This window comes from Odocoileus virginianus, chromosome 17 (assembly GCF_023699985.2).
Source record: "Odocoileus virginianus isolate 20LAN1187 ecotype Illinois chromosome 17, Ovbor_1.2, whole genome shotgun sequence".
Classification (NCBI taxonomy): domain Eukaryota; kingdom Metazoa; phylum Chordata; class Mammalia; order Artiodactyla; family Cervidae; genus Odocoileus; species Odocoileus virginianus.
The window spans coordinates 14379580-14522407 of record NC_069690.1 but is presented as its reverse complement, the minus strand read 5'-3'; the positions used below and the strand labels follow the sequence as shown (position 1 = coordinate 14522407).

Here is a 142828-nt window from a genome sequence, read left to right as displayed (position 1 = left end):
TCAGCACATCCCCCTGAGGCCAGGAGGGTGTCGGTGGCAGGAGTCAGAAAGGAAACCTTTGAAACGAAGGTCGCTACCAGCCTGCTTCCCTGTTGGCCCCTCTTTCCTACATCAACCTTGGAAGCAAAGCGTGAGCCTTTCATTCATACAGGCGCCACTTCTTCTATCACATGGATTGGTGAGTTGGGGCGAGGTCAGCCTCATCCACCCGTGGTTCACGCAGAATCCCCCGAAGAGGATGCTTTCCAACAGAAGTGAGCTGATCTTCTTCACTACAGCCCCTGGGCTCCCGCATTGCAGGCATATCTTTACCATCTGAGATGCCAGGGAAGCCCAGCGGTTTCACAGTAGGAATCAAACTGACAACGCATTCCAGTCTTGCCCTCCACTCACTAGCAATTGGATCATGAGTAAAAAATTTATCCCTCTCTGCATCGCAGCTTCTCCCTCTGTAAAACAGAAGCAGGAATACACTACAGGGTTTTTCCTTTTTTAGGATTAGTGCGTGATTTTTATTTTAATTTTTCCTTTATTCTAAGTTATACGTGCTCATAGGCTAAGCATCAAACCATTACGTGACTGTTATGAAAAACAGCAACTTGCCCATTTCTACCTATTTTTCTAAGAAAAACACTTTCAATTTTTTAACAGTTCTATTGAGAAGTAATCCACATCCCATAAATTTTACCCTTTTAAAGTGTACAATTCAATAGCTTTTAGTACATTCACAGAGTTGTACAGCTGTCCCCGCCACTGATTTGATTTTATTTTCATTTATTTTTGGCTGCATTAGGTTTTAATTGCGACATGCAAGATCTTTCATTTCAGTGTCCCAGCTTCTTTCTAATTGAGGCACACAGGCTTAGTTGCCCCCTGGCCTGTGAGATCTTAGTTCCCTGACCAAGGATTGAGCCCACGTTCCCTGCATCGGAAGGCAGATTCTTAACACCTGGACCACTAGGGAAGTGCTCATCTATCATAAGTTTTAGAACATTCTCATTACCACCTCCTGCCCCAAACTCCACATCATTTAGCCATGAACTGTGTCTTCCTGTCCCCAGTTTTCACTGATGTTTTTGTCGTTAAGTCATGTCTAGCTCTTTTGCGACCCTATGGACTATGGCTTGCCAAGCTCCTTTGTCCATGGGATTTCCCAGGGAAGAATACTGGAGTGGGTTGCCGTTTCCTTCTCCAGGGGATGTTCCCGACCCAGGGATTGAACACAAGTCTCCTGCACCGCACGCAGATTCTTCACTGCTGAGCTATCAAGGAAGCCACCCCCAATCCTAGGCAACCCCTAGTCTACTTTCTGTCTCTATTGATTTGCCTACTCTAGACCTTTCATATAAATGTAGTCATACAATAGATGGTCTTTTGTGACTGTCCTCTTTCATGCAGCAGATGTTTTCAAGCTTCACCCATGTTGTAGCATCTATCAATATTTCGTTTCTTTTTTCATCTAATAATGTTCACTGTATGTATTTATGGGGCTTCCAAGGTGGTACAGCTGGTAAAGAATTCGTCTGCCAAGGCAGGACACTCAGGAGACATGGGCTCAATCCCTGGGTCTGGAAGATCCCCTGGAGAAGGAAATGGCAACCCGCTCTAGAATTCTTGCCTGGAAATTTTCATGGACAGGGGAGCCTAGTGGGTTATAGTCCATGGGGTCACAGAGTTGGACACAACTAAGTGACTGAGAACACACACACATATGTATGTATACCATTGTACACGATGCATCCTCTTTATCCATTCATCGGGGCTGGTGAACATTTGGGTTGTTTCTCCTCCTGGGCGATCGTGAATAATGCAGCGTGAACACTGGTATACACGTCTCCGCATGGACATATGTTTTCATTTCCCTTGGGTGTATACTTAAGAGTAGGATTGCTGGGTCATATGATAACTCTCTTTTTAACCATTTGTGGAGTCAGAGACAGCTCTCCAAAGCATTGTAAGCTTTTATAATCCCACCAACACTGTATGAGGCCCAGGGTTGTCCTTGCAGGTTGAATTGAGATTATGTTTATAAAGTAGTGTGGTGTCTGGCAAGTAGTGGGGAAAAAACAGTAGTTCTCTTCTCCCTTTTAGTAATATGTCAGGGTCCTGAACACCTCCAACTTCTCCTAACACTTCGCCTAAATCCCCACTGTGGATCTCAACCTGAATCCAAAGCCAGGTTCCCTGCTTCAATTTATACCTCATTTACATCGTCGTGATTTCTCCACCCAAGTTCACCCCAGGCAACCACGGGGTTTTATAGGAGCCCCACATAGCGCTTTGCTTGCTCATCCTCGGGCCGTGATTGGGGGCCAGCTCCTGGCTTTACCGCACTTCGAGGCCATTTTTTGCTTACACTCCATCATCTAGTGCAGACACACTGCCCAGGAGCGCTTGTAAACCCACATCCAAATCACAACTCCTCTGATTTCTCAGCACCGTGGTTATAACTCAGACCGTGTGTATCCTGCTGGACACCCAGTATGTGTAGATGAGGCCACTAAACAAGGCCCATCTCAGTGTGGTGTGCCAGCCCTGACTTAACCACAGCTATCTCAACATGGTAGGAGGCTGCAACATGCTGTAAGATAGAGACATGCAGGATGCAAGAAATCAATGCAAGCAAAGGAACCATAGAATGGGAAATTTATCCCCCACATTTCCTGACTTTGGACTCCCACAGCTTTTGCTGGACATCTATTTCAGGTCATCCCAAGTCTCTGAGAGTACCTCATTTCTAGTGGCCAGGCTTCTTAGGGCTAAAAGTTATAAAGATCCAACTCATGAGACCTGAAGCCAAAAGGACACTTCTACAGGCCCATTGAAAGAAGTCTGGACCAGGCAATGAGAAGCATCAAAAATGAGACCATCTGGTCAGCATTTTCTCTCTTACATAAATCTGTGCACCTCTGTGTGACGTTTTCCTGCTGGAGACGGGTTTCTTCATGGGGCTGGGTTGGTGGGACAGAGAAGGAGGTGCCATGCTTCAAATATTCCTAGGCTTCAATAAATCCAGTTGAATAATCTCAGAAGGAGGACTTCCCTGGTGGCCCAGTGGTTAAGAATCTGCCTTGCAACGCAGGGGACATGAGTTCAATTCCTGGTCTGTGAACTAAGATCCCACCTGACCTACGGAGCAACTAAGCTTGTGTGCCACAAACTACTGAGCCTGCGATCTCTGGAGCCCCTGTGTCGCATCCAGAGAAGCCCTCTCGCCACAATAGAAGATCTCACATGCCACACTTAAGATCCCACACAGTCAAATAAATGAAGTGTCTTTTTAAAAAATAAAATAAGTAATAAAGCTTTTAAAAATAATAATAATCTCAGAGGTCGGGGAAAGAGTCTCCTCCCCTGAGGTCTGTACGTAAAATCCCAGGGGTGGACACTGATAGGCCTGGCTTGGGCTGATGCCCACATCTTGGCCATTCCCTGCAGCCAAGCATGCGCTGGAATTGGCAGTCCCACCAACATTACATGGAATGGGAGAAGGGAGATTCCCCTGAAGGAAAGCTGGCGCGCTCTTTCCCCAAGGAGGGATCTCAAATGGACAGACACAACAGGGCTCCGTGACATGACTTTTCAACCTTCTCAAGAAGACCACAAACCTCCCAGTGCCCTGTCCCCTTGTAATAACAGGTTCCTCTTATTCAATGCCCAGGACCTCCCCAGCGCTTCCCAAGGGTTTTCTCTAATCATCACATCAGTTGGGTGTGAGGATCCCCTATTTTACAGAAAAAGAACCCAGGGCTCAGAGGGGTCAAGTCAGTTGCCCAAAGGCACACATCTAGACAGTGGCTGAGCTGGGATTCAAGCCCTGAATGAAAATCAAGCCCTCGTTCGCCTGTTCCCTCTCCCCAGCAGAAGCCCCGCAGCCAGCTGGCATCCGCGCTCTCGCGGCTGGCACGAGTGTGCCCTGTTTGCTTTCTGACAACGACTGAAGGCTCTTGATGGAGGCTCCCTTGCCTCTCTCCATTCCCCATCACCCTTGGGCGGGCGGGCTCCCCCCAGAGGAGGCCGGGACATTCATTACAAGGCTAACAAGCTCGTGCGCCTGTCGTGCAGTCACAGTGCCTGGGTAAGCCTTGCAGACTGGCACAGAGGGGCTGTCTCCACCCAGCCAGCGTGGCGGGAGGTGCACCACCGGGGTCAAGCCTTGCTGGGCATAGCTGCAGCCACATCAACACAGGGGCCTCGTCACGGGCATCTCTGGCGACTGGTGATGGTCTCCTCAGACTCCATGCGGACCCATGACAACCTGCAAGGCAGGGACCTCAGGTTCTATTTCCAAGTCATAACAGGCAATGTAGCATATGAGGTGTGGAGCCAGACTGCCTGGTTTGAACCCCACAGTGTTAGTCGCTCAGTCGTGTCCGACTCTTTGTGATCCCATGGTCTATAGCCCACCAGGCTCCTCTGTCCATGGAATTCTCCAGGCAAGAATACTGGAGTGGGTTGAATTCCCTTCTCCAGGGGATCTTCCCAACCCAGGGATTGAACCCAGGTCTCCTGCATTTCTGGCAGATTCTTTACCAGCTTAGCCACAAGGGAAGCCCCAGGTTGAATACTAACTCTACCATTTATGAGCTCTAGACAATGCTATTTAACTCCTGTGCCTCAGTTTCTTCATCTATATTATCCTCAAGGTGTCATCATGAGGAAATAGTAGAATAATATTTATAAAAGGCTTTGAATGGTTCTCTGTCAATACCAGACACTACTGTTCTATTAACTCCTGACCCAGGGAACAGGAGGAAAAGGAAAAGATGGCAATCTCACCCTCCAGGGGAGAATGACTAGATCTGTCCCCTCCCAGGGGCAGCTATGACATCTCAGCTAGCCTCCCAGTTCTGGGTCCAAGATGTCCTATGACCCTGGACAGTTCTCTTCACTGCACGGAGCTTCAGCTTTCTTATCTCCAGAGCAAAGTTAGCAACACTGCCCTTCTCTGTGGGTTCTAGCAGTGACAGCATCATGTGTACTCTGAGTGATGGTTAGCCTTCACAAGGATGCCTTGGTAGGAATATCAGGAGAGTAGGAGCATGAGGAAGGTAAGTAGGAGCTTTGGGCCCCTAAGGAGGTGGAAAAGCAATAAACCAGGCTCTGGCCATAGGGATCTGTAGGCACTCTCATCACCATCACCGCCATCATAATCACCATTACTGTCACCATCATCACCATCATCAGAACATTGATGCTAGATGCCTGATTGCATACGGCAATTGATGGAACTATTTGTAGATTATTATGTGAACTCTACAGTTGCCCGTGGATCAGTTATTCTCTACCTCAGTGGTTCTCAACTGGAGTGGCTCCCCCTACCCAGAACCAATTGACAAGGTTTAGAGATACCTTGACTTGTCACAAGGAGTGACTTAAAGGTGAGGGATGCTGTTAAACATCTTACAACATGCAGGACAGGCCATAACAGAATGAGCTGGCTCAAAATGTCAGTAGTACCAAGGTTGCGACTCTGCTCAATATCTACACCCTTGATAATTAAAAGTGTGACTAGCATCACCTGGGAGCTTATTTCTCAGGCCTACTGAATAAGAATCCATCCACATATTAAAGTTTGGAGTGCATGGTCTAAAAAAGAAACATGCAGAGAATATAGAGTCAGCAAACCAAACTACTTAAGTAAGAGACTTGACATGAGTTTCCATGTCAATGGACATGAGTTTGAGCAAGCTCCAGGAGATGGGGAAGGACAGGGAGGCCTGGTGTGCTGCAGTCCCAGGGGTCACAAAGAGTCAGACATGACTGAGCAATTGAACAACAAAACCAAACTACTAACCATATAGACCAAATTTAGGGCATTTGGGGTTGGGGAAAACAGAAGACAGACTAACATTGTTTGATGGAAGGATGGATGGATTGGTAGAATTAAGATTTGCTGAACACCTAACATTCTCCAGACTTCATGCTAGATACTTTACATGGGTTACCTCATTTATCTCCCAAACAACGTGGTAGGTTACCGATGCCTCTATGGGCAAAGTCTGGAGAGACCACACCACACCATGGCCTCCGTACCAAGTATCTTGAAGTTTTTCAACATCTGCCTACTCCCATCAGAAGTGGATTATATAAAGAATATAGTTTCATACATCACTTGCATATAAAATCTTATTTACAGTCAACATCTAAATGTTAATTTCTAGTTTCTTACTCACATAGAGGTGTGCCATTTTTTAAAATTTATTTTTTAACCGAAGGATAATTGCTTTATAGAATTTTGTTGTTTTCTGTCAAACCTCAACTTGAATTAGCCATAGGTATACATATGTCCTCTCTCTTGAACCTTTCTCCCATCTCCGTCTCCATCCCACCTTTCTAGATTGATACAGAGCCCCTGTTTTAATTCCCTGAGACACACAGCACTTTCCCATTCAGTTCAGTCATTCAGTTGTGTCTGACTATTTGCGACCCCATGGACTGCAGCACACCAGGCCTCCCTGTCCATCACCAACTCCTGGAGCTTGTTCAAACTCATGTCCATCAAGTCAGTGATGCCATCCAACCATCTCATCCTCTGGCGTCCTCTTCTCCTCCTGCCTTCAATCTTTCCAAGCGTTAGGGTCTTTTCCAAGGAGTCAATTCGTCACATCAGGTGGCCAAAGTATTGGAGTTTCGGCTTCAGCATCAGTCCTTCCAAAGGATATTCAGGACTGATCTCCTTTAGGATTTATTCAGGATTGATTTCCTTTAGGATTGACTGGTTTGATCTCCTTGCAGTTCAAGGAACTCTCAAGAGTCTTCTCCAATACTACAGTTCCCACTGGTTATCTATTTTACATATGGTAATGTTAGTTTCCATGTTACTCTTTCCATATATCTCATCCTCTCCTCCCCTCTCCCCATGTCCATAAGTCTGTTCTCTATGTCTGTTTCTCCATTGCTGCCTTGCAAATAAATTCTTCAGTACCATCTTTCTGGATTCCATATATGTGCGTTAGTAGACAATATATATCTTTCTCTTTCTGACTTACTTCACTCTGTATAATAGGCTGTAGGTTCATCCACCTCATTAGAACTGACTCAAATGTGTTTCTTTTTATGGCTGAGTAATAGTCCATTGTGTATATGTACCACTTCATCCATTCATATGTCGATGGACATCTAGATTGCTTCCAAGTTCTAGCTATTGCAAATAGTGCTGCAATGAACATTAGGGTACATGTGTCTTTTTCAATTTTGGTTTCCTCAGGGTATATGCCTAGAAGTGGGATCGCTGGGTTATATGGCAGCTTTATTCCTAGTTTTTTAAGGAATCTCCATACCATCTTCCATAGTGGCTGTATCAATTTACATTCCCACCAACAAGAGGCACTACATTTTTATACATGCAAAAAATTCAATTTCCTCCTTGGTTTTCACTTGAAAGATCAATACACATTTTGTTTTGCCTTCAACAAACTTGAGTGAATTCTCTATAATCTGCATTATTTCCTTCCATTAAAAGGATACATCTAAGATTAACAATAAAACTTAGTAACATTGAGCCTTTTTGGTCCAAAAGCTCAATGATTGCAGCCCAAGAATATAATAACAATATCTGCCATTAATTAAACACCAACTCTTTGTGATAAATAGGCTTTATATCAGCACCTCTAGTTGGCCACATAAGCTTATTCCCAACTTTCAGAGGAAGAAATGAAGGGTAGGTTGGGCCATGGCATGAAGGGATGGGTTTAGGTTTAGACATGAGACCTGCCTGGCTCCGAAACTCAAGTTCTTTGCCTGCTCCAACCTGCCTCTTGGTCAATGTAGTCCTTGGATCACCCTGGAATGTCAGCCAAATATCGCACAGGCTTTCAACTCAACATTTTCGTTCTAGCCAACTGCCTTCATTCAATCTCTGAGATCTTGTTTGCCCAAGTGTCCTGCTTTCCTCCATCAACAGGCCCACTTTCCCTCCAACCCCAGGTTAGCCTCAGGCTTGGAAGGTATCGCACACAGGCCTCAGTGATAACGATGGATGGCTATTGACCTGGATTGATGGTCAGCAGATTTCTTCCATAAAAGAAAAAGATATTCAATAGCTTAGGCTCTTTGAGATATAGTTTCCTCTGCATTTCTTCAACTCTGCTATCACGGCACCAGGGCGGTCACAGACAATATGAAAACAAATGGATGTGACTATGTTCCAATAAAACTTTACTGATAAAAAAAACTCAGGTGGCAAGCCAGATTTGGCATCAGGATATAGTTTGCCAACTCCTAACCTGTGCCATCTCTAGGGTTTCTTCACACCCTAGTAGTCTATGGCTTACATAGAAGAGAAAGTCCTAGATGAGAAGCTGAACATGGTGGTCTAAGGCACATCCAGCCCACCCCAACAGATTGTGCCCATAGAAATAGAGTGTTTCCCATACACAAAAATAAACTCAAAATGGATTAAAGATCTAAATGTAAGACCAGAAACTATAAAACTCCTAGAGGAGAACATAGGCAAAACACTCTCTGACATAAATCACAGCAGGATCCTCTATGACCCACATCCCAGAATTTTAGAAATAAAAGCAAAAATAAACAAATGGGACCTAATGAAACTTAAAAGCTTTTGCACAACTAAGGAAACTATAAGCAAGGTGAAAAGACAGCCCTCAGATTGGGAGAAAATAATAGCAAACGAAGGAACAGACAAAGGATTAATCTCAAAAATATACAAGCAACTCCTCCAGCTCAACTCCAGAAAAATAAATGACCCAATCAAAAAATGGGCCAAAGAACTAAACAGACATTTCTCCAAGGAAGACATATAGATGGCTAACAAACACATGAAAAGATGCTCAACATCACTCATTATCAGAGAAATGCAAATCAAAACCACAATGAGGTACCATTATACACCAGTCAGGATGGCTGCTATCCAAAATTCTACAAGCAATAAATGCTAGAGAGGGTGTGGAGAAAAGGGAACCCTCTTACACTGTTGGTGGGAATGCAAATTAGTACAGCCACTATGGAGAACAGTGTGGAGATTTCTTAAAAAGCTGGAGATAGAACTGCCATATGACCCAGCAATCCCACTTCTGGGCATACACACCGAGGAAACCAGATCTGAAAGAGACACGTGCACCCCAATGTTCATCGCAGCACTGTTTATAATAGCCAGGACATGGAAACAACCCAGATGCCCATCAGCAGACGAATGGATGAGGAAGCTGTGGTACATATACACCATGGAATATTACTCAGCCATTAAAAAGAATTCATTTGAATCAGTTCTAATGAGATGGATGAAACTGGAGCCCATTATACAGAGTGAAGTAAGCCAGAACGATAAAGACCATTACAGTATACTAACACATATATATGGACTTTAGAAAGATGGTAACGAGAACCCTATATGCAAAACAGAAAAAGAGACTCAGATGTATAGAACAGACTTGTGGACTCTGGGAGAAGGCGAGAGTGGGATGTTTCGAGAGAACAGCATTGAAACATGTATATTATCTAGGGTGAAACAGATCACCAGCCCAGGTTGGGTGCATGAGACAAGTGCTCAGGCCTGGTGGACTGGGAAGACCCAGAGGGATCGGGTGGAGAGGGAGGTGGGAGGGGGGACTGGGATGGGGAATACATGTAAATCCATGGCTAATTCATTTCAATGTATGACAAAAACTACTGTAATAATGTAAAGTAATTAGCCTCCAACTAATAAAAATAAATGAAAAAAAAAAAAAGAAATAGAGTGTTTCTATTTTAAGAACATTTCAAGCACAGCCAGAAGCAGCAACTAGTACAATGAACTCAGAGGAACCCATCATCCGGTTTCAGCAACTATCACCTTTTACCAATCCCATATCATCTATTTCTGCCCCCCTCCCCTGATATGTTTTTGGGGGGGAGATATTTTAAAGCAAATCCAGACATCACATTATTTCGCCATAAATACTTCAGTACATCTTTTCAGCAAGATAAGTTCTTTTAAAAAAACACAACTGTTGCCATCTTAACAAAACTAAGAACAATTTCCTTATTAGCATCCAGTACCTCTTACATATTTCAATTTCCCTAATTATCTTGAAAATGTCTTTTTACAGGTGTTTTGTTCGGATCCAAATAAGTTCTACTCATTGTATTCACACAGAGCTTTTAAATTTTTGAATTGGTTGTCAACATGTGAAGATGTGGATTTCACATAAACATCAAATGTTCAACTTTTCCTGGGAGAAGAAAAGAAATATTTGCAACTGGGCAGCTTCATCCTTGTGAGGGCAGCAGCACTGAGCAGGCAGCACACAGGGGGTGAGGACTTTCATTCTTGCCCACCCCCACCCCACACCCACACCCCCCAGGGTACCTGCGGGCATTAGAGTTTTCCATGCCTACTCTACATTTTCTAGTGTTTTTCTCTCATTGCACACAGGAAGTCACTGCAGCCATTCTCCAGCCCACTTTTTCCTCCTCTCAACCCCAAACTGCCCCTTTCATTATTTTTCCTCCATCAGAGTCTACCGGATTCCTCCTGGAATTGGGGGTGGGGCAGAGAGGAGGGGTTTACCCAGAAAGACTGACCAGCCCTCTGGCTCCCTGGGTGACTGCTTCCAGGGCGCTGGGAAAGCTCCCCTGACCCTTAAAATGCTCCCAGCCGGCTCAGCTTCTGCCTGATGCTCGAAAAGAACGGAGCTCCCACCAGCCCCTCTCCCAAGTAGAGAACAGGTCTGCCTTGAATTCACGGTGTACCCTTGAAGGAATCATTCTCCTTTTCTGAGCTGTACTTGCACATTCCACACAATGAGGGGGTTTGTGGGAGCAAAGTTAGGTTAGAGAACAATCTAAGTTGGGTTTCTGGGTGAGACCTGAGTAATTCTGAGCCAACAACCTGTGATCCTGTGAATTTATTGGTCAGGCATGGCCTCTCCATTCCATCTCCGGGGATGGTTGGCAGGAGCAGAGAGGTTCCTCCCAGGGGCAGAGGAGGAAACAGTCTGCACCCCCACTTTCCCTTCCATCTTCTCAGGCCACCGTCTTCTAACTGTGGGTTCATGCTAGTTCTTGATTCTCTTCTGCTCTGGATGATTGACCAGCTGTGTCTGCCCACACCTCTCATTGGCACACATAGGATATCCGCCAGGGCAGGACAGACACCCAGAAATGCTAACACCGCTTCTGAGCATGTGCAAGGGTGGGATGTCTGTGTATGGGCAAAAGATGGGATGGCAGTGGTCAGCTCAGGGTCTGAAAAATGGAATTCAGGTTACAGCCCATCCTGGGGTGCTCCGTCATGCACAGGACTCCAGCTGCAGGGAAGCCAGGTGGCAGTCGCAACCCAGGAGGGGAGTCAAACACATAAACAAGCAATTATAATAAAAGTGATAAATGGGAGAATAGAAGCCTGCATCAAGCACCTTGGGAATACAGAGGAAACGGTCTCTCTGTTTATCGAGTTATATGTGCCTCCACCTCATTCCAAAAATGATTTGAAGAGGCCAGCAAAGCTCATTGCAGAAAAAGTAGAAATTAGGTAAACAAGGAAAGAAAAATCATGTAGGAAGATGGAGGTGAAAACAGGGGAAGGTTAACATCCAAAATATCTGCCAAGAGGTCTACACTCTGGCTAGAATCGAAGCATGAATTTGCCCGTGAGCTTCCTAGTAGTCACTGCAAAAGCAGAAACCCTCAAATTCGTACAGTTCATAGTGTTCCTTAGAATAAAGCAGGGGAATAACTCCAGAGATGCATAAGCAATCCCAGTGCCAGGACCTGAGAGAAATTCCTCTCCTAGTGGTTCTCAAGAAGAGACCCTAAAACTAAGTAAGGAACATATGGGAACTCTCTGGACTATATTTCAAAGCTTCTTATAAATCTAAAAGTATTCCAAAATCAAAGGTTTATAATCAAAGGTTTATTTACAAAAAAAAAAAAAAAAGTCATCCACAGATAGAGCCCCAGCCTTGCTCCAAGAATTGCCTCCACATTGCGTGTGAGACACAAGTTGGCACTATCCCTACTTGTAACTTCAAGGGGCGCCACTCACATCTACATAGTCTCTGACACCTAACAGGGGTTTTGTGTTTTTGCTTGTTTTTAAACTTGATTAACAATGTTGTGATGGTTTCAGGTGGGCAACAAGGGGACTCAGCCATGCATATACAGTATCCATTGTCCCCCAAATTTTCCACCCACACTTTACCAGATAACATTGAAGAGTTCCCTGTCTGCTGTGTTTAAAGGGGATAACCAACATGATCCTACTGAATAGGTTTTTTATAAATATCTGCTGAAATAATTCTTGAGTTGTCAAAATGGACATTCAAGGGATATTTAGAAGTGACTGTACATAATATAGAAAGGATACAGACTCTGAAACCCCAAGGGCTTTAGGGGTGTTTTGGTGGGAAGCTGGGGGGTTGCTAATGTATCATATTGAAGTATAGTTAATTTACATATATATATTCTTTTTCATATTCTTTTCCATTATGGTTTATCATGGGGTATTGAACATAGCTTCCTGTCCTATACAGTAGGACCTTGTGGTGTATCCGTTCTACATATAATAGTTTGCATCTGCCAATTCAAAACTTCCAATCCATCTCTCCCTCCCCTCCCCTCCTCCTTGGCAACCACAGGCCTGTTCTCTATGTCTGTGAGTCTCTGTGGTTTGTGAATAAGTTCATCTGAGTCCTATTTTAGATTCTACATATAAATGATATCATATGACATTTGTGTTTCTCTTTCTGACTTACTTCACTTAATGTGATCATCTCTAGGTTCATCCATGTTGCTGAAAATGGCATTATTTCATTCTTTTTTATGGCTGGATAATATTCCACTGTATACATGTACCACATCTTCTTTACCCAATCATCCATCAGTGGACATTTGGATTACTTCCATGTCTTGGCTATTGCAAAGAGTACTGTTATGAGCATAGGGGCGTGTATAACTTTTTGAATTATTGTTTTGTTCTGATATATGCCCAGGAGTGGGGTTGCTGGATCATAGGGAAGCTCTATTTTCTAGGTTTTTGAGGCTGCTCCATCCTGTTTTCCTTTCTGGCTGCATCAGTTTACATTCTTTAGGGGCATTTTAAGCAACATCAACAGGAATCAATCTTTTGGGTTTTTGTGTGTGTGTGTGGTGTTTTTTTTTTTTGGTCTCCATTTACTAGTTTCTGCCAATGTCATGTCCCTGGGCAGTGACAAAGTCATAGAAGAGAATTCAGAGTGGGATTTACAGAACATCACAAGATTTAGGAGAATCACCATTTTGAATAAGCAAGTGGACTTTGCCTCCTTTTTTTCTTTTTCACAACTATTAACTTGAAAGTGACACAATAAATTTTTTTCAGTAAGAATATAGCTGCTCATGGCCAGAACATTATTCAGGACATCTGACCTTAAGGCTACAAGGAAAACAAGACAGTGGGAAGGAAATTATGGAAGGCATTATGCTGAATTCTGCATTTTGTGACATCTGCCTTATTTTAGTCACTCAAGATCTTACTCCATTCGAAATTTCTAGGAGATCTCTAGACCAGTTCGGCAAACTACAGCATAAATCTGGGATGTGCCTTGCAATAAATCACAAGATTCTTAATCAGAACATGATTCTTAGATTGAAAAATGCAATCATTTTGTAAAAATGCTGCAGTGTACTGTTTAGCTATATTTTTATAATATGAATAAATCTATCTGATGTTTCCAGCCTCTTCCCCCCTCAAAAAAGACCCTGGGTGATGGAATGAAAAGCAAAGGTCTCAATCACAGCCTTGTGGTTGATACAATAATAAAACAGCAAGTCTCCCAGGGCAAGAGTATCCAGCTCTATCTGCTTTCCTCAGGGAAGCCTTCCCAGAGGAGGTGACTTTGGACTGAGTCCTGAAGCATCAATAGGAGGTTGGAAACCCACCAAGGGAGAGAGAGTAGGACTTCCAGGCAGATGGAAAGGCACCAGTGCACCAGATGCCTTCCATTTGCCCCTCAAAAACACTCTTTTTGCTCTGCTCTGAGTCCCCTGGCTGGACTGAGTTTAGCCAAGGAGATGCTGAAGATGCCAGTGTATTACCCATGTCGGCTAGGCTTGACCTTCTGCCTGAACTTATGTGGTATCCTTGTATGGCCACAAGAGAGAGAAAAAGGGAGAGAAAGAGAGAGGTCATCTGCCATCTGTCTCTTTTCTAAGGGCACTAACCCCATCTTAGAGCCCCACTCCCATGACCTGATTACCTCTCAAAGGCCCCACCTCCTAATACAATTACAATAGGGATTAGGGCTTCAATGTGTGAACGTGGGGTTGATGGTGACACAAACAGTCTATAGCAGCAGGTTATAAACAAAGAGCCCCATCCAGCCTGCTCACCAGAGCTCTTAATTATTCCAGTCTTGAGCCAAAAACCCCATCCTGACCCATCGGGAAAGCAGAGGTGAGAGGGATACAGCTGTCTGCCTGAGTTCCAATCACAGGTCCAAACAGGTCATTTCAGGCATTTCCCCAGAAAGGACTGGAATGCTTGTCCAACACAGGAAGGTCAGGATGGGGTCAGTCACAAAGCCGGAGCCTGTGGTCTCAGAGAAGCTGCTCAGAAACTCCAGGGCTCCCACTCCCCTGCCCTTGCATCCTCTTGACCTTGGTTTTGTGGCATCTTTCCAGATATCACTAGGGAAAGATACAAAGATCAGAATAATAGCACTCAGGATTTAGTGCACATCAGGACTTGGGGAGCTTGTTAGCTTGTTGAGAATACAGACACTGAGATGGTTACCAAGCTGCTCTGGCGGCTCTGAGGCACACCAGAGCTTGAGCCCGATGGACCAGAGAAAGCCTGGAATGGAATTTTTTAAAAAGTCTTCTCTATTTGGTGAGTATTTCTTATTGTCATGACTATTGCAAAATCACTGAAGAATTGAATTTTATAGCAAGTGTTTATCACAGTCAAGTAGAATAATGACAAAGGCTTCCCAGGTGACTTTAGTGGTAAAGAACTCGCTTGCCAATGCAGGAGACATAAAAGACACAAATTTGATCCCTGGGTTGGGAAGATCCCCTGGAGGAGGGCATGGCAACCCACTCCAGTATTCTTGCCTGGAGAATCCCATGGACAGGAGAGCTTGGGGGCAACAGTCCCTAGGGTCACAAAGACTCAGACATGATTGAAGCAACTTAGCACACATGCATGCATGCAGAATAATGACAATGACAATATCACAGGTCTTGTACCTCACATGTACTAGGTTCATTACACATGGTAAAAATGCATCCTTATATAAACAAAATATGGTATATGCAGGCGGTGGAATAGTATTCAGCCTCAATAGCTGGATACAACATGGATAAACCCTGAGGATATTATACTAAGTGAAATAAGCCAGCCCCAAAAGGATACATACTGTGTGTTTCCATTTACTTGAGATTCTGAGAGTAGTCAAATTCATAGAGGCAGAAGGTAAGAATGGTGGTGGCCAGGGGCTGAATGGAGATGGGAGCAGAAACTTATTGTTTGATGGGTATGAATTTTCAGTCTGATGGTGACGGTTGCACAGCAATGTGAACGTACTTGACACCACTTAAAATAGTTAAAATGGCAAATTTTTATGTTATGTATAGTTTTGCACACACAAAGTGTTTACGATAAAGCTAGGCTGGGAGATGAACCATGAACTTCAGAGTCAGGGAAGTGTGAGCATGAAGCCAACTGTCTGAGTGATTTGGGGCAAATATGTCTTGATCTCTGAGCTTCTACTTTCTCTTCTGTGATACAAGCAGGAATGGGGGCCAGGACAGGAATTAACATCTCAGGAGGCTGACAATGGCAGTCATTTCACAAACATCATCTCAAGTCACTGTTCCCAGCACTGTGAGATGGGTGGGTATCATTAACCTCGCTTTGCTGAAGAGGAAGTTGAGACTCAGAGAGGTTTGTGACATGTCCAAGGTCACACAGCTGGGGTAGAAAATGTAGGTGTCCAAACATAAATATGCGTATAAAACCAGGCTCTGTGCTTCACAGGGCTTCCCAGGTGGCGCTAAAGGTAAATAACCCGCCTGCCAGTGCAGGAGACACAAGAGATACAGGTTCGATCCCTGCGTCGGGATGATCCCCTGGAGGAGGAAATGGCAACCCACTCCATTATTCTTGCCTGGAGATCCCATGGACAGAGGAGCCTGGCGGGCTATGGTCCATAGGGTTGCAAAGAGTTAGGCACGACTGAAGCAACTTAGCATGCATGCATGCACCTGTGTTTCATACACTGAGATCCCCCTGCTGCTCCCTTGAAGCACATGCAGAATCTTACTTTGGGTTTGAAGACTTGCAGGGTGCAAACCCAGGTGCTCAATTTAGGGGTTTAATCTTCAGGTTCTGATACCAAATGTATTGTTTTTGAAGCCAATACCCAGCATCTATCAGATTACGGGCCTCCTTTATATTTACAAGTCCTATGAATGTGCAATTGAAATAGACCCCCCAAAAATATGTGTCTCTAGAATCTTACGTGCTTGGAAATCAAAGCAGGAGACATTGGTGAAGGAAGAAGCTGTTCTGAAAGCTGAAGTCTAAATTATGGGAATCAAGTTGAAATCTCAGTTCTGGGAGTAAAGTTCAAAATTCACAGCGAGCCAGACAAGATAACAGGTATCACTGCCAAGAGAAGGGAATGGAACTTCAGCTGGAGAAAAATAAACCCCATAGAGTTCTCCATCTGAGAACTCAAAGAAGTAGATTTTCCATCTTCGCCTCACTGCCAAGGGCACCGTCACACAGAGACAGAGATTGTGCACACCTCCAGGGGGTTCCATTTGCATGTTCAATAATACAAACAGCACCCCGCTCTCCCCAAAGCTGTGCAGCATGGCAACCCTTTCTGCCTTCAGGTTAGGAGACTTCTAAGGACATCAGGCAGGGTGGGCATCCAAGGAGGATGGGGAAGAAAGATGTAGGAAATGTCCTGACTTCCTTAGGGCTTAGAGATCAGATTTTAGAAGGTGAAAGGAAGATCACCAATATGTGCAGAACCCAGGGGGTGCCTCTATGATGCTAGGCTTTCAGCCGTTTTGTCTCATTTAATCCTCAGGGAGAATTGCTCAGAGTTTCAGTAACCTATCTACAGTCACACCACTAGGGAGTGGCAGAGCCAGAACTGGAACCCAGAGCAGTGACTCCATGCCAGCACCTCTCTATCCAGCCGCTAACTGGGAAGACTCTGAACCGGTCTGGATGTGGATTCATCTAGGCAAGAACGGGCCACTGAACCACCAGGAGATGCAAAGAGGAAATTATGCCACAGAAAGGTGACCTGGAGGGTTCAGGGATGAACAGATCAGGGGGACAGAGACTCAGTTCCTCCAAGCCTTGAGGACGGAAGGGACAAGAGCTGGGGTTGATTGGTTATCAGCAGCAGGGGTGAAGCTGTCTCGGGCTATTCCCTCTCCCCTAAGTCTCTGCCCTTCCAGCTCTCACTGATGAATGACCAAGCTGTCTCCTGGATCCTGCACATCCTGAAGATGACTCTGCTGGGACAAGGAAGGACTGAAATGTAAAACTCTGAACGGGGACCAAGAAACCTGTCTCAGGCACTTGGGTCCAGAGGTATGCTGTGAGCTGAGCACTGGGAGACAGGGGTCTGAGGTCCAGGCCTGCCTTGACCACTTTAGGCTTGACGTGAGCACGTATCACTCTTCTCTGAGACCCCATTTCCTACCTCCATTCGGTGCAGGCACTTGGACTCAGGGTTATTTCTGAGCTTTTTCCCGTCTCTAACATCCTTTGGTTCTAAAATGTACCTCTGCTTCAACCAGAAAGGCTGAGGGAAGCCTTCTCCAGGGTGCTGGCCTTGTTTTGCCGGCTATCTTGGGCTGGGTGGCTTGGCTGTGTCCCGCCCTCCCCCGAGCCACACACTCCCAGGCTCGGGGCTCGTTAGCCAGTCGACAAGGGGAGAAGGATGGGAGGGGAGCAGATTCATCTCGCCTTCCTGCATCCCAGCACCTCCCTACCTTTCTAAATTTTTAAAACTGCCTTTACTCAGAATTCATCAAAGATTCATCAGGCCTGGGATTGGCCCAAGCATTTGCCTGCAGAGCCAAGTAGAGGTGAAATGTGAGAGGAGGCCAGGGGCCGGCAGGCTGGGCGGGCGCCTGGGTCCCCGGAGCTGCTCTGGGGCTCGGCTGGCCCTGGCTCGCTGACTCAGTGGAGCAGGGCTGAGACCAAGCAGGCGCCCTGGTCCCCCGAGGATATTCCACCCGGGCTCTGGGCACCTTCCCTCCAGCATGTGGATGGTCCTGTCCTTAGAGTGGAAGCACCTCTGTCTGCCCTGCAGTTTACAGCAGGCGATGAAGATCCCTGGGGCAGGGCTAGGACCCAACTCTCTGCGGAGGACAAGAGGGTAGCATCCCAGCTGACCCTGTGTGTGTGTGTTAGTCACTCAGCTGTGTTCAGCTGCTTGTGACCCCAGGGACTGTAGCCCACCAGGCTCCTCTGTCCACGGGATTCTCCAGGCAAGAATACTGGAGTGGGTTGCAATTTTGCCTCTCCAGGGGATCTTTCCAGCACAGGGATTGAGCCCCGGTCTCCTACATTGGCAGGCAGATTCTTCACTGTCTGAGCCACCAAGGGAAGCCCTCCTAGTTGACTGTAAAGGAAGGCATTTGAGAGTCATTGGCAAAGTGTCCCAGTCAGGGCAGATGTCTGGGTAAGCGAGAAGCCATGGGTCAGACTCTCTGCCACTGGTTTCCAAGCTCCCTCTTTCCTCTGCCTTCATCTTTAGTTTCTACAGGAGATTCTCTTTAGAAAAAAAGAGCACCTTTAATGTTTTAAAGCTTGCAGATCATGCAAATGTTGCAAATCCTTAAACAATTTGCCCCTTCATTTTGCAGATGAGGAAACTGAGGCTAAGTGGACACTCAGGCTAAGTCCGAGGCCCCTGACCAGTCAAGGGCAGAGTTGAGACTAGACAGAGTCCAGGGTCCTGGCTCACAGGCCGGGAGCCTTCTCCTTCTCCACCAGCCTCACCTTGATGATGCTTTCACAAGGCCGTGCCCCTCCCAAACCAGAGGTGATGTTGCAGCGAGCAGACCCTGCCTGACACGGCAGGACATTCCCCGGGTTAGCATAACTAGGTTGGGTGGATCTTCATCCATTTCCCATGATGGAATATTCTGGACTGTGTGCACCTTGTCAGTGCCCTGGTTTGAGTCTTTCTGTGGAACAAAGCGAAGTTCCTCCAGCCGCAGTGGATACTTGGACTTCGGCCCTCGGAGCACTGGGTCATCTGGTTCAATTCTCCAGTTTACAGAAGATGCTGAAGGCCAAAGAAGCCATGGGTCAAACTGGCCCAAGGCCTCCCAGGTGCCAGGTTAGTGCTCTTTCCACCACGTCACTGTCCCTCCCCAGATCTCTGTCCTCCTTCACAAGTATTCCTCCATCCCCACTGCCCCCTCCGCCCCCTAGGAGGTGTGACAAGGCCAGAAATCAGAGCAGACCCTCTCTGGGGGTCTTCTCCCCTATCAGAGAGTCTTGGCCGGCTCTCAGCCCCGAACACCCACCTCAGACCTAGAGAGACAATAAACCATGATAATCATGCTTTTAATAATTGCCTGGAGTTTGTTTAACATACAATCACGGACAGCAATAAATCCAAATTAAAAGCCCAACTGGGAGGCCTAAGTTAAGCTGCCTGGTTGGAAGAAGGAGGGAGAAGAGGGGTTGGAAAAAGAAGAGGAGCCAGGAGAAGGGGTGCAACCTCCCCTCAAGGACAGGATGCCCTCAGCGCGGAAAGGTAGGCACAGCAAGGAAACGGGCAGGTCCAGGTCTGGCTGTACAATCTAGCCTGTGTGTGGCTTTCTTACCTGAAAGCATTTCTTCAATGGTCCAGGCAGAGATAATAGCTAAGTTCCCAAACCTCAGAGCTGTAAAAGAGACAATATTCATCTCCCTGCCTGCAGGCACACCAGCTCCCTACGGCAGGACCTTGCTTGTCATACACAGTTCTGCTTCCCCAGGCCCCTAGCATCTAACAGGCAATCAGCAAATATTTGCAGAATAAACAAATGGATGGATGAAGGCGAGTGAAAGCTTCCCATCCTTTTATTAATTGCCTTGGGTTTTTCCCCCTGCAAATACCTATTGTGTCTATGGCACCATTGGGATGCAGAGAAGCAAGATCTCTGCTGTCTAGAAGCTCACTGCCAAGGGGAACGGAAAACCGATAGATGATTTTGGTCTGTTTTATGTACACTAGAGAGAGTGCCCAAAAGGATAAAGGGCGGGATCAACAAGGGCTTCCCGGAGGAAGGGGCTTCCCAGGTGGCACTTGTGGTAAAGAATCTGTCTGCCGATGCAAGAATCACAAGAGACGTGGGTTTGATCTCGGGGTCTGGAAGATCCCCTGGAGGAGGAAATGGCAAACTTCTCCAGTACTCTTGCCTGGAAAATCCCACTGACAGAGGAGCCTGGTGGGCTACAGTCCATATGGTCACAAAGAGTCGGACACGACTTAGTGATGGAGCGTGTGCACGCCATGCACCAGGAGAAAGTACCTTGAAGATGAGTCCTGAGAGCAACTCAGTGTTAAGTCTGAGGGGGAGACGACAGCGTTGGAAGGTGACGCTGACCTGAGCCTGGGGTTCCAGACAAGAGAAACCAGTTGTGCAGGGGCAGGGGAGCGAGAGAGGATGTGGCAAGTGTAGAGAACTGAGGAAAGGTCTGTGAGCTGGAGAACAGAATCAGGGCTGGAAGACGAGGAGGGAGGGAGGCCGGGAGGGAGGGGGGTGGGTGGACGTGGGCAGGGGCCAGATAGCAAGGCGTTACGTGAGCATGCTAAAGAGTTTGGACTTTATCCTGAGGCCAAAGGGAAGTTATTGAAGGGTTTTAAGCCCGGCAAGGACATGACCAGAATTGCAATTTGGAAAGCTCACTCTGGTTGCAGCGTGGAAAATGGATTCGAGGTGAGGGAGCCTGGGGCCAGGCAGAGTGGTTAGGAGGCTGCCGCACTGATCCTGGCAGGGAGCACGATGGCCTGGACCAGGAAGCTGTGAGGAGATGGAGGGACCAGTACGTATCCACTGGGGAGGGTCCAAGACAGGGGCCAAAGAGCCACGGCAACTGAATGTGGGAGGAAGGCAGGGGGCAGGGGGACAGGCAGGCGTCTTGGGTGGCTGGGCGGATGGACAAACTGCTGAGGATGGAAGCAGGACATGCCTAGCAGAGGCACTGGGTCTGTTGCAAACACCTTTTGGGGAGAAAATAGCCAGTCATCCCAGCAGTGTCCACAACTCTACAGGGAAGATGGGCAGAACACACCAGAGCCTCCCAGACTGAGAAAGCCTGCCACCCAAGGCCACCACCCGGGCGGGAAAGATTTACACTGACCTTCGTGAATGAAACAGAGGCCAAGTCCAGAACCTGAGGTGCCACTTGCCACCAAGCCTGCCATTTCTAAAGGAGATGTCTGTCCTTCCATAGGTTGGCCTTCAATCCAGTTTGCTGCAGTGACAGGCCCAGGTCCTCCCCTGGAAGGTCAAGTTGTGAATCCTACAGTGTCTAAGCTGGAATGGGCCTCTGGGAAACATCTCCATCAACCCTTTCGTTTGACAGCCTTGGAAACCAAGCCTAGGAGGGCAGGGATTTTCCCAAGGTCAACCAGGGAGTTGGTGGCAGAGTCAGAGTCCAGGAACAGAGTCCTGGAACAGAGTCCAGGCGTCCTGACTCCAGGCAGAGACTGTCTACAGAGATTGCTCCGGCGCTGGGCATCTGGCTGGCGCTCTCTGAGCCTCAGTTTCCTCAGCTGTGAAAAGAGAACCAGATGGGTTGGAGATAAGCGTTGCATAAGAAGATGCACCTGAAAGACCTTTGGGGATCGAAAGCACCACAGTTAGGTATCGGCTTTCTGCTTCTGTTATTATTTTTGAAACAAAGACTTGGCCTTTTCCTGGTCCAGTCCAGGGGTGCCTCTAAATGCCATGGAGGGTGCAGAGGTGACTGGCTCTGGGGCCGCCAGTGGGAACGGCCCGTCCTCCACTGGCTCTGCACCCTGGAGACCAGCGCCTTTCAGCAGGTGGGTCCTTCCTGCCCGGGTCCCCCTCACTGCCTCTGGCCTCAACCATACTCCCTCCAGCCCCCGAGACCCCACCCGGACCCATCAGCCCAGGGAGGGGACGGCTGGTAAACCATCTAGTATTCATTCAACAACGCTTTATTGTATGCTGAGCTCTCTGCACCCAGAGAACCGACAGTCTGATTGCCCTGAGGTACAGAGCCGTCCTATTTGCAAAGACAGCATGTTTCCCATCACACTTGGATCAAAAGCTGAAGCCTTCCCAGAGGTCTCAGGGGTTGGGGGGGTGGTGTACCACACTGACCTCACGGGCCAGGACTGTCTCTCCTTCAGGTCACTCCTGCCACATGTATCCTGCCCCCCCCCATACACACACACACACTTTCCCTCAAACAGGCCAAGAACAGTAAAACCACAAGGCCTTAGCATTCGCTGTACCCTCTGTCTGAAATGCTCCCCCCACAAATACCCACATGGTTCCCTCCCTCCTTCCATTCAAGTCCTTACGTAAATGTCTCTTCCTCGACAGGGCTTCCCTGATCGCCCTAGCTAAAAGCCACCAATCCCTTCCCCTCCTCCATCACTTCTTCTGTATACATGTGTGTGCTCAGCTGTGTCCGACTCTTTGAGACACTTTGGACTGTAGCCTGCCAGACTCCTCTGTCCTTGGGATTTCCCAGGCAAGAGTACTGGAGCAGATTGCCATTTTCTCTTCCAGGGGATCTTCCCAACCCAGGGATCGAACCCAAGTCTCATGCTTCTCCTGAATCTCAGGCAGAATCTTTACCACTGAGCTATTGAGGATTCTTGTCTGGAAAATCCCATGGACAGAGGAACCTGACAGGCTACAGTCCATGGGGTTGCAAAGAGTTGGACATGACTGAGCAACTTCACAATTTTTTTTTTTAATTGAGGAAGCCCCACCCTGCCTGACATGTCATCAAAACTCTGACCATGACCTTCATCTTCAGTGACTTAGATTAGGTTTTTATTAGGTTGTTTGTTTACATTTTGTTTCTCCCAATGGAATACAAGCCGCAGGAGATTTTGTTTTTGTTCTTTGCTTCATCTCAGTGCCTAGAACAGATTTCCATAAATCTTGAGAGACGGATTGAATGAGTAAATGAATGAAGTCAATCCTTGTGGCCCTGAGGCCATGAGAGAATCACCTCCCGTGTGTCCCTGTTTCTAAAAGGCAAGTCTTAAAAACATCTGCCCAATTCTGAAATGTAGATATGCGTGCTTAACGCAGGGTTTCTTCCCCTCACCCCCACAAGCTATTATGAAATCGATGGTGCATCTCACAATCAATGGCCTCTTCCAGTTGAGGAAATGCACAAGAACCCAGAGAGGCAGGGACTCCTCCTCCCCAAGGAGACTTGGTGGAAACTTCCCCAGACAGAGCACATTTAGTAGAGCATCATGGGATGAGTGAGCATTTTCTGTAATGCGGTCATAGAAAGGGCATTCCAGTCAGGAGAAACAGCACACACAAAGGCACAGGTGTTATCTTCTCTTCTTGTGAGTTGAATAACATCATGGTTCCCATTTCACAGATGAGAAAACTGAGGCTACTATATCAGCACCTGCACATGCCTGGTCCATGTGTGTATGTGTATATCACTCAGTCATGTCCAACTCTTTGTGACCCCACCCCGCTCCTCTGTCCATAGGATTTTCCCTGGCAAGAACAGTGGGGTGGGTTGCCATTTCTTCCTCCAGGGGATCTTCCCCACCCAGGGATCGAATTAGTGTTTCTTGGGTCTCCTGCATTGCAGGCTGATTCTTTGCTGCTAAGCTACTGGGGAAGCCCCAAGTGCCTAGTCCATAATAGACACTTAATAAACACTTTATTTTCCCATAAACATTAACTGAGCATCTATTGTGTACAGGCGCTCTGGCAGCTTCTACTTCTAAATAAAGTCTATACCTCTCATGCTCATTCTGGTCCCTCTGCATAGAGGCCTTTACCACCTAAAAAACTCCCTCAATACTTCAAGATGCTGCTCAGATACCATGTTGTCTGTAGCCTCCCCATGCAGGACCTGTCACTCCTACTCAGCTTGCCTACTACTTCACAGGGCTCTCTGCACAGCATGAGGGATTCACTTCTGCTTCCCCTTCTTTTAGGGCAGAGACTGGGCCCCACACACCATCTGGCATGCGTGCATGCATGCTCAGTTGCTTCAGTCGTGTCCAACTCTTTGCAACCCCATGACTGTAGCCCGCCAGACTCCTCTGTCCATGTGATTCTCCAAGCAAGAATACTGGAGTGGGTTGCCATGTCCTCCTCCAGGGGATCTTCCCAGCCCAGATATCTAACCCATGTCTCCTTCATCTCCTGCATTGCAGGTGAATTCTTTACCCACTGAACCACCTGGAAAGCCCTTGGCAATCAGTAGGTTCTTCAAAACACACTGGCCACTTGTGACAACTGAGTGATCCACAAAAGGTGCTGCCCTAATGGAGACCAGAATCAAAAGGGAAAACCGGGCAGAGCTGAAATATGTGTCAGAGAAGGCCAGCCTCACCCTCCTCTGTTCAGCCAAGCCCTGGAACGCTCCGAGCAAGGAGGGAGGGTTTCTGGGCTTCTTCCAGCCAGGGGCGGAGGAGGAGGAAGGCGTTCATGGAGGAGAAGCTATGCACAGGGCTTTGGATGGGGACAGGAAGCCCTTTCCATGGAAGAGAAGGGGGGTTGAGGACAGCCAGGCAGGGTTGTCCTGACAGCAGCCATGCCTGGGGAAACCAGGGTCTAGAGTGCTCATTTAACAAATGGAGCTGGCATTCCACAGCCCTTCACCAGCAGAACAAAAGCAATCTTTGGATTTGCAGTTAATTTGTTCTTTTAATGGACCCATCTTGTTATCAGCTATTAAAATGGGCTTTCCCCATTAGCAATTGGAGTCCAGGGAGGCAGCTGGTTTTCCAGCCCCTCTGCCTTAACAAGGAGCAAATGGGCTGGCACCTGTGTGTCCAGGCACCCGGGGGCAGGGGGAGCTGTGAACTTGCCAATACACACACTAGCTCAGGCGCATTTGCACCCTGAGGATGTGCACAGTGAAACTTACACAGGGCGTGTTGAACACAAAGAGTTGGGAATTTCACAAATGTTTGCACACATGTGTGGAAAAGACTCAGTGACTCCTGTTTAAATAAAAAGGCAGAGCTGAAAAGGGTCTTAGGGACCACTGAGCTTAGAGCCCCTCTTGTGATAAATAAAGGGAAAAGCCCAGAGAAGGAAAATAACTTTCTTGAGGCTGCACAGCACCTTGATGCCAGAACCAGACCTGGAAGCCAGGTCTTCCAGTGTCCAGTTGCTCGGGCCTCCTAAAATATCAGCTACAAAGACTGGTCCAGCTCCCTCAGAACTGGGCTTCCCAACAGTTCCCTAGGGTCCCCCTTCTAGTTCATTTTCCACTGCACCAACCTGTCTCCCAAACCTAAATCTGATTACGGCATCATAGCTCAGCTCCCAATTGTTATAATAGCTACACTCCCAACCACCAGGCCTGTGTGCAGCACTTTACAGTTTACAAGCCGCTCTATCTCATTAACTCTCCGTCTCAAAGGTAGGCAGAGCTGGTATTATTTTAATCCCCATTTTCCAGATAAGGAAGCCAAGGCTCAGAGCCGGTAAGGGATTTGCCCAGGCTCACAGCTATTGGAAAGATAAGGCCTGGATTCAAAGTTTTAGGGCTCCCAAATCCAAATGCCAGTACCCCCAGGGCAGCATTGTGACTGCTGGGTGCAGAAACCAAGGCTCCTTCTCCTAAAACCATCCTCAGAAACATGAGCTTGCAGGCACACACAGATGCACCCATCACCCCAAGACATGTGTCTGCACAAATGAGCAGGGCAGAAGTGTGTGCACAAATAGCCTCCCTCCACTCACATACTCCTCCCCCCAGCCAAGGCTGGCCCCAATCTGCCGACACTCTGGGCACTTAATAAGCAAAAACATCAAGTCACTCAATCAATAAGCTCAGCTGTTGACAACAAGCGAGGGCCGCATGCTCCTAAGAGCTAATAATGCTTTGAGCTATAAACATGGCCATTAGCCGGGCTCCCGCCCTGCCAAGCGGGCTCTGTGGCGGTGGGCAGGGGCACCCGCGCCTGCAGCCAGAGGCCATGGCATTTCGAGTTTGGCTGAACCCACTCAGTCTGCACAGACTGTGTTGCTGCTGCCATCTCCCTCCGCTGACTTGAATCCCCCTGGGGACCCCTGCTCAGGACCCAAGAAGGAGCTGCCGGGCTGAGGAGGCCCCAGCTGGGTGCTGCCAGAGCACGTGGGAACCCTGAGCGCCACCTCCAGAACTGCTGACTTTGGAAATCCACAACCACCAGTGCCACCCTTGGGAGTTGCCAGGGGAAGATGTTACACACCCGGGCCTCAAGGGGGCGCATTTTCGAAGAGGCTGTCCGACTCCTGGCTGAGCCATTTATGAGCTGTAAGACTTTGGACAAATTACTTCTCTGTACCTCAGTTGCCTTATCTGTAAAATGGGACTAATCATGATCTCCCAAGGTGACTGGAAGACTTGAGTGTGATCCCTATGCCTGGCAGAGTGCCCAGAGCAAAACAGATGCCTGATAATTAAGGAAGGAGAAAAGTGACCCGGGAAACTGCCTGCAAGGCTGGGGAAGCCAGCACAGTTGGAAGGGGGAAGGAAACAGGAGCCAAGTGACATACCTTGACGTCAACCCAGTCAGGCAGCCAGCAGGGGGGTCTGCCTGTTTCCCCAGCTGTTTCTTCCAGATGATGCCTGACCTTAAAGACCCAGCTCGTCCAGGGCAGGTGGCGTATTAGCCAACCTGGATGCCATGGAAAGACAGTGACCTGCCAGAATGCCAGTCCTGGATTAAGGAGGGCACTGGGGTCCCATCGCCGATCTAAATGCAGGCAGGAGATTCCACCAGCCTCTCCTTTGAAATGAATCAGCCCCGGCAGGATGTGGCAACATCTGAGGGTTACCCTTAATTAGTTGTTGTTTCAGCAGATAGAATCAGGGGGCATGTACTCCCCCAACTTCCCAGAGGAAAATAATATGCCTTCTTAGTAAGTAGGATTATTTGAAAGTGATGTCAAAACAAAAGCCACTTTTTCCCCCCTCTCTGGAAATCTCTCAGCATTTCTGAATTTCCAGCGGCTTCTCCCATCTACCTCTCTCTCTCTCTCTCTTTCTCTGTGTGTGAGTCTGTCTTCTCTGTGTTCTTTTCTGTCTGTCTTTCCCTATGTGTCTCTACTCTGTCTCTCTTTTATCTCTGAGAATGTCTGTGTGTACACACGAATGTATACTCAGTCTTATTTCTCCTACTACTGACTCCTAACCCAGTTCAGAATTTCTGGAAACTGCTGGATAAGAGTTCCCACCAAAGAGCCAAGACTAACAAAGGAGAATTGCCTTCCTGGCCCGGGGCGGAGGGGGAGGGGCGGGGGGAGCGCGGAGAGGGGGCGGGGAGGGGGAATGATGGTTCAGGACCATGGACAGAGTTTTGTAAGGTCCACACAGAACTTCCAGGCCCAGAGGAGGAGGTTCTGGGTCAGGGCAGGTGGGGTGTAGAGAGGCTGGGCAAGATGATGCGAAGAAGCTCCTGGAACTGATGAAGGCAGAATAGGAGGGGCCTGGAGCGATGGGAATGGGCTGGGTTGGGGACATAGTGAGGATAAAAGTAGAGTGAAGGTGGAGGGTCTCACTATACAGTGAGTATAGAGGCTATGAGTTAGGGGTCCTGGAGCAAGAGTGAGGCGAGCAGAGCTGTGTATACCTGTGAGTGTGTGCAAGAGCACATCTATTTATTTGAGGGGATGTGAAGGCAGATATGAGGGATGCAGAGATGGGTTAGAGTCAACCCAGACCTAGAACTGGGTTGCTGTCAGTCTTTCGATTCCCTCCTCCCTACCTCCTGGGGGTAGGTAGTAGGGGCCCCTCACAGGGCTCAGCCCCAGGGCGGGGGTGAGAGGCGGGAGAGCTGAGCTCACGCACTGGGTTCCGCTCTTGGAGGGGAGGCAGGGAAGGGAAGTAGGCCATTCCACCAGGCTGGCGGGTAAATATTTAGAGGGCTGTTTCCATGAGTATAAAAACTCAGCCCGTCTGCTAGGCTGTGTTTGCAGAGGCTGGGAGGGGAGAGCTGGATCTAGGCCAGCCGGGAAGCCTGTTTAAACCCTCGAACACACAGCTCCCCCAGCCCACGCTGCACTGGCCTTCTGGCTCTCAGAGACACGCACAGGGCACTCAGCCCACTGGCGCACAAACCTGCACTCACCAGCACCCTGCACATGGGGACCTGATTACACACACACACACACACACACCCACACACACACATACCAGCCCCACTATATCACACACAACCAAACCACATAGCTCACGTATCATTACAAACACATCCGTGGTGGCCCATACAATTCATACAATAATACATACATACACTCGGTTCATGAGGCATCGTGCCCACAAAAGTACCTGTGACTTAAGCACGCAGAGATCAGTCATCATGTGTGTGTGATAAGTCACTTCAATAATGTCCAACTCTTTGCAACCCCATGGACTGTAGCCCTCCAGGCCCCTCTGTCCATAGGATTCTCCAGGCAAGAATACTGGAGTGGGTTACCATTCCTTTCTACAGCGGCTCTTCCCAACCCAGCGATTGAACCCGGGTCTCTTACATCTCATGCATTGGCAGGCAGGTTCCTTACCACTAGTGCCAGCTGGGAAGCCCCTCAGTCATCATAAATGAAACAATATCACAGGTGGACCAGCCATGTACACAGAACGTATACACGATCCCTCCCAGGGGTCAAAAGACTTTACCTAGCATGTCACTTATACACATAAGTACAGGTACACACAGAGAGGCATTGAACACTTAAGGGCGCACACATCTTTGACATGACCACAAGCACAGTTTATTTGTCAAAGGCCCTAGACATGTCCTGCAGCATCACATGCTGTCTTGCCCAGGAGACTCACCACCCTCTGGGAGGCTTTATACTATAAGTATGTTTATTTAGTGAGAGTGAAAGTGTTAGTCATATCTGACTCTTTGTGATCCCATGGACTGCAGCCTGCCAGGCTCCTCTGAACATGAAATTCCCCAGGTAAGAATACTGGACTGGGTAGTCATTCCCTTCTCCAGGGGATATTCCCAAGCCAGGGATTGAACCTGTGTCTCCTGCATTGGAGGTGGATTCTTTACCATTTGAGCCACCAGGGAAGTCCCATAATGTTTATAGGATAATGGTGAAAAGACTCACTCTGGAATCAGTCAGCATGGGTTAGAATTCCACCTGTGCCATCTTGGGAGGGGGGCAGTGTGTAATAATTCAACAAATTCATGAACCTAGCATGGTACCCAACACATAGTGAACACTCAGAAAGCTCTATCTATAATTATCACAGAGTCTGCATATATAATTACTGCCCCTATTTCATAAATAAGGAAGTTAAGGCCCAGAGAGTGGAAATGACTTGTCTCAAGCCATAAGAATAGTGACAAAGATGGTGGTAGAGATGCTGATGATGACGGTAATAAAACAGTAGATACTTACTCTGTGTTTATGAAAGCCAGGTATTATTCTAAGTACTTTCATTGTATACTATCTCATTCAATCCTCATAACAAGCATAGGAGAGGGGCCCTGTTATTAGCTCCACTTTACAGTTGTGGAAACTGAGGCATAAAATTGTTGAGTAACTCGCCCCAAGCTACACAGTAAGGGTTAAGCAGGAGGCTGTTTCAGAATCATTGCCGAGCTGAGTAGACCCTGCCTGCCCTCTTGGTCCACTTACTCCCCAGCCACCCTCCACACGAACTGCAGGCCCTTAAGTGATCCTGTGGTTTCTCTCTGTGACTCCTATTCTCTCCATCTGCAGGGGCCTTTCTCACTGGCTGTTAAGACCTCTTTTCTGGTCTGCATTCTTTTCTCGGAGTCTCAGCCTCACCCTTGGTCCGAGGCATGAGAAACCCAACGGGACTGGAACCAAGAGCCTAGATTCCACTCCCAGGCCTGTGACTCAAAAAACCCAAGGCCTGGCCAAGTTCCTACACCTCTCTGGCAGCCAGTTTGCCATCTGTGAAATGGGAACGACTGTGTTTCCCTCAGATAGAGTGAACACATTCATGAGCACTAATGGCCTTTGTAAACTATAGAACCATCTACAGATATTGACGGCAGCATCAGGGAACTAGCTAGCTCCCAGAAACCTTGGCTCTCAGAATCAGGACTTCAATTTAACTCTGGTGGGAATGTCCACATACACTGGGGTCTTCCTTAAGAAGTGTTTATGGAGCAATGTCCTGGGACCAACAGGTGCCTTAGAAGCAAACTAGCCTACATGCTTTTTTATAGCAATGAGGGAAAGATATGTCTCAGGCAAGATGGGTCACGTTACACTGTAGTAACAAATAGCCCAAAATCTCAGAGGTTGAAACCAGAGTATTTCTTGCTCACACTAATATCTATTAGCAGGCAGCAGGGAGCTCTGGTCCTGGTCATCACTGGATCCAGACAAAGGAGTAGCTACCATCTCTCCAGCCGCCACTCACTACTTGAAGGACAAGGGAGCTCTGGGTCTCACTTTGGCAATTAAGTGCTTGGCCTGGAAGTGCCAGATGTCAATTCTGCTCACAAGTTGGGAGTCAGAATGACCGTCGAGCCCCATGCGAGGAGACCAGGCAGTGCAAGCCTGCCACGTGGGTGGAGACGGCTGGAAATACCTGGATAGCAGTCCTGAGGATGACCACAGGAGGAAGGCGGGGCAGCTGTGACAACACCGGGTGCATGGCACCCTGCAGCCACAGCTCCCGGGGAGACCCAACCTCTGTGGCAAGCCTGCCCAGTCCTGTGGATCATCCCCTCCCCATGATTTCCAGAACTTTCCAGAACTTTCCATAAGGCCACAGGCTATGGAGACCCAGAGGCCTGGATTTGAACGCTGGCTCTGGGACTCAATGCTATGTGATCACAGGAAGTTCTGTCCTCTCTGAGCATGTTTCCTCTTCTGTAAAACAGAGTAAACTTCCTGCCAGAAACTATGTCATGAAGATTGCACCTGTATTGTGCCTGCCACCACACCTGGTACATAGAAGGCACTGAATAAATGGGGGCTTCTTCTCCCAAGGGCTCAGGTACCAAAGAGACCCATCCTCTAACCTGGCTCCAGCCTTGCCCCCTGGGTCTCCCCTACCCGATGAGCCCCCTGCTGGCATGGGTTTCCACAGCTCCATCATGCTCTGCAGTGAGGCTGACCCATCTCCCACTGGTGGTACCCACCCCTGTGCAAGGAGACACAGGGATGCTGGCCACCTGGCAGAGGGTGATCCAAAGAAAACCTCAGTGGCTGGTGTGCATGCTCATTAATGAGGAAAACAGTCATCATTGAAACTAGGGACTGAAGAGGGAGAAAGACATTCCAAACAGCACAGATACCCTGGTCTTGAGCATCCTAACCTCCACAGAAGGGCCAGTGGGAAACTCCTAGCTCAGGTACCCAGTGAAGGGGGAGTTTGTCCTCTACAAGTCTATCCCTGCCCAGCTTCCTTATCTTCTCTCTCTATTCCTTCTCCCAAGCTCCAGGCCCAGATGCCCTTTTTGTCCTGGGCACCCCTGTGTCCGAGTCCACAGACAACCCCAATTCAACCTGCCAACCCCACTCATTGTCTATCCCCAGCCTGCCCCAAACCTGGTCTTCCCCTCACAATCCCGATGTCTGTGCAGGAACTTTTGAAGCTATTCATTTGTTCAACATGGTTGTAATGCTGTCTGCCTGCCAGGAGCTGGGGATGCTGAGATGAAAGACATAGTCTCAGCCCCCAGCAAGTTCTCTGTCTAAAGGGGAAGACAAACTGGGACCAGAACCCCAGGGCAATTGCAGGGGCTCGTGGGGCAGGCAAAGGAGGGACCGACTTTGCAGACGAGGCAGGGGGTGGTCAGGAAACTCCCAGCAGAGGTCATCTGAGGGATGAGTGTCCTGGAAACAGCTGGGAGGGGGCATTCCAGGCAAAGGGAACAGCGCTAAACAGCATGGTGTGTTCAAAGAACACAGTCCTCCATGGCAAAAGCATTAGGGCAAAACTGGATGAAAGGATGGCTTCCCAGGTGGCACTAGTGGTATAGAACCTGCCAGCCAATGAGGGAGACTAAAGAGACGCGGTTCCATCCCTGGGTCAGGAAGATCCACTGGAGGAGGGCATGGCAACCCACTCCCGTATTCTTGCCTAGAAAATCCCATGAACACAGGAACCTGGTGGGCTACAGTCCATAGGGTCACAGAGAGTCAGACACAACTGAAGTGACTTCAGATGCAGGCCTGCACGAAAGAGTGAGTGGGGGAAAGAAGGGTGCAAACAAGTGGGGTCACATATTTCAGTGTTGCCTTGCTGGGTCTCTCCCTCCACCGATATGGGCGTCGTTGGTAGGAAATACGAGAGACAAGTGGTCTCGCTGGGGAGCTGGAGCTCTCTGGGGATCCGCTAGCAGAGCCCTGGGCCACCCTAGCCTCTGACCTACACTCTGCTTCCCCCTCACCTGTGCTCACGTGATCCCTTCAGACTCTGATTCTGCCTCATTTTTCTGGCCTCTTTCACACTCTCTAGTCTCCTGGCTTCCCAGGTGATATGGTGGTAAATAATCCACCTGGAAATGCAGGAGACCCAAGAGATGTAAGTTTGACCACTGGGTTTGGAAGATCCCCTGGAGGAGGGAATGGCGACCCACTCCAGTACTCTTGCCTGGAAAATCCCATGGAGGGAGGAGCCTGGTAGGCTGCAGTCCACGGGGTCACCAAGAGTTGGACACGACTGAGCAACTTCACTTTCATGCTTTGGAGAAGGAAATAGCCCACTCCAGTGTTCTTGCCTGGAGAATCCCAGGGACGGGGGAGCCTGGTGGGCTGCTGTCTATGGGGTCACGCAGAGTCGGACACAACTGAAGTGACTTAGCAGCAGCAGCAGCAAGTATTTTTGCTTGGAGAATCCCATGGACAGAGGAGCCTGGCAAACCACAGTCTATGGGGTCCCAAAGAGTCAGAAACGACTGAGCATGCATGTTGCCTCTACCTTTTTCTAGTCCCCTCCTGCCTTGGGTTCCCTGCCCCTGAGTTAGGTCCTCCCCAGGTCCAGCCGGGTGAGATCTAGGGAGGGGCCTGTGGCTGCCTCATGTGGGTGGGGGTGGGAGTGAGCAGCCCAGCCACCTCCAGGTCTCGTGCTGGGGAAAATCCAAGGAAGAACTTGGACTCTAATTTGAGGGTGATGGGAAGCCATAGAGAGGTTCTAAATAGGGACGCGACAGTGCTGGATCTGTGAATTAAACAGATGATGGGAAGATGTAAGTGATGGCCCCACTGAGTGCGTGGCCGAGAAGAGCCTGCTGGGCCGCTCAGCAGGGGGGCAGCCCCGGTCCGTCTGCCCATAAAGCCGGGGTTTCACAGCACAGAGGGCATTGATGAGAACCAGATTGAAAGAAGTCAGTTTCCTTCTCTGTGGGCGGCAGGGTTCGCCCATTCCCACCTCTTCATGTCCATCAGAAGCTCAAGGTCACTGTGTGAGCTGGGACGTGAACTAAGCTGGCGCCCAGTCTCCAGTCCAGGGTAGCAGAGCCTCTGTGGCCGAGAACTGACACAGGGGCCTCATGGGAGAGAAGAAGCCGTTCACGACCCCCTGCAAGGGCGCAGGGAGCCCCCACAGGCCCCACCCCAGCTCCCTTATGAACGCAACCTGAACCTGCCACCTGATTGCTTCCACGTCCCCATTTTTCTGGATTTAACATGACAAAGGCGAGGGGTGCCAGATCAACACCACTCGCCCGGCTGCCGAGAGGGCAGGGCTAGAGAGAGGTAGAAAGCCAGGGTGGGCATCCCAGCATCCTTCCTCTTGTCCAAACAGAAGATTCCCACAACCTGCAACTCAACACATGGGGATGCACGCATGAGCACACGAACACCCTGGAGCCGGGCTCACAGTCACAGCCCTTCAGAAGCACCTCAAGGCAGCACAGGCTGCCCCTTCTTTGTTGTTTGTTATTTAGTTGCTAAGTCATGTCTGACACTTTTGCAATCCATGGACTGTAGCGCAAGTCAGGCTCTTCTGTCCATGGGATTCCTCAGGCAAGAATACTGGAGTGGGTTGCCATTTCCTTCTCCAGGAGATCTTTCTGACCGAGGGATCGAACCCGCGTCTTCTGCTTGGCAGGCAGATTCTTTATCTCTGAGCCAGCTGGGAAGCCACCTGTCCCTTCCTTAGGCAATCCTCACTCTGAAACGGGACAGGAGCCGAGTGAAGAGACTGCCGCACACAGCGGCAGCCGATTCGTCCTGCTTTTCCTCCTGGGCTTTGGCCTCTGAAATCTCCTCTTACATGTTCTTGGTTGCCTTCTGGCTTTCCGTCTCTGTCTCTATTTCTGTATCTTCCTGGATCTTAATGAGGCTTTCAGCTATGTCTTCTTTGGTCTCTCTGGATCTCTGTCTTGGTCTATGTGTGTCTATGTCTCCATTTCACTGTCTTTTTCTACCGCTTCCTCTGTTTTGACGGCTTTTTTCTGCAGCACCATCACAGCTTAGCAGGGTAGAAAGAGGCCTCAGACTTCGTCAGGTCCCAAATGTACTTGTGGAAATGAGAAAACTGGAGCCCTACAAGGGGAAGGCAAGGGCCCCTGGGCAGACACCTGGGCTTGTACTATTATGGCCAAAGCTCTCTTGTTGTATCAAAGCTAGAACCTTCCTCACCAGTTCATGCTGATGCCAAGTAGGAAGAGGAAGCATGGGAGAGAGGACAATGGTGATTCTACAGCAGTGAGGTGGGGGCAGGAAGAGCTTTAAGCCAGTGGCCAGAGCCCAGTTCTAGTAATAGCTGGTCGGTGAGCTTGCTGTTGAACCTTGGGCATGTCACTTACCATCACTAAGCCTCAGTTTTCTCTGCTGTGAAATGGAGATGATCAGAAGATGGGTGCCTGTTTCACCAGCCTGTGATTAATTTTTAATTAGACGAAGGATAGAGAACTGCTTTGAAACTGTAAAGCATCAGGCAGGAATGGAGGGGGGACAAGGACAAGGACTGATGAAGGTGATAAGGACAACCCTTGATGTGGATGGTGACGGTGATGATGCTGACGGTGAAAGTGGTGGTAATGACCTTGATGGTGGTGGTGACGATGATGGTGGTGATGGTATTCGTGGTGGGGAGAGTGGTGACAGTGATGATGGTCATGAGCGCGATGGTGGTGGAGGTGATGGAGATGGTGCTGAGTATTGGGATGATGGTGATGGCACTGATGACAGCTGTGATGTTGGTGATAGTGAGTGGTGATGGTCGTGGGAGTGATGATGGAGATGATGCTGATGGTAGTAATGATGGTGACGGTGGTGACGATGATGAGGGCTGTGATGAGAGTGACTCTGGTGGTCACAGGGGTGTTGATGATGATCATCTTGTAATGTCTTGGATTCAGCCTTCTGAGACGGAGATATAAAACAGCAAGTATTCTTTGGTGCAATAGCACCCCCTCCAATTCCGCCTTCCCCTTTAAGTTACCCCAAACTGTAGATCCAGGCCTCCAGCCTTCCCGTCTCCTCCAGCTCCTCCCCTGCAGATGGCACACTAGCCGGAGCCCGCGTGTCACGTCTCTCTCTGCAGCCTCAGCTCCCCTTCCCCAGCCACCTTCCCAGCCTGTTCTTTCCCTCGACTCACTCCTACGCCCAGGCAAGGAAAAGGCGCACGCTCACCGTAGCTATTTATACCCAGGAACACCTCACACTTCTCCTGCCTTGGCCTCCTTCCATTCCCCACCGGCCTGCAGGCAGCTTAGGTAAGGTGCACAGGATCCTGTCTGCTACCCCCACCAGCCCCCCACCACCCTGCTCTCCCTTCACCCCTGGGACCACTGCTGGGTGAAGAGGGATGCTCACATGGTGACACCACCAGGTCCAGCCCCCTGCCTCAGTTTCCCCACAGAGAAGTGACCTCTTAGTCTCCGGAGACAGTGAGAAGAGCCCGGCACAGGTGAGGGTCAGGGGCTTCCCAAGTCTGTCATCGCCCTGGCCAGTCCTCAGCAGACTGGAGCCAGCAGAGTGACAGGAGGCTGAAGGATGGGTTGGGTTTTGTCTGTGTCCTGGGATACCCATGCCCTCTTCTGCAGCCCTGCTCTCAGCACCGGGAAGAGTCGGGACTGGCCGGGGACCAGAAGGGATGGAGACAAGGAGGGAAACAGAGCTATTGGCCAGAAACGAAGGCAGAGGGTTTCTCTGGTGGCTCAGCGGTAAAGACTCCAGCTGGCAACGCAGGAGACACAGGTTCGATCCCTGATCTGGGAAGATCCCACACGCCTTGGAGCAACCGAGCCTGTGTACCACAGCTACCGAGCCTGTGCTATAGAGCCCAGGAGCCACAACTACCGAAGCCCATGCACCCTAGAGCCCGTGCTCATCAGCAAGAGACACCATTGCAGTGAGAACCCACGAGGAGCCCCCGATCGCCGCAACTAGAGAGAACCCGGGGCAGCAATGAAGACCCGGCACAGCCACAAATAAATAAATAAAACTTTTTCTAAAAAAGCAAAGAAGGCAGAGGTTTGAAGCTCTGGCACCTACATCCCAATACCAATAACATTTTCCATCCTGTCACCCTCTCTTCTTGTGCCTCAGTTTCCCCTCTGCAGGAGGCAGAAGCCCATCGGGTACCCTCCCTGAAGAAGCAGTCAGGGCCCGGCAGCCTCCTACCACCCTGGCCTCCCCAGGGTCACTCACAGACTCCCCACCCCGTCACCCTACTGTGGCTGCACCTTTGACAAGAACTACGGGGAAATCAATCACCCCAGCAGAGCCAGGCCCGGGCCCCTGACATTCCAATTAAACACTTCACTCTGACCTTGGTTGCATCATCTCGGCTTGGAATAACGTCATCTATCTTCCCCAGACGGACGGAGCTTACAGGCCAGGCACGGGGAACCAGAAGTCTCCCACCCTCTCCCCACCAGAGCTGGCCTCAGCGCCACAGGGACACATTTCAATCAGGGGGAACGGCAGCACTTTCAGGAAGAAAAGCCGTCAGCCTTCCCAGGGACAAGCATTCATCTCCGCAGGGGGAGTAAAACAGCCTTGGTCCCTGCCAAGGGGAGCCCCGTGTTTATGCCTCTGCCCTTTCCATTAGTCGGGCTGTCACCAGGCAGCTGGGCCAGCCTTGAACTCTGAAATCCCAGGGAAGGGGCAAGCAGCGGGAAGGGAGACCTAGGACAGGGTCTGATGGGACCTCTTTGGGGGAGGGCGGGGCCCCTGGGCCAGGTGCCCTTCTCTAATGAGGCAGCTTCAGTCTCTCCATAAGGCAGCCCCCAATCTGAGAGGGGCAGGTGTGGTTCTACCCCAGAGCCTCTTCCAGACTGATGACAGCCTTGTTTTAGGGGAGTCCCAGATTAGGAGGAAGGTTTGCCCTGGGGAACCCCCTTTCTGAAGGGGGAGACATAACCCTGCCTTGTGGAAAGCCCAATTTGAGAGACAGTCCCTGCCCAGAGGACCTACCACCCCACCCCAGGCGTAAAAAGGCAGACAAAACACCCACCTGGGGAAACATCATCTAATGGCTAAACCTGGTCTCTGCTCATGAACACGTGTCCTGCACACCCACCTCGTGGGCCCTGGGGATGGAGAGCCCCTAATGCAGGGCTCCCCAAAAGACCCTTGGCTTCAGGCAGGCTTGACCAGAATTCAAATGCCAACTCTCTGCTTTCCTTCCTGTGTGTCCTTGAACCAGTGACTCAGCCTCTCTGAGCCTCCGATCTCGAACCCAGAACAGGGGACCTGCCTTGAGGAGGAGGTGGGAAGGCTGTGTATGTGAGGCACCCAACAGAGTGTCCGGCACGCAGGGACCCTCAGTGGAGGGTGACGGCCTCGACAGGTCAACTCAGAGGACCAGGCAGAGAGGCAGCCTGGCCAGCTCAGGAGCCCCGGCCGTCGAGAGAGGGGAAAGGAGCCCACGTCCCACGAGGTAGTAATGAGCCAGCAGTGGGACCAGCAATGGGGCCCCAACAGCCCTCCTGGGGCATCAGAAGATGTCACAAGGCCAGATGCCCACGAGTATACTGAAGATGACCCAGTGGCTTAGCGTCTGGGGGCAGGGAGCCAGGACCCACCACCCAAAGCAACTCCAGATTTTAAATTAGAATATATCACCCTAGAAGCAACAGTGGAGGCTTCTTGGACTCCCCCACCTCCAAGGAACAGCTTCGGGGTTGGCACCGCTTCCCTTGGGGTTATTTTTAGCTTGTTTTCCCAGTAATGATCCTTTTGGGTGGATTTCAGGGTTGTGGCTGCGTGCTTTCTGGGAGAGCAGTATCCATACAAAAAAAAAAAAAGAGAGAGAGAGGGGGTTTTTTTATTCATAGTAATTCAACTGGATTTGTAAAGTTATTATTAAGCATTTGTCACCACAAAAGTCACTTTGATTTGGTTTTCTTTGGAGCTGCCCTCCCTGCCCGATTTTGCTTGCTTATCTTACACAGGACACCTAGGGAGTTTGGGGGTCTGTCAAGAACACACAGGAAAAAAAAAAACGAAGACCACTCTTCACAGAAAGAGAAAGAATGCAAAGCCTCTGGGGTTTGCCTCTCAGGGGGGAGCATGAAACTGCTAACAAGGACATAAAACACGCAGAGTGTTTGCCAGTTACTGCTCCCAGCTGTGTGGCCACGCTCCCCGGCGGGCACTACCACCGTCCTCATTTTACAGGCGGGGACCTGGACACAGAGATGGTAAGGCAGTTGCCCAAGGTCACACAGATAGTAGATGTCGGAGCCTGGGCCGTCTGACTCCAGGAGCCAGACCCAAACCACCCTCAAGACCTGCTCAGACAGTAAACAATCTGCTTGCAACGCAGGAGACCCGGGTTCGATCCCTGGGCCGGGAAGATCCCCCGGAGAAGGGGACGGAAGCCCACTGCAGTGCCCTTCCCTGGAGAACTGCAGGGACAGAGGAGCCCCGTGGGCTATAGTCCATGGGACTACAAAGAGTCGGACACGACTGAATGACTAACACTTTCACTTTCCCCACTAGACAGCCCAGGAGTTTCTGAGAGACAGGTGGTGAGGTGGAAACCAAGATGCCTTCCAGTTAGCCTGAGGATGGGGGCAATCTCCAAGGAAAACATTGTAGTCACTTCAGACTCTCTCTGGGATTCCCCTGCTGCTGGTTACCGAGGTGGACTTGAGGAGTCCTGGGGAGACCATCTTGGGAGGGTATTTATAATCCTATGTTCTCTGAACAGGTGAAAAGAACACAGGTTTTGGGGCAGACAGAACTGAATCCCAGGTCTCTCATTTCAAGCTGTGTGTCTCTGAGCCAGTTGCTTTATCTCTCTGATTCTCAGCTTCCTCATTCCTCAAAGGGGATAGTATAATATACTGAAGATTCAAAAAGGTAATAGATAGGGAGTACCTGAGACATTGCAGGACACTGGTGTCCAGGCTATTGCCTCTGTTGCCCTTCATTCATTCATTCGCTCATTCAGTAGAGATTTATTAAACACTTGTTTAATGTATGGGACTGCATTCAGTGTCGTGGGAGATTGAAGGATGAATAAGATATAAGCTTTGTCCTTAAGGATTTTATAAGCAGAAGCTAAGCGAGCAGGTGAATTCCAACTACAAGGTAGACAGTGATTGATTCCGTCTGGAGTGATGAATAAGGCTTTGCAGAAAAGGCTCCACAAGGAGGTTGGAAAGGAGGAACAGGTATTCTGAGCAGAGATTATGGCAGGCAAAAGGCACCAAGGCAGAGAAGCGTACAGCCTATTTAGGGTAAAATGGTCAAAGGCAGGCGGGGAGTCGGGAGCTTTTCCAATGGCTGAGCTATAAAGAATCCGTCTGCAATACAGGAGACGCGGGAGACAAGGGTTCAGTCCCTGGGTCGGGAAGATCTGCTGCAGAAGGCCCCGGCAACCCACTCTAGTATTCTTGCCTGGAGAACTCCATGGACAGAGGAGCCTGGTGGGCTACAGTCCACGGGGTCACAAAGAGTCGGACACAACCGAGCAATATAGCCTGAGTATGGTCAAAGAGGGAGAAGGTGTGAATCAAGCACTAAATGCACATCTGAAGAATTGGGAATCAATCCTCCAGGCAGTGGGGTGCCATAGATACTTTGTAATTTAATTTTTCTTTTTATTTGGCTGCCCTGGGTCTTCAGCGTTGGGCACAGGCTTTCTCTGGTTGTGGCGAGCAGGGGCTACTCTTCATTGCAGTGCGAGCGCTTCTCATTACAGTGCCTTCTCTTGTTGTAGAACAGAGGCTCTCATTCCTCCGACGCAACAGATGAGCTAAGTTGTTCCGAGGCATGTGGGGTCTTCCCAGACCAGGGATCAAAGCAGTGACCTCCTGCACTGGCAGACAGATGCTCAACCACTGGACCACCAGGGAGGTCCCCATAAATGTTTTGGTAACAAGAATGAGACAGGAGGAAACTGAGAATCAGATTTGAGAGGTGGGGTGGGAAGTTAAAGCAAAGATTCCCATCTTAAGGGAACAGGAAGCAGAACCTGGATTTTGATCCAAACCCTGAAATGAGTTCCCTCTGTCCAGCAGAGGGATTACTGCTCTCCTTCCCGCCTGTAACACTCACGGATTTCCTGGATGGCCTCTAACAATCACACACATCCGTGGTGCAAGGACTTCCTACCCAGTCGTGGCTCCCCTCTCATCTTCCCCAGCAGCCCAGCCCGGCGATCTCTACCCAAAGCAAGAATCCTGGGCAGGCCAGCCCCAGGAGCCGGGCAGAGCTGGCTCGACAATTCTGTGGGGGTGCAGACAACGGCTGGGGAGGCTCTGGGGAGAAGTTCGGTCCCTGGGTCCTTCCTCTTCCCCCTGCATCTGGCAGCCAAGTTGGTGAATGAAAGAGAAGCTGAGTAAGTTGTAGGAACATCACAAGTTGACTGCCATTTAGCTGCTGGGTTGTGGCAAAGAGAGCGTGCTTGCTCAATCTGTATCTTTCTCTCCCTCTCCCTCTGGCCCTGGCTCTGTGCATCTCCGCTTCACATTTGATCAGAGCTCTGCCCTGGAATTAAGCGGAGCTGTGTGGGGGTGGGGAGGAAAAGAAGGGAGAGCACAGCCCAGCCCGCATGGCCTGAGTCCAAATCCTCCCTTGGCTGGACGCCTGGGGGGTGGTGCTAGCTTACAGTCCTCGTGTGCCAGAGGGAAGCGGGAAGGGGGATGGACGGCTAGATCAGGGTTTGGAAGGGGGTGGGGGCGGGACAGATGCGCTGCCTGCAGAAGAACTCAAGGTGGGGTGCTCCAGGGAAATGAGAGTAGAAAAACTGTAAACAGACAGTTCAGGGGGCAACTCATTTTGTAAAGAGTTGGGAGGTGTGTGTGAGTGTGTGTATGCACGCACGTAGGCGCTAAGATGCTTTACAAGCATCTCTGAGTCTTTGACCAGTGAATATGTGAAGTTTGGTGCAATTGAACGTAATAACCCCGGGGGCACGTGTCATCACAGGCGCATACCTTTGTGTGCAGAAGCTGTGTGCCTGCTCATCTCCCAGCCTCCCTCCCCAGCGCCTGACCCCCAGCTCTCCACACTCCAGATTCTGTTTCCTGATCACGCTGTATTCCCCCCTCCACTTTAGCACTTTATAAATAATCTGCTCCCTCTTCCTACAACAGCCTCTTCTCTCTCCTCCCCATCTTCCTCGCCCACACTGACTTGTCTTTCCTTTAATGCAGCTCAAAGCTCACCTCCTCCAGGAAGTCCTTCCTTTTCCTGCAAGACCCCTGACCTAGGCTAGATGCCCCTCTTTCCAGCCCCGGTAGTGCCTAGGCTTCCCTCTACGGCATCCCTCAGAGCCACCTTTGTGTCATACTCCCATGTGTCTGCCCACTTACCTCTTTCACACAGGGTGAGCTCCTTGAAGACAGAGACCATTTTATTTAGCTAGCATAGCTCCAGATACATAGTAGCTGGTTAATAATTTATTTATTCAATAACCATTAACTGATGTCTTGAGAGTCCTTTGGAGATCAAACTAGTCCATCCTAAAGGAAACCAACCCTGAACATTCATTGGAAGGACTGATGCTAAAGCTGAAGCTCCAGTACTTTGGACAGCTGATGCGAAGAGCCGACTCATTGGAAAAGACTGATACTGGGAAAGAGTGAAGGCAAAAGAGGATGAGCTGGTTAGATAGCATCACTGACTCAATGGACATGAATTTGAGCAAACTCTGGGAAATAGTGAAGGACAGAGGACCCTGGAGTGCTGCAATCCATGGGGTTGCAAAGAGTCGGACACGACTTAGCGACTGAACAAGAACAACAAACTGATGTCAGGTGAGGGCACGCCATAGGGACACTCTTTAAAAGAGACAGACAAAACAACACACTCTGACGTGTGCTCAGATGCAGGAATCGGGGCCTTAGAGGTGCACAGAATAGGGATGGGATGTGGGCAGTGTCGAGCAAGGCTTCAGAGAAGAAGAAATGTCCAAAGTGAAATGGAATGAGTGAATGAGGATGTAAGGCAATGACTAAAACTGGAGCCCAAGATTTGAGCTAGATCAGCAGCCATGCTGAATCAGGATTGAACTCCCAAAATAATGACCTGGGGAGCCTCACCCCCTCCATCAAATGGAAGACTGGTTCCCAAGTCCATGGTGGAACTGAGCCAGGTATCGAAACTTTGGGGATGGGAACACTGTGGGGAGGGAGCCAGGCCTGGCCTTACCTGGGGGTATACTCCTGTCTGTGTCCTTGGGCCAGTCACTAGCTTTCTCTGGGCCCTGTGTTTTTTCAATGTATCAAATAGGAGGAGGGTAAACTCTGATCTACAATCCTAATCGAGAACATGACCTCATCCCAGAGGGGATTTTCTGTGTAGTGATGACAGGGTCAATCCTAAAGGAAATCAGTCCTGAATATTCATTCAAAGGACTGACCTAAAGTCGAGGCTTCAATACTTTGGCCACCTGATGCAAAGAACTGACTCATTTGAAAAGATCCTGATGCTGGGAAAGACTGAAGGCAAAAGGAGAAGGGGACGGCAGAGGATGAGATGGTTGGATGGCATCACTGACTTGATGGACATGCATTTCAGCAAGCTCGGGGAGTTGGTGATGGACAGGGAGGCCTTGCCTGCTGCAGTCCATGGCGTCAAAAACAGTGGAACACAACTGAGTGACTGAACTGAACCGATGACTGGGTGCTCAAGATGCAGAGAAAGCTGGAGCAGAGGGCAACGAGATCTAGACTTGGACCCTGACCGATTCCCTAGACTCTGTTCATCCCTTTTCCCCATGAGGTCATGTAACGCTATCACACTGAGTCTGGGAAGACTCTTGAGCTGGAAAGTTGAGATGGGCAGGATTTCAATTGGCGGAGAAGAGCATCAGTGAAGCAGAGAGTAAGCACAAGGAGTAGTGTGGAGGGAGGAAATGAGTCTGGCAGGAAGAGGGACACGCCTCGGCGTGCTGGTGGCCGGCCTGGCCTGGCTGGGGCAGAGGATTCAGGCTGGGGAATAGTAGGAGACGAAGATGGTTCTTGTGTCATAGCCCAGGCCCCCACTGGTCAGGGTGAGGCTGGCATGACAGCTGAAGGAACTCCAGCCTCAGCAGGGACTGGGACACAGCAGGATCTGGGACAGCCACAAGGAGCATCAGGGAGAAAGGTGACCAGGGCAGTGGTCTCCTAGGCTCTGGAAAGTCTGGGGAGTGAGGTTCCAGGCAGAGCCCTTAAGTGAACTCAGCCCCAAACCTGATTATAAAGACTGGGTATGATCAATGATCCGAGTACAGAAATCAATGAATATGGATAAATAATCCCATCTATTTTTTTGAATGCATATGTCAGGCATTCTAGGCACCCGGGTACACTGGTGAACAGTTCATAAGAGCTTACATTCTATCACAGGAGACAGAGTAAACAAATTATAAAATTAAATGCCAAAAAAATAATAAAATTAAATTAAATGTCAACTGCTGTCGGATCAAACTATAACAAGGTGGGACTTCCCAGGTGGTCCAGTGGTTAAGACTCTGCGATTCCAATGCAGGTGATGCGGGTTCGGTTCTTGGAGTCCCACATGCCACGAGGTATGGCCAAAACAAAACTAGGGCAGGGCATGAAGATAGCGCAATGAGGCAGAGTGAGAGTTGTGTTATTTTAAATCAAGTGGCCAGGGGAGGTGTCTCAGAGGAGGTGATAGTTGAGCAGTACCTGAATGAAGCAAAAGAGCAAGGCACAAGTTCCTGGGGAAAGGCATGACAGGTGCAGCTAACGGGAAGCGGGAAGACCCTGAGGCTGGGATATGTTTCATATTACTGCAGGGAGGCCTTTGTGGCTCCAGTGTAATAAAATAGAAGGAGAATGGTAGAATGAGTTTGGGAAAGCAGCTAGGGGTCAAATTATCTAGGGCTTCATAGACCATAGTGAGTTGTGTGATTTCAATAACAGTAACAGTCAACACTGCAGAACACACGTTTTGCCCAGTACTACTGGGCAATCAGTGTGCATTAGCTGGTAAGTGACTAGGGCTTGCTATGATTATCCACATTTAACCAATGAAGAAACAAACTAAGGCTTGGAGATGTGAGGCCCTGAGCATTTGCTCTTAGTTGCTGACAGTTTCCCACTCTCCCGGCTTGAGGATCGGTGCATGCATGTGTGTGTGCAAAGTTGCTTTAGTCATGTCCAACTCTCTGCAACCCTATGGACTATAGCCCACTGGGCTCCTCTGTCCATGGGACTCTCCAGGCGAGAATACTGGAGTGTGTTGCCATGCCCTCCTCCAGGGGATCTTCCCGATGCAAGGATTGAACCCATGTCTCTTATATCTCTTGCACTAGCAGGCAGTTCTTTACCCCGAGTGCCACCTGGGAAGCCCTTGAGGATTGGTACTGGTCCTGGAATCTGAGCTGGGAGATCAGCCTGCAGGGCTGAGGCAAGGGATTATTGTAATAGCTACACACATGCAAGACTGTGCATTAACCGGTGTATATCTTTTTTAAAATTAATTGTTAGCCACACCATGTGGCATGTGGGATCTTACCTTCCTGACCAGGGATCAAACCCGAACCTCCTGCATTGGAAGTGTGGAGTTTTAACCATTGGACCTCCAGGGAAGTCCCAACTGGGTGCATATCTAACAGCATGTAGGTTTGAGTCTGGGTGCTGAGGAAGGAGAGGCTGCGGAGAGAGCGCAATCCTTTCACCGCAGGCTCCTGTGCCCACAGACCCCCGTGCTGGCCTCCACAGCACTGGCCCCTCTCCACACTGAACAACTTGTGGATGCTGGAGTCACAAAGGATGGCTATTCACTGTAGCCCCTCCAGCCAGGAATGGTAGCTTTGTCATCTATGTAATCCTGGGATCTTATACCTCATAGTAAAGTGATTCAGTGGGTTACCTACCTGAGCTGTGGCTCAGCTACTTTCCAGCTGTGTGACCTTAGGCAAGAAACTTACCTGTTCTGAACCTCAGCTTTCTCATCTGAAAAACAGCAGGAAGAATAGTAATAGTAGTAGCATCTACTTAACAGGGTCCAGATAATGCATGCAAAATGCCCAGCACAGTGCCTGGCAAGTAAAAAGTGAAAGTGTTAGTCCTTCAGTCATGGCCAGCTCTTTGGGACCCTATGGACTCTAGCCCACCAGGTTCCTCTGTCCATGGAATTCTCCAGGCAAGAATACTGGACTGGGTAGCCATTCACTTCTCCAGGGAATCTTCCCCACCCAGGGATTGAACCCAGGTCTCCTGCACTGCAAGCAGATTCTTTACTACCTGAGCCACCAGACACGTAAAAAGCACTCAGTAAATGTTAGCTATTAATAGGAATCGGAGCTCAATATGGGTTTGTGGAACTAAGCCCTTGAACTTCCCCACCGTGGTCTTGTCTGTCTATTCAACCTATGTATTCTGCTACCTAGCACAATGCTGCGCACACAATTTAGAGCTCAATAAAAAAAAGTCAAGGTATTTAAGAAAATGAAAGTATTTGCAGCTGTAAAATGAAACAGCTAGCTTAGAAAATCCCCGAGCTCCTCCCCAGCTGAGCCAGACTAGGATTCCAGGGGGATCACAGGAGCCCCATGCAAATGGTGAGCTCCCCCAGGCCCACACTGGACCATCCTATCTTCCTCTATGGGCGTGCATGCATGCTAAGTCGCTTCCGACTCATTGTGACCCTATGGACTTTAGCCCACCAGGCTCCTCTGTTTTTCAGAATCCCTCATGGGATTCTCCAGGCAAGAATACTGGAGTGGGTTGTTGTGCCCTCCTCCAGAGGATCTTACCAACCCAGGGATGGGACCCACGTCTGTCTACCTGCATTGGTAGGCAGGTGCTTTCCCACTAGTGCCACCTGGGAAGTCCTCGTCTATGGGCAGGGGTCCTGAAACACATGGGCAGATGTCACTAGGTCCACCTTGGTGGCAGGTCTGGCAGAAGAGGAAGAGTGGGCCAGATTCCGTGTGGGTTCCTGGTGGGCATCCATGCAGGGAACTGGGCCCAACCTCTGCCCAACTACTTGGCAGGAGGCTGGGACTGTTCCAGGGCCCATGAAGGGTAACTGGAAGGCCCATAGATAGTAACTGGAAGAATCTGAGGCTGAAGTTACATTCTCTGATGACAGCAAGCTGCCTCCCCACGACCCTTCCTGACTCTGGGTCTGTCTTCTCCGTAAGATGAGCAAAAAATGCCTACGTTTTTATGCAGCATATCTTATCACAGCTGTAATCAATTACAAGCTTAGTGTCTGCCTTCCCTCCACCCCCAGAATGGAAGTTCCATGAAGACAGGCTAGGTCTGTCTTGCTCACTGTTTTGAGCAGTGGCTTGACATCAGAAATATGCACCATCTCTTGTAGGGACAGAGGGAGGGAAGGAGAGAGGAGGGGAAACTGAGTGGGCCAAGGGAGACTAGATTCTTATTACCGAAGGGCTGTAGGTGGCAGGGGGGTGGAGAGAAGAACCAGAATACCGTGCCCCGTCTCCAGAGGAGGGCAGGAGAGTGGGTTGAGATTGCTGATCCACATCTTCGGGACAGTGGGTCCTCAGCTCAGAAAAGCAAACTTGTGTTTGTCCTCTGGACTCACTCTTTCCAAGCTCTGGGGCCTTTCCTTGGGGGGAGGTGGGCAGAGGTGGGAGACCTCCCTGCCCCCACCCCCATTCCTCTACCCCAGCAGGGTCTCAGGAGGTAGTTTGTTTCCCCCTTTCTCCTGCACAAAGCTTGATTGCTGGCTCGCCTCTCAGTGGGATGGTTAATAAGCCCTTGGGTGACATTAATTGCCAGCAGGCATTAGGGGCCTAATGAGAATCGCCTGCCTTGACGACTCCAGCACCTTCCATCCCCAGGGCCTCCGAGGGCCAGTCCAGCCCGCCCCACGCTGCACCCCGGAGCTCCAGACAGATGGGGGGGCAGTGTTGGGAGCCCCCGCAGGCCCCAGTACTGAGCTGAGGAGCCACAGCCAGCAGGCAGGGAGGAGGGAGGCTTCTAAGAACTGTTCGAGCCCATTTTCCAGACAGGATGTCACTTTTCTAGATGAAAAGGACACTCACCGTGTCCGAGGTCTAGGACCAGTCGAGCAGATTGAGGGACAGAGGGGAAGCACCCCAGGGGGACTTGCTCTGCCTGCCTCTACCCACACTCTCAGTCAGGATGGGTGAAGAAGTTTGGGGGGGGTGACCCTAAAGGTCCATACACCACCGCCCCCTCCCGGAAAGAGCTATGTCCATAGGACTGAAGACCCTCTTCCTCCAGAGTAGAGTGGGACTGAGACCCAGCCCTTGAAGGGTTGGGGCTTGATACCCAGCGAGACTATAAAATCATTTCTATTGATCCGATGCCTCGCTGACAGCTGACGGTTGACTTGTCTGGTCTGATCTGGGTTGCGCTCTAATGGAACCGGCCTGACGGTGGGAGAGAATGCCATCCCAGCCCCCCTCCCCACCCCCATCAGCAGGTGCCTGGGCGAGTGTGCAGAAGGGCAGTTTCCCACCCCCACCCCACGTCCCTTTAAAGGTTAGCAAAACAAGTTATGGGAAGGCACGTTCCCTCCTCTCCGCGCCCCCTCCAACCCCAGCACCGTAGAGGTTTTCCGGGACCGGTGCCCCGGACACCATCCCCAAACGAAGCTGGGCGCGGCGGCCTGGCTGATTCCCACCCGGGGCTCCGGAGAGACCCCACGCCCAGACTCTGGGGGTGCAGATAGGGTACCCTCGCCCCGCGCCTCTGGCCGAGAGGCTGCAAAACAGCTCTGGCGCCCGGCGAAGAGCGAGCATCCTTTGAAAAGGGACAGCGGGCGGCTGCGGTTGGCGTCTACCCGGGGCGAAATGCGGCCGCCGCAGCCGGCCGGCGGGCCCCACTCGGGTCCCAGCGCTAGCCTACACTGGGGAGGAAAAAAAATAAAACCTAAAACAGGGGATCGCGGAATCGCGAGGTCGGCCCTAGCCCAAGTCTCATTAAGGAGCCGCGCGCGCCCCCAGGCTGGGAATGCGGAATGGACACGTGGACCAGGGAGGGGGAGTTCGGGCGGAGGTGGGGGGGGTCTCCGTGGCGCGCGAGTCGTGGGCCGCGCGCTCCGAGGCCACGTGACCACGGGGAATCTGGGAGGGGAGGGGAGCGAGCGAGCGCGCCCGGCTCGGCGCCCGCTGCCGCCGCTGGGGTGGGCGCTCGATCCCGGACGGGGGAGGAGGGCGGGCGAGCGCTAGTGTGTGTGTCTCTCTCTAGTCATTTACGGCCGAGCAGCCGGCGCGATCGCCGAGGAGGCGGCGGCGGCTGCTTCGTGCAACTGTGGCTCCCCCACTCCGCCCCACCTCCTCTTCCTTTTTGCTACTTGATTTTTCTTCTCCCCCCCACAACATTCGTCCATGGGGAGCCGGCCCTCTTGCCGGCACCTCCTCTCCGCTTGGCCCGGTAGGCACCAGCTGCCGCCTCCCCGGCCGCGGGTTGCGCCGGCGCCGGGTGCCCCGGCCCCTGGCGTGGCGCCCGCGTCTCGCCGCCCGCAGCCCAGCCTGGCGCGGCGCTCCGCTCACCCAAACTGACTCGGCCAGAGGGAGAGAGAGCGAGAGCGGATGCCCGGCTGCACCGAGACCCCGGGCGTCCGGGAGCAGGGCGGGGGCGGCGGGGAGAAGGAGGCGTCGGATACTCTGAACCCCGGAAAAGTTCAAGGTTTGTGCAGGCTCCCCCGGGGAAGGCGAGGAGCGCAGCGGAGCAGCGCGCCCCTCGGCTGAGACAGCGAGACCTGGGAGGAGAGGGAGGCGACCCGGGGTTGCCGCGGGCTGGCCGAGCCCCTCTCCATCCCACTACGCTCGCGGCCAGGAGGCTGGAGTCGGCGCCCGAGGCAGGAAAGGCTGGGCTCGGGCGATGTAGCCCGCCTTCCTGCTCCGTAGCTTCTCCAAACCCCGTCTCCATGGGGCAGCTCGTTCCGGCCGCCCCACCCTCGCCCCAGCCGCGGTGCCGCTGCCCGGGCAGGCGGCGCTGAGCCTGCCCGTGTGGAGCCCGGGCCCTGGTCGAGACCGGAGGGAGCGCCAAGGAAGGGAGCTCGGCGAGGGGACCAGCCGCTGGCCGCCCACCCCGGGGCCCTCGGTGCGGGCGTTGTCTAGGGTCGTGGCGACCCGCGCTGACGGTTTCAGCACTGCACGGAAACTTTTCCTTCTCTAGATGGATTAAAGTTGCTTGGATTTTCTCTTTCATTGCGAAAGAAATTATTCATTTGCGCCTAACCTGGGATTTTTATGCTGGAGCTGCGGCTGCTGTTGCAAGCTGTTCAGGAGGAAGAAAACCGCGCTATCCATGTGGGGTTACTACCGAAACCTAGGAAACTGGGACTTGCTTTGGAAATCTACACCCTCCAGCGAGTTCGGATTCGAGCTGGGCCGCGGGGCTGGGGAAACGAACACTGGGCTCTAGGCAAGCCTGCGAGACGCTAGTGGCCATCCGGCCCGGGGACCGCACGTGCGACTCCCCCCCCCCCCCCCACCCCACTAGCCGCACAGATCCTGCAGGGGGCACCAGACCGGGGGGAGTTAGAGGCTCCTCCCGCCCCGAGCGGCGCCCCCACCAGTTCCGAGGGTGTAGCCGGCGGCGCCTGGGACGCCCCCTCCCCTCAAAGTGCCCCCGAATTGCACTCCCTGGCCCCAGGAGCCTCAGCAGAGACAGCCGGACGCCCTCGGCCACCTGAAGTTGGATGTGACCAAGCCCAGCCTGGGACCAAGTCGTCGACCGCTGCCCCCTGCCGCCCCCTCCTCGGCCGGCCATGGCCCCAGGGATGCCGGGCCGCGGCGGCGCCGCCCTGCTCTGCCTCTCGGCGCTGCTCGCCCACGGTAAGTGTCGCGGCGCGGACTCGGGAGTGAAGATGCGGCGGGGACCGCTGGAGCCGGCAGACAGGAGCCTGGAGAAGACGAACCCCCCACCCTCTGGACTCGCAGCCGCCGCTCCCAGCTTAGCATCTCAGGCTGCAGCTCGAGTTACCTCTAGCCCCCGCAAACCCTTTGGCGGGAGCGGAGGCTGCGAGCCCCGCCCTGGGGACCGAATCCGGCCCCGGAAAAGGGCGGGAGGGTGAGGGGTGTATCCCTCCAACCCACTCCGGATTAGAAAGAAAGGTCCAAACCCGGGAGTCTTGGGGGCGTGTCCACCCACGGAAATCTAAAGGGACCCGAGGGATCCGCCGGATCGCGTCCGGGCCACCCCTCCTGCCGCTCCCAACCTGGCAGCCGGCGGGGCCCCGGGGGGCTGCTGGGGTCCGCGGGGATCGTGTCTACCCCGCCACTGGCGCGCAGCCAGGTGCGGGGCCGCGCCGCCCACTGCCTCGCTCCCTGCGGCGGTGTTGAAGAAGGGGAGTGGACTGACAGGGGCCCGGGGAGCCGCGGCGACTCGCCCGCCCGCCGTCCTGTGAGCTGCATCTAAATGGCCGGCTGAGCCCAGCCGGAGGGCGGGGGTCTGGGCCGCGGGCGCAGGCCGGGCCGGCGGGCGGAGGGAGCCGGCTCCGTGCTCGCTCGCTCTCGCTCGGGTTCTGCAATCTGTTGCGTCTGCTCCCCAGGCTCGCCTCGGGCTCCGCGGTAAAGCGGGTGGGAGAGGGAGGAGCCGGGGTTGGCGCGCTTTGGCAGTGGGACAGCAGGGATACGGATGGGGGCCCGAGGGTCGCGGAAGAGCACCCCCACCCCCGGAGTGGGGACTCAGATCCGACGGAAGGAGGCTGCAGCGGGCCTTACGCAAGCTGGAGGCGCTCCAGGAGGTCAGGGGCGCTGACCAAGCGGGGAGGGAGAGAGCTGGAGGTGGGGAGGAAGAATGAAGAAAGAGAGGCTCCGACCCCTCCCAACGGAGACGAGCGGGGCTGGGACACACTTAGCCAACCGGCAAGGGGGTGAGGGACCTGGTTGCCCCTCGCCGAGGGGTGAGCCTGGCCATCCTGGAGAGGGGCTAGGATAGAGGGGGCGGAGGACCATCCGCAAGGGCGGAGGATCATCCGTGTGCAGCGCTCAGCTTTTGCCCACGTCGACCGGGTTCTTAGGAACCTGACCATGCCAGCCGTGAGCGGGGTCAAGGTCTCTAACCAGCGGCCTCTCTTACCCTGAAAGAATAGGAGGAATAGGCTCTGGGAATCTAGGGTCCTGAGGCTAGGAGTGGGTGGGGAACGGTCTGACTTCCCTCTACTAGTAGATTGATTCTCCCCGGCTTCAGGGGAGGGGGGTGGCTCGGGGTGGGGGCCTGTTTTGCGTTCATTTCACCAAGAACAGCCAACCTCGGTGCTTTAACAGAAGAATGGGCTCGGGGAAGGCAGCCGAGAACCAGAAATCCCTCGGGCTTTGCGTGCAAGACTGGGGGCTGGGGGGCAGATTGGGAGGGGACCTCTGGATGTCTGAGCACTGGAACCACGGGGGCTGTGCTTGTGACCTGTTCCCAGGGAATTTGGGGTTGCAGTAGGAAGGAAACACAGCTCAAAGCTGGGTCTAGGCATGGCTCTGCCCCCACCCTCTGTGTCTTACTACCAGAATTCCCTTCCAAAAGCCCAGCGAGGGTCCTACCTCCAGGAAGCTCAGACATTCTCAGTAGGTTCCCATGTGCACCCTCCTCACCCCTGAGCCTCCTATTAAAGATTCTTTGGCCTCCCTCACCTGCCAGAATCTCACCTGCTTCCTAAAACCCAGCTCCAGTAGGGCCTCGGTGTCCTGGCTTTGCTTCTCTTGGAGTAAATCTATCTACTTTAGCTTCTCCTTAGATATCGGTGTCTTCTCTGTGCTCAGCTACTTATGGAGTAGTGGAGGCAGGTGGTGGGCTATTTCTGCCTTGTCCCCCACACTGCCAGGGTTTAGCACAGTGCCCGGGACACTCAGGGCCCTGGGTGGACAGGTGATTTGTTGTTGACCAGTCGCTAAGTCGTGTCCGACTCTTCGCAACCCCATGGACTGTAGCCTGCCAGGCTCCTCTGCCCTTGGGATTCTCCAGGCAAGAATACTGGAGTGGAAACATATACACTAACATATGTAAAATAGGTAGCCAGTGGAAACTTGCTATACCACTCAGGGAACTCAAACTGGGGCTTTGTGACTACCTGGAGGGGTGGGATGGAGTGGGAGGTGGGGCGCGAGGCTCCAGAGGGAGGGGACATGTGTATACCTGAGGCTGATCTGTGTTGATGTATGGCAGAAACTATCACAATATTGTAATTATCCTTCAACTAAAAATAGATTTTAAAAAAGAAAAATGCAGTGTGGACAATTTTGCTGAGAAAAGAAAAGAATACTGCAGTGGGTTGCCACTTCCTTCTCCAGGGCATCTTCCCAAGCCAGGGATCAAACCCTAGCGTCCTGCCTTGGCAGGCGGGTTCTTTCCCACTGCCACCAGGGAAACCCTAGACAGGTGGTTAGAAGGAAGCAATTTGAGGAGATGGAGCAGGGTCCCCCCCATGGAGCAGGCATTTCCCCCTCCTGGTTTTCTGTCTCACTTTCCAAGTTTCTTCCCTGAATCCCCATCCCATGCCTCAGTCTCTGCTTCCTTAGGGGAGGGTACCAGCAGATGCTCAAAGTTTGGGAACCACCCCCAGATGGATAAGGCCAAAGAAGTTCCTTCCCCCGTAATATCATCTCCCCTGGGCCTTCCTCCTTCAGGAATATCTAACACCTGCCCACCAGAAGCATGCCTATATCAGGAAAAGGGTACATGGATTTAGTCTCATTTCAAACTCACTCTTGGTTGAGTTCTGGGCTCTTCGAAGATGCTGGGGTGGAGGTGGGGGTGCAATTGCAGCTGTTCATGCCTGGCAGGCTCCTGAGGCCACAGGGCTCTGACCACACAGCCAGACTGGGAGCCAAACAGCCTGGGTTTCTGACTCTGGCACCATCGGGTGGGGTGACCTTGGGCTGCCTCCCTCATGTCCCCCATCTTTCCCAAGCAGTGTGCCCTCTGGCCCATCCCTCCCCTCCTCACTGTCTGTCAAGACTCCCGGGCCAATGATGTCTGTGAACAGAGTCCTGCTACCTTTCAGGGCCCGGCTCAGCCCCAGGGGTGGCAGTCCCTACACTGCTGTCACCGTCAAGGCTTCTGCCAGAAGCCATCTGAGAAGGCCACTCCCCTGCATCTGGTCCCTGGGGAGGCCTTCTGCTCCATTTTTAGTTTGGATAGAAGTTTAGTGAGGCATAGTGGTGGTTTAACCTACTCAAGGACTGATTGTGTCAGCTTCCCACTCAGTAGCCCTCACTGGTTCCCCACTGCCTGTACGATCAAGGGTACAATCTTTGCCTTCTTAACATACAAAGCGTTTTCTGTTCATGTCTCAATTTACATTTTCACTTCTGTGGTACTGTCCTCTCTTCATCCTCCATGCATCTTATGAGGTATCATTCTTCTCACCTTCCTGTCTTTCTGCTTTTGCACCACCAGCCCCTGTCTATCTGGAATACCTTGCCTTCAGAAAGCCTTTCCTTGCCTTCAAAGCCCAACTGAAATGTCACCTCCTCCAGGGAGTCTGCCTAGATTACTCCTTGGCTTCTCATCAGCAGCATCAAACCCCCAACAGAAATAACTGGTCTCTTTCTGGTGCTGCTTTGGCCCCTCATGCCACCTTCCCAGTGCTCCTCAGGGACAGCAGTGTGTGTGTGAAGGGTATGTGTGGGCATATTTACGGTCATATTTATATGTGTACCCTTCCTCATCCCCACATACTTGCATTTAGGGCAGGAGCCATGTCTTGTTTTTGCCCCACTCTCCAGTGGTGGGAAGACAACTCTATTGTGGGGCCCTCACAGTATTAATTGCAACTGGAGCTCTGGGGTGTGGAGCATAAGAGGGCAGAGGGAAGAGACAGAGACAACAAGAAGAGAGTCAGGGGGTGGAGCAGGACTGTGCCACACCCCTTAAGTGGCATATACAGGATACACATGTCTGGGGTGATGTTATATAACACAGATGTGAAGGTAATGTCTCATGATGCTCTGAATACATGATCTCAAGTGCCTATGTCCTCACCTTTGTGGTCATCAGCCCGGCTTCTCTTCGGGTTGTGCCTGTGCTCTCCCCACCCCACTGATCACCCAAGCTCTGGGCCCCTTTGGAGATGCAGGAAGGACATTCAGGAGGACAGGGTCACTGCTGGCCTTGGGAGGCTCCCTCGCTGCTGGAAGTGAGAAATGGTGCTCCCCTGCACCCCCCCACACCCACACCCATCTTCCAGGCCACATGGAGCCCTACACAACACAGCCTTAGTTAATGTTTAAGACCAGTAGGTGGGGATGTGTTATAAACTTGGTGGCAGAAAATGAGCTTTATTGGAATCCATTCTGAAGATAGCTCAATGCTTGGCTGCAGGAGGTAAGGCCACTTTGGAATACCAGGGCGGGACCTGGGCATCTCCTAGGTCCTCAGTGGGGGCCTCTCTGAAACCGATAGACCCCCAAGCCTGAGATCAGTTGTAAGTACTTGTGATGCTGCAGACTCTGAGACCTAGAGAGGCATCAGGGCAGAGGGATGGAGTGGCCGGGGGAGGGGGTCTCTCTTTGTTGCCCTGCTCACAGTGATGTCCATTCACAACCCTGCAACTAAAAGAGATCACAGAAGCTGCAATCCAGCCCTCGTGTGGAGGTGGAAATGGTCACTCGGGGAAGGACCAGCCAAGGTCATCCTGCCAGTTCATTCTGGAAGCAGAACTAGCACCGGAGTCCAGCTTTCGAGACTGGCAGTCTGCTCCTGGCCCCTCGGCAGAAGTTCTATCTCCTCTGTCTGCGGCTTTGGCTTCGTGCAAAGATACACTTTCAGCCTCAAGCTAGCCTCGGGCCCCACACAGTCAAGATAATCAATCACCAGTAGTGTTAATAAACCTTGCCAAGTACTCCAGAAGGCACGTGGATGGTCTCAAAACCTAGTCATCAACTCCTTTTCATGAGCTTGAAGTCCAGTTGGGGAGAGGAGAAAAAAGACTCTGATTCTGACATTGGAGTCAGTCTGGAATCAGAGTCCCCAGGATCCAACAGATAAGGCTTCAAATCCGGACTTGGTCATCCACCTGCTGTGTAGCCACAGGACAGTCACTCCCACTCCAAGTCTTATTTTTTTCTCTGCTGAGTGAGAGCAGGTGATTCCCACCCTGCCCTCTTCCAGTTCACTGGCTGTGCCATGGAAAAGCCTCTGGTCACCTCCCTGGTCTTCCCGTCCTTGGAGACCAGCCACAGATGCTAAGACCAGACAGATTCTTCCTCTCTGTCCCCCTCCCCAGGTCTTCTTTACTTCTTCCTTGCCAGTGCTCAGCACAGAATTTTAATAAGAGATTAATGAGCCAGTTGTGGGTTTGTTGGTTTGTTTGTTTGTGTTTTTTTTGGAAAATATTTTTTTTTCTATTTTCCTGCTCTGTTTTTTTAAATGAAAAGTGGGCTTCCTTATCATCAATTCAGCTGGCGATGCCAATATTCCAGAGGTCCCCAAGGATGGGGCAGTGTATCAGGGAGCATCAACACTCAGCCAGCTACCGCATCCATCTCCAGAGGACCAAGAGGCTGCCAGGGTAGGGAAGGATGCCCTAAGACAGGTGTGACCTTGTGGGAGGCAGGCTGAGGGTCCAGAAGTCATTATCTCCTTTCCTCTGCTGTGTTCACCCCTTTCTGATCCACCACCACCTCCCCAGCTCCGCCTTCCCACACCTCCACCCCAGGCCCTGCTGGCAGACAACCCAGCAGGATGAAGTGGAAAATGGAAGCAATTACCTGGATAGTCAATGCTTGTTGCACAAATGAATGAATGCAAGAATGAATAATTCAGTGCAAAAAAAAAAAAAAAGAAAAGGTAATTGAAGAAAAAAAATTTTTTGTCCAAATTATCTAGATAATTATCTGCCTTTGCAAAGTTCTGTTTTTTATCAAACTTGAGTCCTTTCTGCTTCATTCTTGCCCACATTTTTTTTTTGGCCCATGAGGGTGAACAACTGGTTACTCTCATCTCTTGTGTGACTTCCTGGTCCGTTTAAGCTGTAGGGCAGTGGGCAGGCTGTGTGCTTGCTGGAGGAATTTCTCAGCTTGTGTCTGTTTCCTGAGCCCACCATTTACGATCCTTGGGGCTAGGAGAGTCACCCGGATACAGGATGATGCTCAAAATGGTCCAGGTTCTCAGAGGCATCTCATCCAAGGATCCAGGTCTGAACATCATCAGACCCTATAGGACAGGCCTCTCACTCTGGGAGAGAACAGGCAGCCAGGGCACCCTTAAGCCTGACCCCCTTCCCAGGGACACCGCCCCGGAGGTGGTCAGCTCTTAAACAGAATCAGCCAGAGTCACATTGAGTGACAACCTCACTGCTATTCGGGGGAAAGAGGGGAGATGATTCCTGCTCACAGGGAGTGCCTCCTATGGCACGGGAGACAGTCTTATCTTCAGAGAGATCCCAGTCTGATGAGGGAGGCACCAATCTGATGAGAGAGGCCCCTGTCTGATGGGAGAGGCACTGCCCCAGCCCTCAAGGGTGACCTTTGTCCTCCTGCACATTGAGGGTCCGATGGTGAGAAACAAGATGACCTCGTTGGCCCAGCAGTTGTAGGACCCCACTTTTCAGGCCTCCCTTCTTCCCCCCCAGCCTCCAAGGCTATTGAGGAGCCTGGCTCAGGGCCAGAAGGAAGTGTATTTTTGGCATCTTGGGACAGATGATGCTGCACACTTGTCACGGCAGGAGAACGGTGTCGGTGGGAGCTGGCAGTGCAGTGCGCTCAAACGCGCGCCCACACGGTCATGGGCACTCACCCGGACGCTTGAGGGTCCCAACAGTTCTTTGGAGTTTAGCTTCGCGATCTCATTTGATTCTCCCAGCAGCCGCCAGGTGAAGGCAGCAACCATGATCCCATTTTACAGAGGGCAAAGCTGAGGCTCAATGGAGTCCTGGCCACACTAGCTCTTGCCATCAGGTTTTCTGACCCTGAATATGGAGGTCTTCTTGCCCTACCCCCCTGTTTCATGCATACGGGAATTATCCCAGACGGCCCGACGGCCACACGCGAATGTACTTGAGTGAGGCCCACCTATCCCACCCAACTCAGCTCTCCAGTCCTTTAAATGAGTCACATTCTTTTTCACATCAGAGCCTCTTTACATCCTGTTCCCTCTGACCAGAACACTCTCCCACCCCATCTCCTACTCAGCCTTCAGGCTCAAGTGTATCCACACTTCCTCCTGGAAGCCCGGCAGATTCTGAGTTGAACACAGACCCACCAACCCTGCCGCCCTTTCATTTTGCCTTCTTTGTAAACTGCATTGCCTGGCCTCCCTGATGGCTGCCAACTTGGATGGACCTGGAAGGGATGGACCACTTGCCTGCCGCTGTATCCCCTGGGGGCTTTCAAGATGTTAGGAATAAAGTAGGCATTAACGTTTTGCCAGATGAGTCAATGATCATACAGTCGCTCAAATACACGTGGCAGAGTCCTCTTCCTTGTCTCTCAGCAAGTATTCAGCTAGTGACTACTGTTCTAGGTACTTGGAGTTAATCCATGAATATAGCAAAGAGTCCCGTACTCCTGGAGCCTTTATTCCTAGGCAGGTGGAAGAGAGGCAGATAGTAAGTAATAAATGTGAAAGTGCAAGTCGCTCAATCATGTCTGACTCTTTGTGACCCCATCGACTATACAGTCCATGGAATTCTCCAGGCCAGAGTATTGGAGTGGGTAACCTTTCCCTCCTCCAGGGGATCTTGCCAACCCAGGGATTGAACCTAGGTCTCCTGCATTGCAGGCAGATTCTTTACCAGCTGAGCCACAAGGGAAACCCAAGTAATAAATACATACGATAAATAAATTATATGATGTGTTAGAAGACAATGAGAACCAAGGAAAATAAGAAAAAGGTAGGGTATGGGAATTGGGGATTCCAGTGTGTGTGTGCGCATGTGTGTGAGTCTGTGGGAAGAGGTTGTGCAGTATTTAAACGAATGATCACTTGATTAAGTGTCGTTAAGCAGACATGAATGAGGCAAGAGAACAAACTAAGCGAACGGCTGAATATCACTCTGGGACCAGTCCTACGGCAGGGCTGAGTACCATTCCAGACAGCAAGGAGGCCAGAGGGGCTGAGCACAGGGGAGGCGTTGTGGGCTGGGGAGGGTGCAGGGAGGCTAGGGGAGCAGGGAGGCCCTTGGGAGAAAATGAACTGGTAAGCTGAGTGAAGTGGGGAGCCATAGCAGGCTTTGGAGCAGGAGCGACCTGAGCTGCTGGGAGCTGCAAGCTTGCAGAGCTCCAGACCTGTGGGGGTGGAGACCACACCCCCGGCGCCACAGAGGGGTACCTTCCTCAGCTCTCTTTATAGCCCCTTGCCCCTCACCATCCTGGCTGTGACTGTCTTTCCTGCCTTCCTGCGGCCATCCCATCAGAAGCAGGACCACGGTGTGCAGGGGGCAGGCTGCTGCAGAGACCACCCAACGATTGGCAAGGCTGGCTTCCAGACTCTTCCAGCCAAATTAGCAGCCTATTCCGTGGGCTCAGGCCTCCTGTCTGTAAAATGGGGCTGCAGCCAAAGCCAGTCAGCCTGGATCTCTGAGAAGTCCCACGGTGGCTCCAGATTACCTGTTGCTTTGACCCTCCCCACCCCGCCTGACCCTGTTGCATATCTGCCGGGGTTCGGTTGGTCACCTCCTCCTCCCACGTCCAGCCCCCTGCCGCCGCAAGACTGCAGCAGCCCACGCCTCTTAGCCAACATGGTGAACTTCCCCCGGGCTAACCCACACTCTCCTCTGACCTGTCTGCCCTGGGAAGAGAGAGGCCTGTGGGGCCTTTGTCCAATAGGAAGGAACTCTTGGATAGGAAATAGGAAAATTTGCCATTTTCTCAGCTGCCAACACAGCAGAGAAATGATCTCAATTTTCTGTGACTGTTCTCTGCGGGAGAAAAACTGCTAGCCGCCAGCCCCTTGCATGAGGCTTGATGCTGGGGAAAGGGGGCTGGAACTGGAGGGGGTGGTCCGATGAGAAGCAGGGGTGGGGGCTGGCCTGGCTTGGCACAAAGGACTGGGCTCACCCCTTGACTGCAGCCCTCCTGTCTGGGAAGCCCTTTCCCACCCAGCCCCACTGACCACGCACATGGGTCTGAGCAGCTATTGGACTATCTAGTTATCTTAGCAGTCACTTACTACTAACAGAGCACCTGACACGTGCCATGGCCTGTGCTGGACACCCTTGGAGCCAGCAGTCAACTGTCTGGTTTCTCCTGACGCTCAAAATTCTCTTTTTCCACCCCCACCCTCTCCTGTACTGAGTTCTAACACCAAACTGCCTGGCTTTGTCCATCCCCTTGTGGTTTCTGGGCCAGTTGCTTAACCACTATGCCTGTTTCCTCATCTGAAAATGATTATCAAAACATCCAGCTTAGAGGACTGTTGTGATGATTGAGTCATTATTCCAAGTCAAATATTTAGAATAGCGCCTGGCGCAGAGTGTCTGAAAATGATAGTTCTCAGTATTATTGTTATCGATATTATCAGCGCATGCCAGGCACTGTGTTAAATGTGAAAATGAAGACAATACAAGGCCTGTCCCACGAGGAACTTCTAAGGTGGTGTCCCAGGGAGCTGAGCCGTTTCTGCACAGACTGTGATGAAATTCTGCCATGGATGTGCTGGAAGGGATAAGAGTGCGGTGAAGGGAGAAATCTTGAATCTGCTGGAGAAATCAGGGGAGGCTTCCTGGAGGAGATGCCACTGCAGATGGCTTTAACAGGCTCAGGAATCCTGCCTCTCAAGACTAATCGGTCAGCATCCACTATGTGTTCAAGACCCTGAGGGAGACAGAAACATAGGACAAAAGTGGTCCCTGGCTTCCCAGCTCTGACCAGCATGGGAAGAGCCACAGCTGCCTGTGAGGGAACAGCAGGCTAGGGGGCCAAGTGCAGGGTTCCCTGGATGATCTCTTACGGTTTCTCAGAACTTTGACCCTGTGTTCCGTGGAGCACTAGGGAGCTGTGGAGCATTGTGGAGCGAGGGAGTGGCTTGATCAAAGCAGGAATCAAACAACAGTGACTTGACTGGGGGCAGTCTGCAGATGGTAGCAATGCTAAGGAAGGTATTCCAGGAGCTGATCCCAGGGGCTGAGAGTAAGGGCTCTTGGGATGGGGGATGACCATTGGAAATCATCAGAGGTGCCAGCACATGGCAGAAGACCTACTCTGAGAAGCAGGGAGGTGGATCTGAGAGCTGGCTCTGCCTCTTAGCTTCAGCCTGACCTCTCTTTCCTACTCCTTGGTTTCTGCCTCTGTAAGACTGGATGGCGGGCTTCCCAGGTACTGTGAGTGGTAAAGAATCCACCTGCCAACGCAGGAAAAGTGAGAGATATTGATCCCTGGATTGGGACAATCCCCTGGAGAAGGAAATGGCAATCCACTCCAGTATTCTTGCCTGGAGAATCCCACAGACAGAGGAGCCTGGTGGGCTACAATCCATGGGATCACAAAGAGTCAGACACGACTGAAGTGACTTAACACAACACTGGATGGCAAATGGGGAGTCTGTAGCATGTGGCTCAGTAGTTGGAGCTTTTTTGTTTATTATTATTATTTTAGCGGTTAAAGTCCAGAGAGCAGAAGGGACTTCCCTGTGGTTCACAGCCCATTCTGACCCCCTTGGGTGATGACTGGAATGTTTACTGTTGGTTCCGGAGTCTTGGGGAAGGTGGCCCAGTGGGAGAACTGAGACAGATGGGATCTTCTTCACGATTTTTAATAGAGGCCCAGCCTCCCTCCTCATCCCTCACCCTGACAGCCTGAAGCTGAGGGGTCAAACCCATCAAGGGTCATTCTCAGTGTTTGGATCCAGGAAAGCCTCAGAAGAAGTCAGTCACATCAGACTGGGGTGGGTTTTCGCATTGCCCCAAACCAAACAGATTGGAATCGCAGCCCTGCTACTGTGTGGCCAGGTTACCCGGGAACCCTTGTCCTCTTTGTCTCCCTGAGCCTCAGCTTTCCCATCTGCAGAATGGGAATAATACCATCACCTCTCTCCACTGGGCTGCCACAAGGCTAAGACACCAGTGTGCGTGGACGTGCCCAGAACAGAAGCCGTGTGCCTTCCCGAGAGGCTCAGGAAACAGTCCATGGGTTTGTCTCCTTTCTTTCTTGCATGGAGCCAGGCCCTGCTGCCGGGAAGCATGTTTAAGACAGTGCCAAAGAGTTCCCAGAGAGCTGTTTTCTGGTGGTTGGGTTTTTGGTTTGGTTTTTTAGGGGGTCTTTTTTTTTTTAACCCTTGATACGTCCTAGCAACATGCGGCTTGTTTTAAATGTTTTAAAAACAGCAGTGGCCAGGTGCCCGCCCCTCTCCCTCCCTGCCTGCCTGCCTCCTTCCCTTCCTAGGAAAACAGTCTCAAGCCTCGCCCTGCCTTCTCAGGATCTCTGCATCCCTGAGTGGAGGAGGCCTTCCTGGGAACACAGCTAGCCCCAGCCCACACAATGCCAAGGTGGTACCCAGCCCTCAAGGCCACAGCATCTCAATATTTGCATCTCCTCTGCAGCATCCCCCAAGCTGGGCATAAAAGCTGCCTGGATGCCATCAGGGAAGGCAGCCAGTGCCATCACCAGAAATAAGATCTAGTGGTGTAAGAAGTTTCTGACAGAGCCCAGGGGGCCCTGAAATTCTTCCTCTGGCGCCTCCTGCAGCCTGAAAGCTTGTGGGAGACCCCGATCCCAGAGCTGACTCCTGCTGCTTTTCAGTCTCAGATTCCTCATCTGCAAACAGGAAGAAAAGCAAAACCATCCTGGATGGTTATTGGGGCCTGGAAGCAGAGACGTCATCTGCCAACAAAGGTCCATCTAGTCAAAGCTATGGTTTTCCAGTAGTCATGTACAGATGTGAGTGTTGGAACATAAAAAAGGCTGAGCGCCAAAGAACTGATGCTTTTGAACTATGGTGCTAAAGATTCTTGAGAGTCCCTTCGACTGTAAGGAGAGCCAACCAATCAATCTCAAAAGAAATCAACCCTGAATATTCATTAGAAGGACTAATGCTGAAGCTGAAGCTCCAGTACTTTAGACAGCTGATACGAAGAGGCAACTCATTGGAAAAGACGCTGATGCTGGAGAAGATTGAAGGCAAAAGAAGGGGGCGACAGAGGATGAGATGGTTAGATGGCAACACTGACTCAATGGACATAAATTTGAGCAAACTCTGGGAGATAGTGAAGGACAGGAGTCTGACATGCTGCAGTTCATGGGGTTGCAAAGAGTTGGACACAACTTAGTTATTGAATAACAACAACAAAAAATATTCAGAATTCAGTGCGGGGTCTCTATAACCATTTATAATTCACCATGAAGCCTTAGGAGTCCTCAAATGTCCCAATCCACTCAGTGGGCCCTCGTCTCCCCAGTGTCCTACCAGGTCCTTCCTCTGCCTCGTGTGTTCTCTCAGTCAATTACTTGCCTTTGGACAAATCCTTTCCTCCTTTTGGAGTTTAGCTTCTCTGCCCATGAGACCAGGGTTGCTATGCTGGGCCGGTGCTGTTCAACAGAAATGTACCATGAGCCTCATGTATAATTTCAGTTTTTCTAGTTATCACATAAAAAAGTAAAAAGAAACAGGTGAAATGAATTTCAACAGTCTATTTCAACCAAAATATTCAAAAGGTGATCATTTCAATATGCAAAGATTTTTACATCTTTTTTTTCCCCCTTTGTGTTACATCTTTGAAATCCCCCATGCCTTTTACACCATCAGCAGCTCATCGCAATTCCAAATTGGCCCCGTTTCAGCTGCTCAGTAGCCACACGTGGCAAGTGGCCGCCCTCCTGGAAGGTGCAGGCCTGGGTGACCCCCAAGGGCCCTACCACCTTCTCTCCCTTGAGAAGTATTTTTGGGGGTGAGGATTCAGTGCTCTGGGGACCTGTGAGCCCTGGGGACTCTGCGGTCCTTCTCGGAGATTCCTTGCCCAGCCTGGAGCTCACTCAGCTCCTCCCCAGCCCTGGCATGGTGCCTGCTGGCCCTGGGGGCTCCCATTCAGGCAGGCAGCAGCTCTCAGCTCCTTCCCCTTCTACTGGGAGATTCTGTAGACCTGTAGACTGTAGGTCTGATCAAGTCACCCTCCTGCTCAGAACCCTTGAGCTCACTGAAAGTGAAAGCTTGAGTCCTTCGGGGCAGACAAGGCCTCTCGATTGCCCCTTTTCCCGGCAATGCTTCTCTGACCGTATCTTCCTCTCCCCCACTCAGCTCCAGCTGCATTGTCCTTTTTGCAGTCCATACTGCCTGGCACCAAGCCTCAGGTCCTCGCTACCCCTCCGCCTGGCCTTTTGCCCCACAGAAGCATGGCTCACCACCCCCTCCCTCTTTCAGGTGTGTGCTCGAGTGCATCTTACCAGAATGGCTCTCCCTGGCCACCCCTTCCTCTGCCCTGACCCTGCTCCATTTTCCTCCTTCTGACATACTATATAGTCATGTCTCTGCTTGTCATGTCTCACCCACTCCCCTTGGAATGGAAGCCCCCGAGAACAGGGCAACGTCTGTTCACAGCTGTACTCCCAACGCCTGGACTGGCGCCTCACCCAGAAGAGATGCTCAGCATGTATTGTGTGGAATGAATGAACAGACAGGTTGCACCTTTCCCTCCTCTCACTGCTTCTTCCCAGGGCACCACCAGGAAGAAACGTCTGGGCGCTGAGTGGATGACAGGGACCAGAGGGGTGATGTTTATCTCTTCCCGCCTACTTGTGCTCAGTCCAGCACTTTGGGATCCCATGGACTGAAGCCCGCCAGCCTCTTCTGTCCATGGAATTTTCCAGGCAAGAATACTAGGGTGGGTTTCCATTCCCTACTACAGGGGATCTTCCTGACCCAGGGATCAAACCCATGTCTCTTGTGTCTCCTGCATTGCATACAAATTCTTTATCACTAGCACCACCTGGGAAGCCCCCTGCCTGCCTGCCTTCATTTGAACATTCAGCTGCTGTGTCCTGGCTTTGAAGTTTCGGGAAAAATGAGTTTACAACCCCATGGCTTAGGTTCCACATCTATAAAGTGGGATAATAAGAGTACCTTCCACACAGGGTTGTAGTAATGAATAAATAATTAATGCATGCAGTGTGCTTGGAGCAGAGCCTGGCTTGTAGTAAGTGCTCAAGAAAAAGTAGCTACAGGTTGATTCAGTGTGGGTTTTTGAATATATGCTCCATGCCAAGCACTGTGACAAATAGTCACGTGGCAGGAAGATATGGTTACCGGCTGATGTAGGTAGAGGATGCAAATTTCAGTGCAGGGGGGCAGAGGTGAAGGCAACCAGAGACTGGCTAACCTGGACTTCAGAGAGATGCAACCAGTGCCAAAATCTCTGTGATCTGGTGCGATGAGTTCCAGCAGCCACATGGGGTGACCTTTGTCCACCTGCTACAGCAGTGAGAAGTCAACAGCATGGCCGCAGGGAACCCCCACTCTGCCACCAACCCAGAGGGAGTTACTTCTGTTCCCTAAGCCTCAGGCTTCTTATCTGTAAAGTGGGAGAAAAGCAAGTACCACCTGCATCTCAGATCACGGGGATTCAATGAGCCAATGTGCGTAGAGTGCCCAGCACTGCCTAGAGGCTGGATAGACAGGAGATGCCATCAGTCCCCTCCCTGCTGAAGTACTGGCCAAAGGGAGGAGAGCCTGTGAACCTCCACGGCAGTGCCTGCATGCAGCTGGCCCTCCATCAGCGCCTCTTGGATGCACTGGAAGCTGGTTTGCACCCTGAAATCCTCTCTAGACTGTGGCACAGCGGGGCCACTCAGTGAGGGGCGGAGATACTTAAAGTCAGGGGAGATAGATGGGAGCTTCCAGCATCTCTCATCCTGGAAACACACCTATTTGGAAGGTGGAGACTAAGGTCCAGAGAGAGGACCGATCTCAGCCCAGCACACACAGCAGCCAGGAAAGGCAGAGCCAGACCCGAGACCCAGGTCTCTTCGCCCAGGCCAGTGGGCTGCTGTTGTGTCTTCAGAGGTTTCACACGAGGGTGTTTGAGGTTGAGGGGGAGTCAGCATGGCCAACCACAACGAGAGGAAGCTGATTGGTCACAGATCAGAGCACCCTACCCCCCCCACCCCCCCCCACCCCGCTTTCAACTTCCCTAGGGGCGTTTCCAAGGGGTGAGCCAGCCAGCATGCTGTTTACAAGGCGTAAGCAGACTCCATCCCCAATAATCACATCACAAACAGCCTGAAATATCAACTGTGGGGACGACTTTGATAAATGTATGGCCGGTTTTCTCGTTTTCCCTCCATTTCCCTCCCTAGGATCCCCAGTCCTCTTCCACATCACATGCGTATGTACACACACACGCACGCACGCACGCACCCACACACCTGCATTCCCCAGGCATCCCATCAGGCCTCTGATCCCGGCTCAGGGAAGGTCAGTTTTGTCCTAGTCCAGCCCTAGAAGTGTGAGTTCCCCTTCTTGGGGGTGGGCTCAAGGAGCAGGTATTTGAAAGTCAGGCCCTCAGCCCTGAAGTTTCCCCCTGTTCTCCACCATGACCAAGGCTCCTGGAGCCACTTGCAGTTGAAAAAAAATGGCTACACTTTATGACCTTATCACAGGTAAAGCCTTACCTGTGAGGTTGACATGCCCATGATGTAGATGGATGAGGAAACTGAGGCTTCGAGAGGTGAAGTGATGGGCTCGGGTCTCAGAAGAGAGGAGGTGGAGAGACTGTGTCTCCCACTCCCCCGGGCCCTAATCTCCTGAGTCTGCAGCTCTAGGTCCCAGGGCCCCTCCTCCGGGCCCCAGTATCCTAGAAGTGACACTCCCGTTCAGCTTGGTCCCCGTGTGGTTCGCTCACCCCTGCAGGGGTCCTGATCACAGAAGAGGAAACTGAGGCAGAGCGGCTGGCTCACCAGCCCATGACCCCGCTTGCCGCCTCCTCCTGCATCTCAGCCATTTCTGCTCAAGGCACCTTCCCCACCCATCCCTTTTCCTCTGTCCCTGGCTGCTGCCTGGGGCAGGGGGTGGGGGTGCTCCCACTCAGATTTATCAGGCCGGAGTCCTCCCCTCCTCCCCACACCTTTAAGAATCCAGACTCTCCTTCCTTCTCCATATCCCTGCAAAGCCCATCTGCATAAAGCCATCCCCAGGCCCTGCCTTTAAAAGTCTTCATCTTTTCTCTTCTCCCTAAACGGCCCCTAAATGATTTCTGTAAATTGCTCTAAGTAGCTCCAAAAAAAAAGAAATAATAATAACTCAGCCACTGGCTGCCTGACCGGAATGTTGATGGCTCCCCTCCTGCCTGGCCGCAGCTCCCAGCGCCTTGCTGCCAGGCACCCAGATGCAAGCTCCTCGGCTCCAAACCCAGGAAGGGGTGCATGGCCTCCGAGAGCCCCAGCCTCGCCTCCTCCTTCAGGCAGGAGGCTGCCCACGTGCGTCTCTCATTAGTCGGGGAGCTCCCCCCAGGCAGCAGCATCTTTCCCTTCCTTTCCCTCGCCCCCACCAAACTGCAGACTCTCCCAGGAGACAGCTGGGTTCCATCATCACTCTGGGGCACCTCCAGAGAATGCTGTGCCTCTCTCATCAGACTAGGGGCTTCCCCAGGAGAGACTGCTTGCCAGGGGATTCTCTCTGGGCAGGGCTGCGGGGGGCAATCAGCAGCCCCTCTGATTCTAACTTTCCTGGTTCTGCAACCTGCTCCCTAACAGGGCCTCATTTCTTTCATCCTGGACTAGAAATCTAGGTCTTGCTTCCTAGCCTGAGATCGGCTTTGTTTATTCCTTCCTTCCTTCCTTCATTCTACAAAGCTTTCCTTAATACTTGCTGTGTTCCAAACGCTGATCAGACATATGTCCTTCTGTAGATGTGGCCCCTTTGAGGTGCTTCTGTGACCAGAGCCCCCAGACATGACCTGGTTCCCCATGGAGTAGGGCATTCAGCCAAAGGGCCCCGTGGATCTGAGTCCAGCCCCAGCCCCTGGTCACCACCCTTGACATCCTGGCCTCTTTTCAGGGTGGACCAGAGAGGAGTCCCTCTTGGAGGGCGGAGGCCAGAGGTGGGAGGTAGGTGCTTCCTACGAGACCCCAGCCTGGCTCACCCTTCCATCCGATCCCCACCTCACTTCCTGCCCCTGGAGCTCCACCGTCTCCCGGCCACCAGAGAGTGAGATCAGGGCCAGCGGACCTTGATCCAAGCAGCCTAACCTCTAAAATGGTGGTGGTGTGTGGCCATGAGCAAGTCCCTTCCACTCTCTGGGTCTGTTTCCCTTTCTGAGATGTGATAGGATTGCACTCAATCATTGATTTTCTTTTTTTTTTAACCAGAAAAATACATAGTACATATAACACATTATACTATACAACGTATTGGGCTTGCCAATATGGCTCAGCAGTAAAGAATCCACCTGCAATACAGGAGACTCAGGAGACTTGGGTTTGATCCCTGGGTCGGGAAGACCCCCTGGAGGGGTGCATAGCAACCCACTCCAGTATTCTTGCCTGCAAAATCCCATGGACCAAGAAGCCTGGAGGGCTGCCGTCCACAGGGTTGCAAAGGGTTGTTGGACACGACTGAAGCGACTTAGCACAGCACGCACCTATTATGTGGAATACAGGTGGTATATAAGGTAGATCAAAGCAGAACCGCCGGTTGGATGGAGAGCAGCAGTGTCTCCCTATTATCTGTCCCCCACTGTCACCCCGTGGCCGCCCTGGAGACCCACGGTGAGCCCAGCGGTAACCTGTCCCTGGGGCCCTGATGCTCTGCCATTGAAGGAATCTGGATGGTGCTGCTTGATGGGGGGAGGTCCCTTCACTTTGGCCACTGATTCTTTAGGACCCGACTCAGTTTGGGGGGCAGGGGAGCCCATAAGAAGAATCGGCTCTTGCCTGGGCACCCAGCACCCACTAGAACCATTGAATGAGTCCAGCAACCAGTTAGAAATGCAGGCATGAGATTCGCTCAGCAAGGGGCAGGGGGCCCCAGCCCAGGACAGCCACGCTCACCCCAAAAGAAGGCAGGGCTATTCCAGATTCACGAAACCCCATTTGTCATCCTTCCTGCTCTCTTTGATGGGCAGAAGGAGGAAGGTGGGGAACAAACACAGACACAGCCCTCCACTCCCTCTCTGATGTAATTGGAACCCAATTAAGTGAGTAACTGTTACAAAAGTGAAATCACCTTCCAGCCACCTGAGGATGGAAGCCCATGCTCAGGGCGAGCCTGGGTGACCCAGGCTGGGACCCGGCCCTGGCCCAGCAGTTGAGGGTTTCCACAGGATGACCTACAGAACTCCTGACCACCCCACCCCGTGGGAAGAGCTTCAGAGCAATCCAGTCCAGCCCCTGCGGCCGGAGCACAGCCTCGGGCCCCCAGGCTCTGGTAGCCACACTGAGCCACACAGTATTGACCCAAGATATGCACCTGCCATCCCAGGTCCCAGCAGATGGAGATAGTGTCATCATGGAGGCACGGACCTGAGTCCCAAGGAGAAACAGGGAGGTGGAGGGGGGGAGGGAGAGAGGGCAGGGTTGAGTTTCGGTCATCTGTGGATGCAGGGCTAGGGAAGGGAAAGCTTCTGTGAAAAATAGAACAACCCAAGCAGTGATTCTCAGGGCTGCCTACAGTCAGGTTTTGCTTTTTATTGCAGTATAGTTGCTTTGGGCTTATCCTCGTGGCTCAGATGGCTAAGAACCCTCCTGCAGTGCAGGAGACCCAGGTTTGATCCCTGGGTCGGGAAGATCACCTGGAGAAGGGAAGGGCAACCCACTCCAGTATTCTTGCCTAGAGAATCCCATGGATGGAGAAGCCAAGGAGCCTGGCAGGCTACAGTCTGTGGGGTCGCAAAGAGTCAGACACAACTGAGCAACTAACACCTTCACTTTTCATAGTTGTTTTAGAACAGCTGTACAAAGAAGTGAATCAGCTACGTGATACATATTCCCCTCCCCCTGGCCTCCCTCACACACCCCCATCCCCGCTCTGGGTCATCACAGGGCACTGGGCTGAGCTCCACGTTCTCCACAGAGGCTTCCCACGAGCTGCTTTACACGTGGTCGTGTGTATGTGTCAAGCCTAATCTCCCAATTTATCCCCCGCTATCCTTCCCCGGATGTGTCCACACTCTGTTCCTGCCCTGGAACTAGGTTCATCCATACTGTTGTTCTAGATTCCACACACATGTGTCAATATGCAACATTAGGTTTTCTCTTGCTAATAAATGCATGTGTCTTGGATCCCAGCCCCAGAGATCCTGGATTCACTAGTCTGGGCTGTGATCTGGTCTCCCGGGTGATTCTAAAGGGAAGCCATGACTGAGGCTCGCTACTCGAGCTGAACAAGTGTAGGGGCAGAGTGTATACGGACTTCCCTTCCACTTGGTTTTGCTGTGAACTTAAAGCTGGTCTAAAAACTAAAGCCTAGGGACTTCCCTGGTGGTCCAGTGGCTAAGACTCTGCACTCCCAATGCAGGGGGTCCGGGTTTGATCCCTAGTCAGGGAACTAGATCCCACATGCCTCAACTAAAGGTCCCATGCCACAGCAAAGATCAAAGAACCCGAGTGACAAAACTGAGAGCCAGCATAACCAAATTAATTAATTTTTTAAAAAAAATCCTAAAGTCTGTTTCAAAGGAAAATCTCCGTATTAGTTATTCAGTTTTTTTTTTTCCTCCCTAAATATGAGAGTTTTAGAAATGTTCCAAAGGACACGAACTTGGGCAAACTCCGGGAGATGGTGAAGGACAGGGAAGCCTGGCGTGCTGCAGTTCATGGGGTCACGAATAGTCAGGCATGACTTGGCGACAACAACAGCAGCAACTAGAGCAAGACTCTCTAAACGGGGTAGAGGGAGTGGAAAGAGAGTAGGAGTGCCCTCTCAGGACCCACCCAGAAATTCTGGATTAGTTTGGCTGGGGAGGAGCTTGGGAACCTGCATTTTATAAAGCTCCCTGAAACCTGAGCCATCCCAGTGCTGGGGGTTCCACTGGGGAGGGGAGACTTGGAAGCCCCAGAGGAGAGGGGCCCTGGGAAGGAGGAGGCATGTGGAAAAGGTGTTGATGATTGGACTTGTCCTATTTTTAAGTGATTTGCAGGGAAACTTCTTTCTCTCTCGTTCTCTCTCGTTCCCTTTCTCTCCCTCACTTAGTCCTCTGTCCCAGGACCCAGACCAGTTTAGAACCACTGTTCTGTCTCATGGTAACCCATAGTAGGGGCTCCATAAATATTTATGGGATGTATGATAAGTAACAGGTCTTTGGTGGACTGCCCTGGGATGTAGCTGCTACTGATAATACTGTCTCTATAGCGAAAGGGGTGGAAATGTGTTTCCAAGTCCTAACAGCCAGTTCTCAAATGGCCCATGGACAAGTTGGAGAGAGGGTGGGAAAGAGAATGTCTGGCCTTATTGAACCTAGCATGGACTCCACCCTTGGGGATCTGTGCTTTGTAATACCGGCACCCAGATTGAACCCAACAGAATGTTTATGGAGAGGAAGAGAGGAACACGGCCAGAGAGAGATGCACAGTGTTGGGGCACTTTCCACACAGCCTCTGTCGGCGATGCAAGGACGGTCCTGGCAGATCAAGATTCCCAGCAAGAGAAAGACAGGTGCAGCTGGAGAGGGTTAGCTATGAGCTGGAGGCCCTGAGGTCTCAAGACCAGTGACCCGGTCCCGGGACCAGCTGAGCCCAGGCCCAGCCCCCAGTGGGTGCTGTGGGAGGGGAGGGGAGGAGGGACAGTCCCCACCAAGCAGCAGGTAGACACCAGGAGGGGGCTGGGGGGGAAGAGTGTCCTGCCGGCCTTCTCGTGGTATGGGACTTCGGCAGTAACAGCCAACCGTGATCCTGGTGACAGTATCACCAGAGTCCAAGGAGGGTTCCAGCTTGAAACCTTCTAAGGGTTTGCAGGAGACTCCGGTTTGATCATCACAGCATCACCCCAGCCATCATGGTGGAAAGTGGAAAGAGAGAAGTGAAGCCGGTCTGGAGGCCCGGGCCCCCTGCCCCTCCATGAGTCTCTGTAAAGAGCACGCATTGGGCAGCATCTCGGAGAAGGCGTGCTGGTCAGCCGGCCCCAGGGGGAGCCCTCTTGCTCCAAGGGGTGGCCATGGAGCCCAGAATGAGGGGATTGGGAAGAACCCCCAGCTCGTGGGGCTGCCCCATCTCAGATCAAGCTGTTTCTCCTGAAACCAGGCTCTGCTCTGCAGGGCACGCCGACCCCTGGCCACTAAGGCTGTCTTTGTCCCCAAAGTCGCAGCCCTACTTCCTGCTGATGGAGGACACTCCAGAGAGGCGGCTTTCATTAGGGGAGATGACCCTAATGGCCTTGGGGGAGGGGGCCGGCACCGACCACACAGGGTGACAGTGATTAAATGTACCAGCAGCTGGGCCATCGGGGCCCTCCCTGCTGCTAATTTGGGTCAATTAAGCCAATTTGTCTTTGTCGACTTGAAGTCCCTCCTCTATAATGGCCCTGTCCCCTCTGGGGCCTCCGAGGAAGGAAGGAAGGAAGGAAGGAAGGAAGGGGCAGTGCCCTGGCTATAGGGCGGCCTCTCTCCCCGCTCCTGTCCCAGAGCCCCAGGTTCAGGGACATTCCTGAACCTGTGACCCCTCCCGTGACACTGCCCGGGAGACTCCACAGCTCTCCTCCCTGCACCCGCCCCGTAAGGCAGGTCAGGCAGGGTTAACCCTCCTCGGGCAGATGAGCAATTGAGTGTCCTCTGGGGAGGAAGTGGCTCTTGGTTAGCAGAAGAGAAAGGATCTGAGCCCGGCACTCTGTCCTCCTCTCGCTGCATCGTTTGGGCTCCACGATCACCTCCAGGAGCTCCGTCTGGGGTCCCTGGGGAGTCCTGGCCCCGGAGGGGTTCCCAGGAACACAGGTTGGGAACCACTCCCCTACCCATCATGTGGTTGGGGGCAGGGAGAAGGGGCTAGGAAGTGAAGTACTCCCTCTCTGTGTCCATTCGCAACAGGGGTCAGCAGGGGGGACACATGTCACCTTGGGGGACCGGCAGGGATGAAGAAGATCCAGAGCTTTCCAGTGTCCCCTTCAGAAGCCTGAGTTCAAGTTTCAACCCCATGGAACCAGTTAGAACCTAACTCTCATTGCAGAGGGAGGGCATGACCCAGGCAGCAGTTTCTGGGGAGGTGATCCAGGAAAGAGAGTCTGGGAACCGTGCACCAGCAGGGCCAGCGTCCACTATGGAATTAGCAAAGCTGCCCTTTCAGACCCTGCCAGTTGGCTGCCTTTGACCCATCTTGCGACCAGAACCATGTACATCAAGGGCGGAAGGTGGGGAAGCAGGTCTAAGCGGGATGGAAGTAATCGGACTGTCCACAGAGAGAAAAGAGCCACCTCCCAGGACATCTTCCTGGAAGTGCTGGTGCAAAACACCAGCAGAAGCTGCAGGAGGCAGGGTGGGAGTACTGTCTCCTGGGGAGGGGAGTCCTCCTGCAAGATGTGTCCCCCTGGCCGAGGCCCGGCTTGCATGGGACCGAGATGGATCAGATGGTCTGTGCAGGGCCCAGAGGTAGTTTCTGAGGGTTAAGTCCTTAGATGATTAATTCATCTCTGTGGCTGCATCTTGGCTGATAGAGAGTGGGATGGGGGAGGGTCAGGGTGCAGGATGGTGACGCATGGAGGAGACTGTTCCCTCCTGTTTATCCTGCCCTCCTGCCTTATTCCCTTTGAGGATAAGCCAGTGCTGCATCTCAAATGTGTGTGAACTCAGAGTCCCCAGCCGATGGATACAGGGGCCACCAGGGCAAGAGGCTGCAGGGTGACAGACCACTCAGAGCCTGAGGGTAGAGGTCGTCAGGGCTGGAAGAGTTTTCAGGGAACCCCCTCTTATTATTACTGGTGGGGAGACTGAGGCCCAGATGGTACACAGCCTGTCTGAGGTCACACCATACAGAGGTGCTCCCTGGAGGCCAGTGGATGACCCAAGGTTGAGTCACGTGTTGCTTTCTTGATCATATTTCGTAAGCCTCCACTCCATGCCACAACGGACTGGTTTCAAATTGAGAAAGGAGTACGTCAAGGCTGTATATTGTCACCCTGTTTATTTAACTTATTTGCAGAGTAAGTATATCATGCGAAATGCTGGGCTAGATGAAGCACAAACTGGAATCAAGATTGCCAGGAGAAATATCAATAACCTCAGACATTCAGATGACACAACCCTTATGGCAGAAAGTGAAGAGGAACTAAAGGGCCTCTTAATAAAAGTGAAAGAGGAGAGTGAAAAAGCTGGCTTAAAATTCAACACTCAAAAAACTAAGATCACAGCATCCGGTCCCATCAGTTCAGTTCAGTTCAGTTCAGTTCAGTTGCTCAGTTGTGTCCAACTCTTTGCGACCCCATGAATCGCAGCATGCCAGGCCTCCCTGTCCATCACAAACTCCCGGAGTTTACTCAAACTCATGTCCATTGAGGTAGTGATGCCATCCAGCCATCTCATCCTCTGTCGTCCCCTTCTCCTCCTGCCCTCAATCCCTCCCAACATCAGGGTCTTTTCCAATGAGTCAACTCTTCACATGAGGTGGCCAAAGTATTGAAGTTTCAGCTTCAGCATCAGTCCTTCTAATGAACACCTAGGACTGATCTCCTTTAGGATGGACTGGTTGGATCTCCTTGCAGTCCAAGGGACTCTCAAGAGTCTTCTCCAACACCACAGTTCAGAAGCATCAATTTTTCAGCGCTCAGCTTTCTTCACAGTCCAACTCTCACATCCATACATGACCACTGGAAAAACCATAGCCTTGACTAGACAGTCCCATCACTTCACGGCAAATAGACAGGGAAACAACGGAAACAGTGAGAGACTTTATTTGGGGGGGCTCCAAAATCACTGCAGATGGTGACTGCAACCATGAAATTAAAAAACACTTGCTCCTTGGAGGAAAAGTTATGACCAATATGCTGCTACTACTACTGCTAAGTCACTTCAGTCGTGTCCGACTCTGTGTGACCCCATCGCTGGGATTCTCCAGCCAAGAACATTGGAGTGGGTCGCCATTTCCTTCTCCAGTGCATGAAGGTGAAAAGTGAAAGTGAAGTCGCTCAGTCATGTCTGACTCTTCGCCACCCCGTGGACTGCAGCCTACGAGGCTCCTCCGTCCATGGGATTTTCCAGGTAAGAGTACTGGAGTGGGATGCCATTGCCTTCTCCGAAGACCAACATAGACAGCATATTAAAAAGCAGAGACATTACTTTGCCAACAAAGGTCCATCTAGTCAAGGCTTTTTCTAGTCAAGGTTTTTCCAGTAGTCATGTATGGATATGAGAGTTGGACCATAAAGAAAGTTGAGTGCCGCAGAAGTGATGCTTTTGAACTGTGGTGTTGGAGAAGACTCTTGAGAGTCCCTTGGACTGCAAGGAGATCCAACCAGTCCATCCTAAAGGAGATCAGTCCTGGGTGTTCATTAGAAGGACTGATGCTGAAGCTGAAGCTCCAACACTTTGGCCACCTGATGTGAAGAGCTGACTCATTAGAAAACACCCTGAGGCTGTTTTCCTTCCTCCAGGAGGAGAAGGGGACGACAGAGGATGAGAAGTTTGGATGGCATCACCAACTCAAAGGACATGAGTCCGAGCAAGCTCTGGGAGATGGTGAAGGACAGGGAAGCCTGGTGTGCCGCAGTCCATGGGGTCGCAAAGAGTCAGACATGACTGAGTGACTGAACTGAACTGAATTATTATAAAATTATTTAATAATGATGATTTATTATTTTTAATGTTTATTTATTTATTTGGCAGCATGAGGACTTAATGCAGCACAGGGTATCGTCATTGCGTGATTTGAGTTCTTTCACTGTGGCGCTTGGACTGTATAATTGCGGCATGAGCTAGTTGCTCCACGGCATGTGGGATCTTAGTCCCCCAACCAGGGATCGAACCCATGACCCCTGCATTGCAAGGCAGATTCTTAACCACTGGACCACCAGAGAAGTTCCTGGCTTATTATTAATAGCCCTTGCTCACATGTATCACCGAGCACTTCTGTGCCCAGCATCATGCAAAGGACTTGCATTCATCCTCAAGGCAACCCCATGGAGTGTCTAATACTGTCATGAGCCCTTTAGAGGAGAGATGGCAGAGGCTTAGCGAGGGTGAGCTGCTTGCTCAGGGTCACACAGCTGGAAAGAAGCAGGACTGGTATTCAAAACCAGGTTTATCTGAGCCTGGAAGCTAAGCTGCAGACTTCCACTGCCTGCAACTCAGCTGCCCAGAATCCTGAGGCAGAGAGCCAGCGAATGCTTAGGCAGCACTGAGAGAGATGTGCCTGTCCCCTGCTGCCTAAAGAGCTGCCTGCATTTCCTTATGTAATCAGCCGCGAAGCCCTAAGTGAGCAGACTCAGGTCCCTCGTCCCTGACTGTCACACGGGCAATTGAGGCCCTTGGAGCATGAACTGTATGATGAGACAGCACAGCTCCAGAACCACGTGGCTCTTCAAAGCTCAGCCCAGCAAAGATGCCTCTTTTTGGAATGAGAGTGACCTCAGTGGTGGGGTCAGCGGCCCCTTCTTCATTATCCAGAACAGGCTCCATTGGGCCAGGCTCCCCAAAGACACCCCCAGCCTCAGAGCAGGCTGGCCCTGTCTTGCTGTTCCCCTTGGGCGGCAGGGAACCGTCCTGTGCCTCCAACAGGCTGTGGGCTTGTCTACAGACAGAAGAAGGGCTGAGACAACCCCTCAAAGCCCCTTCTCAGCACCAGGATTCCATGCACCTAGGAAAGATGTATTAGTCAGCTATGACCATGATAACGCCACATAACAGGCTGCCCCTAAAATTCAGTGGCATAAAGTGCTACACATTTGTTTCTTGCAAGACTTCTGGTGTTGGGTTTGGCTGTTGAAGACTGGGATTGGCTGGCAGGACTCCAAGTTGATGGTTACTCCTCTTGTCCATGTTTCTTGCCTCTTTGGACTGTGTGTGACTTGAGACTTATCATTCTGATGAAAAGGCCCAATTGTGCAAGCACGTTTCAAGACTCTTTGTGTGTGTCATTTGCTAAAATCTCATTGGCTCAGACAAATCCCACAGCAAAGCCCTGAATCAGAACTTGGGGAAGTAGATCCACTCCACATAGGCTGAGGCAGGGGCATGGCTGTGTCATATTATTGCAAAGCCCAGACGAATAGAGATGGTAATTCTGTCTACCATGCAGGGAGAGAGTGGTCCAGAGTCGGAAGGGGAAAGGGCCCGAGAGGTCACAGGTACAGAAGCTGAGGCCACGGGAGGGGATGGGACGTTCCCATGTCACACAGCAGATGCCAGGCAGAGCTGGATACCCAGGGTTCTGGTTTGGTTCTGCCTCTCAGGAAAAACTGAGGGCAGGAGGAGAGGGGGCCAACAGAGGAACAAATGGACTCAGCATTGAGAGGGATGTCCTCTGTCCTTGTACAGCCTCTTCTGGAATCTCAGGGCTGCAGGGACATCAAAAATGTCTAATTGGGTATGCCCATCTGATGCCAAGAGTCAGGAGGGTGAAGAAAGTGACGATGTAATACTGAAACCGCTGTTCCCATCCGGCACTCAGAGCAGACATCATTCATTGATTATTGCTCTTTTTCCCTGAGTGAGGGCTCAGATTCTGAACCATTCTCAGCTCAGATTCCATTATAGCAGCCCAGACAGGCTTCCTGGAAGAGGTGGGGTTTCAGTGTCTATTAAAAATGGCGGGCAAATCTCAGTGAGCAGAAGTGGGGGAAGCGTGACCTAGGTGTGGAGTCTGGGGGGATGTCTGGGGAGCATCCTGTGTTCAGTTCTGCACGTGGGCTGGAGGACCAGCCTCTCAGCTACTCTGCTTTCTCAGCACCCTCATAACAGGTGCTGGGCAAGGACAGAGGAGGGGTCGGGTTAAAGGGGGTGAAATGGGGATGGGAGAAGGAGGAAGGGGAAGGCGACTGTGAGCAGAAATGGTCATCAGGTGAGAGGGGGGTGAGCTGGGGAAGGTGCCTGCCGGGGGTCTCTGCCCCTTCACCTCAGTATGTCAGGAGTTGAGCCCGGGGCAGGGAGCCCAGGCCAACCTACCAGGTTGTTGAGATAACAGAAGCTCAGGAAATTAATCATAGTGCTTGCTTCTCTTGCTGCGTATCAGCCCCTCACAGCAGCAGCTTGATCCATCTCCCCTGTTTTTGCTCTGCTGTCCTGAGGGTATGTGGCAGGGAAGGGGACAGGGAGACAGGGTCAGGCACCTCCTCCTGGCGTCACTCCCCGCCACTCAAGAACCCTAGCAGCTTCCTATCACCCATGGCATGTGGGCAGACTTTCAAAGGCATAGGAGCCATTATTTCCTAGGTGGAAATTCATGACTACCAAAGCTGATGGCGATGGCTGTGAATCCTCCCCGCACTGGGCCTAGATGCTTCCATAGAGCCTCAGGGCTCCACAGAATACAGTTTGAAAATCCCTAGGATGAAATCCACAGATGCCTCTGCCTGGCATTTGAAACCCTCTGCTCCCTGATGCCCAGCAGTCTCAGCTCTCCCTGGGACGTGCTGCTCAATCCAAAGTGGCCTTTAGCCCCGCTGACCCCTTTGCCACCCTCTTCTCTCTACCTGAAAAGTCCCCAACACATCTGGGCAGCTGGTGAATTCCCGCTTATTCTTCAAGACCCTGCTCTCCCGTCCCTCCCCCTTCTCCTCCTTCCCGCGTTGCTTGTGTAGGCATCTGACCCTTCTTCCCACACCCAGGGAGCTCTGCTCTTCTGGGAAGCCTTATAGCACTTCCTACTTTGTAGCGTGGTTATTTATGTACTTGTCTGGTCTCCCTGGTAGCCAGCAAATTCCTTAAGGGCAGAAACCATCTTCTTTATCTCTGTCTCCCTGGAAGTTCCCAGCAGGGTCTTGAGCAGAGAAAGGGCTGAATAAATATTTATTTGTTGAATATCTTTATTGAGTGTTGGTTATGATACGGTACTAGGCAGTCAGGCTGCAGAGTGAAGGGCCTGCTCCTGCCCTCAGCAAGGCTTCAGTCTAAAAGAAAGCAGAGGGTTTGCCTGATGGTGTAGGGCTTAGCACTGCGGAGCAGCTGAACCCCACGCCATGAATACTGAAGCCTGCGTGCCTAGAGCCCATGCTGCTCAACAAGAGAAACCACCTCAGTGAGAATCCTATGCACCGCCGCTGGAGAGTAGCCCCTGCTCACCGCAACCAGAGCAAGCCCACACACAGCAACCAAGACCCAGTGGAGCCTAAATAAATTATTTAGGAAAAAATAAGAGAAAGCAAAATCTGTAAACGAACAGTACAGAGGGTAAAAAGGTACAACATGATGTAGACAGGCGGATTCTTTACCACCAAGCCATCAGGGAACCCATTATACCGTGACAGTCTTGAGCAAACCAAGACAGACTGGTACCCCTGTGCATTCTGCAGAAGGGGAATGGGAGCCCAGGTCTCTCCTTGCAGGTGGTGGTTCCCTGGTCCTTGAGTTTCTTCCATCTCCAGCACACCCACACACTTTCCTCCTTCCCAACGGCCTAATGTGCAAGGAAAAAGGCTCCCAAGACTGCTGTCAAAACATTAGGGATGGTTCTGTGGACCAGCAACAAAATCTTGCCTTCATAATCATGCCTGAAGCTCCAATACTTTGGCTACCTGATGAGAAGAGCCAACTTATTGGGAAAGACCCTGATGCTGGGAAAGACTGAGGGCAGGAGGAGAAGGGGGCGACAGAGGATGAGATGGTTGGATGGCATCACTGACTCAGTTGACATGGGTTTGAGCAAACTGGGAGAGAGTGAAGGACAGGGAAGCCAGGCATGCTGTGGTTCATGAGGTCGCGAAGAGTCAGACATAACTTAGCAACTGAACAACATAACAGTCATGCCCACCTGCAGTGCCAGTCTGGGAACACCATTTAGTTGATCCCCTGGTCTCCAACTTCCAGGCTCTAATGGTCCTTCTCAATGAGCTCAGAGAACTCAGAGGGGCCACTGGGGCCTCACCCCAGCTGTGTGCCCCTGGGCAAGCCCGTTAGCCTCTCGGAGCTTTGGGCTCCTTCACAGGCAAAAGCAAGGATGCTAGTCCCAAGGGTTATCAGTGAGGAATCTGGGACCCAGTCCAAGTGCCTGCTCTCCATAAGCAGCCTCTACATATAAACCCTGGACCCACCCTCCACCTCCAAGGGGGTGGGGGGGCTGCTGTTGGCTGCAGCCCTGACCCCCGACCTGATGGAATGAGCTAGAACAGTGATATGGTTCTCCTGCCATGGGAGCAGCAGGAGGAGAGTGTGTGTGTGTGGTGGGGGGGAGGCCCAGCTCCAAACCCACCCCCAGTCACCGCAGGCGCACTCAGGAACATGCTCTCTCTCTCTCACATACACACACACACACTTTCTTTTTCTGTTGTTTGCGGCTAATTGTTTATTAGGAGATGCAGGCGGCTGCGCCAGTGGGAAGGCTCAGCTTGCTCCGCTATAATTAGGATAATGCACATTAGTCATTTAGTGTAACTCGGAGAGTAGCCCCCTCCCCAGGCTCCCCTCCCCCACTGCTCCTGCCACAGCCCCGGGGCTGGGCTGTGCAGGTTTGCCCAGGTTCCTGGGGCGGGGGTGGGGGGGGGGGCGGGGAGGCAGTGTCCTGGGCCTGGGCCACCAGCCCCAGCCTCCATCCTACCCCCCAGCCCTCATCCCCTGCCCTCTACTCACCTCCTCCACCCCCTGGCCACCCTCTCAGATGGAGTTCCCTCCTCTCTCCCCCACCACTCTCCCCCCCACCACTGTTTCCTTTCCCTCTGTACCTCTCAGTACCCCCACCTCCTGCCATCCTTGCCTTATTTCTGTTCTTTCTCCCTCCCAGAGCCCTCCCTGGCAGCCTGACCAGTGATCTGGTTAGGTCGCTCAGTGAGTAGGTCAAGGCCGGGTTTCCATGCCCTTGGGGTGGGGCCGGTCCTCCTGGGTGGGGTGACCTCCCTCAGGCTTGCTCCCTTAGAGGGTACCCCACCCCTGTCCAACGGCTGTCCACCCCTCCTCCCAGCCCGAGGCCCCTGATACTTCCTGGCTCAAGGATTGGGCTGGCAAAGGCAGCCCTTTTGTCTCAAAAAGGCCCTTCCCACATCAGTGAGGCTCCACTCCTCACTCACTCAGGGAGGGTCTTCCTGAAGTGGGGGAAACCGGGCTGCAGGAGAGGCAGGTGTGTTTGGGGGTGAAACGGGGGCTCCCCGAGGGATGAATCCCCATACAGCCTTTTGCGTCACTGAAAAGACATCACATCCAGCCCACTAGGCGGGGCAGACTGAGGTCTGGGGGCCGAGGTCATGCCCTGGCCTTGCCGGTGGTCACCGGGACCAGGGATGAGGATGGGGCCCCTCCAGATTTTCAGAAGTAAATAAAAGAGCTGTTCCTGGGGCAGGGAGGGGAAAGCGATGCCTGAAAATACAGGCTTCCTTGTCTTCAGGAGCCTGTTTTGAGCCTCTGGTCCTGATCATGAGGTCACAGATGCAGACAGACTAAGAGACAGACACGTGCTCACAACTCCCAAGGGCAGGCTCACGGAGCAGGCACTAGGGAGGGGACCACCCACAGCCCAGGTTCACAGTCTGAGTGGTCCATTTCTCAAGGTCCTCGCCCCCCAGCAGGTCCACATCCTCACCCCCCGGGGCTACCCTTTCTCACCCTCCCTCTGTGTCGTAGGTCCCAAGGCTCCGCACCTCGGGGTCATGTATGAAAGGGAAAATCACTCAGTAGTGTCCGACTCTTGGCGACCCCATGGACTATGCAGTCCATGAAGTCCTCCAGAATACTGGAGTGGGTAACTGTTCCCTTCTCCAGGGGATCCTCCCGCCCAGGGATCGATCAAACTGGGGTCTCCTGCATTGCAGGCGGATTCTTTACCAACTGAGCTATCAAGGAAGCAGCTTACAGGATTCCGTGAGAGCAGAAGGTGGAGGGGAAGGAGTGATCTCAGCCCAACCAGTCTCTCGGGACCAGGAGACATTTCCTCAGTCTCCCGTTGGGATTGCTTCTGTCTAGCATCAAGTTTCTGGGGCCGGTAAGAAGACGCTCCTGGGAGAAGCAGGGCAATAAGAACCCTGTTTCCTTGGGCCTGTGGCCTACTTTGCTGTGTACCCAGCAGGTCTTCCTTCCATCCTGGAGCCTCAGGTGCCCTCCCCCGTACCCAGGAGCAGGACTAAACGGTCATTTCCAGCACACAGGGGCTGTCCCAGGAACACCTGCTTGGGGGCCCGTGGCTGCCTGATCTTTCGGTGCCCTGGTCCTCTTTTGACCTTCAGGAAGCATCCCTACCTCCCACCTTAGCTGAGTTTGGTTCCTTCTTTCATCCACCAGCATCTATTCCTTCCCTCCTCTTTTTCACCTGTGTCTTTCTGATTTCCCGCAGTATCTGGCCCAGTGGAAGGACAGATTTTAGGCTGTGAAAGCAAAAGGTCAGGAGATGAGAGATGGCCAGGTCAGGAGAGATGGCCCAGGATAGGGCCACCCCAGCCATTGTTTCATTCATTCATAGCTCTGTGCAGGGTGCCAGGGAGTAAGACAGCAACAGGGCACCCACCCTTAGTGGCACGCAAGTCAGCCACCTGTCAAAGCATGAGACGATTAGGGTAGGGGTTCATGCATGGGGAAGGGCAGCCAGTCACTGGGTTTCCAAGGATTTCTGGGCCCAGACTCAGGAGGCTGTGTGGGGATCCATTTAATGATGAAGGTAGTAACACCCAAACAATAGCTAACATTTCAAGAGGGCTAACTGGATGTTAGGCTTCCCAGGTGGTGCAGCAGGAAAGAATCCACCTGCAATGCAGAAGATGCGGATTTGATCCCTGGGTTGGGAAGATCCCCTGGAGAAGGAAATGGCAACCCACTCCAGTATTTCTTGCCTGGAAAATCCCATGGACAGAGGAGCTGACAGACTACAGTCCATGGGGTCGCAAAAGAGTCAGACACAACTTAGCAACTAAACAACAACAGCTGGCTGTCAGGCACTGTTGAAATGCTTTACTTCTTATAACACTAGCATTTAATTATCAAAGTAACCCTCTCTAAGAGGCATCTCTGACTTTCCTGATGGTCCAGGGGTTAAGAATCCACCTGCCTATGCAGGGGACCCAGGTTCAATCCCTGATCCGGGAAGATTACACATGCCATGGCGTGACTAGGCCCGTGGGTGACAACTCCCAAGCCCATGCACCCTAGAGCCCAAACTCTGTGACAAGAGAAGCCAGCTCAACAAGAAGCCCAAGTACCGCAGCTAGAGAGTAGCCCCCACTCACTGCAAATAGAGGAAGCCCGGGCATAGCAACAAAGACTCAGCACAGCTAAAAAGTAATAAGTGTTTTTTTAATAGTTAAAGAAGAGAGACCGCTATCACCTCATTTTGCAATTTTTCAATGTGAAAGTAAAAGTCACTCAGTCTTGTCCACCTCTTTGCAACCCCATGAACTATACAGTTCTCCAGGCCAGGATCCTGGAGTGGGTAGCCTTTCCCTTCCCTTCTCCAGGGGGTCTTTCCCAACCCAGGGATCAAACCCAGGTCTTCCGCATTGCAGGTGGATTCTTTACCTGAGCCACCAGGGAAGCCAGGAAATACAATAGAAGGATATTAGACCTCTTACCTAAGGTCACACAGCTAATAAATGACAGAGCCTGTCTGACCCTCAGTTGCTTTATCTGTAAAAAATGGGGGAAGGGGCCCTGCCGTCCTTCAGCTAAGACTCAGGGAGTTCCCAGGCAGATGGTCGGAAATGACCTGGCCAATCGCCCAGTGCTGTTGGGACCAAGCAGGTCAAGGGGATTTAGGGCAACGTGGGGGAAGGGGGCCCCTCCTACTCGCCCCTGCCCCAGCTCACTATTCCAGTGTTGTGCTCCAGCCCCATGGGGGATGGCGCAGTATTAGGAAGCTGCTGCCCCAGGATTTGCACCCTCCAAGGAGGCAGCAGGAGCCCCTGGGGGCTACGGGGGGGGGCCACTGGAGACTTCAGGGGCCCACCCTGCCCCTGCCCCCACCCCTGCGGTGAGTTATTAGCATTCTCACTGAATGGAAGTCCTCCCCACCAGCTCCTGCTGCTCCCAGCCCAGCCCAGGCTGCCTGCACACAGGGGCCCTCAGTGCTGGGGACACAGGGGCTAGAGGACAGGGAGCCTCCAGGTTGATGGGGGCCACACAGCCCTGCCCCAAGGGCGCTGCTTTGGGAAGGGGTAGGGCTAAGTGGAGGAGGGAGGTGCAGGGGTGCTCGGAGCGGGGGTGGACATCTGTCTCGGGCCCCAGGCCTCAGGGAGCCTCCCTCTCCTCTGCTGGACTCCTGCTCGGGGTGGATGACCACCGTCCCACCTCGGGTGGGGTCTTGCCTATATGGACCAGCCTATAAAGCATCTTTGTCAGTTTGAAAAGAGACAGAAACAGCCCCGCCCTAGGCACTGGGTTTGATGAGCAGAGGTGGGGCTGGGTTTTAACATCTTTTTGCAAAACCCAGACTGCTCTAGAGTACACAGAAGCCCTGTCCTAGCGGAGAGGGGGCCGTGTTTGGGGCCTGCTGGGCCCAGCTGTCACCTCCCCTTTATCCGGCCATCCCTGCCTGGATGAGAACCCACCAGGATTCCCTGCACACACGGCCCCTGCCCAGCCCAAGGTCACCCATGTGGCAGGCAGGACAGGGACTAGCCTCTTCTCCCAGGTGAGGACACCAAGGCCCGGAGGGAAGAGGAAAGTGCTGAAGGTCAGGTTCCTGGGCTGGGTTCCAGGGACCCCAACAGCGAGCCCTCGTTCCAGCCTCAATGCCACTTTCCAGGTCCTCGGGACATTCTGGTCCATGTGCCTGTCACCTCAGCACTTGTCCTGTTTAACTTAATAGATGTTGACAGGGAACCTGCCAGGAGCTAAACAATGCACCAAGTGCTGGGGAAAAGCAGGTCAGCACTTCCCTCCTCTCAGAACCAAATAACCAGTAAGTGATGAATGAATGAATGAATGAGCACTGATCACTGACTCTGTTCCAGAAACTCTGCCAAGTAATTTGCTTATTTAGTCATGACAACTCTATGAAATAGATTCCATTACCCTCATTTTGGGCTTCCCTGATAGCTCAGCTGGTAAAGTATCCACCTGCAATGCAGGAAATCTTGGTTTGATTCCTCGGTCGGGAAGATCCCATGGAGAAGGGAATGGCTACCCACTCCAGTATTCTTGGGCTTCGCTGGCGGCTCAGACTGTAAAGAATACGCCTGTAATGCGGGAAACCTGGGTTCGATCCCTGGGTTGGGGAGATCCCCTGAAGAAGGGCATGCCAACCCACTCCAGTATTCTTGCCTGGACAATCCCCATGGACAGAGAAGCCTGGAGGGCTATAGTCCATGGGGCTGAAAAGAGTTGGACACAACTGAGTGACTAAGCGCAGCTCAGCACATCCTCATGTTACAAATGTGGCAATACAGGCTCAGAGAGGTTACATAACTGACTCAAGTTTACACAGCTCACAAGTGTCAGATCTGGAATTTGTATGTGAATTTGTGTGCTCCCAAACCACATAGATTCTTCTTCCTTTTATTTTTTAATTTCCTTTTTTTTTTTAATTCTTGGAACAGCTTCAAACACTTTCCTTCATTTTTAATGACATTTATTGTTTTCTTTCTAATTTTACAAGCAATACATGTTCTTTGCAGACAACTAGAAATACATAAAAGCATAAAGTAAAAAATAACAATCATGCATAATCCTCACCCCCCAGAGATAACTACCATTAGCATTTTGATGTATTTTCTCCCAGTGTCTACATATTTTTGTAAAAAATTGATATGCTGCCATATTGCCAGTTTTGCATCCTCCTTTGTTTAGTTCAAACTATTTGGGGAGCATTTTCCCACCTGAGTAAATATTTTTTGAAAACCTCCATGCTCAGGCATTTGCTTTTATTGAACAATACCCTGCTTTTGGACATTTAGGTTGTCTCTAATTTTTTTTTACTAATAAGCATAGCATTGTGGTGAATATCTTTCAGCATAAATCTTTGAACCAGTTTCTGCTTATTAGATTCCCAAAGGCAGAGTTACTGGGGCAAGGAGCATGAATGATTTCAAAGCCTTTAAAACATATTTTGAAATTGCTTTCTAGAAAGTTTGCCCAGTTAACCCCTCAATAGTAGGTCATGTGAACATCTCTTATAAACCCTTACTGACACTGCATACCACTAATTTAAAAAACAAAATCTTTCTCAAGATGTAGGTTTCTCCTACTCCAGCACTCACTTTGGAGCAATTAGTACATGTGTGTGTGTGTTAGTCACTCAGTCATATCCAACTCTTGGCAGCCCCATGGACTGTAGCCCACCAGGCTCCTCTGTCCATGTAATTCTCCAGGCAAGAACACTGGAGTGGGTAGCCTATCCCTTCACCAGGGTATCTTCCCGACCCAGGGATCAAACCTACATCTCCTTCACTGCAGGCAGATTCTTTACCATCTGAGCCAACAGGGAAGCCCAGTAACTAGTACATTGGTTGCTAAATCCTCATTTTGCTGATGGGGAAATAGGGCCTCAGAATGCAGAAATGACGCGCTTGCACTGGGTCAGATCCACCCATCAGCCAGGCATCCCTCCTCTCTCTTCTATATCTTCAGGGTCTCAGTGGAGAGTTTCCTCCACTTCCAACTCCTGGGCCAGGGGAGGGTGCTCTGCAAGTCATACCCCTCCTGTGGGCCTGGAGGTCTGTGTTGAGGGGTCACTGGATATAGCCCATCCATGGGCTCTTGATTCTGGACCACGTGGCCTCCGGTGTTGTCAAACTCTAGTTCATGTGCCCAATACCCTGTAAGGCCAAACAAACTAAAATGTTGACATTTGGGGCAGAGAAAGGTTTACTGCAAGGGTCAAGCAAGGAGAATGGGTGACTTGTGCTCAATAGACCCAAATTCCTGAATGGCTTTCAGATGAGGGTTTTTAAAGATGATGTTAGGGGAGAGGTTTGGAGGGTGGGTGATCAGCTCATGGACCTTCTTCTGATTGGTTGGTGGTGAGGTAATAGGGTGATGTTTTGGGAATCTCAACCTTCTAGTCCCAGCCACTCTGGGGTTTGCATGCTTGTGGTCAGCATATAGTCACCATCCTCCACCTGGGTCAGGAGGGGAGTCTTAGTTTCTGCAGAACAATTCAAAGTCATGCATCAGACTATTTTCATCCTTGCAGGAGGACCCAGGAGCCCTGTGACTCTATTCTCCGAATCATTAACTGCTTGTGCCTGCTCTTTAGAACTCAGGGTAGACTTCCCCGAGTTCCACCTAGGAGACTGAAGCCTTTTTCCTACAGACAAGAAGCGAGGGGACAGGGAAAGGCTTTTGTATCCAGAAGGGTGCCGCAGGGTCCTGCTCAGTTTCGCTAGCATCCTCACCACCTACGTCAACCCCGCCTCTTGCTCCCTCTCTTCTGTCATTCATCCGTTTGTAGATTTGGCACCAGTGTATGCCCGGCACTGTTCTAGGCTATGGGTGCTTCATCCTGCACCGTCAGCATCATCACATGATGGCCTGCAGGTCACAACCCTTCAGCATCTCCCAATCCCTCCTGCTTAGTGCTGTGTGGTCCAAAGTCCAGTGATAATGGCAATGCCTGGGAGGCTTAATAAGCATGCAAGGGACCAGGTCTCTCCCCTGAACATTGTGACTGTGTCATCCTGGGTCCAACCCTTCTAGAATCTGTTTGCTGTGGCTGTTTGATTTTCTGTGGCTGAGTCTTACATTCAGGCAAGTTCAAGAGTAAGTGCTGAAGGATCCCTAAGCACCAGACATTGGGTGTGGTGCTTACACACACACACACACACACACACACACACAACACATGTGAGCAGGCCATCTCCCAGCACAAACCTGCACCCTCTGGCCTTGCTGACATGCCCTGCTATGACCCCACAGCCTCAAACTCATAAAGCTAACGACAATATTTTTTTTTCTGATTTGCAAGTGATTAGTTTTAATTTGGGGGCAATTAGAGATAGAAGCAGGAGGCATCTGATCTTGATTAGAGGCAGGGAGATGGCCAGAGGTCCCCCCTCCCCTGGCCCTAGCCTCCACACAGATTCATTTATAGATTTGGAAGGAAGTGGCCTCTGTGTCTGGGGAGAAGGTATGACGTGTATCTGGGGTTAGCAAAGGCCCCTCCTGCCCTCCTAGACACCTAGGGCCAGGCTGAGGTGAAAAGGGAGAGCCTATGTACCAGCCAATGGCCCTAAGCAGGTGCCTCAAGCCTTAGAGGAGGATAGAATTGACATTCGTTAAGCACATACACACACCTGCGTGTGTACCATGCCGTGCACTGTGTGAAGCTGGTCAAGTCCAGTGTCTGCCCAGATCCCAAGCCAACTAGAAAGGCGAAAGCATAAATAAGTACCTGCCCTCTGGTGCTGGAGGTGACTTGAGAGATGAAGAGGCACGTGGACCAGCATCCTGCCCACCCTGCCTCCCAGGGAACACTCACAGAGGTAACCAATGAGACACAACATCGATTTTGCATCTCACACTCATACCAGGGCCAAGCTCCAGATCAGCCAGAGCTGGAGATGCACAGAACAATTTACCACCCAGGTGGTGGCAGTGGAGATATCCAGGAAGGCTTCAGGGAGGAGGTGATGCCTGAATCAGGCATGGCAGAATGAGGGGTCCTCACTACCCCACCCCCACCCCTGTGCAAATCTTCTCTTCCATGCTGGTGGGTCCAGTGTCTTTCTCGCTCCAGTGATGCCTTAGTCTCTTTCTGGAACAAGAGGGGAAGGATGAAGCCTGCTGCCTCCCAGCTGGGCATTGTCCTGAAGTGGCTCCAAGGATGGTGCTCCCAAGGGTCCCCAAGCCTGGGCAGGTTCAGAACTCAGGGGAGCGGGTGGGAGATTGATGGAGATCAGGGGATGGGAGTTCAGACCTCTTACATTCACAGACTCCCCATTCTTAGTTCTGAGCCACCAGGGAAGCCCCATCCTTAGTTCCCAAATGGTAAAGACCTAGATGCACCCTCCCGGGGCTGCGGGAGGAAGGCGTGAGCTCAGCCTAGCTGGGAAGGGTCCCAGGCCAGGCACAGTCAGGGGAGGGGGCTGGGAATGTACCATCATTATCCCCGAGGACAAAAGCTGCATGATTCCAGGGACTTGCCCGGTGGTCCGGTGGTTAAGACTCCACACTTCCAACGCAAGGGCTGCAGGTTCCATCCCTGGTTGGGGAACACACACGGAGCAGCCAAGAAAAATAGTTGCATGGTTCCAGCCTGTCTTCCTCCTCCACCCCCTTACAGTGTCTCCACGTCTCAGTGGGGAAACTGAGACTGTGAGGGGCGGAAATAGCCCATCCCACCTATCATTAACCTGCTTGGGCTGCCATAACACGGTGCCAGAAACTGGGTGGAAAGCAACAGGAATTTATGTTCTTGCAGTTCGGGAGGCTGGAAGCCTGGGATCAAGGTGATGGCAGGGTGGGTTCCTTCTGAGGCCTCGCACTGTGGCCTGTAGATGTCCACCTTCTCCGTGCATCTTCGTCTCATGTGTCTATGTCTTTTTCTTTTTTAATTAATTAATTTTTTTCATTTATTTTTATTAGCTGGAGGCTAATTACTTTACAATATTGTAGCGGTTTTTGCCATACATTGACATGAATCAGCCATGGCTATATCTTAATCTCCTCCTTTAAGGGCACCGGTTCTATTGGGTTAGGGCCCACCCCTATGACCTCATTTTAATTTAATCACCTCTTTCAAAGATCACCATCTCTGAACACAGTCACATTTGGAGGTGCTGGGGGTTAGGACTTTGACGTGTGAACCTGGGAGGGATCACAACTCAGCCCGTAACGCTGATCGTGAGATATGACGAGACAGGGAGAGCCGCCTTCCTAGGGAGGCAGAAACGGGGTCGGGGGCAGACCCATATCATTCCTTAGGCCCAACGCTGTGTAGGTGGTGGGGTGGGCAGGGGAGAATTCAAGTGATGCTGCTCGGGGAGGGGAGGCCACCAACAGAATGACAATACTCTGGTTCACAGGGCGAGCTGAGCCGAATCAGAAGTCAGCAGGTGGAGTTTGGGGTGTGGCAAGTCGAGCGGAACCGATGAGAGGCCAGGGCAGCAGGGGTTCGGAGCCACCTGTCAAGGGGTGCCTGCTATGGGGCTTGACAGACAGGTGTGTGCCTGGCTGTCTATGAGCACGAGTGTGTGTGTGTGTGTGTGTGTGTGCGCGCGCGCGCGTGCGCGCGCCTGTGTGTGCTTCCCACTAGTCTGGAGGGAGTTGAGTTGTTTCCGAGGCAGGGTGAATCCAGGCCAGCTCATCCACCACTGCAGGACCCCTCCCCGCCTCAGGACCTAGCTCGCGATGGAGGCCAGCATGCACGTCGGCACATGCGCGTGTGCATGCACATTCACACACTGTGTCCCTGAAAATTTGATCTGTTGGCAGCTCCACCAGTCTCCCCTTCCTGCAGCCCCACCAGACTGCTTACAGGGCCTTCTCCACCTCCCTGGGGAAACTGGGGCCCAGCGAGATCAAGCCACCTCCTTTAGGCTCCAGAGTCAGTGAGCCGGAGAGCAGAGATCAGCGCAGGGGTTTCAGGGACACCTCCATCCCTGCTCGGCCCACAGAAAGTCCTCAGGGCCCCAGAGGATAGAATGATTCACGGTGGTGATGGTGGGGGGGGCCATGTTTGTGTGTCATGATGCCATCAGTACCAAAACTGTGGTACCTAACACTACCTTTCCTGGCTCCCTTTTTTAAATGCTAGTTGGTTTCTTAAGATAAGTTGCTTCCTGTTTCGGAAGCATAGTCTCCTTATCTGCAGGGTTGCTGGGAAGGATCAGGAGTCCCAAGCCTAGGGCCAGCAACCCTCCGCCCACTGGCCATCAGGTCTCCCCTGGAAGCCCCATTGAGGGTGCTCTCATTAGCCCGCGGTTTCCCAGTTGGTGCGGAGAGGTTCATTCAGAGTACTGCATTGGTCCCACTAAAATCTGATGAGGGTGGAGGAGGGCAGGCAAGCATGCTTTCCCAGTCACTTCCTCCACGCTCCTCTGAGTCTGCTGCCCGTCTGACAGTCCCGCCCCAACTGTGCCTCCAAGCGGTCCAGATGATCCGCCCTCAGGTTGGGACCGAGAGTGGGTCAAAGGGGATTAAGTGCCACTTAGCAGCCTTCGGAGTCTCCTGGGGATGATAAGCGAGGCAGGACTGGTGGTTCTGACACCCATGTCCTCGCCCTGTCCACCCAGCCTGAGCACGCAGAGTTCATGAGAGTCGTGACAGCCACTGCCCTGCTCCACCCCGGCAGGACGGGCACGGTGGCCTCTCCCCATCTCGACTCAGTACCCACAGGCCCTGGACATCCCATCACATGCAGCAGTGCCCCACCTCTGCCCCTTGGTCGTTCAGCTCCCCTCAACATCTCCATGAGGGGCCTGATGTTACCACCTCGATTTTAGAGATGGAAACTGAGGCTCAGAATGGGAAGCAAGTTGCCGTTTGAGTGTGGTGAGGATAAGCCTTGAATTTGAGTCTCGAAGCTTCTGTTTGCCTGCTTCCTGCTACTTCCAAAGCAGTTGGTCGGCTGTGTGCTCTGGCCCAGGTCACCATCCCAGATCCCAGCTGTGTGCCTGGGACCAGCCCCCACACACACCTAATCAGAGACTCCAGTGGTAACCATGGAGCAGGGATTCCAGGCACCACCAGGAAGGCTCTGTCGTCTCTCTAGACACCTTCCCATCCTCATCTGGGACCCGGCCCCCAACTCCACCCCATCACTGGCAACTGGCTTACCTTGCAGCACTACAGAGTGTCTAGTGGGGAAGGGTGGCCTGAGAACAGAGTTCTCTTGGAAACGGAGGGAGCAGTCTGACGATTAAAGTACAGGCTGTCCAGAGGACCAGGGACCAGAGGTTTCCCCAGGTAATCTGAAGGGCTGCTTGGGAGAGGCCCTAAAGAGTCACATACACCAGCTCCCACTCCTCTTAGGACATTTGACCCAGGGCCTTTGTCGTGCCCCTAGCTAATTGCCTCATTTGTTAAATTAGAAAATTAAACCACAGATTTAAATAAAAAATCAGACATGGACATCAGATCTTCAAGAGCAGGGAATTTTTAGTTCATTGAGTTTATGAGGAATTGGGTGTGAATGTTTGTGGAACTGTCAAGGTTTCATTGATGGTAGTAAAATAATAATATGCATAAGTGGCAGTAACCACCGCATAATCAATTAGGAGTCTCCTCTTTGGGCTCGAGGTCTCTGTGAATCACTCAGTGTAAATCAATTGTGATTTGTTAAAGGCTTGCTGAGTGCAAGGCCTCATAGATAACTGTCCCACCAGGCAGGATGTGAGGTCCCCACAGAGAAGGGCAGAACTCTGGAGAAATTCCCAGGAGTAGAGGTCATATCTTGGAGGGCTTCGTGGAGGAGGTGCCACTCAAGCAGGGCCTTGGAGGAAGGTTTGGATTTGGATGTGGGCAGATAGGAAAGGAGAGAATCCAATGCAGAGGGCACAGCATGAGCAGAGGAGGTGCGATAAGGCAGCATCATGCTAAGTCACTTCAGTCATGTTCAGCTCTGTGCAACCCTATGGACAGCCTGTCAGACTCCTCTGTCCATGGGATTCTCCAGGCAAGACTACTGGAGTGGGTTGCCCTGCCCTTCTCCAGGGAAGGCAGCATCAGCAAGCATTAAAGCCAGAAGTTGTTTAGTTATGCTAGCAGCAGGGGCTTGGGAAGGAATGCTGGGGAATGGGAAGCCTAGAACCCCTGTTAGAGGGCCCTGAATGCCATGCTCAGGTGCAAGGTGAGTTTGAATTTTATTGTGTAAGCAGAGAGTCTTTAATAGTACAAACGTTTGCATTGTGTTGCATGAATTACAGGGGCATTTCTTGATTCTCAAAAACAAATAACAACACAACATCAAAAGCAAAGAACACAGCTCAGAGGTCTATCGGAAGATCCAGAACTGATTCTCAAACAGCAAACCTCCCCATATTGGTCCTTCTTGTCCCCTGACAGTGTCCACCAGGTGCTGAGCTGGGAATGAGGAGCCAAGAATTGGTGTCTGGAGGAAACAAATCCCTCTGGCTGCGATGCAGGGAAGGGATGAGAGAAGAGCTGCAGAGAGGACAGACCCAGTTAGATGCTGTTATGTTGTCATAACAACAAGAGTGAAGCGAAAGCTGGAGCAGGAACCTGGGGAGGGGGCCAGCAGTAGGATTTGAAGCTGTGCCCACCTGGCTTTAAAATGCAGAAACAGAGCACCAAGAGGTGGAGTTGCTAGAACCTGGCGTAATCCTGCGAGAATGGGGAGAGGGGCCAAGAGGAGGGAAAAGTCAAGCCCAAGACCCCAAGACCCATGTTTGGGTTTGGGGGGTGGCAATCAACTTCCCTGTGTGTATTTGCGGGGTGGTAGGGCTTCCCAGTTGGTTCAGTGGTAAAGAATCCACCTGCAGTGCAGGAGATGTGGATTTGGTCCCTGGGTCCAGAGGATCCCCTGGAGAAGGAAATGGTAATCCACTCATGTATTCTTGCCTAGAAAAATACAGTACATGGGGTCACAAAAGAGTCAGACACGACCTAGCAACTGAGCATGCATGTAAGCATACAGGGAGTAGGTGGGGGGGGGGCACGTGGAATCCCTGGGGACCCTGCACCACCTGAGGCAGCTTAAGCCATGTAGGCTTGGGTCTGAAAGCCAGGTGGCCCCAGGTTCGAATCCTACTGCTGGCCCCTTTCACTCATGTGGACTTGGATAAGTTATTTAAGCTTCTAGCACCTTCATTTGTAAGAGATAAGTATAGGCTCTCAAAAAAGAGAACTTGCTGATAGAAAACTGGTTGAATCAATGGAGATCATAATAATACTTGGCTCAAAGGCTCGATTGGAGGATCAAATAAGTCACTGCCTGTCATCATAATGCACAATCATTTGATTTTAATAAACAATTTTAAACCATTAAATATGTACTGGGCATGCGTGCTAAGTGACTTCAGTCATGTCCGACTTTTTGCGACCCTGTGGACTGTGGCCCACCTGGCTCCTCTGTCCGTGGGATTCTCCAGGCAAGGATACTGGAGTGGGTTGCCATGCCCTCCTCCAGGGGCTCTTCCTGACCCAGGGATCGAAGCCACATTTCCTGAGGCTCCTGCATGGTAGGCGGGTTCTTTACCGCTGGGCTACTGGGAAAGCCGGTAATATGTACTGCACTGTACCATTAATAACAGTAAGAATGAAAACTTACTCCTCAGCACCACACTCTGCTCTGGGCCCTCCACAGACATGACTTTGGTAAGTCCTCACAAGAGCACTTGGAGGCAGAAACAATTTTTATAGTCATTTTACAAATGAGGATGCCTGAGGAGAAAGCCTCTTTAAAGCTTCCCAACGCCTGATACAGGGATTAGCTTTACCCTTACCTCGCGGATGAAGGAATCTGCAAAGAGGGCAATTAACACACCGGTAAAGGTGGGGCCAGGCTTGGAGCCACAAGGATGGAGAGCAGGGTGTGGTGGGGAGTGGACAGCCCTCTGTCCAGGTGAGAGGCTGGGGTGCCCTGGGCTCCGAGAGCCCCCTCCCCTGACCACTCTGGGCTCTTCTTCTCTCTGTCCCCAGCCTCTGGCCGCTCCCACCCGGCCAGCCCCAGTCCGCCAGGGCCTCAGGCCAGCCCGGTGCTGCCGATCAGCTACCGCCTGTCGCACACGCGACTGGCCTTCTTCCTGCGCGAGGCGCGGCCCCCGCCGCCCACGGTGGCCAACGGCTCCCTGCAGCGCTCCGAGCCCTTCGTGGTGTTCCAGACCAAGGAGCTGCCCGTCCTCAACGTCTCCCTGGGGCCCTTCAGCACCAGCCAGGTGGTGGCCCGGGAGCTCCTGCAGCCGTCCAGCACTCTGGACATCCCCGAGCGCCTGACGGTCAGCTGGAAGGTGCGCGCCTTCATCGTCCACCCGCGCGTGCCCGCCTCGCAGCCCGTGGCCCAGGTGCTGTTCTACGTGGCCGGCCGTGACTGGGATGACTTCGGCGTCACCGAGCGGCTGCCCTGCGTCCGCCTGCACGCCTTCCGCGACGCCCGGGAGGTCAAGAGCTCCTGCCGCCTCAGCGGGGGTCTGGCCACCTGTCTCGTGCGGGCCGAGCTGCCCCTGGCCTGGTTCGGGCCCCCGGCTCCGGCCGCGCCGCCCAGCGCCCGCCGCAAGTCTCCGGATGGGCTGGAGCCCGAGGCGACCGGGGAGAGTCAGCAAGCCGAGCTCTACTACACGCTTCATGCCCCCGATGCGTCGGGGGGATGTGGGGGGACCCGCCGGGGCGCCGGACCCGGAGCGGGGGCCCGGGCCGAGAGCCCCACCCAGCACCCGCTGCTGCGCATCGGAAGCATCAGCCTGTTCCGCCCGCCCCCCAGGAGGACCCTTCAGGAGCACAGGCTGGACAGCAACCTGATGATCCGGCTGCCGGACCGGCCCCTCAAGCCGGGCGAGGTGCTCAGCATCGTCCTCTACCTGGCCCCCAACTCCTCCTCTCCCTCCAGCCCCAGCCTGGAGCACTTCACTCTGAGGTAGGGGGCTATGGCTGGGAGGTGGGGTGTGGGGCGCAGGGGGGCGGGAGGGGAGCTGGCTGGCCTCCTCCCAAGGTCTGATGTGCACCTGAAAACCCTGTAGGGGGCGCGCCCAGACCTGCTCCTCCAATATCCTAGTCTCAGTTCTTCCCTTTATCGCTTGAGCAACTTCAGAAAGGCAGCTCACTGATCTGAGCCTCAATGTTCTCATCTGCCTAATGGCCACAAAATATCAGCTCTGACCTCCCTATCTCACAGACATAGAGTCATGGTTGGTCAGTTCAGCCACTCAGTCATGTCTGACTCTTTGCGACCCCATGGACTGCAGCATGCCAGGCCTCCCTGTCCATCACCAACTCCCGGAGCTTGCTCAAACTCCTGTCTATTGAACCCATGATGCCATCCAACCATCTCATCCTCTGTCATCCCCTTCTCTTCCTGCCTTCAATCTTTCCCAGCATCAGGGTCTTTTCCAATGAGTCAGTTCTTCGCATCAGGTGGCCAAAGTATTGGAGCTTCAGCTTTAGCATCAGTCCTTTCAATGAATATTCAGGATTGATTTCCTTTAGAATGATTGACTGGTTTGATCTCCTTGCAGTCCAAGGGGCTCTCAAGAGTCCTCCCCAACACCACAGTTCAAAAGCATCAATTCTTCAGCGCTCAGCTTTCTTTAGTGTCATGGTAGAGAGGAAACACAAGGACATCCAAAATGATAGAACTGGGGCTGGAAGGGCCCTTAGACATTAGTGGGTGCAACTCCCCCATTTTACAAATAATGAGACTGAGGCCAAAGAGGAGAAATGGACATCAGGGAGCAGCCCCTTGACTGCAAGCCAAAATACGAACAGGAGAGTGTCCATGTGTCAGGACATTTGGTTAATCTTGGGGTTGGGAGAAAATCTGGGGGGAGTCCCAGCTTTTTCTACACCCTGAGAATGATACAGTTCACAGATTCAGAACTGCCTTCAATCATATCACATCCCCACAAAATATAATGACGTCTCACAAGCAGAATCTGTGGTTTGAGCCTTACTGAGTGATTCTGAGGATATAAGAAAAGCCCCACCAAAATGCTCCCCTCCAACCGAAGCACGATACATGGGGCCCGAAACAGCACCCTTAATCCAGCCTTCTCTGCTAAATGTACTACCCTGAAGTTCAGATATTCTGGGAGAGCTGCAGCTGTGTCTGACGCTGTGCGAACGTATGGACTGCAGCCTGCCAGGCTTCTCTGTCCTTGGGATTCTCTAGGCAGGAGTGCTGGACTGGGTTGCCATGCCCAGGGTGATACCTAATTCAGTGATTAATACCTGAATGTGAATGTGAGTTAAATCAGTCCTCAGAGATCTTAGGCCACATTAATAGGAGTAGAGCGTGTAGAATTAGGGAGGTGATAATCATTCTGCTTTAGTTAGTGTTAATTAGAGCACCGCTGAAGACACTACATTTTAGATATATCTCAGAGTGTCCTAGGCTATGGGTAACTTGAAACTATGGCCAAAATTGAGAGTTGGAGGCCCTGAAGATTTTAAGGCCTGACGAAAAGAAGACTCAGAGAATACCTGCTCACCTCCCCAGGTGTCTATTTGGGTGGAGGAGAATTGTTCTCCCTTGCCCCAACAGAGCCCCTGACTGTTCTATTTCAGCTAAATATAGGGAAGAGGTTTCTTCTTTTAGGAACTTTCTGAAAATGCAATGTGATGTGTGCTGAAGTAGTGAGTCCCCTGTCACTAAGGTATGCAAATAGAGGTATGGCAAGACCTGGGAGAGAGGTAATAGAAGGTACTACAGCTTCCACTGAGGGCCAGAGGCTGCAGCTATGTGATACCAGAGTCCCCAGATTAGTTTCAAGCTTTGAGTCTAGAACTCGGGGTAAGTTACTCACCCACTCCCCCTTCTCCCAGCCCCAGCCTAAGCGTGGCAGCCAGGTGGGCAGCCTTGGGACCCCGGGCTGACCCTCTGCCTCTTCTTCCTGCTTTGTCCCAGGGTGAAGGCCAAGAAGGGCGTGACCCTTCTAGGAACCAAGTCACGGAGTGGCCAATGGCACGTGACCTCGGAGCTGCTGACTGGGGCCAAGCATTCAACAGCCACCGTGGATGTGTCCTGGGCCCAGGGCACACCGCTGCCCCCCTGGTGAGCCAGGGGGCTCCTCTGTCCAGCTCTTTGCAGGACGCCACGGGGGAGCGGGAGGGGAAGTCTTGATGGAGGAGGCCAAGCCGGCAGAAGGCCTGGGGCTTAGTTTCTGGGGACTCCCCAGGCTGGGGAAGGCTCAGAGGGCCCCGGGGCAGGCCGTCAACGAGGGATAGAGTCCCCAGCAAGGGTTTCGAAGCTCCGGAGCTGCTCCCAGCCCTTCCTCCTGGGCTCTCGTCCCTTCCCCCACCATTCAGGGAGGGCCAGGGGCCCCTGGAGATTCTGCAGCTGGACTTTGAGATGGAGAATTTCACCAGCCAGTCAGTCAAGCGCAGGATCATGTGGCACATTGACTACCGGGGCCATGGAGCCCTGCCGGACCTGGAGCGGGCCGTGACCGAGCTGACAGTCATCCAGCGGGACGTGCAGGCCATCCTGCCCCTGGCCATGGTGAGTTGCCCTCGCAGAAGGCAAGCAAGCTCTGTGCCCGGTGCTGGAGTGGGACAGCAGCTGCTGAGGGGCGCGGAGGTGAGAGACGTCACCGTGGGGGGCTTCCTGGAGGAGGTGATCATACAGTGGAGCTTTGAAGGGCTCATGGAGGAAGAACTCACACAGTCAGAGAAGATGATGAGGGTGCTCTAGGCAGGGGATTGTGTGCACAAATGTGCAGTGATGGGAAAGGGAATAGTTTGTTCCAAGAAGCAATGGGTTTTAGGGAGAGTGCACTGGAATGATTGTCTGGGACCAGCCCAGGGGCATCTGGAATGGCCAGGAGGACGTGGAGCCAGCCCAGGGGCATGTGGAAGAACCAGGCAAATGTGCTGGATGTTATTCTGAGTTTGGATGAGTATCGAAGACGTTGAAAAGATGGTGCGGGATTGGGGAAGCATTGTTTTCTGGCAGCAGAGTGGGGTAGACCCCGAAGGCACCCATGGGAGTCCACGGGAGCAGAGCATCAGAGAAGACACATGAGGCTGGGTGGATGCATCTGTCTGTGCCTGTGTACCGGTGTCCTTCCAAGAGGACATGCCTCTGCGGGGTGGGGGCAACCAGGAGCTGGGGGCTTTGGCTGGTGGTCCTGGGAGAGTGGAGGATCTCAGGCAACTCACAGAGGTCGCCCTCCTCTCCTCCCTGCAGGACACAGAGATCATCAACACAGCCATTCTAACGGGCCGGACAGTGGCCATCCCTGTCAAGGTCATCGCCATCGAGGTGACTGGCCTTGTTCTAGATGTCTCTGCCCTGGTGGAATGCGAATCTGATAATGAGGACATCATCAAGGTGGGCTTCCTGGAGGTGGGGGCCCCTGGGAAAAAGACCTCAGACCTTCAGGGGGAGTAGGACACCAACCGAGAGGGGAATTCACATCTCAAACAGGTTCCCTTGGTAGACAAGAGGAGGGAAGTGGTAGGGAATGGGGGAGAGAGCATCCCATGTTCAGTCTGAGCAAGGGGAGGTCCTAGAAGAGACCTTCCGGCAGGCCAACGGGAGAAGGCAGCATTGACAACTTGAATTCAGTCCCCAAGTCATTACGGAGCCCTGCTGTCTGGCAAACATTAGGTAAGGCAATAAGGGAGGAGGGCTTGGGGGTACTCAGAGACAGGCCCTAAACCTGGGGGCTGGTGAATAGATGGAGATCCAGCCCAGGGTGGAAGCCTCCAGAAGAACATGAGTTAGGGGATTTCCCTGGTGGTCCATTGGTTACAAATCCACTTTGCAGTGCCGGGGATGTGGGTTTGATCCCTGGTTGGGGAACTAGGATCCCATGTGCCGTGGGGCAACTATGCCCATGAATAGTAACTAGAGAAGCCTGCACACAGCAACTAAGACTCGATGTGGATAAATAAATAAATAAATAAATAAATACTAAAAATATTTAATAACATTGTTAAACGTTTATTTAAATTATTTTATTTTATTTATTTTATAAATTTTATATTTTATTTTATAATAAACTTATTTTTAATATAATAATATGATAATAAAATAATATAATAATTTATTTTATAAATGAATTTATTTATAAATTTATTTTCTTTTTCTATTATTTAAATATTAAATTTAATAGTATTAAAAATAAATAAATATTTAAAATATTATAAAAATTAAGAAGAAGCAGCTCATGAGTTAGGCCAGGAGTGAAGGTCGTATGAGAGGACCCACTCTGGGAACACCCACTGCAATCCCTCCAACTCCCAAAGACCTGTCCCTGAGCTCCTCCCCAGAGACCCCCTCTGGGCCGAACACCCTCCATGGAGTGAAGGCCATCCCTCCCAGTTTGCCACCTCCCCCCGGAAGGCCTTCGGATTTCCCCTGGCTTTAGACAGCAGTCATGGGTGAGATGTGGGGAGAAGGCAGTGGAGTGGGCAGTGATGCAAGAGGCATCCAGCTCTGGTACCTGGCATGGGCGAGCTGCTTGCCATGGCAGCCTCCAGCTGGTGTCAAAATCAAATGATCAGACAGCAGGATCTGTCTCTGTTCCTGTAAATCCTTCAGCAGGGGCACCGGGGATATGAATTTCCTTCTCCCTCCCTGAGAATGTGTGCTCTCTCTCTCCACGCTCTGTACTAGATCCCTCCAGGAATGGGGGTGCCCGAGGCGCACCTCCTCCTTCCCCCGCATTCAGGAATAACATCCCCAGAGTGAGCCAGAGCAGATGGCTGGGTACCACACCCCCACAGCCTCCTGAGGACTCGAAGCCTTGCCCAGGCCCATGGGGCTGTCCACTGCTGGCAGGCTGGGATGGGGAGAAGTGGGCTGCCCCCCACCCAGCCCCTTCCTCTGCCAGCCAGACTCCCCCAGCCTCACCCCAGAGTGGACCAGAAGGGTCACCGTGGCTTAGACACCAAAGGGAATTAGCAAAGATTCTAAATGGAATTAGTTTCCAATCTCAGCGAAATATGCCCAGGTTCTTTCTGGAGTTTGCCAACATTCTAAATGGGATCTGCCAGCCTTCAGCTGGAATTCTCTGCCTTCCAAAGTGGGAAATGAGCATTTCTGGCAGGGTCGCCATCCCACGCCCCTCCACCCACCCCCGCACCCAGGTGATTAAGAAAGCTTGAAGGAGCTTGGGACCTCAGGGGCTCCTCTCCACAGATGAGCCGCTGTCTCAGCCCCCTCCCCACCCCCACTGGAGCCTTCGGGGTGGCATCAGCCTACAGGCTACCTGATCCACCCTCCTCCAAACTCAGGGATGGGCACCCCGGGTGTGCACTGGTAGAGGCACCTAAATGCGTTGCACGCAGGACTCTCTCCAGGCGTGCCAGGTGTATGCATGGGCACTTCCACATACACCAATTGCATCTACCCTGAAGTACTGGCACGGACACCTCGGTGAGAGGGCACAGCTGTCCGCCAAGATGTGTTCAGCGAGCATATGCACACCCAGGGAACCTCTAAGAATGCAAGGTGGTGTCCCGGTGGGCATGCATTTGCAAAAAATCCCCTCCCATTGGTGGCAGTCATCCATCTATCTGTGCTTAGGGTTCTCTGGTCCTGAAATTCCCGCTCTCTTTCCCTCACCTCCACCTCTGGCTGGAACCACCCCCTTCCTGAAATTAACGAGCTGGCCCATCTGCCCGGAGCCTCGGGGCCAGAGGCACCTTGGAGGAGCTGTGGGCCTGCCCTTCCGCCACCCTCTCCTCCATGACTTCCTCCCCACCCAGTCACACCCCAGTGTCCTGCTCAGGACAGGTCACGCCTCTGTCTTGTGGAGGACTCTGCCCGGCAGACACCTGCTCCAGAGCCCAGGCGGTCATGCTGGAGGGGAGCCAGTGCAGGGGACCCTCAGCTTGCAGACTTGGTGTGGCCTGGCCCATCAGAAGCAGCCCCTTTCAAAGGAATGGCACATTGACTTCTTGCCAGGGAGCAAAAAACTCCCACAGGAGCCACTAAGAGATGATCTCTGGAGACAGTGAAAGCTGACACCTCCTCCCAGAGGAATTAAATTAGGAGCCTTCTCCCACCCGCCCCGCCCCTTCAGCCTCCTGTGACTGGCACTTTCTCTGTCCAATGGGCTCCTGGCTGACTTTCCAGGTTAGAATGAAGTCCCTCCCCTGCGCTGCCCCTCAGGATGACCTGTAGGGCAAAATAGGTCAACCAGGTTCTCTCCCCACGCCCCACCCCCAGGTATCCAGCAGCTGTGACTATGTGTTTGTCAGCGGAAAGGAATCCCGCGGGTCCATGAACGCCAGGGTCACCTTCCGCTACGACGTCCTCAACGCCCCCCTGGAAATGACTGTCTGGGTGCCCAAGCTGCCCCTGCACATCGAGCTCTCGGATGCCCGCCTCAGCCAAGTGAAGGGCTGGAGGGTTCCTATCCTTCCCGACCGGAGGTACGGCCCCGCCACACACCACAGATGTTGGGGAGACTCATCTGCATGTGTGTGTTAAGACCCTAGGTGTACAGAGTCTGCAGGTCGGTTATGCAATCAACAAACTTTTATGGAGCAGCTACTGTGTGCCAGGCCCTGATGGGGGGAGGGGGTCAGTGTGGCCAGAGCCTGAGCCAGCCAAGCTCTGGGTCCATCAGGGAAGCCATCATATATATGCTGCTGAGCAGTGGATGGGGGAAGCCCTGAGTGTAAAGAGTCAAGTGGCACCAAGCAAAAATCCATCTCTTCCTCCAGGAGAAATCAAAGCAGGCTTCCTGGAGGAGGTGACTCTGGAGCTAAGTTTTAAAGGATAAGTGAAAAAGGAGTTGGCCCGGTAGCAGTCAAGGAGCAGACAGAATGGAGTAGAAACACCAACACAGGCACACCCACAACTGTGCATGCATGCCCCAGCCCGGGCACAGTAGGGGCACACTTGTGAGTACATCAGCCAGGTACACAGTGACTTTACACTAGGCCCCCTCACTGGGATCCAGGCTCACACACCTGGATATGTGCGCATCTGTGGGGCAGGCCCATGGGTACTCAGCATGCTCACTCACCCACTCATCGCTGCTGGAGAGAAAAGCCAGCAGGGGAGAGAAGAGAGGCAGGATGGCAAGGCAGCTTAGCACGGGAGCGGTGGGGCTGGGGAGAGACGCGGGTGGTACAGTGAGAGTTGGGCTCAGCTCAATTCTGCAGAGATTTGGAAAAGCAAGGCGGTGTCGACCAGAGCCTCTCAAACTTGCACATGAATTACCTGAGGACACTGTTAAAATGCAGATTCTGATTCTGTGAACCTGGGAAGTGGCTTGTAAGTCTGCATTTCAGGTCAGCTTCTGGGTGATGCTGAAACTGCTTTGAGTAGTGAGGACCCTAACCCTATAAAGTTTGAACACTGGCCACCTGGGTCTCATAACTAGTTAGCATGCCAGACTCTCATTCGTTATCAGAATTAACCAGAATTCTGAAGCCAGATGGCCTGGATTGAAATTCTGACGGTGCCATTTGCTAACTGGGCAACCTGAGGCTACTGTGCCTCAGTTTCCTCATCTCTGAAATGGGCACATTAACACTTAACTCAGAGGACCACTGTGAGGATTAAATTAGTTAACATAAGTTAAAGAACCCTCTATGTGAATGAATATTCCAGTGGTTTGATCCTTCTGAAGCACTAGCCACACCTTCTCTCTCTCCAAAGCCTGCTTTCCTGGCTGAACCTGCTGATTTTCACATTTGGCAATCTGGAGAGTTTGAGAATTTCCCCAGTTGTCAAGTCTGGGTTCCCTTTTGTTTGCCAGTTCCTCCCTCCCTTTATCCCTCTCCTCTTGCATTTCGCTGTGAGCAGTCAGAGGAAGCCAGGACACACCTCCCACATGCCGCTTGGAAATCTCATCAGCTAAACATCCAAATTCTGCCTGCCACACAGCTGTTGGACACGAGGCAGCTAAGCCTGCTGGCGCTTGAGCAAGGATTGCCTTTGCTCCAATTTAGAGCTGAGCCCAGGCCCCAGCACGTGCCCAGTGCTGAGAAAGAGGCAGTATTTGCTGATATTTGATGCCAGCTAGTCACAGGTGTGGATTCAGCCAAGCAGGGGTGGAGAGGGAGCTGGAGTGGATGGGGAGGGTCAAGAAGATACCCATCTAGGAGAGCAAAGCCTGGGGCTCTGGGCTTCAAGCTTGGCAGAGACAGAAGGGATGAGCCCAGGCTTCCACGCACGGAAGCAGGGGAGGGGCCGGCGGGGCAACGGAGAGAGTGGGACGTGTGCGGGTCCAAGCCGAGGTGGGGAGCCCTGAACTCTGGCCTCTCCCACCCAGGTCAGCCCGGGAGAGCGAGGATGAGGATGAGGAGGAGGAGCGGCCCCAGAGCGCGAGTCGTGGCTGCACCCTGCAGTACCAGCACGCCACCCTGCAGGTTTTCACCCAGTTCCACACGACGTCATCGGAGGGCACTGACCAGGTGGTCACCATGCTGGGCCCGGATTGGCTGGTGGAGGTCACCGACCTGGTCAGTGACTTCATGCGGGTGGGTGACCCCCGCGTGGCACGCATGGTAGACAGCAGCACGCTGGCTGGGCTGGAGCCGGGCACCACTCCCTTCAAGGTAGGCATGGGGCAGGGAGTGTGCCATGACACAGACATCCCCAAGACAGGATTTCTGGGGCCTCAGCCTCAGGGAGTAACCTCAGATGACCCCCGAGACACACTTGCTTCCCCACCTGCCCTTTTGCTGGAAATTCCATCATCGAAGGTCAAGGTCAACTTCACCTTGGTGAAGGTTCTCTCTCCCAGGCTCATCAACCTCGCATGGCTCAATGTGGTCCCTGAGTAGATGGGGATGGGGAGCGGGGGGCGGGAGGAAGGGCTTAGCCAACCCAGAGGCCAGAAAACGAAATCATGGAGATCTAGGAACTCAACTTTGACCTTCCTCCTTGATAACTGGGTGCCTGGGCAGATATCATCCACCTAAAGGATTATAAATAGTGACCCATGGGCTGAAATATGCTTGTAGACATACTTGGTTTATAAACCAATGGATCCACCATTTAAAAATTGGGAGGTTTCCCTCTTTTTTTTTTAAATATAAATTTCTGATTTTACAAAGTATGAATCTGGCAACACTGGGTCTGCATTCCGACCTGCAGTCATCAGCTGGAGTCAGTACTGATGCCTTTTTGACATGGGCACGAATTCTCCCATTTGCCCCAGTTCCCACCAGTCCCTTTTGTCTCCCTGACATCAAGGCTGACCACCAACTGCTATTTACCACTGTGGGGGCAGGGGGGAGGGCTGTTGCTTTCTTTAAAACTCAACCCACCCCTCTCATCTGTGCTCCTGTGAGTCCTTGACCCTCACTTTACCTCTGGACCCTCCTCCTGGTTGCAGATTCCTCCCTGGTTGGGGATCTGGGGGGGCGGTCCCGCTTTCTTGGCTCTCACCCACTTTCACCCCACCCTGCTGCAGGTGGTGTCCCCCCTGACGGAGTCCGTTCTCGGGGAGACGCTGCTGACGGTGACGGAGGAGAAGGTCAGCATCACACAGCTGCAGGCCCAGGTGGTGGCCAGCCTCGCCCTCTCCCTGCGACCCAGCCCTGGGAGCAGCCACACCATCCTGGCCACTGCCGCCGCCCAGCAGACCCTCAGCTTCCTCAAGCAGGTAACCGAATGCCCAACTGGCCAGCCTCGGGGCTTGGAGTGTGGAAGGAGAACCTGCAGGTTCTGGCTGTGGGTCCCCCAGATTAGGGCTCTGATAATGGAAGATCCGTTTACTCTTCATGCCCGGCAAGCCTGCCCCACCCCACCCCCTGCCATCTGCATAAGAGTCTAGCCAAGGTCCTGCTTCCTGCACCTGCTGCCACTAGGCGTTCCAGTGGAGGGTTCCCTCCTGGATTCTCAGAGGGCCCATTAACTTTTCCTCCACCCCCAGGAATTACCCTCCCCCATCTCTGGACTGCCCCTCCCTGCCGCAACTACAGCTCCCCCTCCCCACAGATACACCAGGACACTGGCCGTGGGACTAAGGTGAAAAGTTACATGTGGGGTCACAGGGAGGGCGAAGATGGGTCTTGAGCACCAAGCCAGAAGTCAGGACTCAGGAGTTCTCTGCTTCAACTTGCTTTGTGACCCCAGGCCAGTGGCTTGTCTCTGGGCCCTGCTTTTTCATCCACAAGGAGGTCGGTTCTCAGGAGATTTAAGACACAGAGGACAAGGCTGAGGTTGAGTATGTTGTGTTCTCGATGTCCACGTGTCTGCTGGGGGTGATCCCAAAGTCAGGCATGGAGATGGGGTGTGGCTTCTAGAGCAGGAAGGAGTATTCGTGTTAGACCCAAGGTGGGATTTACCATCAGCTCATCCAGGGGAGAAGGGTGAAGTGCGTGAGGATATTCTCAGGGAAGCACAAGTCTATAAACTTCTATGTACCCTCTCCACCACCTCCAAAGAAGAACTCCCATGCAGATAATGGTTCCAAGCACTGGTCACTAGCCAGGCTCTGTTCCAGCGCTGGGAATACAGCAGGGAGCCAGAGCACCTTGGCCCCACCCTCAGGGAGCTCAGGATCTAGCAGGGAAGCCAGCCCTAAGAGTTCTCTGACTCCTGTCCTCTCCTGCTCCTCCACCTCCAGGAAGCCCTCCTGAGCCTCTGGCTCTCCTACAGCGATGGCACCACGGCCCCACTCTCGCTCTACAGCCCCCGGGACTACGGGCTGCTGGTGAGCAGTCTGGACGAGCGCGTGGCCACGGTGACCCAGGACCGGGCCTTTCCACTGGTGGTGGCGGAAGCCGAGGGGGCCGGGGAGCTGCTCCGCGCGGAGCTCACCATCGCCGAGAGCTGCCAGAAGACCAAGCGCAAGAGTGTGCTGGCCACGACCCCCGTGGGCCTGCGGGTGCACTTTGGGCGAGACGAGGAGGACCCCACCTACGACTACCCGGGCCCCAGCCAGCCAGGGCCCGGCGGGGGCGAGGACGAGGCCCGGGGAGCTGGCCCGCCGGGCACGGCGGGACCCCGACCTGAGGCCGCGGGCCCTGGCACTGTCAGCCCAGCTGTGCCACCCACGGAAGACTTCCTGCCGCTGCCCACCGGCTTCCTGCAGATGCCCCGGGGGCTGACGGACCTGGAGATTGGCATGTACGCGCTGCTGGGCGTCTTCTGCCTGGCCATCCTCGTCTTCCTCATCAACTGCATCGTCTTTGTGCTGCGCTACCGGCACAAGCGCATCCCTCCCGAGGGCCAGACCAGCATGGACCACTCTCACCACTGGGTGTTCCTGGGCAACGGGCAGCCGCTGCGGGTGCAGGGGGAGCTGTCGCCGCCCGCCAGCAACCCGATGGAGACCGTGCCCGCCTGCTGCCACGGTGATCACCACAGCAGCGGCAGCTCGCAGACCAGCGTCCAGAGTCAGGTGCACGGGCGGGGCGACGGCTCCTCGGGCGGCTCGGCCCGGGACCAGGCCGAGGACCCCGCCAGCTCGCCCACCTCCAAGCGCAAGCGGGTCAAGTTCACCACCTTCACCACGCTGCCCTCGGAGGAGCTGGCCTATGACTCGGTGCCCGCCGGCGAAGAGGACGAGGAAGACGAAGAGGACCTGGGCTGGGGCTGCCCGGATGTGACAGGCACCACGCGGCCCGCCCCGCCCCCTGACCTGCACAATTACATGCGCAGAATCAAAGAGATTGCGTAGAGGTGGGGTCCCGACTCCCCCCGCCCCATCAGGGCAGGGTGGGCTCTGTGTGAGTCTCAGCCGGGACGCTGCTCACATGTGATGTGGGCCGGCGCGAGTGGATTTTATAGTCCGGCCCCTGCAGCTTTGCTCCTCCGGGGTGGGGAGGGCCGCCCCCTGCACCACGGTGGTCCTTCCTCCCCGCCTCACCCTCACCCTCCTCTGCCCCCAAAGGTGGAGGCGCCTTCCTCCTGGAGCTGGCTACGAGGAAAGCAATCCCAACCTTCCTTCTCCCCTTTCCAACCCTCCTCCCGTCTTAGACAGCCCCCCTGCCCCAAGTGGGGGGCATGGAAGTCAAGCTTGGGCCGAGGGCCCCGCCCCCCTTGTCTCCTGCTTCCCCCATGTAGGGGGGCGGCGGGGGCGCGGTTCTGGGGGGAGCCTTGTGTTACAAGCTGCACAAAGACTTTTCTCAAACCATATTCAGGGATTTCTGTCCTGCAGGGTGGGGAGGCAGCGGCTGCCTGCCCTGCCAAGGATCTTGCTGTGGATAAAACATCTGGGGGGAGCAGGGAATGTTTGTAGCATCTGCTGGCTTCCGGGTGCCCCCCCGCCAGTCCCTCCCTAAGATCTGGGAGCTGACTCTATAGAGAAGGCTGGGGTCAAGCCAGGCCCCTCTCTGAGATCTCAGGACTCCATCCTCTGCCCCCAAGGGCTGTGGGCAGGCCCTCAGGGGGAGGAGTCGTGGGTCCACCCCAGAGCACTGTGGTCTGGGCGCCCAGGAGCCCTGGGTGCCTCCCGCCCACCCCTCAGCAAGATCAACACCACGCCTTAGCCGCCCCTCCTGCTCCGCCCACCCCTCCTTCCTCTCTGCAGGGGTGGCCACCCACTCCCCCACCGGGCGGCGTCCCGTGGGAGGGGGCGAGGGCACCAGGCAACTGCTGGGAAGGACTGTGGGATGAGCAAGGCAGAGGGAGCCGCGGCTCCCCGACCCCATCCCACGGCCGCCCTTCTCTCGGGTTCTACCCACCACTGTGTCAGATTTTTCTTAAATAAACGGAGGCAACAAGACTGGGGGTGGGGCAGCAGCTCCCGGAGAACAGACAGTATGTGGTGGCTGGCTGTGTGTCCCTTCCTTGCGGTACAGGTGCGTGCACACGCGCACGTATACACACACACACACACACACACACGGAGGTCACACTAAACCATGTGAGGTGGAAACACTGCTGAGCCACCTGTGGTTCTGTGCCTCCTTCTCCGACATCCGCGTCCCTTTAGACTCCCAGGGTGCTGGAAGGATGCTCACACGGGGATGGAGGACTGGTAGACCCAGAAGTGTGCCCTCATAAAGAGATGCCTCCTCTAGGAGAGGGGTAGGGGGGCAGAAAAATAAGGAGAGCGGTGAGAGGGCTGTGTGCACAGCTGAGCTCGCTCCAGTTTCCTCCTCTGCCTTAAGTCCAGGTTTCAGAGGGTGATCCTCCTTGTCACCGTCAACCTCTCCCAGGGAAGCCTCTCTTCTCCAGGGATTGATGGGGACAATCTGGGGGTCTCTGAGTCAAAACCAGGCAGGAGAGAGCAATGGCTGTTGGGTGAGCCCCTCCCTACCCAGGGGACCACGGGCTGGCCCACACCTAGTCATGGCCTCCCTTGGCCCTACGGGACCTCTCTCTAGTGCAGGCTGCAGCCCTGGGGACCACAGGAAGCCTCGGGGGAGCAAGAGCCCAGCCAAGGTGCCCTGGCCAGCCTTCAGCACCCTGAACAGGTGGCTCCAGCTGGTTGCATCTGTCCCAGAAGGGATTGGGGGCAGGACGAGCTGTGTTGGCAACTGCCCCAAACAGCTGTTGCCCACGACCAAAGGAAGACTGCCGGCCAGGATCCTCTGCTCAATCGACGGGGCAGCCCTGGGGTTGGGGTGAGGACTGGATGAGATCATGTCTGTGAAGTGCTCTGTACAGTGCCCAGCAGCAGACAAAGCTGCGGGCACAGATCCCGGCAAGCAGAGATGGTCAGTAAACGGAGATCACCACATTCAGGTCTTCGTGTTCAGGTAACACGTGAGCCTGAAAGAAGGCTAGTTCTGCCCCAGATGTGCTGGCAGCAAAGAACAGGTGAGCCTCAGCGGCAGGGATGCAGGGAGCTGCCGGAAAGCCATGTAGGGCAGAACCATAGCTGGGCTGGGCGTGAAGGTGCCACTGGAGTGTCCAGGACATCAGGTACCCGCTGTTCCAATGTGCCCTGACGGTGGCCTCCGAGAGGGTCCTAGAGGGGTGGGGAGGGGGGCTCTCTGTCAGTTTCTTTCACCCATGGTGCCCAGAATTGGCAAGTGCTCAACAAATATTTGGTAACTAAAGTCCAGACACAAGCTATGAATGGCTTTCCATTTCAATGACTTTCCATTTTTATTTCCATTAATCCCCATCCACTCTGCCACCTCACCACTTATCCACGAAGAGTTTCAGGGAGAAACAAGAGGGACACAGGTGTGCATCAAGGAAGGATGAACATCTCAGCTGGGGTGTGTCTGGTGTGGAATCTGGAATGAGGGTCCAGTTCGTTTATTTGACACATCAAGCTCCTACTGTGCGCTGGGCCCTGCCAGAGAGAGGAGGCAAAACCGTGGGCTGGTCCGCAAGGAGCCTCAGCCCCACAGGGACGATGGACACATCAGCTGACCACGGTCACCTGGGATGATTGATGATAGAGCTTTGCCCTGGGTTGGCAGGACGCAAAGAAGGGAGGGGGAGACATACTCAAACTGAGTTTGCTGGGAACAAGGCCAACGTCATTCCTGAAAGGGAGAGCAGTGGGTGTGGGGGCCCAGAGGCTGCATATGTGACACCCCTGGGGCTTTCTTTTGCAGCCTTGTCTCTGCACGTGCTTTCTCTGTGCCTGGACTGTGGGTCTTGGGTGATGGAGAAACACACAAAACATACACGCCAAGGAATGGAGGCCAGCAGGTTCAAAATGGACTGGGGAGCCAGGCTTAGACGTGAGGTTCAGATCATTTCCCTCTTGCTCTGGGTGAAGGAAGGAAGGGTTGGAGGGGCAAGGGGACCAGTTAGCAGGAGGCTGCAACAGAAAGGCAGTGGCAGCAGACAGCCGGTGGACACCGTGGCATTTGGCTCACGTGTTACCTGAACACAAAGACCTGAATGTGAAGAATTTGCCCGCTGCATCACCCCATGTGAGGATGAAGGGATGACACATGAGATGCTACTGACACCAAGATCGCCTTCCCAAACGAGCCTCAGAGAGCTGGCCGCTCCAGGGGAGCCCGCGGAAGCGATCGTCATGGTGCTTGTCTGCATCCATGCTTTCACAACCGGGGAAACGAGGACCCAGAGAGTGGGCGCGCTCGGCCGACAGTCACACAGCCACCCTAACAGCAGAGCCCGAGCCCTGCTTGCCACCCTGGCTTGTCATTTGGGTCCCTTTCTCTCCATTCATCACCCTCCCTGTTCTAAGGCGAGGACCCGGAGAAGCAATTGCCGGAAACAGCGAGTCCTGACCCACATAGGGATCAAGAGGCAGGAAGCTTGGAGGGAGCAAGACGGGACATTAAGTTAACAGCCTCTCTGGAATGGCCCGGGCGCCGAACTCTGCTTTAAAAATTTGTCTTCAACCCCAAAAACGAGTCAAGGGAGCTTGTAAAGAACAGTTATTGACAAGAGAGCCGCTCAGGGAGCACCGGGGAACCCGGCCCATGAATCAGCTTGGTGGCCAAATGAGATTTCTCAGACAGCCAACAGCCGGGGGCGGGTGAGGGCAGAGCCAGGGTGCAGAGAAAACATCCTGAGCTCTCCCCCCTCCCCCACCCCCCACACGGCCTGATCCCCTGGGGGATCACCTCCGGGGATGCACCTCCAAGTCTGTCTTCAATAAACATTAACAAGCACCTACTGTGTGCCAGGTACTATGTCCCCCCCTTAAGAGAAGGGGGAGAGACTTGGAACCAAAATGAGAGCATGGGAAATACAATACAGGGGTCAGAAAAGGAAATTCTCATTTAAACGGATAAAACTTCCTCAGACAAGTGAGAAGGACTCCTGGGGTCTGACAGTGCATTTGCTGTATGACCTTCAGCCAGGAAATGACCAGCTCTGGGCCTTTGTTTCTCCAGCTATGCAAACGTGGAAGCTGCCACTACCAGACAATGCCCACTGCTCTTTCCGCAGGGGCTCAGCACCTGTACTAAGCAAAAATCCAGTGAGATAGGAACTACTAACTCCTATTTTCTAGGGGAGGAGAGGGGTACACAGAGAAGGCAAGTAACTTGCCCAAGGCCTCCAGCTTAGAAGTAGGTTGGCAGGCTGCTACAAACCTACCGTCTTTCTGCTGCAACGTGAAGCAACTGATGATATTAACAATTGAAGGGGAGATGATGCTGGAGAGTTTGGGAGGTGGGAAGGGCCTACAAAAGGGGGAGGGTAGAGGGCCCTGTAAGAATTTGATGTGCTCGGTGATGGAAGCAGGTGGCGCCAGTGGTAAAGAATCCGCCTGTCAATGCAGGAGACCTAAGAAATGGGTGTTCAGCTCCCTGGGTTGGGAAGATCCCCTGGAAGAGGAAATGGCAACCCACTCCAGTATTCTTGCCTGGAGAATCCCATTGACAGAGGAGCCTGGTGGGCTACAGTCCATGGGGTCACAGAGAGTCAGACACGACTGAAGCGCCAGCATGTGATGGGAGCAAGGCTGTGGGACCCCCATTTAAGGTATAGATTGTGGATACTGTTGGGGGACAGATGGAACACGCTGAGCACTATGGTTCCTCTCCCATTGTTAGAGGGGACGCACTCCCTCCCCTACTGGGAGCTCGACCCCCAGCTGACCGTCACAACAGGCCGCCATCCAGCGCTCTCTTGCTCCCCCTAGGAGCAGAGAGCCAGCGGGGCTTTCCCGAGCAAGACGCTGAGCTGGGCTTGTTAGCAGAGCAGGTCGCACAGACAAGGAGGTGGGTGTGAGTTGTACCTGCCCTTCCCCTTGGGGAACTGGCGGTCCCTTCAGCCTGCGGAGCGTAAGCAAGAGACACTGGGAAGTGGAGGCCAACCCCTATGTTCCCACCCCGGGCACAGTAGCACAGTGGATGTTTATTAAATCCTTGTCAGGGATCGGTTGGAGTGCCAAGCACAGAGGAAGCAGAAGGATCAAATAGCTATCACTAACGTTTCCTGAGAGCTTACTCCATTCTTTGTTGTTGTTTTGTTGTTCAGTCACTCATTCTTATCCAGCTCTTGGCAGCCCCATGGACTGCAGGACTCCAGGCTTCCCTGTCCTTCACTGTCGCCTGGAGTTTGCTCAAACTCATGTCCATTGAGTCTGTGATGCCATCCAAACATCTCGTCCTTTGTCGTCCCTTTCTCCTCCTGCCTTTCCCAGCATCAGGGTCTTTTCTAGTGACTCAGCTTTTTACATCAGGTGGCCAAATTATTGGAGCTCCATGCAAACCACTTTATATTCATCATTCCATTGACTCTTCACAATAACCAAGCAAGGTAGGTTGCTATCATTATATTCATTTTACAGACGACAAAACTGAGGCCCAGAAGTTCTATGGCTTGTCTCACGCCGCACAGCAAACAAATAGCCGCAGAAAGATTCAAACCCAGGTTACATTGGCTCAAGCTTCCCATATTTCCTCTGCCCCACACTGCCCTCCTCTGTGGGGACCAGGAGCTCAGAGAATCATTCCGATGCAGTGTCAAGAGCACGACGCTGGGAGTCCAGCGGTTTGGTGGGAGGTCTCTCTTTGCTATTGACTGGTCGTGTGGCCATGAGTCTGGCACCGCCCATGTCTGGAACAAGAAGCCAGGACCTCAGCTAGAATCCAGAGCTTGATGGTCCCTCTAGTGCCTTCCATCGTAATGGCCCTCAGATCTGGACGTGTGAAGCCTGGAGCACCAGCCAGCCCTGCCAGTTCACCCCGTCTACCCCCCCCCCTCCTTAGAGATGCTGTGGGCAGGAGGTGGGGTAACAGCTTTGATGGCCCTCGGATCTGGATGTGTGAAGCCTGGAGCACCAGCCAGCCCTGCCAATTCGCCCCGTCTACCCCCCCCCTTAGAGATGCTGTGGGCAGGAGGTGGGATAACAGCTTTGATGGCCCTCAGATCTGGATGTGTGAAGCCTGGAGCACCAGCCAGCCCTGCCAGTTCGCCCCGTCTACCGTCCCCCCTCCTCCCCCCTTAGAGATGCTGTGGGCAGGAGGTGGGGTAACAGCTTTGATGGTCCTCAGCGGCTCTCCAAGCTTTGCCATCTCTGGCATCCTCTGCTTGATGCTGCCGCTGGCAGTTGCTTCTGTGGGTTTGGGATTTGCCAGATTGTGGGTGAAGGGTCCACAGGGATGGAGCTTGGGGGGAAGGGAATGATAACTATCCCTGTGTATGCCAGAGAGGCAGCGACTCCTGGGGCTAAGACAGAGCTTAAGCATTCAAGTTGTCAATCCCCTGCCCACAGGGAGCGCTCAGTCTGATGGAAGGGCCCCATAGTCTGTTCCATGGGAGATCCCTGTCTGATGGAAGAGGAACAAGCCCTGTGCTGTAACAGCTCCCAGTCTGAGAGGAGAGACCGACACACTTAAAGAAATGCCATCAAGCATTCAGCAAAACACAGGAACACGTGCAAACAAGCTCAAAGTAACCTACACATACACTTAGCCCACAGAGCAGAGGTCAAGTGCACGTGGAAGCTGGGAGATTTTATCCAAAAACGCAGCCTGGACGAGGCTGTAGGTGGCATTGAGGGAAGGCATTAGGAAGGGTCTACCAGATGGCTGGGAAGTCAGAAACAGACACTTGAGGATGGGGATGTGGGATGGATTTACCCTGGTAGCTGGGGGATTGAGTCTGCAGGGGCCTGGCTGAGAGGCGTGGGCAGGGGAGGTGAGGAAGGGATGCTGCCATGGGTGACCATGTGCTGCTGAGAAGGGAGCTGCTCGGGTCCCAGTCCCCTGGGTGCCCCCACCACTTGCAGTATGGCTTTGCATGAGCCTCTGGCCCTCTGCTGTGAGAGGAAGGGTCTGAACTAGATCCTGATTGAGTCCTGATGCTCTGTGCCCTTGTCTGGAGCCCAACTGTGAGCCCATCTGTCAAGTGGGTTCAAACACAGGACTCACGGTGCCTTAGCCCCTCCCTGGGGCACACAGGGGTCCTCAGGCCCGGGGGAGCTCCCGGCCCCCTGGGGCAGGCTGCTGTAGGGACCCCTGAAGATTGAGGCCAGAAGGACTTGAGCCCCAGGTCTGCTGCCGTCTTCCTGTGAACACTCAGGCAGCCCCCCGCCCAGCTCTGTTTGGGCTTCACAGAAGTACCCTCCCAACCTTCTGCAGTTCTAGAATGACTTTCTTTCTCCTCCATTGCAACAGCTCCCAACAGACCTCCTGCGATTTGTCCTGGGGCAGGGTCTCTGGGGTTGCTTCCTGCAGCTTCTCCCATTAGGAGGAGTCCAGCCAGTTAGGAGAGTTGCCTGGGAGTGCAGGTAAAATGAGCAGTGTCCTGAGAGTGGACCCCCTTGCTTCCATTCTTTAGTGAAGCCAGCAGCTGAGCCCTGGTCCTGAAATGGACTCCACCTCCACCTGCAGACCCCCAGCCCAGACAGATCCGGGAAGAGGGAGGCTGGGGGGATACCAACGGTGGGAGGTAGCAAGGGAAGGGTCTGGCATGCCTCCCCCTCTCTGCCCCTTCTGGTTTATTCTTTACTGCCACCTCGGCACAGAGTCCACCCCTCCAAGGGGCAGAGACAGTGGAGCCCAGCCCTCGCCTGATGAGATGCAATTCATCAGCACTGACAGAAGCTGAGATGCTGTTCCATGGTCTCCTCCCTCACACACACTAGCCCACGGGGTCCTCCTTCCGCAGTCTGTTTCCCACCCCATCTGGGCTCCATTCCAGATTTCACATCCCCTGTGAGATGGCTCTCCATCAAGGGAAAGGGCGGGCCCAGGGGAGGGAAGCTGGACCACAGTTAGCGCACCAAGCAGGGACCACATCTCCCAGCGAGGGAAGAGAAGGGAAGGAGGGGGAGGAAAGGACATTCCAGGAGCTGCAGTGTCTCCAGGAAATCTCCAGAGATGCCAGAGCCACGGGGCGACCCTCCACCCCAGCAAACCTGCTCCAGGAACAGGCACGACAAAGCACCAGATGCATCCAGCGATTAAAGTGCTGCCTTTGTTAGAAGACGAGGAACTGGGCTCTTGTGGGCAGCGCACCTAGAGCAGGCGTGCACACCCGCCCGACCGGCACACAGAGCACGCATCACAAGTGCAAACTATCTGAGCATCCCTGCTCATTCACACGCCCTTCAACTGCACAGATGGGAGCGTGCCCCTTACACACCCACACGCATGCACACTGGCAGCTGGAGCCCATAGCTCCAGTGCGGTGATCACCGGAGGCGAGCTTGATCACACAAAGGGGCAGGGCCCTCAGAGCCCCTCTACCCTGCCAGGAGGGCAGGCAGAGATCACAAGAGTGGGGGCCAGATCCAGAGCTGTGAGCCAAGGGTGGATGGGTGGCCCCAACAAAGAGAGGCTGGAATAAAGACAGACAGCGCTGTAGGTTCCAGTGTACCCACGGGGTGTCTGAAGACAGGGGCAGCTGCCCATCCTGTAAATAACCTACGGGGGTGGCAGTTTGTATAAGAGCTTGTTGGAGAGAGGGATCAGGGGTGTGTTTACCTTATACTTGAAACAATAACCAAATAGTCTCACAGCATTCAGAAGAATACTTACATACAAGCCATCACTGAGTTAATTACAAAGATTCTTATCTGTCCATTAAAGCAGACTGGAGGGCCTTCTATTTGGAAACACTTCGCAGTTAAAGAGACTATGTTATTAACCCTAACAAAATGATTTATTTGGAGATCGCTCCTGGCAAGGTAGAACCAGAAGCCTTCACACAAAGGGTGTGCCCTGGAGCCTGGGTTGACATTCTTGGCATAGAAGCCAAGAAGACTTCTGGGAGGAAAACATCAGATGGAGATCCTGGAGAGACTATGAAAACACCTATGGATGGAACGAGCCCTGCAGAGGCTGGCTGGGAGAAAGGGGCACCCCAGCTGAACTTGGGGGTCACCTTTGCCAACCTGACCCAGCTTGCAAGGCAGTGGAATTGACTCTTCCCTGATCCAGTGCCCTGTCTATGAGGTGGTCTGATGAGACTTTGTCTCAGGCTGGTGTCCACTGCCAGGACTGTCTCCCTCGCACTGTGGAAATGGAATCCACAGTCACTAGACAGGCATGACAGGAGCTGTGTTCAAAGACTGGGTTGGAAGAACCCTACCCTGGGCTGCTCAGGCTCAGCCCCACCTGTGACTCGATCTCCTATGAAAAGAGGCTCTGCGGTCTCACCTAGAGGGTTCCCCCCGGGGAGCGAGGAGCCAGGGTGAGGATGGAAGGATGAGAGCGAACAAAGTCCAACTGGCCAAACAGAAAAGGTCCCAGGAAGGTCAGAACTTTCTTCTGGAAGCAGCACAAAGAGGACTTGTGCTGGCAGTGGAGGAGACCCAGAATCGAGCAGAGACTCAGAAGCAGCAGAGGGCCCTGGGATTTTTGGAAACTCCCAAGACTTCTCCCCATGAGCTCGTGAGCAAACTGGCAAGGCAGGCATGACCTGCCTCAGTGGACACTTGTACAGAGTGGTCCGGGAAGACTGGGCTTTGGATACTGCAGGGCTTCCCTGAAGGTCCAGTGGCTAAGACTCCACAGTCCCAGGGCAGGGCTCCCAGGTTCGATCCCTGGTCGGGGAACTAGATCCCACTTGCTGTAACCCAAGTTTCCATGTGCAGCACCTAAAAGTTCCCTCGCAGTGCAACTAAGACCTGGTGCAGCCAAATAAATAAAAATAAATAAAACAAATAACTTTTTTTTTAAGATAAGAAGATGAGGGTTTGGAAAGATGGTTATGATGCAGAGAGATGAGGATGGACTGGGGCCCAATGAGAGATGGAGCTATGCTAAGTGTTAACTGAAGCCAAGAATGGAAATACTTTCTCAAACGGCTCTCTTGAGGTTTCAAATCCTTCCTTTCAATTATTTATTCCTCCAGATTCCCTGGGTTCAATCCCTGGGTTGGGAAGATCCCCTGGAGAATAGAAAGGCTCAGTATTCTGGCCTGGAGAATTTCATAGACTGTATAGTCCATGAGGTCGCAAAGAGTCAGACACGACTGAGCAACTTACACTTTCACTAGATTCCCTATGGTCCATGCTCCCAAGAGTCTCTGTGCCCTGGGACCATCACATCATCTAGTAAGAAGAAAGGACTTAGGAGTTAACAGGGTGGGTTTGAATCTTGGTTCAGCCATTTACTTCCCACAAGGGACTTCAAGTCAGTTATCTCAGGTACCTAATCTGTAAAATGCGGCTGAAGTTAGCTTCTTAACAAGGTTCATGTAAGGCTCGATGCTCTTTTCCGTACCATGCAAGGCACATAGTAAGTGCTCGACAGATAGGTGAGTATTAGTATCATGACTTTAAATCCCCAGCACAGGACCCACTACCAGCTCCGGAAGGAATCCATTCCAGTTTTGGAAGAAAACTAGACCTAGAACCATGGGTCGAGTCACCCAAATTCCTAGAGTTTCATCGATTAAAGGAACTGGGATTGGGATCCGGGTCTCCTGACCCCTCTCCCATCTTCTCAGCTGTTCCCCTCCTGGGCAGACTTGACCTCCAGGCGTTTCAGTGACATGACTGCCCCATATCATACTTTCAGACTGTGTAGAGTTATCAGGTCTGAACCCAATGCCTTCTCATTGCCTCTCTCCTGATCAGCACCCATCTTCTGGGTCATGGAGCGTCTGCTGCCAAGTGCAGTCAGAACCGAGGCCGGGGGTGCTGCCTCCGGGGGTGCACCACCTGCTCGAGTGGGTGGATGATCTGCAGCGGGGGAGGGAAGGGAGAGGCAGAGCAGCACTGAGGAAGGGGGGATGCGAAATGTTCATCTCATCTCCATGGTCTCCCCCGGGCTTGGAGCCGGGTTGAGGGATGGGCCTGTGCCCTGTCAGCAGCCCTGGCCCACGATGGATGTGGAACCTGGTAGGATGGTGTCGGCAACACTTGGTGAGATTCATTTCCCTGCTGCGAGGGGAGAAAAATGTGGCCTCCACGTCATCCATCGCTCTGCAGCGAAGTGGTAAACAGGCGAGCTCTCGGAGAGCAACCTGGAGCTGAGCCCAGTTCAGCAGGCTTCCTGCAGGGGCTGGGAGGCTGGGAGGAAGCACTAGGATTCGTTTCCTTGGGTGCCCAAGGCTGGGAGGATTCCTGGGTGCAGACCTACTGGGTGGAACCCTCTGTGGAGTCACATGGCACCTTCAAAACCCAAAAGTTACCAGGTTAGATGGACCATAAATTTTGCTTCATAATTTTTCTCACTTCTGTGATGGATCCAAGGGGGCAACAGCTGGGCCCTCCCATGTTCCTGAAGCCCTGCCTTCCACCAAGCCTTGCTCCTCAATGCACGTCACTCTGGGGAGCCTACCCATAAGCCAGCACACACACCGAGGGGCCTTCCCAGATCCTCCCAGCTTTATCTCCCAGAACTCAGGGGTTCTCTAAAGTAGGCTTGCTGGTAGCTGAATAACTTGTACCCACCTCCACCCCACATAAACATATCTTTTCTGAGCCTTGTTCCTCCCAGCTTCCCCTGTAGTGAGTTACCTGCATTCTAGGGCAATCAAGGTCTCCGCTGGAACACTCAAAAAACCAAAGTTCCCCATTTCCCTCTGAGATGAGAGGCCACCCCCTGTCATATTCTGTCAAAGGCTCAATGTCAAGTACATTGTGCTTCCAGGAAAACACCTGGACACTTTGACTGGGGTTGACACTGCCTTCTCCCTGGCCCGCCCCGGCCCTGCCTCCCCTCCCCCCTACCCCCACCCCATCATTTCTTTCCACACCCGCCTTCTTGCTGAGTCCCTGTCTCTTCTCAGCACCAAAGTGCTGTCTCCAAACCTCACTTGCTAAGAAGGGCAGCAGCTATGATTAGTTCATGTCACAGATGGGGTCCAAATGTCCCGTCTCGTGTAACAGATGGGAAAACTGAGACCAACACAAATGCAAGTCTGGCCCAGGGTGACAAGTAGTCGGAGCAGGGACTGGGGCTAGACTGATTCTGAACCAGCAGAAGTGATTCCTTTCTGCATTTTTAAAGCTCCCAGCCCCAGCGTGAGGCCCCTGCTGACTCCTTTGTCACCAGCAGGGACCAGGCTGATGCCAGCGCTCTTTCTATCTGCTTTCCCAGCCCCTCCTTTACCCCAGGTCCACCACAGCACCCTCCTCCCTGGCCTCTCCGCCCAGCTCTCCCCACTGCAGACTTGGGTTTCAGAATCACCTCGAACTTGTGTCTGACCTGCCCTCTGCCCCTCTCCCTGCCTTAGGTAGGCGCTGTTTGCAGTGGGGAGGGGAGATAAGGCTCTGCCCCAGGTGAGAGGTCCTTGTGGGTGCTTCTCGTCCTTGACCATCAGCGTCCCCCTCCTCACTCTTAGGACCACCTGGGGAGGTGGGGGGGCAGTACATCCTCACAGCTACACCTACCAAGACTTTGCTTAACCCCCTAGTCTTTCCCCCACCTCTTGCCCCCCGTCCCCGGGCCTTCTGCCCCCTGGATCACCAGGAGAAAGAGCAGCGGGGGAGGACCAGGTTCTCCCGTTCAGTGCCCCTCTTTAGCCAGGCAGGAGCTGGACCGCAGAGACGTGGGGAGGTAACCACCCAGACGCGCACCCAGATCCACAGACCTGCCACGGGGTATTAGACGGGCCCCTCTCCTCTTCATTTGTTAAACAAGAGGGCAGGACCCCTGAAATCTTAACTTGGGTCCACTGCCCACACTCTTCTACTTATACAAATTTTCACACACTACTCAGGGAGGGCGGAGACCCCTCAGGACCCTCCCACAGACTCCCCCTTAAAACTCCAGGCAGGCTATGTCAGAAGCCTGTGAAAGATGGTTCCTAAGGACCACAGCTTCACTCTCTGAAGCACATCACTTCTGTGTGCCCAGGGGAGCAGTCCCTTCCTGCCCCCAGGCCTCCAGTCCCGGGAAAGGGGAGGGGAGGGGGCGTTTCTCCCTCCTCTCTCACCTAGGGTGTTTGTAGAGTCAGCCATTCCTCCCCAAGCCAATCTCTCTCTCGCTCGACGCTGGCCCACCCCCTCCTCCGAAGAACAAAACTGAAAGAGATCAGTCCTCAAGCTGCAACGGCTCATCCCTCTCTCGCTCAACAGCAAGGGGGTCCCGGGCCAGCAGCTCGAAGCAGGGATTGCCCGCTGAGAGCCTGGACAAGAGGCTCCATCTCCTTTGCTTGGTCCTCCTGCTGCCAGCAGCCCTGTCCCTCCAACCCTCTCCTCCTGCCCTCCTTTCAGCCGAGGGACATTTTAAATGAATTCCATTTAAAACTTCAGAAGCAATCCCTTTCCACATTTTTAAAGTCCACAGCCCCAGCATCAGGCTCTCGTTCTCATCTGTTCACGCTTTCGTTCAACAAGTAGCTCAATTTGTCACCCCTTTGCAGAAGCCTCCTCATCCCGCCAAGCTGAATTATGTGCCCTGCTTGGAACCATCAGAGGGAGCGTTTGCTTGAGGCGTCTGTCCTTAGAGTGAGGGCTCCAGTCGCTGGCCTCTCTCCCTCTCCCTGGGGTGGGGGGTGAGTTACTTGAGGAGCTGGACCCTTTTCATTCTTCTTTTTAACCCCAGCCAGTGCCTGGAATAGAACACGTGCCAAGACGACAGATGGCATCTCTTGATGGTGGGTCCACTAGGTGCCCAGCACTGTGTAGTCACAAAGAGTCTGACCAAGAGCGATGTATCTAGCAGAAGTGACAAGCGCAAAATCAAACAAAATGCCGCTGTGACCAGTGAGGCCACAGAGATGGGGCAACACCCACACTATGCCCTTTATCTACTTACCCTACATCTCCGGCCACACTGGCACACACTCAGGCCCCCCAGGCAGACAAGGTGCCCAGCTCAGCAAGATCTCTTGGCCATCACCACCTCTGCCCAGGACACTGGGACCAGAAGAGAGAGCTTAGTGCCAGATGCGCTCCTGGAAAGGAGAGTGGAGGATTGTGGGAAATTCCCTCATGGCTGTTCTTACCAAGGCTGGGGAGGGGCTGGCAGAAGGAAGGAGAGGGAGAGGACCATTCTCCCAATCTGCTTAACCACTTGGTTACTTTGGTCTCACTGGTGAGAGAACGTTATCCCAAATGACATGGGGACTCACTGCAGGGACAACCGAAGCCCTAAGAACAGAACTTGGGGGCCTCCTTGGGGAATCTCCTCTTTTAAGGGGCTTGCAACTACAGAAGAAGTCTAGACCAAATCCCCATGGCACCCAAGGTCTCAATTCAACAGGCCCCAAAGAGGAGAACCACTCAGACCCAGTCAAGACCCTGGTCGGCAAATGTCTTAAAGTGGCAGATAGCGAATATTTCAGGCTTTCAGGCTATACGGTCTGATCTCTGTTAAAACAACTCCGGTCTTTTAGCCCAAGAATAGCCACAGACAATGCCTGAACAAGTGGGCGTGGCTGAGCAGCTATACAACCTTATTTACAAAACCAGGTGGCTGTCGGTTGGAACTTCCATATCACACACACGCATGCACACGGACACACACCTTAAAGAGTGCATGGGCCCCTCTTGTCACTCAGGATTGGCATGCTCAGTGCTGGCATGGTACAGCCCCTAACCCTAAACCCCTGCTCTCATGATTAACACTCTTCAGGCTCCAGGGAAATGGGGGTCTCCACAGCTTTTGCTCTGGGTTTGCAGAATCAGAGAATCAGAATGCTGAGACGGTTTCTGGGGCCTGCCGTGGCCGCCCTCACACTCCTCTGGGTGGAATGGAGAACACAGTGTCCATGAGAGCTACAGAAGCCGTTCCACGAGATGAGTTAATTAGCTTTTCAAATCCTTGCTCTCAGATAGCATGAATGCCAAAGATTCTTAAAAACAAAGTATCATTTCTAAGTAATGCCGAGTGTCCTTTTCTAGCTGTCTGACTGTTCCAATTAATGGTTCTGGAAGTACTCACAATTATCAAGTTATTATTTGTAGTCTTTGCTCTAGTTGACAGGGCAGCTAAGGAACATTTTGCTACCTTCAACAATTCTTATTAATCATATGGTGTAAATGTAGGTTTAGATGTAAAAGGCATGGTACTAATTCATTACATTAAGAAAAAAAATTGGACTTTTAACACTAGAGTTGTGAACATTTTTTTAATAAAAATATTTAATGATACTTAAAATACCTTTTCAGGGCTTCCCAGGTGGCTCGGTGGTAAAAAAAAATCCACCTGCAATGCAAGAGATGCAAGAGACTTGGGTTTGATCCCTGGGACAGGAAGATCCCCTGGAGGAGGACATGGCAACCCACTCCAGTATTCTTGCCTGGAGAATCCCATGGACAGAGGAGCTTGGCAGGCTACAGTTCACAGGGTCGCAAATAGTTGGATGCAACTGAAGTGACTGAGGATGCACACACGCCAATACCTTTTCAAAAAATTTTTTTTAATTTTAGCTTTCTTTAAATAATGTTGATTAATTTTTACATTCATTGATTACAATGTGGATTACACCTTTTAATTTTAATAGATCATTTTAAATACTTTTTTGGAACATATATAACTTTTAAATTTTTGTTGTCATTTGAACTTAAGTGTTTAATGAAAATGTTTTCAAATTTTGTATACTTTGAAAAAAATTACATTTTATCTTTTCATTCTTTAGTTGAGCTGTCAAATAGAGTAGCTATTCTCTACAGATTACAACTGAGTACTTGCAATGTGGCCAGTTTGAATTGAAATGTGCTGTATGTGTAAAAAGCACACGAAATTCTGGAGTCCACTAGTGCTAAGTCACTGCAGTCGTGTCTGACTCTTTGTGACCCCATGCACTGTAGCCCGCCAGGCTCCTCTGTCCATGGGGTTTTCCAGGCAAGAATACTGGAGTGGGCTGCCATTTCCTTCTCAGGGGATCTTCCTTATCAAGGGATTGAACCCATGTCTCTTATATTTCCTGCATTGGCAGGCAGGTTCTTTACCACTAGGAGAACTTATATGAAAAAAAGAAATATAAAATATATCATTAATAATATTTTATAGTGATTATCTGTTTAAATAACAGTTTGGACACCTTGGATTAAATGAATGTGCTATTAAAATTAATTTCACCTGTTTATTTTTTGCATTTTAAAATGTAGACTAGAAAATTCTATATGTGACTCACATTTGTGGCTCACATATTTCTATCCAATAAGACTGCTTTAGATCATTACTGTCAAGAGAACACAAATTATATGAAATCCTGATTATAACAACAATATAAGTGATTTTGCTGACATAATGGCAAGAAAGATAAATTTTACGGAGTAAATATGTGATCATTTAAGCATTACTCACAAATTGTTTTTTACATGATTTTGACACTAATCTGTTCTAACTTTCTCATGATTCTGATCTTATTAAGTCTTTTATGGTTGCATTTGAGGTGCAATTTACATACAGTGAAATGCCCTCATTTAAGAATATAGTTGGATGAGTTTGGATCCATGTAAACACCCATACTCCCAACCCTCTAATCTAGATATAAAACAACTTCATCAGCCCACACAGGTCACTCATACCCCTTTCAATCCTTGGGGAAACTGATTTTTTCTGATTTCTATCATCATAGATTCATTTTGCCTGTTCTTGAACGTCACATCATCAGAATCATGCATCATCACTTGGTGTCTGCCTTCTTTGATGTGTCTTTATTGTATTCCTCATCCCAACATCAGCCCCATTCCTTCAAAGAACACCGGGACATACATGCATGGTAATAAAAAACTCTTCGAGATTTCCCACCATAGTTCTGTATATTCTTTTCAGTTTTGTCATTATAAGGGTATGTTTGCCAAGGGAGGGGGAGAAAACACATTTTATTTGCCTGTCTGATAGCTGAATCAATGACATTTTGGTATTTAGATGTGGCATGTGGGCATTATTTGCACTCGCCCTGGGCTCTGCCAATGGTAGGCATGGGCTGGCTGAGGAGGGAGGGAATGCAGGGGCCAGAGCTGCTGGGGAGTGGAGCCTTGGCCTTCCACAGTTTAGGAGGCTGGCCTGGCCGGTGGGACTCCGCCTCTGGGGCTTCCTTGGAGAGGATGCTGCAGCTGTCTGGGGGCCAATGAAGAAATCCCTTACACAGGAGTCGAGTGCAAAGGTGAAAAGTCCAAGGTGTGCAGGAGACCCATGAAGGGAGGAGCAAAGCAGAGGGCCCCAAGATGGCAAGCTAAACCAGCCCTGCTCATCCGACTGACAAATCCTTCTTGAGCATCTGGTGTATGCCCTCAGTGTGCTCAGGTTCAGGTGGATGGTGGAGAAAATGTGAATAAAAGACGTCCCCTCTGCCCTCATGGAGCTTATTGGTAATTGATAGAAGATAGTCAAATAATCACATCCATAAGGGATAAACCCAAACTTCCTAGACAGGCACTCAAGCCTTTGTTCCTGCCACCCCTTCCCACAGAGAAGCCCTTCTGGCTCTTTCTTCCAAGTACAGAAGCCTGGACTCATTCCCCAAACCTCAGCTCCAAACGCCTCCCCTTTGTGAAATGTTCCTTAGTATCTCCCATCTGAATTTTCGGCCTCTTCCCTTGAGTTCCCAGTGCACCTTCCCTGAATTTCTGTCACTGCAGGTATCCTGTTTTGGGGAGTCATTTGTCTCTGCCTCTGTACTGGGGGTTAGGGAGATGGAGAAAGAGTGGTGTGCTTGAGGGCTTCGTTTGAGACCTGGTGCCACCACCTGGAAGCTCTAAGACATTCCCCGGGTGGATGATTGTGTCTGAGCCTCAGTTTCCTGGTCAATTCAATGGGAACAATGATAGTTACTTTGTAGAGTTTTGTGATGATTAATTTTGGCACAGATAGGTTGAGTAAATGTTACTCCCTACACACCACCACCCCCACCCCCCATGCCTCCCACCTTTGCTTGGAGGTCCAGGATCCTCGTAAAACTGCAGTTGACCCCTCTCACCTGGCCTCGTAGCCTCTGCAACCAGCCGGACAGAGAAGACAGGTAGCTAAAGCAGGGAGTGAAGGGCAGAGAGAGGAGCTGGAGGCTCAGGAGTCCTGAGCCCAGAGAGGAACTCAGTGGATCGATTCCCATCTCCGTGTAGCTAAGGGTAGGGAAGAGGCAGCTTCTCTCGGCAGCATCCAGGCCACCAGGGTGGACCCTGTGTGGTGGCAGGACCGGCCCAGAGCAGCTGGGATCCAGGGGGACCGTGAGTGCCAGGAGCAGGCCCAGACTGCTGGAGCACCGCCCATCGCCACTTCCCAAGTCCCACCTCATCCCCATTCCCACAGTGTGGCAGCCATGCCACCAACAAGCCTGGCAGCCTCTGGTCCCTTGGTTTCCAGAGCAACCTGGGAGCCCAGGACCTTGCCATGACAGCCACCATGAGCTGAGGTGCCCCGGCCTGAGCCCCAAGGGCAAAGCCCCTGTCCATCCCATTGCCAGGCTGCATCTGGGCTCTCAGACTTGACTATGGCCTGTAGTCAAGTAGGCTACTGACCCCAGCCCAGGTCCAGGGACAGCCCTCAGCCCAGATGGAGAAGACTGGATGGGAGTCTAGATCCTGAACTCACTGCTCCATCACTGATTCATTCTCTGACCTGGGCTTGAGCATCCCTTCTCTGAGTCCACTTTCTCATCTATAAAATGGGAAGAATACGTTCTGGCCGCCCTACCTCCCACATCTCTGTGATTGTGAAATGGGGCCGCGCAAGAGGATGCGATCACATGTGGGTCCACCCGCTGTGTGACCTTAACCAAGCTACTGTCCTGCTCTGTGTCTCCATTCTATGAGGCAGCGCTTGGACAAGATGAGTATAGGGCTTCCTCCCCTCCCAGCCCACATCTCCATTTTCCAGAAAAGGGGAAGAGCATCTCTTAGCAGCAGCTGCCTGGAAGGAAGGCTGTTTCCTTTTTTGCCCTTAGAGGAAGCTGAGGCTTGACTCTCACATACCCCCACCATCTCCAGCCATCCTCAGAGATCTCCAGGGCGAGTTCCCGTGTCCTGGAGGAAGTCCAGGGGCTCCTTGTCCTGAGAGATAAGCTCCCAAGCAGATGCCTGCCCCTCCTCTCAGCAGCCAGCCTTAGCTGGGTCGGTCCTTCCCTCCCTCGCAAGCCAATTATCACCATCCCTGGCAGCTCTGCTTGGCAGCTCAGACCTCCCGCACCTGGCCTGGCTAAGTCTCTCTGCTTCTATCAGTCCTTCCCTGTCCTTCCACTTCTGTCGTCTTTTTTCCAAAGTCATTACATCCAACAGGGATTCATGGCCGGCCCGCTGAGGTCCAGGCACTGCCCCAGGCAGGGGTGTCACAAAAGGAAGTGAGACCCAGCCCCGCTCAGCGGGGCATCTGGACAAAACTGAGCCCAGTGATGGAGGCTGATATGCTGTCTCCTGTGTGTGTGTGTGTGTGAGTCACTCAGTCTTGTCTGATGCTTTGCAACCCCATGGACTGTAACCTACCAGGCTCCTCTGTCCATGGGATTCTCCAGGCAAGAATACTGGAGTGGGTTGCCATTTCCTCCTTCAGGGGATCTTCCCAACCCAGGGACAGAACCCAGGTCACCTGCATTGCAGGCGGATTCTTCATCATCTGAGCCACCAGGGAAGTCGAGTTTGAGAGCTCAGATGGAACCTGGTGATGCGATGGACAGCGGCTTTACTCTTGGGGCTCAGGACAGGGAACCTCAGCTAGTTATTATATTATAACCTGTAATCTCATAGGTCATAGTAACAGCTAACATTTATTGAGCACATCCAGGTTCCAGGGAAGGGCTGAGGGATTTACAAGCATTATCCCCTGGGAACATCACAGCACTGTGAGGTGGGTGAAAGTGAAAGAAGTGAAAGTGAGGTGGGTATCGTTACTTAAACTAAACAGTCCCATTGCCATTAAAATTTTTCTTTTTTATTTTTTGGCCACACCATGAAGCATGTGGGATCTTAGTTCCTTGACCTGGGATCGAACCCACACCCCCTGCATTGGAAGCACAGAGCCCTAACCACTGGACCGCCAGGAAAGTCCTCTATTGCTATTTTAGAGATTTGAATACTGAGGCTCAGAGAGACTATCCTTGCTCTGCAAAGAGGTGGCAGAACCAGTTTAGACTCTGTCTGCCTGACTTTAAGTCCCTTGCTCTTCATCTACTACATTATAATGCAAGCTGAATGAAGAGGAGCCATTCCTTATGCCTAGGAGCATCTTGAATGCTAAAAAGAGACGATGTTCCAAAAAGATTGGCCTTGGTAGATGAACAGGACTTTGCCAGGCAGCCAAGGAAAGAAGGGCATTCCAAGCAAAGAGAACAGCGTGCACAAAGGCACAGAGGTGCAAGACAGGTCTCAGTTCAGTTCAGTCGCTCAGTCGTGTCCAACTCTTTGTGACCCCATGGACTGCAGCACACCAGGCCTCCCTGTCCATCACCAACTCCCAGACCTTACTCAAACTCATGTCCATTGAGTCGGTGATGCCATCCAACCATCTCATCCTCTGTCACCCCCTTCTCCTCCTGCCTTCAATCTTTTCCAGCATCAGGGTTTTTTCCAATGGGTCAGTTCTTCGTATCAGGTGGCCACAGTATTGGAGTTTCAGCTTCAGCATCTGTCCTTCCAGTGACTATTCAGGGTTGATTTCCTTTAGGATTGACTGGTTAGATCTCCTTGCAGTCCAAGGGACTCTCAAGAGTCGACAGGTCTGGGGAACACCAAACTCTTGAGTATACCAGACCCAAAAGCAATCAGAATTAATGGGGCCATGCAGGTTCTCTTGAGTCACCCCCACCTCCAGCCAGTGAGAGGCTGAGTCCCCACTGGGCCCCACCCGGAAGGCCTGGCAGCCAGAGCTGAGTGTGGGACCCCAGACCCAGGTTTCCAGGCTAGGACTTTTGCTCCCATGGCAAGCTACCTCTCTGTTTCTCCCCTCCTTTCTCCTTTTCCCTCCCCATCTCCCTCAGTCCCTGCAAACCCCTTCCCTCCCTCCCTGCCCCACCCCACCAGCTATGGAAGCTCCTAACCTCCTGTCACTCAGGGCTCCCCCTCTCTCCATCACCTCCTGCATCTGGGCTTCCATTCACTGCCCTGCCAGCTCTAGTGGTCTTTGTCCATGATGCAGAGGGCACCTTCCTCAGCCTTTGCATGGATCATTTACAAGTCCACGTACAGTGCTCACTGGCAGGTAACCACAGGTCTCGGATCCTTAGCTTGCCTCAGCCCACTTCCGGATTGGGCACAGGTGTGCGGCACACAGCCCCTGCGGGTGATGCCCTGCTGGACCAGCCAGACCAGCCGAGGCTGTCCATGCAAGCATGCAAATGCAGAGCCCCTGTTCTGAGCTTTTTCCTTCGACCTTTGCCCTGCTGTCATTCACATCCCAACTGATAATAATGCAAATAATTCTTGCCCATAGAAATGCAAATTGTTTTCAGCCAAATGCCATTGCTTGTTGTTCTGCATCTACAGACTAGATTTGCCAGGTTTTGCATCTATTTATAAATTCATTTCAGGATGCCTTCTTTGACTCTTTACGTGAGGTACTTTGAATTCTCCTTTGAACAGGCTGTATCATCTCATGGGGCCCCTCACTAATTAATGACTTAAATACAATCTTTGACACGTGTTTATTTTATTTCGGTATGAGAGTCCTGATGGTACTTTTTCAAAATAAATGATCCTTCAGTACTCCAGCAGGCAGCTTGGCATCTGGACCCTGGGACGGTGGGGGTTAGGGGCAGGGTGCCCCCAGTGACAGGAGTGTGACCCCGAAGGTCTGACTGGCCCCAGGACTGCTGCTCCTGGCTAGCTGTTCCCTTGGCATTGGGCAGGACAGGCGGGGAGCAAGGACGGAGGGGTCCTCATGATTCTTCTCAACAGTTGGCCCACTCTGTTTTTGCTAACAGAAGCATGGAAAGACGTCAGTGCTGCCTCCTAAAGGGAAGCCCCCGTCCCACATTCTGAGCAGAAAGGGGCCATCCTTCCAGAATTGCCCAGTCCAAGGATCTCAGAGAGGAGGGCTCTGGAAAACGGGCACTTGGGACCTTTTGCTGGGCTCCTCGGTCAGCCATGCATTTAAGCAGCATTAAATGAGCGCCTGCTACATGCCAGGAGCTAAGAGTAGAAACAACCAGGAGGGCCCCCCATCTGGTCTCTTTCACCTTCCCTAGGCCTCAGCCCTGCTGCCGCTCATCGCCCAACTGGCCCCGCCTTCAGATGCGGCCAGAGAGGACCTCTGTTTCCACCCCCAGCAAGCGTGGCCCCCCAGATCCTCCCGGGGATGTGCGGGCTTCTGGACTCCTGGGCAGCTGACCTGTCTCAGCGGCCACTCCCCCCCACCCCGGGGAAGACTTCCTTACACTGGGGCCTCCTTCCCTGGGGAGGAGATCAGCACCTTTTCCCACCAAAGCCTCTGGGTCTTTGGGGCCCCCGATGTGGGTCAGTGAAAAGAGAAGCGGGCAGTGCATCACACACCTGCTAGTCTCTGAGCGGCCTTATGCTGGGGCTTCACCTGTTCACGTTCCCACACAGAGGACAGCACTGCACCTCGTGAGGCTGTGAGCATGGACTAGAACCACGCTGAGAAATCCCAGCCCGGGGCCCAGAGCACAGTAAGCTCTGAATAAATGCTGGCTGCTAGCATTGTCTTTATTAATTATTAATCCCCCCAGGAAAGGTTAAGTGAGGTCAGCATTGCTAATTCCATCCTATAAACTGGCAAATTGAAATCTAGATGATAAGGAGATTCCAAATGTCTCCAAATGCAAGTTCAAGTACAGAGCCAGAAAGCAGGAACCAGGGACCTCCACCCCCCCAATTTGAATTCCCCCCATCAATTCCTCAGGAAAGAAAAAGGCCAGGGCCATTTAATAAGCAGATGGGGCAGGATTATGCTGGCTGCAAAGACCTGGCCATCAAAATCCCAGGAGTCGAGGGCCCAGTTTGCTGTGCCCACCTCAGTGTAGTTAGGGGGCCCTGTAGGTAAGCAAACTGCTCCTGGCACAAAGGTTTAGAGCTCCAGGCACCCCTTCCAGGGAGCATAGGGGTGGATACCCCTCCACCCGCTGCTCAGAATGACCTCCCACCCCGCCCCCAACCCCTTCTGCGGGCACCACCCTGCTGGAATCCACAAGCTGGTTTCCTGGAAAGCAGGTGATCTGAAAGCCCCCGCAGAGGCTCAGTAAAGAGCTTCTGAGGCTCGACTGCAAGCTTGGAGATGGAGGGATGAATGGATGGATGGATGGGTGGGTGGATGGATGGATGGAGGGATGAACAGGAGAGTAGAGTCAGGTCTTCCCAGGAGATGACAGTCCTACTTCCCTCTGGAACCCTTGATGCTTGGGAGCCCCCTTACACCCCCACTTAGGATCTACACTCTGGCTCATGGTCTCGGCCTGTGGGGTACTCGGCTCCCCTCCACCCCTGGGTGACCTTGGGCAGCAGGTTCTTTCACTCTAGGCTTTGTCTCTGCAGGAGAAGCAGAGGGTCCCACCCTGAAGGCCCCACACAAAATGACCCTTAAGGGGACCCACCCCAGTGGAGGCAGAGGGTCCAGGACTCTCAGGAACACCCACCCCACCAGCCACTGAGACGCCCTCGCACTGGGGTAGGAGGCACGTCTTCTCTCTAAAGGAGAAGAGCTACCCACCAACGCCTGGAGCCTGATGTGGTTATCTGGACAAAGTTCACAGGATACAGCTGGAGAGAAGAGGAGAAAAGATAGAGACAGAGATCAGAGAGATGGGGGAGATATATAACAGACAGGAAAGAGATGGAGGAGGGAGAGAGAGATGGAGACTTACAAAGAAGCAGAGAAAGAAAGGGAGAGAGAGCTAAAGAGATTCACCAAGACAGAGAACACACACACACAGAGATACACCTACAAATCCAAATATAGACCTGGAGGAAGACAGGCAGTGAGAAAATGGGAATCTATCAGCTATAGCAAGAGAGAGGAAGAAGGGAAGGGAGGAGGGGAAAGAGAGTGAGCGAAAGGGAAATTGGGAAAGGAAAACGGACAAGGTGCAGAAGAGACAGCAGCAGAGAATGGACAGAGAGAAGCAGGAGGACTGTCGGGACCGGGAGCGGGGCCAGCAGGAGAAAGGGCAGGCGCAGAAGCATCCTGGCCCCGCCAACCCCACCACCCACATGGCTCCTGATTTCCTAAAGGCATGAGAACGATAACCATTAATCTCTATAAATAATTTTATCCACCAAGCCTCCTAAATGGGTTCTCTGTGTCTATGAAAGCTTTTAAAAACCATTTGCTTGGTAAACATGCAGACAGCAAACAAAGGCCTTTTCCTAGCAGTGGGAGCGGAGGCTGAAAGACCAATTAGGCAGAGGGGTAATTAAAAGGGAGAGTGTGCCTGCTAGCCCCCTGCCCACCTCCTCCCCTCCCGGCCTGGGAGCCAGCAGAGGCTGCCCGTCTGGACCGGGTTCCCGGTCCTCCGTCCAGCTCCCCACCGGGTTTCTGTCCTCCTGGCTCAGTGCCAGCTCAGAGCCACGCCCTGGGGCTTGTAGGGCCACACCTCGCCCACTGCCCTGCAGGGTCAGCCACCCACACAGACAGGGCATCTTATTCTTTTTATTATTATTAAATTTTATTCATAATTTTATTATTAATTTTTTTAGAATATAGTTGCCTTACAATGTTGTGTTAGTTTTGCTGTGTGGCAAAGTGAATCAGTTACACTTAGACTTCCTTCCCATTTAGGCCCCCAGAGTGCTGAGCAGAGTTCCCTGTGCGTACATCATGTCTCGTGAGTTATCTGCTTTATACACAGATTTGTGTATCTATGTCAATCCCAACCTCCCAATTTATTCTACCTTCCTCCCCTCCTTGGTAACCCTAAGTTTGTTCTCTACATCTGTGACTCTATTTCTGCTTTGCAAATAAATTCATCTGTACCATTTTTCTAGATTTCAAGTATAAGCCATATTATACAGTATTTATTTTTCTCTTTCTGACTTACTTCAGTCTGTATGATGGTCTCTAGGACCAGTCATGTCTCTGCAAATGGCACAATTCTATTCCTTTTTATGGCGGAGTAATATTCCACCATATATATGTACCACATCTTTATCCATTTATCTATTGTTGGACACTTAGGTTATTTCCATGTCCTGGCTATTGTGAATAGTGCTGCAATGAACATCAGGGTGTGTGTATCCTTTCAAATTCTGTTTTTCTCCAGATATAGGCATAGGAGTGGAATTTCTGAGTCACATGGTAGCTCTTCCCCGTAAATAATCTGCCTGCAATGTGGGAGACTTGGGTTTCATCCCTGGATTGGGAAGATCTTCTGGAGAAGGGAATGGCTACCCACTCCAGTATTCCTACCTGGAGAAGTCCACGGACAGAGGAGCCTGGAAGGCTACAATGTATGGGATTGCAAAGAGTCAGACACAATTGAGGGACCTTCAGTTTTTTTTTTTCCCCTTGGTAACTCTAGTTTTAGTTTTTAAAGGAACCTCCACACAGTCCTCCATGGTGGTTGTATCAAGGAGGTGGAGGAAAGAGGGTATCATATTCTTAATAGAAGCCTGAGGGAGGTGAAACCTTGGCACTGGTATTCTGATGGGTTTAGAAAGTTCTTTGTCACTAGTCTGAGTCTCTCAGGCTTTTCCATGCCCTCCAGCCTTTAGATCTGAGTTTTCCCAGATATCTAAAAACAGACTGGGTGACCTCTAAGACAGGGAGTTTCCTATCCCTGGATTTCAATGTCTAGTATCAGCCCCAGGCCCTCCTTTCAAATAGGTTTCAAGGCCCCTTCTGTGCCCATCTCTGGACTGGCCCACTTTGTCAATATGCCTCCTAAATCTTCACTTGGAACCAGACTTGCCCAAAGAAGAACCGCCTTCCACTTATTTTGGCTCCTGTTTTGTATGACAAAAGCCCAGAAGTTAGCTGCTTGGGTATCCATACCTCCCCCACCAACCCACTGCTGCTAGGTATCAGCTGACTTATTTGCTAAAGCCCCCAAGTCTTCGTTATCCTGCTGGCATAGCCTCAAAGCAGGATGTCCTCTTTGTCCCTGTAAAACTTCATCTTGTCAGATTCTAGTCTTTGCTACAAACAACCGAGATGCTCTTGGATCCTGATTGCAGCACTCAGCTTATTTGCAATCCCTCCTGGTCTCCATTCAACCTCTGGGCTGGATTCAGGGGCACTGCTGGGGACACTCTGGGTGTCGCTAAGTACAAGGCTCCCGTGTCTCCCCTTGCTCCTCAGCGGTGATCTATGTGTGTACTGTTCTCGCTCTTTGAACCGCCCACCACCTTCAAGCACCCCACTCATGCCACACATAGTGGCCTAGCTATGCCAGAGAGCAGGGACCCTGGCTTCAATGCACAGGCCCCCAAATGGCCCAACGTGGTCCACTGATGCTGAGTCACCTTCATTCAACCCTCTCGGACCGCAGAGTTCCCTGGCTCGAGGAAATTAGAGGTCACACAGGCTCCAAACAGCAAAGCAGGAGCTGGCACCCTCCCACCAGTTGTGATGAAGCAAGAGCCTGCCTTTCTGATGTCCAGAGGCCCTGATGAGAATGGCTGTGGGAGGAGAAGCTACTAGAAGGCAGATCATTTCCGCGCGCTGGTACTTAACAGCTCTCGGCACAAGGCCCCAATCTCCCAGGGATGTGGTAGCTTTCCCAAATTCCACCCGTGTCAGATTGAACACAGAACAGCTCAGGACTCCAGCCAGCCTTTCCCTGAGTCCTATGTCCAGCAGCAGCCACAGCCAAGGAGGGTAGGCAGGGCACAAGTCACTGGCTAGAACTCATTCTGGGTTAACAGACATCTCAATTTAGTGCCTTACATCGTGTCTAAGATTGTAAATTTTGTGTGACTGCAGCTCTGCCATTTGGCTCCCTGAGAAAGTTACTTAACCTTTCTGAGCCTCTGTTTTCCAATGTGTAAAATGAGAATACTACTGCCTCCTTACAAGGGTCATCTGGGTATTCAGTGAGTCCAAGGAGCCTTGGTGGGGAGGGCTTCAAGTCAGCCCCATAAACAGGTACAAATCCATTTCCCAAAGCTCTTGGAACCAGATTTTTGAAAAGTCCTTTAGTGCCAATTCTGTTTCTTTCATGCTGCTCCCAAAGATGCACGCCACAGTCAAAGACACTCATGAATCTGCAGAGAATCATGTGACTATTTACAGGAAGCAACATGAGTAAACAGTATGGTTACAGCCTCGTTTCTGGTCAAAGTGTTAGTCACTGAGTCATGTCTGACTCTCTGTGACCCCATGGACTGCAGCCCGCCAGGCTCCTCTGTCCATGGAGTTCTCCAGGCAAGAATACTGGAGTGGGTTGCCATTTCCTTCTCCAGGGGATCTTTCCAACCCAGCGATCAAATCTGGGTCTCCCACATTGCAGCCAGATTCTTAATAATCCAAACCACCAGGGAAGCCCTCTATTTCTGGTCAAAGTCTCCAAGAAATGAGTTTTGAAACAAAGCTTAGGTTTCTGGCATCGTTGGCTTCCTGAATTGCAGGTTCCCTGATGGATGGCTCAGCAGATAAAAGAGTTCGCTGGCAATGCAGGAGACACAGGAGATGCAGGTACAATCCCTGGCTTGGGAAGATGCCCCGGAATAGGACATGGCAACCCACTCCAATATTCTCGCCTGAAAAAAATCTCAGGGACAGAGGAGCCTGATGGCTACAGTCCATGGGGTGGCAAAGAGTCAGACACGACTGAGTGACTAAGCGCGTGAATTACTGTCCCCATTTAAGAGGTGAGGTGACAGAAGCCAAGAGAGGGGGCTAAGGCTTCATTGCCCCAGGATGCCCAGCCCATGTCCTCAGCCCAGGCTGAGGTCTGTCCATCTGCATCTAGGACCTGAGTCCTTCCACAGCCACCTCACCTTTTAGAGGGATCAGCACATAATTTTGTCTTCTGCCTCCCATCCAGTGTCTTCATATCAACTCCCCCCTTCCATTCTGGAAACCTCCAAGGGGCAAACTAGGAAGATTTAATGTCTGTGAACAAGGCATTAAGTCCAAGACTAGGGCGTGAACTTTGCAGCAGCATTTCCAGGGGGTTGTCCTTTCTGCCCCCCCACCTGCCTGCCGAGCTGGCCTCTCTTCCCAGCCCAGGCCATCTCCCAGACAATGTCCCTCCCCCAGATCTCACGCAGGCCAGGGTCAAAGGTCCACTACAGCTCAGCACCCATGGGGGCCTGTGTGGGCCTACTTGTGAGCCACAGGCAGGCATGGAGGGGATGGGACGAGGGCTGAGAACCCTGCCATGCCACAGGACTGCGGATCAGGGGCATGGCTTCCTAGGGCTCTGGAAAGCTTTCTCCACCCAGCCTGCATTCACAGCCAACAGGCCCTAGTCCTAGCAGGGGGAGCATCACCAGGAATGTAGAATGGCGATGTCTTCCTGCTGGGCACTTCCCCAGTCCACAGGTAGTGCCTTCCCCCAGCTGCCTTCCCAAACCCCGAAGGGTCTCAGGTTTACTGACGGTCTGTGTACTATTCCGCCCCCAGGTTCAACCACCCTTTCTGTCTCTGTCTTGTGGCTGGGCTCCCGGCATGAGGTCCTTATATGTATTCCTTCCCCATTTGCATGCTAAGTCGCTTCAGCCATATGCAACTCTGCAGTGCTATCTATGGACCACAGCCCACCAGGCTCCTCTGTCCATGGGATTCTCCAGGCAAGCATACTGGAGGGAGTTGCCATGACTGTTTCCCTATTGCTGCTATAACACAGCACCACAAACTTGGTGGCTTAAACACATTTGTTATTCTATGGTTCTAGAGGCCAGAAGCATATCACTTGGCTAAACCAAGGTGTCAGCTGAGCTGTGCTTCTTCTGGAGGCTCTAGAGGAACATCTGTTTCCTTGCCTTTTCCAGTATCTAGAGGCTGCCCGCATTCCTCGGCTTGTGACCCCTCCATCTCGAGGGCGAGTCTTCACCATCCATCGTTCCAACCTTGTTTTTGCCATCATATCCTCTTTGCCTCTTCAGTTTCCTTTCCCCATATTTAAGGACCCTTGTGATTATTTGGGGTCCACATGGATAATGCAAGATATCCTTCTTACCTTAAGGTCAGCTGATTAGCAAACTTCATTCCATCTGCAACCTTAATTTCCTTTGCTATGTAAATTAACACATCCACAGGCCCTGGGGATAAGGACGCGGACATCCCCGAGAGGCCACTGTGTGCCTACACCGTTATGCCAAGAGCCACAGAAGCCAGGGAAGCAGCATCCTGAGGGCAAAAGAGTATGGGCTGGAGAGTAAGGAGGTCTCAGTCCACAAACTGTTCTGCCCCACAATGCTGGTGTGACCTTAGGTCAGTGACTCGGCCTCTCTGTCTTCAGCTGTCTCATCCATTCAACAAGGATGGTGGGACACCTATGGTATGCTGAGTAAGGACGTCCTCTCAAGGAACTATGTCTTAGTGGGAGGGAGATGGAAAAGAACCAAATCAATATATTAAATGTCAGCAGGCAGGAATAATTGTTATAGAGGTAAACCAGCAGGGTAAGGGTATAAGGATGGGAAGCTAGTTTAGGAAACGTAGTCGAGAAAAGCCTCTCCGAAGAAGTGACAGTTGAGCTGGGAAAAGTGAGTGGATGGATCAGGGCCTGTGAATGAATATCGAGAAGGACATTCCAGGCAGATGTGAACAGGGGCAAAGGCCCTAAGGCAGGAGTGTGCCCAGAGAGTTTCAGGAGCAGCAAGGAGACCAGGGTGGTGAAAGGAAGCGAGTTGTGAGGAACCTGGAGAGGGAATGGGCTTCCCTGGTGGCTCAGATGGTAAAGAACCTGCCTGTGACGCAGGAGACCCGGGTTCGATCTCTCAGCCGGGAAGATCCCCAGAGAAGGAAAGGGCAACCCACTCCAGTAGTCTTGCCTGGAAAATCGCATGGACAGAGGAGCCTGGCGGGCTACAGTCCATGGGGTTGCACAGAGTTGGACATGACTGAGTGACTAACACTTTCATTTTTCACTTTTTTCGGGGAGGTAACGGGGATCACAGTGGGGGCCTGGTAGGCCGTAGCGGGGGGCACTTTGGGTTTTACATTAAATGAGATGGTGAAGGTGGGAGTAGTAACCTTTCAGGAATTAATGGTCTGTAAGAATTCGTAGCACAACAGCTGACAACACAGCAGCTTAACGAACTGAAATCCCTAACTTCCGGGGCAGAGGCCTTGTCTCCTGGTGGATCCAGGAGCTCTCTCGGGGTGCCTGCATCTCCCCGATGCAGACTAGAGCATCCTCCACGTGTGAGCTACTTCAGGGCCCTGCAGGGCCTCGTCTGCGCTCAGACATCACATCCCAGAGCCCAGGCCTCTCCTGACAGCCTCCAGCCTCCCAGGCCTGTTTGTGTTTTCTCAGTATTTCCCGCAGCCCCCGCGGTTCTGTTAGTTTTTGTTGCTCCTTTATTAATTGGCTTTTCTGTCCTTGGGATTATTTGATTTCTGCCTAATTGCTTAATGACAGCAAGGCTTATTGCGGTTCTTTTCTTTCCCAGAAGACAGGGCAGGTGCTGGAGAGTGGGCCAGGCTAACTGCTCAGCGCCTGTCTGGTGTCCTCTGGTGCAGCCCTCCTGTCCCACCGGGCCCCTGAGGTCCCCTTCCCGCCTGTCACCCTGGAGGGGACAGAGCGGGGAGCCCAGAGGTTGCTGCCCAGGCAGCTCTAAGCTGAAGGTTGCGGCCACCCTGAGTGTTGGGGGTGGGGGGCGGGCTTGCAGATCCAGTTAAACCCCTTCTATGGAGCACGAACCCAAGCCGCTGGGCTTGGCCTTGAATACACACCGTCACTCGCTCTCAGCAGCTGGAAGGTGGGAGCCCTAAGATCACGGCTCAGGCAACAGAGGCTTCCAGGGAACCTACGGGGGGTGGCCACAGGGCCAGCGCAGGGCGGAGGCGAGCCAGCTCGGCCAGAAGCAAAAGGTGGGCCCTCCCCTTTCCGTGGGCGGGCCCTGCCCGCTGGAAACTCTCTGAGTGGTGACTGACAGGCAGGGGAGCCAATAGTGACCGCTGAAGGTAGCCATCAGGCCCACCCTAGGGCTCAGTGAAAAAGGCAAGTTGAAAAATCTCTATAGCCTGATTCCATTTCAGTTGAGTGAACGCTACACAAATGCATGTAGAAAGATCCATTCTTTCAACAGGTGTTTACAGAGAGTTCTATGTGCCTGATCTCATCTGGTTACTAGGGATACAGGATGGGGAGACAGATAAGACCCTGCTCTCCTGGAAGTTATATTTCAGAAGGAGCCATGGGTCATAGATGAGTAAATCAGCAACTGGTAATTCCAAATAATAATACATGTTGGGGGATAAAATAGGGAGCAACAAGAAATGTCGTGGCCAGGGAAGACCTCTCCAAGAAGGTGGCATTTTGTTGAAACCTAAGTGATGAGCTAGTCATGTGATAATCAGGGTGAGACTGTTTCAGGCAAAAAAGAATAGCTTAGGCAAAGGCTCTGAGGTGGGAATGAGCTTGCTGTGTTGGAACAGACAGAAGCCCTTTGGGAGCAATTGCAATTTTCCTCTCTGTGTTGGGCAGAGAGGAAAGCAAGAGCCAGATCAAAAAAGGCTTTGCAGCTATGGTGTGGCGTTGGAATGCTATGTTAATAGGATGCTATGGAAGGATTTTGAACTCTGTTTAAGGAAATGTCTGAAAAGAAACCTGGTATGCTCTGAATGGGCTTCCCTGGTGGTTCAGTGGTAAAGAACATGCCTGCCAACACAGGAGACTCAGGTTCGATCCCCAGGTCAGGAAGATCCCCTGGAGTAGGAAATGGCAACCCACTGCAGCATTCTTGCCTGGAAAATCCCATGGACAGAGGAGCCTGGTGGGCTACAATCCATGGGGTCGCAAAGAGTTGGACACGAGTTGGCAACTAAACAACAACAATGCTCTGAGAATAGTGGTTATCACTGAGGAGAGAGGGTTGAGGGGGGTGAAAAAGGAAAGGATAGGGTGTCAGACAGCAAGACTAATGTCAAGTTATAAGATAGGAAGCAAACATCCACACACTCAGGGTTGGGGGGGGGGGGGGGTGGGACCCAGTGCCGGGAAGGCAGGAGGCTTCAGCCAGAGGTCTGGGGTGGGCACGGGGGAAGTGGTCCCCCGCCTCCAGTGTCAGAGGCACTGGACAGAGGATGGGAAGTAGCTGGAAGCTGTGTGTGTAGCCCCAGGGGACCCTGTAAGGCTAGGACCGACAGGAAGTGGGCTCCCAGGATGTGAGCAGAGGGCCAGCTCTGCAGACTAGGTGCTCATGATGGGGAGATGGGAGGGTTGGGTGAAGAGGCAGCCTCTGGCTTCCAGGTACTGGGTCTCTAGGAGCTATTTTTTCATGCATTTGTTTATTCAGTGAGCACGTTTTAACTGTCTCTGAAGTGCCAGGATCACTCTCATCATCAGGGGCGGGAGGATGAATGTGAACCAGCATCCTGCCTTCTTGGAACTCAGGGCACAGCAATAAGGTCTGTGTCCACTTGCCAGTCTTACCCCATTGAAGGAGGAAGAAGGAGAAGGGAAGGAAGTTCTCTGATTATGTACAGGTGCCAGGCATATGCTGACCTCTTACATTCACTGTATCGTTTAATCCTCATGACAACTCTAGGAGGAAAAACACTGCACATGATTTACACATGAGGAACCTGGGGCTCAGAGAGGTTAAGGGATTTGCTCAAAGTCACACCACTGTAAGTGTGAGCTGTAATTGGAACCCAGATCTGTTGGAATCCAAATCCTGGGCTCCTCTGAGGCCACCACGCTGGAGGTTAGAAAGGCGTCTTGTTTTCACAGGCTGGACAGGGCAGGTGTGAACCCATGGGTGGCAGGTGATCACTGGGTGTGTGGTTGAGGGGCCAGCTACCTGAGACTGACCATACTGGAGGGAGGGGGTACTAGGGAATCAGACCCCTTCCTGCATGTTCTCTTGGCCCAAGTCCTGTAGGGAGCACCCAAGCAAGGCTCTCTGAGCGGTCCCCTGGCCCTTGAAGCTCTCTCTCTGGGGACACTCAGAGTCTAAGCTTTGGGGACTTCCCTTCTGCTACACTGGGGCTCCCAGGGCTGCTCAGAAACCTCAGTCACCTACACACAGTCTGTGATTTCTCAGCCCAGCATTCAAAGCCCTGCCCAACGTGGCCCCAAACTCCTGAGGCTCATTTCTAACATCTAGCACCTCCCAGCACACACACCCCACCCTACAGCAACCCAGGGATCTCCATGCATAAAGCCATCCATTCTCACTCAAGGGAGGTTAAGGGAAACACATGGTAAAGAATCCGCCTGCTAATGCAGAAGACACAGGAGATGTGGGTTCAATCCCTGGGTCAGGAAGAACCCCTGGAGAAGGAAATGGCAACCCACTCCAGTATTCTTGCCTGAAAAGTCCCATGGACAGAGGAGCCTGGCGGCCTACAGTCCATGTGGTTGCAAAAGAGTCAGACACAACTTAATGACTAAAGCAAGCAAGAGAAACACACAGGACAGCTCATGGGGGAAACCCAGGCTTCTCTCTGCTCCCTTCTGCTCCTCAAGCACTCCCGCTTCTTCTGCCTACTCACATTCCCTGGGCTGGCACGAATTCCCGCTCCTGGGATGAGCTTCCTGTCTGTTCACCTGCTCACCACCATTCATCTGACTAGTTCTCTGGGTTCAAATTCCCAGGAGCAGGGCTCTGATTGGCTCAGCATTAGGTCAGGTGTCCATGCCTGGTCCAATCAGCTCTGTTGACAAGCAACTGTATTCGCTGGACATAGGATGGTGTCCTGTCTAAGGGTCCACGGTCTCTAAGAATGGGCAGTGAGCCTAGAACCACAGTTGACGTTGGGCCATTTCTTAATCCTCACACAGACCTATCTATCTGTGCCAGCCTTTGCTCTCACTGTCCCCTCTGCCTGGAACACTCTGCCCACAGATCTCTGTCCCTCATGGTCTAGACCAAGTATGATTTAGATCTTCATGGTATAGATCCATGGTGTAGCTCTCCAAGTCCTGCAGCTGGGTAACAACCCCCCTCTCCCCCTTTTCCCACCATGGCCTCACCCAATGATTCCCTCCTGTTTTGTCTGGGCTTCCCTCCCACACATGTGGATTTGGTCCTGCCCAGCCCCAGTTTGCCCGAGCACCACACCCTTCACCCATCTATCTCCCCACCCTGCCCCCCGTGCCCTGCACTGGTGTTCAGACAGACCGAGCAAAGGAAAAGCTAATGCAAGCTCTGGAGACCCGGTCAGGCTGGAGAGGCTGTCACTGGGAAAAACCACCCACCAAGCTTTTCCATGGCAAAGTTGACTCCCTCTCTAGAGTTTAAGTATATCCTTGCCAGCCCAGCCTTCAAGTTAACCTGCTACCCTCAGGCCAGACTGATTCAGCCAGACTCCCCCAAGGGCCCCCATCTCCCCCAGATTCTCATTCAGGAGCCCACCTCCTCCCCTTCTTAACAGCTAATCTGGAACTCAGGTGGGGGTTCCTCTCCCACCCACTCGCCACACCTGCAAAGTCTTTTAAAGCAGAGATCACAGTCAGAATGCTCAGAAGCTAAAGATAATAATCCCACCCACCTTCACCCCCTTTGTCTACAGAGCAGGGTTTGACTTGGACTTTCCATTCTAAACCCCATTAATTTTTTCCCCCTCTCTTCTTTTTTAAACACAGGGTGGTATCAGTCCTCTTTCCATAGATGAGAGGTTTTCAACTTTGGCACTAGAACTGGAGTTTGATTTATTTATTGTTTGATCTTTTTTTTTTTTCAAAATAGATTTTCAGAATAGAATTTTCTTTTACCCAGCCAAAGGGACCCCCTGATCCTCTGGACCAAGCTGGAGCTTTTACAAAAATAATTGCTCAGATCCAGGAGGACAGGTGACCCGCCCAAGGTCACACAGCACAGGTGGGCTGAGGACCCAGGTCTCCTGACATCCCTCTTCTGCACTCCCCTCTTTCAACTGCAGATGGTCATTTTTTATAACTAGCAGAAACTATGTGCTTAAACAGAAAAATAGGACGGAACTAGACCAATGAGCATCACCCAAGAGAAGGCAGAGGGCTTCCCTGGTGGCTCAGATGTTAAAGAATCTGCCTGCAATGCAGGAGACCAGGGTTCCATCCTGGGTCGGGAAGATCCCCTGGAGAAGAGAATGGCTGCCCACTCCAGTATTGCCTGGAGAATCCCATGGACAGAGGAGCCTGGTGGGCTACAGTCCATGGGGTCGCAAAGAGTCAGACACAACTGAGTGACTAAGCAAACACACACAAGAAAAGACAAAAGCCAAAACCAGCTCTCGCACAGCCCAGCACAGTTAGGAGGACAGTCCCTGCAGGACCACAGAGCTGGAGACTGGGCCCTGGGGGACAGCACTAGAACCACAGCTGCCTCCAGAGCCCCTGGCACCTAAGCAGGGTCTTAGGGACTAAGAAATAGTGGCCTTGATGCCTCTGCCTCCCTGATGCTCCAGGTGAGGCCAGGATCCCGGGATCTACTCCTTGTCTGACTGCTGTCATCACAGAGCCCGAAGTTCACGGGGGTTTCACTAGGTGCCAGGCCCTTTGCACACGCAGTCACATCCAGCCTTCCCAATGACCCTATGAGGCTGGATGTGGGCACATTCCACTGTGCCCACTCTACAGATGATGAAACTGAGGCTCAGAGAAACCCAGTAGCTTGTTCAAGATCACACCGCAGGTATAAGGTATAGAGCTGGAATCAGAAGCTGCCTGGCTCCAGACCCCAGAGTCTTCCCCATATTCCTCTCAAATTAAGTTTTTTTAGAGTTCCACCACTGAGAAGGAGCCAGGGGGACAGAATCGGAGTAGGACTGAAAGACCATTCTTTCCACTAATTTAAAAAACAATGCTGTCTGTCAGGAGTGCCCAGGGCCATGCAAATCAGCAGATGGTTGACCTCATGGCCAACCAGGGTGCACCCCAGCCAGCAGCATCAGCAGATCAGACGCTTACCTGGGACCAGGCCTTTCTTCTCTTCCCCTGGAAGCTGGCCCTGTCTGCGTGTTCCCAGCCACTCCCAGGCCAAGACAACTGCATGACCCAGAAGAGGGGCATGGTCCTGAACCATGGGGTTGGGTGGCATCAAAGTAAAATTACATGGAAGCAGTAAAGAATCTGCCTGCCAATACAGGAGATGCAGGCTCAATCCCTGGATGGGGGAAGATCTCCTGGAGTAGGAAATGGCAACCCACTCCAGTAGTCTTTCTTGGGAAATTCCATGGGTAGAGGAGCCTGGCAGGCTTACAGTCCATGGGGTCACAAAAAAAGTCAGACACGATTTAGCAACTAAACAATAGCAAGGCTGTGCCAGGGCCAAGGATGGCCCTGTCC

General features: G+C 52.3%; 1 protein-coding gene across 1 annotated transcript; it reads left to right on the top strand.

Moving 5' to 3' along the window:
- The first annotated feature begins 48650 nt into the window (after window positions 1–48650).
- On the top strand, window positions 48651–107581 carry TMEM132E (transmembrane protein 132E). Its single transcript, XM_070478697.1, has 9 exons — window positions 48651–50287; window positions 93892–94822; window positions 96809–96955; window positions 97210–97402; window positions 98090–98233; window positions 101081–101286; window positions 103140–103425; window positions 104286–104477; window positions 105444–107581. The coding sequence occupies exons 1-9, from the start codon at window positions 50221–50223 to the stop codon at window positions 106497–106499; spliced, it is 3222 nt and encodes a 1073-aa protein (XP_070334798.1). The 5' UTR covers window positions 48651–50220; the 3' UTR covers window positions 106500–107581.
- The last annotated feature ends 35247 nt before the right edge of the window (window positions 107582–142828 follow it).

Bases quoted from the DNA above. Each gene is read 5' to 3' on its own strand.
- TMEM132E (XM_070478697.1), top strand. From the start codon at position 50,221: ATGGCCCCAGGGATGCCGGGCCGCGGCGGCGCCGCCCTGCTCTGCCTC. The intron at 50,288-93,891 runs GTAAGTGTCGCG...CTCTGTCCCCAG, and splicing joins CTCGGCGCTGCTCGCCCACG to CCTCTGGCCGCTCCCACCCG. The intron at 96,956-97,209 runs GTGAGCCAGGGG...CCCACCATTCAG, and splicing joins GGCACACCGCTGCCCCCCTG to GGAGGGCCAGGGGCCCCTGG.